This window comes from Ylistrum balloti, unplaced genomic scaffold, assembly GCF_031769215.1.
Source record: "Ylistrum balloti isolate Yb309-2 unplaced genomic scaffold, AGI_CSIRO_Ybal_v1 Utg369818, whole genome shotgun sequence".
Lineage (NCBI taxonomy): Eukaryota > Metazoa > Mollusca > Bivalvia > Pectinida > Pectinidae > Ylistrum > Ylistrum balloti.
In genome coordinates, this window is record NW_026781987.1 from 30118 (window position 1) to 152954 (window position 122837).

The following is a 122837-nucleotide window of genomic DNA, read 5'->3' on the forward strand; positions in this document are numbered from 1 at the left end:
AAACTGTAACAAGTTAAGATCATACAGTATTATATAACAAGTACCGGTATATATGTTACATTCCAAGAACAATTACAGACAGAAATCACACACCATTGCACATGTATACATTAAGTTAATGACATATAAATACAGTATCTCTAACACGGGACAACACTTTGATGATAACAATATTGGAGGAAGCACATTGTCTTTTTATTATGAATTCAAAGAATAAATATATTTTGCTCCTGATGCAAAGAATATGAGACTGATGGAAAGAAAATTTACAAAATCTCAATAAACCCTGATTGTCTTCACACATAACTTGATTGCTGTGACACAATTTTTGTAAACGGATGTCATGACACTGAGGAATCTATAACACTTGGTCAGACAATATCATATATCATGGAGTATATTTTAAGACCACTAATATAACATTATGTAAAATAAGTGTTTGACCCATTTTATTTTGAAACTGGACATGTTACAGCTTATTGATACACCTTGCCTGTCTCATCTGTATAGGTAAACATCTGTAGGGGCAGTATGTAAAGGTAGATTTAACTTTTAAGCAGAAAACAAGGGGAAAAAAACAGATTTAGTATTTTGAAAAACATTAAATTACTCTTATTATGCTATACATGTAAATATGCTTTGTCCTATTTCAACAGTAAATACCAGTATATTCGTGCAGCCATGCAAAGAGAGTAACTCTCCTACAAAAGGCCATGGTCAAAATAACAGTGATCATTATCTATTTTGATGCCTCCATTAGATGTTGAACCTGGTAAAGTATAATAAAGTGAAGCCAGTGGTAAAGTGAACTCGGCGGTTCACTTCAGCATTTAGTGAACTGGGCAGTTCACTTGACCGTATAGAAAACTGGGCAGTTCACTTTGACGTTTAGTGAACTGAGCAGTTCACCTTACCGTTTAGTGAAGTGGGTAGTTCACTTTACCATTTAGTGAAGTGGGCAGTTCACTTTACCATTTAGTGAAGTGGGTGGTTCACTTTACCATTTAGTGAAGTGGGCAGTTCACTTTACCATTTAGGTGAAATGAACCCCTGCCATTCTAAAGTGAAGTCACTTTATATTTTGGTGGGACAAAGGCTTTCACTTAACCGTTAGAGTAAATGGAAAAGGTTTCACTTAACCATTAGAGTAAAGAGAAAAGGCTTTAACTTAACCATTATAGTAAAGGAAAAGGTTTCACTTAATTATTACAGTAAAGGGAAAAGGTTTTTACTTCACCATTATAGTAAAGGGAAAAGGTTTCACCATTACAGTAAAGGGAAAAGGTTTTTACTTCACCATTACAGTAAAGGGAAAAGGTTTCACCATTATAGTAAATGGAAAAGGTTTTTACTACCATTACAGTAAAGGGAAATGGTTTCACCATTATAGTAAATGGAAAAGGTTTTTACTACCATTACAGTAAAGGGAAAAGGTTTCACTTAATCATTACAGTAAAGGGAAACGGTTTCACTTCACCATTATAGTAAAGGGAAAAGGTTTCACTTCACCATTATAGTAAAGGAAAGCATTTCAGTATTTTTTACTAATTATTTTCAACTTTTTTTTTTTTTTCATATTACCATGATTCGTTATTTTATATACAAAAAATGTATGTCTGGGTTGAGGAAGCTTAAGAGAAGATCTCTCTAGCTTAGTGTTATATTACAAATTGTTTTTACCAGGGTGACATACTCTCCCTCAAGGAACATGTGCTTGAATTCCCAGAGATTACAGCAATATTTATGATAATAACACCAAGTATTATTCCCAACCCTCTACATGAGTGCCAATGCCATAAGGATTATAACCTATTTTAATGTCTCCACTAGGATTTGAACTCTGGAGTTCTGATTAAAGTCTAATACTGTCAACAAGACAAGTTAAAGAGAAGATCGCTCTAGTGTAGCAGGATATTGCATCTACTACTAAATGAGGTTACATACAAATTAAATGCTGTAATAGAGAAATATTTACTAACAATATTGTGTTATCTAAATATCAAAGGCACTTGGCTTACACAACTTTTACTCATAACCGACTATGGCATAGCTAATACGATTCATCTGCAACATTTCTAGAACAAAGATTTTTACAATACTGTGGAATCAAATTTTTTGGCATAATGAGACCAAGGAGGATGTCTGGTTCTTGATTATAACAACACTGATCCAATCTCCTAAATCATCTCTGTCATGTTTGGGTTATCTATTCTATACCTGTGCTTTGTTTCTTATTTCAGCTGTACTACCACTACCAACTACTGTATACTACATCACATTTTATACCTGATCAAAATGTTATCGGAGATTTACTATGGTATTGTTACAGCAGACATACACATCTAAAGTCTGGGTGTAATACCAAGGGGAGTAGTATTGTTCAACCAGACATACAATCACTGTTGATGAATGTTTGCTTATCAATGGAGGGGGAGATAATTCTCATTGATTTATTGTAGTTTTGTTCTAGCAGACATATAATCACTATTGATGAATACTTGCTTATCAATGGAGGGGGAGATAATTCTCATTGATTTATTGTAGTTTTGTTCTAGCAGACATACAATCACTGTTGATAAATACTTGCTTTTCAATCAAGGGGAGATCATCCTCATGACCTATTATATCATCTATTTACAAAAGACTTCCATATTTATCGTTAATAAATAAAAGGGGAAATGACTTATTCTAGCATTTAGGTATGACAGCAATTCACAATCATTGTTCACAAATGGCTCCAAAGGGGAGATAATTCCAATGATTTAACATGGCATTGATCCAGCACACATACATAATCAGTGTTAATAAGCACTGGGCATACAACAAAGGGGAAATAATTCTAATGACTTAACATGGTATTGATTCAGCACATATACACGATCACTGTTAATAAGTACTGTGCATACAACAAAGGGGAGATAATTCTAATGACTTAGCATGGTATTGATTCAGCACATATACACGATCACTGTTAATAAGTACTGGGCATACCACAAAGGGGAGATAATTCTAATGACTTAACATGGTATTGATTCAGCACATATACACGATCACTGTTAATAAGTACTGGGCATACAACAAAGGGGAGATAATTTTAATGACTTAATATGGTATTGATTCAGCACATATACACGATCATTGTTAATATATACTTGGTAAACAACAAAGAGGAGATCATTTTAATTATTCAACATGGTATTGATACAGTCCATATAAATGATCACAGTCAATAAATACTGGGTATACAACAAAGGGGAGATAATTCTACTGATTTACCATGGTAGTGATACAGCAGTTATACACAATCATGGTAAACTGACAACTGGATATAGTTCTTAGTATTCAGCAGAGGGGAAATAATTTTGATAATTCATCATCATAATCATACACAATCATTGTTGGCAAATACAGGGTATACAACCAAAGGGAGATAACTCTAACGATTTAATACGGTATGGTCCTGCAGACATGCAACCAATGTTGATGAATACTTGCCATTAAACCAAAGGGGAGGTAATTATTTTGACTTACTACAGCATTTTTATATAGGACATTTATACATATTCATGGATGATAAGTACTTTGTATTATACTTCAGGGGAAATAAATATATGTTTTAATATAGCAATTATATACAACAGACACAATTTTGGTTTATTATTGCTTGTAAAATTATGTAATTATAACTTATCGAATTATTTCAAACATGTCTGACAGAGAATATTACACTTTACAAATTTTGCAATCACTGACTTTTTGGCAGTATTTTACAGCTCGGAATATCTCTAAACGAAAATTGGGGGAAATTTTACTTAATGAAGCATCAATGGGTCCACTGCATTAGTACATCATTACTTGAAATACCACTCTGAGACATTCATACTCATATTTCCCAGTGTTTTACTCCTAAGAGCCTGGAGAGTGATATCCTTCCTTGTGTAACGTTGATAGTACCTAGAATGATCATTCACTTATTTGTTGGTATATGTATAACATGGAGTTCCTTTCACCTTCAGTTATAACTCCACAATCTACTTGATTCAATCACACTGATATCCATATTTTGGCAACGTAGAATTACAGATAAAAAGAGAACCCTGTGTCATAACATGAGCTTTACAGTCCAGGACATAAAAACTAAAAATTTAGTCACAATACATCTGAAACAATAAGTAAAACTTGTAAATAAAACATTACACTAGAAAACAAGTTGGGCAACAAGATATATAACAAAAGAACAAAAATGTTTAAAACAATTTTTTTAACCTTGCGTACATTTGATTTCCAAAAGTAAGTATTTGCATTCCAAAAGATTTTTTGTTCTGCCATTTCTTCTCATACATGTTACTTTTTCTTTGTATTACACATGTACCCTGTTCATTGTATTACACATGTACCCTGTTCTTTGTATTACACATGTACCCCGTTCTTTGTATGACTCATACATGTACCCTGTTATTTGTATGGCTCATACATGTACCCCATTCTTTGTATGACTCATACATGTACCATGTTATTTGTATGACTCATACATGTACCCTGTTGTTTGTATTACTTACACATTTACCCTGTTATAAAATCATTTAAACAGGTCTGTAAGTATGATATCAGATATCACTTTATCACATGACCTGCCTGTTTTCATGTAAATTTGTCCATGCAATATTTTTACATATATGTCACAAGTATAAGTAAAATTTCATCACTTTTTGTTGAATAAGTGCGATGATGAATGATTGTTCTGTAGACAACATTAAGCACAATCATATTTTAGCATGATATCTTCAGCACAAAAAGTGCTAAAAAAGATGATCACCAAAACAGGAATTTTAACGATAAAAAAGCTACACACAACTACATAATTTTCCAGGAGCAAACAGTGTTAATATAAAAAAATATATCATAACTATAAAAATATATATGCCTTAATAACAAATCTAACAGTTATATAAAACAATAAACTCTATCAAAAGTCATAAAGCATAAATAGAAAAAGTTATGAGTTAATCATACAGAGCACCACTATTGACTTTTTTGGAATCTTTTGAGAAATCTGTTGCTAAAACTACACCACATTTAATTTTGTTATTGGTAAAGTAAACATACTTGGCTAGTTTTTGGTACCACTACGATCAAACACCTAGTGGTTTATAAGGACACTTTGTCTTAACCTGTAAAATACACATTCAATTAATTATTTCACAACACACCTCTATTTAATAGATATAAATACACGTTAATATACTGTAATAGATATGGAACTTTTGAGCAGGATATATTGCACCTTTAGGTGTCTTCACACAAAAAACAATTAAAAAACCTATCCCACTAGGTCCCTGAGGTGGCAGGAAACAGTTAATTTGCATTTTTCCAGAAATTATTAGTATGTTTGAGATATACAGGTACAGCAGTTTGGTTATGAAAAACACATCCTTACATGTATATATATTTATAAACTACATAACAATTACATAAATAGTAAATAAATATAAATTTCCTCTGATTTCTGATGAGTGATTGCCATGGTTACCAACTCGAAAAATGCTAAAAATGCAAAAATATTACTAATATCAACCTAACACTACAGCTCTATAGAAGAAATTTAATTCTGAAAACCTGTCTTACAATTAATAACACAGTCATGGTAGCAAACTACATACATTTCAACAAATTCCAACTCGGATTGCCTTCACAAAATGACCATTGTAAACAGGAAGCCCACATTGCCCACTTCAACATGACATGACCAATTTAAGCAAAGATTTCTTTTTTTTAAAACCTTGATAACCGGGTAATCTAATGAACAAAAAAAAGCACCTATGGCTGCATCAAGAAACTGTGTACTGTTATCTGAACAATATCAGGTAGGATTACAAATGAACACTGTGACCTAATTAGACATTTATCCCTGGTTAGGACAGCACTGGGTCATATATTTTATCTTAACCTGTTGTCTTAATAGATGTAAAACATGCTTTATATAGTGAAACAAGTAGTGCTGAAAATGACATATTGCTATATCAAATGAGGAAAAAAAATGATTAGAGCTTTTTGGCTACAAACTTCATTTGTAGTGCCTGAACAAAGACAGCAAGCAGCTTGAGTGCAGTCTCAATGTTGGATTGTGTCCGCAGCATTCTTTGTATATCATCTTTATCTAAGCGTCGCTGGTTAAACATCTACAAAAAAACACAAACAAAAACTAACAAACAAAAAATCTCGCAATAACTTCAACAATGGCACCATTGATTTCAGACTTATAAAAGATATGTCGTGGTAAATAGGTATTAAGTTTCAGGAAAGTATAGCTGTCAAATATCATTAAAATATTATTATGTAAATAAATATACCAGTAAGAGTTCTATCACATGATGTGAGGATAGAATTCTATTTTCAGTTACCATGACTACCTATATACTGACCGTACTGGCTAGGGTTACAATAACAACCTAACTACAGACTACAGTGGCTGGAGATACCAAGACTACCTAAATATGGGCCACAGTAGCTGAAGTTACCATGACTACCTATATACTTGCCACAGTGTCTGAGGTTACCATGACAACCTAAATACGGGCAATAGTGGCTGGAGATACTAAGACTACCTAAATACTGGCCACAGTGACTGAAGTTACCATGACTACCTATATACTGGCCACAGTGGCTGAAGTTACCATGACTACCTATATACTGACCACAGTGGCTGAAGTTATAATGACTACCTATATACTGACCACAGTGGCTGAAGTTACCATGACTACCTATATACTGACCACAGTGGCTGAAGTTACCATGACTACCTAGTATATTCTGGCCACAGTGGCTGGCATTAACATGGCCACCAATACATTATATTGGTAAAATGTGATAGATCTGTATACCTTTGTCAAGGTATTGATACTGAAGTAGAGTCTCTGCAGCAAGGTCATGACCTTGGGAGGTAGCATCTCTTGAGTCGTTTCTGACAAAAGCAGACAAATGACCTCCATCACAAAATGGACATCTCTGAGAAAACCTAGACAAGAATTCAACTTTTCCAGGCTAGTTGTTGCCAACATTTTATCGTCATTAAGAGATGCCTTTTTCTTCTGCCTCCTGGTGCCAAACCACTCTCTCTGAAAATCAAACAGATTGCAGGACAATCAAAATTCCAATTCATTTGCAATGTAATCTACAGCATTTGAAAATAAAAATAATTTGTAGCAGTATGACCTCAATATATCTTCCATAGTATCTTATTATCCAAGATTCAAAACTGTATTTGATTGGTCAGTGAAGGTAATTTTTGGCAGTGTGACTGTGATGTACCATACATAAGTATCTATTTAAATAGGCCAATGATATTTCCTTTGATCATAAGCGAAGTAATTCTAACCCACATTTTTTTAAATAGTCCACAAACTACTGTACTAAATTATTATATTTTGCATGTTTAAATCTCTTAGAAATTCTAAACAGGACATCTCTGTTATCTACTTACTAATGTACCAATGTTACTCGTAAATTCCTATAAAGACTAGCAGATCACAGTGATCATGGTGGCTATTGCCAGGTGAAACCAAAATTAAAATAACATCAGATAGGAGTGTTCACAACATTAACTTGCTTCATATCATAAGGAGGAAGTATACTTTGTTATCTATTTCCATTGTTATTTATAGAGTTATTGTATTGTTATTGTAACTACTGAGTGACTCCCTTCATCTTATGTGATCTCTATTTTCCAGTGATTTACTACCTAAGGACCCTTCTTACATATTGTACCGTCATTGGCTCTTTCCCCCCCTCCCCCATTTATAAAATCTCAATAGATTACATCAAATCTACAGACAAAGTGACAAAACTTTAAATATTATAATGTGACTTCGAAGTTTCAGCTGACCTGTTACTAGTAGTAACCTTCAGGACCAAGATATCAAGAGTTCGACTGAAAATGTCTACCTTTCGGACGAGTTTGTGCCAGAGTATAGACCTGAGTAGGTACAACTGGTTCCTCCACTGATATCTGTGCTCTATACTCATCATGTAGTAATCCGCAGATGAGTGACTTGGGGTGTAATGGTACTTCTCTATTGTCTGAAACAATGTTACAGCATTATTACCAGTGTTACATTTAAATACTCTTCCTCCTGTTCAAACTTACTTGTCTTTCTAGTATTATAAGAATTATAACCTAAAAGACAACTTTGAATGCATATTTCTAAAACAGCGTTAAAACTAGGAAATGACTGTCAGACATGAATGCCCCTGCTCCCATACATATTTGTATCATTCTTTGATGAATTTGCAGACTTTGTCAAATATCACCTTGACCTATGACCATCTTAATATGATAAGTTGTATAGTAACTTTTTTCTATGGTTTTCAAGATACGACATCAATATTTGATTTATAATGGAATATGACAGAAGGGAACAGAATGATATGAGTAATACTATATTCCCCCCCCTACAAAAAAATAAAATGAAGGGGGCATAAAAATTTACCTTTGTCTATGAAATAATGACATACCGGAGCCCTTAATCCAGAGTAACCAGTGGAGTCCTCCAGCCCTCTCCTATAGACAGAGTACTGGTTACAGGTGGCAGGCCAGTGTACTCCTAAATCACAGGAGAAACACCAAACCTTGTCACATTTACACATGACAGGTATGTTACCACCAGGGAACCTCGTACCTGTAGTAAGACAAATATTTTACAGTTACTATTAGATAATAAACCTTATGACAACTGCACAGGACAGGTATCACACAGGAATCATCAGTAGTAGCACAAACTCTCACAAAAAACACCTAGAGACAGCACACCCTCCTATATAACACTGAATCCCATTCACCTGGAGACAGCACACCCTCCTATATAACACTGAATCCCCTTCACCTGGAGACACACATTCCTATATAACACTGAATCCTCTTCACCTAGAGACAACATACCCTCCTATATAACACTGAATCCCCTTCACCTGGAGACACACCCTCCTATATAACACTGAATCCTCTTCACCTAGAGACAACATACCCTCCTATATAACACTGAATCCCCTTCACCTGGAGACACACATTCCTATATAACACTGAATACCCTACACCTAGAGACAACACACCCTCCTATATAACACTGAATCCCCTTCACCTGGAGACACACATTCCTATATAACACTGAATCCCCTTCACCTAGAGACAACACACCCTCCTATATAACACTGAATCCCCTTCACCTGGAGACACACATTCCTATATAACACTGAATCCCCTTCACCTAGAGACTGCACACCCTCCTATATAACACTGAATACCCTACACCTAGAGACAGCACACCCTCCTATATAACACTGAATCCCCTTCACCTGGAGACACACATTCCTATATAACACTGAATCCCCTTCACCTAGAGACAACATACCCTCCTATATAACACTGAATCCCCTTCACCTGGAGACACACCCTCCTATATAACACTGAATCCCCTTCACCTAGAGACAACACACCCTCCTATATAACACTGAATCCCCTTCACCTGGAGACACACATTCCTATATAACACTGAATCCCCTTCACCTAGAGACAACACACCCTCCTATATAACACTGAATCCCCTTCACCTAGAGACAACACACCCTCCTATATAACACTGAATCCCCTACATAACACTGAATCCCCTTCACCTAGAGACAACACCTGAATCCCCTTCACCTGGAGACACACCCTCCTATATAACACTGAATCCCCTTCACCTAGAGACAACATACCCTCCTATATAACACTGAATCCCATTCACCTGGAGACACACATTCCTATATAACACTGAATCCCCTTCACCTAGAGACAACATACCCTCCTATATAACACTGAATCCCCTTTCACCTAGAGACAGCATACCCTCCTATATAACACTGAATCCCCTTCACCTAGAGACAACACACCCTCCTATATAACACTGAATCCCCTTCACCTAGAGACAGCACACCCTCCTATATAACACTGAATCCCCTTCACCTAGAGACAACACACCCTCCTATATAACACTGAATCCCCTTCACCTAGAGACAGCATACCCTCCTATATAACACTGAATCCCCTTCACCTAGAGACAACATACCCTCCTATATAACACTGAATACTCTTCACCTAGAGACAACACACCCTCCTATATAACACTGAATCCTCTACATCAGGAGACAACACACCCTCCTATATAACACTGAATCCCCTTCACCTAGAGACAGCACACCCTCCTATATAACACTGAATCCCCTTCACCTGGAGACAGCACACCCTCCTATATAACACTGAATCCCCTTCACCTAGAGACAGCATACCCTCCTATATACTACTGAATCCCCTACACCTAGAGACAGCACACACTGTTAAATAACACAGAATCCTCTACACCTTGAGACAGTGCACCCTGCTATATAACACTGAATACCCTTCACCTAGAGACAGCATACCCTCCTACATAACACTGAATCCCCTTCACCTAGAGACAGCATACCCTCCTATATAACACTGAATACTCTTCACCTAGAGACAACACACCCTCCTATATAACACTGAATCCTCTACATCAGGAGACAACACACCCTCCTATATAACACTGAATACCCTACACCTAGAGACAGCACACACTGTTAAATAACACAGAATCCTCTACACCTAGAGACAGTGCACCCTGCTATATAACACTGAATCCTCTACATCAGGAGACAACACACCCTCCTATATAACACTGAATCCTCTACATCAGGAGACACACCCTCCTATATAACACTGAATCCTCTACATCAGGAGACACACCCTCCTATATAACACTGAATCCTCTACATCAGGAGACACACCCTCCTATATAACACTGAATCCTCTACATCAGGAGACAACACACCCTCCTATATAACACTGAATCCTCTACATCAGGAGACACACCCTCCTATATAACACTGAATCCTCTACATCAGGAGACAACACACCCTCCTATATAACACTGAATCCTCTACATCAGGAGACACACCCTCCGATATATCACTGAATCCTCTACATCAGGAGACAACACACCCTCCTATATAACACTGAATCCTCTACATCAGGAGACACACCCTCCTATATAACACTGAATCCTCTACATCAGGAGACACACCCTCCTATATAACACTGAATCCTCTACATCAGGAGACAGCACACCCTCCTATATAACACTGAATCCTCTACATCAGGAGACAACACACCCTCCTATATAACACTGAATCCTCTACATCAGGAGACACATCCTCCTATATAACACTGAATCCTCTACATCAGGAGACACATCCTCCTATATAACACTGAATCCTCTACATCAGGAGACAACACACCCTCCTATATAACACTGAATCCTCTACATCAGGAGACAACACACCCTCCTATATAACACTGAATCCTCTACATCAGGAGACACACCCTCCTATATAACACTGAATTCTCTACATCAGGAGACACACCCTCCTATATAACACTGAATCCTCTACATCAGGAGACAACACACCCTCCTATATAACACTGAATCCTCTACATCAGGAGACAGCACACCTTCTTAAATATCAATGAATCCTTTTCACCTGGATCACTACATGTCAAAAATCTCTTTACAAAAGGTAAAACTCAAGTTTACAAGTATCACTTACTGGGTTTGGTCACCTTAACGACCTTGTCACATGATGACACAGGACACTGACGCCATTGACCAGACTTAGCCACGCTCTCATCTGCACAATTAACCAGCCATTGATTGAATAATTCACATGGCATCAGAACTTGAATCATCACTTCATCCACCACTTCATCACATGTGTTATCCTATAAAATGAAATTACACAAATATTTTAATCATCCTCACATGTATTTTCCTATAAAATTAAGTTACACCAATATTTACCTGACAAGATATAGAGATGTTCTCCTAGGTATGTACCATATATACCTGACAGGATATAGAAATGTACCCCTAGATATGTACCATATTAACCTGACAGAAAATAGATATGTAGCCCTCGGTATGAACCATATTTACCTGACAGGATATAGAGATGTACTCCTCGGTATGTACCATATTCAACTGACTGGATATAGAAATGTACCCCTAGGTATGTACCATATTTACCTGACAGGATATAGAAATGTACCTCTAGGTATGTACCATATATACCTGACAGGATATAGAGATGTACTCCTAGGTATGAACCATATTTACCTGACAGGATATAGAGATGTACTCCTAGGTATGAACCATATTTACCTGACAGGATATAGAAATGTTCTCCTAGGTATGTACCATATTTACCTGACAGGATATAGAGATGTACTCCTAGGTATGAACCATATTTACCTGACAGGATATAGATATGTACCCTTCGGTATGAACCATATTTACCTGACAGGATATAGAGATGTACTCCTAGGTATGTACTATATTTACCTCACAGGATATAGAGATGAACCCCTAGGTATGAACCATATTTACCTGACAGGATATAGAGATGTTCTCCTAGGTATGTACCATATTTACCTGACAGGATATAGAAATGTACCCTTAGGTATGTACCATATTTACCTGACAGGATATAGTGGTAGTGCACTTTTTCATTTCCTCCCAGATGTACTTCCTCCAGCATTCAACACAATAGTAGTGTAGGCATGGTAACAGAACACAGCCATTCAGCAGTGGTGGTTCAAATCTGCGCAGACATGCCTTACAAAATCCGAAATCAACTGTTTGGGTTAGAGACGTTGGTAACAGCTCGTAGGATTCCAATAAAGCACCCTACAAAAACAGACAGCGAGAGCTGTTGACTTTGTTACAAATAGTACATTTTTAAATAGAAAAAAAATATCACATCGCTAGAAATTTGGGAACAAACACGTGTGAAAATTGTATTGCATTTTATGTAGTCTGCACTAACTGTAATGATTTCAGATACCAGCTAGCAAATGAGACCTTCAGTCTATGGTAAAGCATGGTGCCTAAACATTCAGAGTGTTTAAATATTGACAGTAAGAAACGTGGTGATCATATATACAAGGTGTTGTTTCAACAGCAGTCATTACATACTTATTTCTGTTAATAATTCAAGCTAAAAGTCCATTTTTTTATCAAATATTAATAATTTAACACCACATTTGCAAGACAGACAGTATCAAAATACTGTAAACTGTATTTACATATGGGATATTTGTGGTAGAGTTACATTATTTATCTAGTAACAATTACATCAGAAACATATCAAAGGAAAATTATATCAAAAACACAACCTGATAACCGTTAAATCAACATTTTGAGTAAGCAGTTTGTAGCAGTAATTTTATTGTTTTTGTAATCAGTCAATCCTGATAAATGAGTAAACTGTCTGTAGGACCTCAGTAAAAATGTGTTCTTTGCTGTGTAAGGAAAACAAAATCATTTAACGATGTTTTTACTTACATCAAAAGTCAGAGCCATTTCCCAGATTTTCTTCTTCTTGGCCACCGAGCTCTGCGTGTCTGTCGGGGTTAGTGTTGTGTAGGCCTCTTGTAATGTTTTCACAGTAACTTTAGCTCTACTTATCCGTGCCATCAGTTGACCAAGCTCAAAGTTTCCATCAGATTTCTCAGTGTGGCTTTAATTAAGTTAATTTTAAACCATATCAAAATTCATACTGTTGGGTATGTCTCCTTCATTTCCAAACAAGACTTAAGACTTTTATATACATGTACACTTTAAATTCAAAATTCAAGCTTATAAAGCAAATTAGCTATGAATCTTTCTTTAAACAAAAAAAGAAAATAATGTCTGAATACTATTACACTGTTAAATAATGGCTTGATGAAATAGACAGCCTAGGAAAGAATAGGGAGACCTTCCCGATTCTAGTTTATAAAAGCACCATCAGAATATACTGCAAACAATCCTATTTCAGTTGTAATTTTATTTTAGCAGTAAGGTTACTCAAAAGTATAGTTACACTTAAGAGTAATAATGCATTAAATTTGAAGGTACCAAAAATGTTTGTTCACAGTATTAAGAACAGACCCATTTGGGTGCTGTCTCACATGAGAATTTTATCCTTGTCATATGACCGTGCTCTCAACTGATTTGAACTGTATGTATGAAGGTATAGAATCACAGACGTTAATGTTTTTCCTCTGTAGAATACTCACCCCTGTTTTGCAGTGACAAGGTTGACAGCACGACGTGCAGCATCCACAAGTTCCTGAACTTTGTACACTTTGTCTGACTCTCCAATATTTAGCTCTTCTCTGAGACAGATTGGCAGAAGTAACTGACCAGTGGTGTTGGGCTTCAGCAGGACCTTTATCCTGAAAATGGACACTGATATCCTTCAAGAGATCTCAATGAGTTTCAGATTTGCTACTAATCAAAACTTTTTGCTGTGTTCATGAAAAAATTTTAAATATATTTTTTATTGGATTTCATTTCATAATATACCAGGTGATCTTCACAAGCCAAGCGTTTTGAAAACAATGCTCTTCTTTTCAGAGATCAAACATCATATGTGATAGTAAACCCGGGAACTTCAATGAAACAGCTAACAGAACAAAAACAAATGAATAAGCTTCAATAACATTTTTCTCAGAAATATTTTCAAATATAAATATAATATAAATATAATATAAATATAATATAAATATAAATATAAATATAAATATAAATAAAAAAATCATCTAAGCAGTGATTTGATGAATTTTACAGATCACTTTAAATAAAAAAATCATAGAAAAGAGTTAATTATGTATCATGATAAACATACCAATATTCTGCTACAAATGACCATTTTGACCATTCTGATTTCTGCCAAAGAAGGAGAAGAGCTTCAGTTGTCTCCCCTATCACATTCAGACTCAGCTGCTGAGGGACACAGTTTCCGACAAAAATTTTCAATCCATTTGGCGACTCCCTAACTTCTTCTATACTGTCTTTGGCCACCATACAGCTGCAGAATGACTTATCTGCATTTAAGGAATCAAAGTCCAATTTATCTTTGACTCTCTTTGTCTTCCATTTGACCTCAGCTACTTGAGTTGTACATGTATTTGAAATATTTTCTTTTTGATAATTGTATGGAATACGTTTTGAAGATGCAGTCTTCGGTCTAGGTATTGTTGTATATGACAATTTCTCAATATTTTTTTTATTGTGTAACTTTTCTTTCTTTCTTTTTTTGTTTTTTACATTTTTAGAATCATTGCACTTGCCACTATTTCTGCAAAAATCATTAATTGTAAAATTTCTAGTTTTCATTTCTTGGTGGTGAAGACTTTCTGTAACGTCTACACCATCAAAATGTTCTTCAAATGGCTGATGAGTTGTGAGATCGTTGCTGTCATCACGGTATCCATCATAGTACATTTGCCGTTCTTTATGATCCAAACCCTGGTAGAACCATAGCATTCCTGACTTATTACGGTTCCCTTTTTTCTTCCATCCAAAGTTTTTAACTTTAGTCTCCCACCTTTGTCTGAAATCTGAAACCATTAAAAATAAAGACTGAAGATGTAAAAAAGAAGTAAAAAACACAGCCAGGAAATGAAATATAGCTCTAACAGTGCTTACTTCATTACTTACACCTTGAATTTCACATTGTAACACGTATATGTACAGTAAAACAAATTCAAAACAACTCTCAGGTGATCACAGAAATCAATTTGTTAAACTGTTGTAGTATGACAAAGTGAAGCCCATGTTAAAATGAACTGCCAATTTATTTCACCATTATGGTGAAATGAGATCCCCCCTGGTAAAGTGAAGTCACTTTATATTTTGTTTTCAATTTTGAATAGACAAATCAATTATATCAATTTAAATGAATTTTTTACAGAACAATAAACAAGAGAAAAATCTTTGCAGATGATAATGCTACCTTTCAATACATTCCACACTAAGTACATCTAAGTTACATGTTTACATATAGTGTTGATTTTTCTAATGTAACCTTGACATTTGTCATGATAAGCAGGGTCTTACAAGCATTTGTTAAACATTTGGATCAGGAAGGTAAACATTTACCTGGATCTGTAGGACATTTACATCTCCCAATGTGTCTGTCTGTATAGGTTACCTCATATCTGATCTCGGGAACTGCCACAAGATGTACATCACCTCGCATTACACTACCAAAACAAGTTTGACACTTAATAAGACTGATAGAATTAAGCATTTTTTATCACAAACGTTCAGCTATCATTAAAAGTTTTGTGAGATTTTTTTTTATGAAACTCCAGTATTAATAATCATATCCATAAATCTATTTATATTTGGTGGCACATTTTTTCCCAAAAATTCAATGTATTAACTTTGACATCTGATATATTCACCCCAATATTAGAAAGATTTCTACTGCTGCTGTTCTGTGGCCTAAACATAATTTTCCAGTGCTAGAAACTAAGACATGAACACCTCTGCTCCCAGGTACCTTTGTTTGATGATATACAGAAGTTGTGACCCATTAAACTTGGCAAATGACCATCTTATGATAAAGTGTTGAACATAATGTAATTTACTATGGGGTAAATATGAACCAAATCAATTGAGAGGTTTTTAAGATGTGACATTGATCTAGAATAGGATTGGACAGAATGTGACATGGACAGCCATGGGTAATACAATATGTCTGCTACCAATAAAATGGCAAAGTCATAATAAGTTAATGACTTTGACCTCTGGACTCATTAGATGGTATGGATGTTCCTCAATCTCACTGGGCCTTTCCACTCTGTAGAGATGTGATCTGAGAGAATATCCACTAAATAGGTCACTGCGACCTTTTCATTCAGTCTTGATGATCTTGCACTCAAGAGAAAATATCCAATAAATAGGTCACTGTGACCTTTTCATTCAGTCAGTTTTACACAATAATTTGGAGTATCTATGCAATATTGACTTGCCCTCCCTTTCTTACTACTAACACCAAATTATGATGATAATATGCCTTGTCACTCCACAGAATTCATTTCATATTTTGGAGTTTCTACTTAAGTCAAAAAATTTTAAAAGAAGGAGTTTCTACTTGTAACTTCTAGAAGCTAATTTAGACTCACTGAAAGAAAAAAATATGAATGTTAGTATTCATCCCCACCTGTCTCTTACCTTCTTGAGGCCTGGATGGAAAAGACTATACCACTCTGGTCATGAATCTTATTTCACAAATGTTTTTTTTTTTTTCGTGTATTTCAGAGCAAATTCAAAACTGGTTGAGAATGTACCTGGGGTAAATGCTTTTACATAATAAGTATACACAATACTATAAAAAGTAACTTGTAGCTCTAACATGAGGGGAAACAAAGGGCAGACAACTCTAGAATGTAGTGCCATTGTTCAGTCTGACAAACAAAACTTTTCCTTTTTCTGCCATCAAAGCAATAGATTGTTTTCTGGTGTTGTGGAGATATTTGCACTTTTTTCACCATCTTGATTAACCTTAAACTATTGCATGTTAATATTTTAAGATATATGCAGGTGTATACATTTTATACTAATTTTAGATATAAAATACGTAGAATCAATAAGTTCAAGTGTCACCAGTTAAGTTTTATACTGGTCTTTATTGTTGACTAGTTCCACCTCCTTTCTCAGTTTTCTCACCCATTAAGAGAATTTTTCAGGGATCATATCTTTCATCCTGGCAAATTCAGTGGTAAAAATTGACTACAAATCAAAACAATTCTTTAATTATATAGGAACTTTTTCTTCATAAGAAGAAAATTACAAATATTGACAAAAATATTAGGTATATAGTAACATAAAACAAGTTACAACGCAATCATAATATGGGCTTATCTGCCCTCAGTTTTTTTTTCCAGTTGTAGGGTACGTCACAATACAAACTGAACCCTGAAAAATGTACTTTATGGGTGAGAAAACTGTTCAAAATTGTCCTCAGGAAGCCTCAACTGAGGAGGTGAAACTAGATCTGTATAAAACTTAACAGATGACATTTAACCTAGTTGCAATTGACTCATTTGATAATTTGTATTTTTTGTCAATTGCTCTACATACCTTGGGTATCTATACTCTAGTGTAGCACAACACGGAACAACCCTCTTTACCTTGAACTGGTGCTGGCTCTACTTTTTCTGTTATACTTATTTATGTCAGTGTTGAACACTGAAATATTCTCAACTAAAAAAGAGTTCTGCACCCTTTTTTTTTACTTTTTCACTTTTAAAAAATTTAATGCCCAAAGGCCAGGTATATAACTGCTAAGTAAACACATTACAGAATGCTCAAAATAAGGTTTGGTCTCTTTCACCACTGTAACAGGAGAGAGGAAATGCAAGTATCTAAGATCTTCTTGGTCAGTAGAGGCAATACTATAATTAAATGGTTTCATTGTCATGTACATGGTCTGGAAAAGACATTTCAGGATGGTAGCATGTAAATAACTGAGCAGCTAGTACTGGATTTCAATGCCATTATCTGGTGTTTTTGAGACATTTTGTATTGAATCATACACATGCTTTTAGCATGAGCTTTGATCCACATCAGCACTTTAAGTACAGGCAAGTCTTCAAGCTAAAAAAAAGAATAATTATTAATTTGAAACTGAATTTCGACAGAAATTTGAAACTGAAGCAGTGATTTTCCTGAAAATTCAAATGTGTGTTATAAATATGACATTTAATTCAACATATGATAAAGTACTAAGCCATGTGCATGCTAACAGATTAGTATTCTCTTAAACCCTTTATGCTAATATTTATATGACTATTTGTGCTGCTACCAAACCATGTGCTTATGGAGGAGATATAAACAGACAACATTTTGAATTCCATTTGAAAATGTTCCCTCCGTTGAAAAGCACTTTAAGTTTTCTGACCAATATTTCAATATTTGCTGTTTAGATAAGATAAAAATGCACTCAAATGTTAATACTGTTAACATGCAAGTGTCAATAAATGTATTACATTGGAGCAAAATTTGAAAATTCTTTGCCTCCTACCTGCTTTAAATTCTCAGTTACCATCAACATCAACTCTTGATTAATATCAAATAAATTTTCCAAGCTCATTTGTACCTTTTGTATAGATGATAATGTTCTCTACTGAGATCTGCCCTGCAGAAGCTGCAGTAACTCATAGGATTTATCAATATATAAACTGGAGAGAATGTTGGTACTACCATACAATGTACTTTATTTCCATCATCTTGAAATGTCCCTTCCAGACTATGTATATGTGTAACAGTGGATTAGGTCACAATTTTTATATACTGTCTCACCTCTAAATCATAATATATATAATTGAAACAATGTATTTGCACAAAACCATATATATGTGTGTGTGTGTGTCAAATGTGTATGATGTATATAAATTGAACGGTAGGAATTGTCTTACTCTTTACAGTGAAACTTGCGAGATTTTGGTGTCGTTTCAACAGTAGCCCGACTGTACAGATCACACATCAAAGTCAGGTCCGTTAGACTTGAGTAATGCCCATTTGGAACACAATGATGAAATCCACATTTACTGCCATGGTATCCAATCGAGTCAGTTTTCAGCTGACCACCTGATCGTTCGTGCAGAACGAGTCTGAATTCATCGTTCTGAATTTCTCTTCTGTCCACTAGATCTACAACGTGAGTGGCAATCATCCATCTTTTACGTTTATTGAGGGAATATAACAAGCAGTTATCTTGAAGATTATCGTATCCATGAACCATATCCCCATCTTCCAAATATTCTTCAAGTAAATCAAGTGCGTCATTCTTGTCTTCCAATGTGCATCTCCGGTCTAGTAAAAACTTACATACGAAACCCTGAGCTCTTGCACTTTTGAAATGACATCGACGGCAAAATTTTCCTTTAAAAGCAGCCTTTTTTCTCTGCTGTTCATCCTTGTTTAAGACATGTCGACGGCTTGCTAAACGAAGACTCGGCGGAATGCTCTGACTAGGTCTTCCGTACATGTTTGTCCTTTCGAAGATAAAAAAAAGTGACAATGCACTGCTCCATGGAAAAAGTTATACTGCTGGTTTTTGTTTATATGTTGCGGTGCGCGATCTAAATCTATGAAACGCTTTAAATAAGTGTTTCAAAGCGTTTAAGTGATTGAGGGGATTCCATGCTTGGCGGAAACGTAAACGTTTAGGATCACCCCCCCCCCCCCCCCCCCCCCCCCACCCATTCCACCCCTTCCCCCCCTTTCTATCTTTACACATCCCCTAAAAATACCTATATTACTTAATGAGAAAGCAAAACCAAATAACGTCAATCTTTTTTCTATATATATACATATATGTAAAGAAAATTTGACTTCTGCTATTTACTAGAATATTTAGAATAATTTTTCAGTCTACCAGAGGTAAAGAAAAATCAAGTAATTTACGCTGTAAACGCTTACGCTTCTGTTCATATAATGCTTTACAGTACATTTTCTATTTTGAAAATAAATTAACATTGAAGTGTTTTATTTGTTCTTCAAATTTAATGCAGATTATTTATTGGAAAGACTGCTAACTTTCTGTGTTCATTTAAATATAATTCAATTTTAATTGCAAAAGGCAGCTTTCTGATCCATCGATTATTTTTTTCCATTTCTCAATAATGCTCCGCTCACTTGATAATGATCGGAGGAGTCAAAGGCAACACATTATTTTTCATTCGAATGGAACATCTCTATTTTCACCTGGTGTATGTATTGCTGTCATTCAATGATGTAAACCAAAAAAGGGACCACAACATCATTAAATTTTCAAATATCTTACAATGAACAGAAACAATAAACAATGAATAAATTACAGAGTTATCAGGGAAAATATGTTATTTTATACTTTAACACACTTATGAATGAATTTTGAAAGACAGAAAATGGTGCAAATTAGCTGTCAATGAAATCACATCATGTCATGCGGTTATACATAGTGATTTGTTATAAAATAATCCATCATTAATTTATCAAATTTATACATTTATGTGTTATTTTTCAAACTTATCTAAGAAATTAATTCACACATTTATTCAGTCTGCAAAAAGGTTTTTCTTTCATACTAGCATCAAACTAAACAATATTCCTATCAAAGCTTAAATAGAATCTCCCAACTTAAAGATGAGTTCGGTACCTTTACCATAAAAATCGAAATTATGGGAAAATATAAGAGCATCCACAAGCATATGATATATTTTACACCTAATTCCAAAGGAGCAAACTCATTTTGTAGCAAAGGATTTAATGAAATAAAAGTAAAACATATTCTTTAAACATTGATGTTTATTTCATCATCTTATAATAACAAGTAATCCATTTTAGGGAATCACTTTGTCTCATCATTTTTTTTGCCTGCACAACACATTCCAATTTACTTTGACTTTTTGCTTTACATGCATTTCAGAGTAACATATAACACAGCAATCAAACAAAGGAATTGTACCACAGATCCACTCAATAAACATTCAGCAATACAAAAAAAAAAAAAAAAAAAACAAATCTCCCTTTTTCATCTTTTCATTTTCAGTGACCCTTAAAATGCAAGTGTGATCATGCATTGGAAGAAAATACCATTTTTTATTTCTATTGAACATATTCTATAAACAATAGATGAGATCCTTAGTTCTTTAGTTTGTTTTGTTATGGACTTATGAAAGCCATGTTTGACCAGAAGTAAGACATTACTCAGTATAAAATGAATTCTGATGTAACATGATAGACTCCTGTATATCTATATAATTTGTTATCTATACTTGTATTCTGAGTTGAACTTTGGTGCTCTATGTGATGGTGTTTTTTTTAGAAATTTTGCTTGTGAACTACATTATTTAATCGCATAGTTAACATCATGATTTGGTTAACATTTTAATGTTTTTCTTCATTGGGAAGATAATTCTTCTCTGAGTATAACCCTGGAAGTCTTGGGTGGATTTCAAAAACACTTTCATGAATTCACCAAGTTGGTGGATCACTTTCACTGATTTTTGAGGAAAAAAAACCTGATTTTCTAATCAAATATCATCAAAACAAAGTAAAGTTTTAGGAATTCTGGCCCACATACATTCATATATCCTTAACTTAAAGAAACTAATCCATAGCCTGGACATCAAACTCCTTCAGACTGGTGGGTGTGGTTTACAATGTACATCCTTTATAACGCACGTAAACCCCAGTCACTATTAAGGAAAACTGTCTACCTTTCCTATCTTCTAAAATTTACAAGCTAATTCTAACAGATGTTTTGGTGAAACCATAATACCTCAACATAAATACTATGCTATTGTGGAGAAAAACTCCAAATTCACATCAAATGGTGAAGAAACAAAATAATGTGGAACAACACCTCTGAATCCTGTATAAAAACAGTATCAATTACATTTTTTGTATTTAAAGGATATGATCACAGGCAGTATTCATTGATGTTACTGCTCATCATTTCTACACTAACTTGCTTTACCGTTCTCGATTAAGATGATGAACACCATCAGATAGCTAGACTGTCAACATGAAAATATCTCATTTACAATTAAGACTATTGAACATCTAAGTTTACTCTAACCATGGAACTAATTCATTTACAATTAAGACTATTGAATATCATCAGATAGCTAGGCTTGCTGTAACCATGGAACTAATTCATTTACAATTAAGACTATTGAATATCATCAGATAGCTAGGCTTGCTGTAACCATGGAACTAATTCATTTACAATTAAGACTATTGAATATCATCAGATAGCTAGGCTTGCTGTAACCATGGAACTAACTCGTTTACAATTAAGACTATTGAATATCATCAGATAGCTAGGCTTGCTGTAACCATGGAACTAATTCATTTACAATTAAGACTATTGAATATCATCAGATAGCTAGGCTTGCTGTAACCATGGAACTAATTCATTTACAATTAAGACTATTGAATATCATCAGATAGCTAGGCTTGCTGTAATCATGGAACTAATTCATTTACAATTAAGACTATTGAATATCATCAGATAGCTAGGCTTGCTGTAACCACGGAACTATCTATTACAATGATTCTTCATACCCAACTGTAGACACAGAATTGACTGAAATATTATGTTATGGACTAGTATTAGTGTAACCTCCTACCGTATCTAATGTTACAAAAAGTCTTCTATCAATGTAATATATCTAATATATCTAACTTACATACATTTTACAAAAGATAAACCTTGAAAGGTATTACATTTCAAATAAAAACTGAATACTAGTTTGTGTACAACACATCCACACAAAAATTCTGGAAAAGCAGGTGACAAGTAGAATTCTTTTAATTCTGATACTCCTCTATAATTTAGCACTTAATGACATTGTTTTGCCCTATTTAAATGTCTATAAAAATGTGTACTACATCATCCTTTCTAATGCCCATAGACCATCCCTCCAAAAAATTTCAACGGCATATTGACATCACTGTAGAGACAACACCTAATAAAAGCAGCAGTCATGTAGATTACACTAGCTAGGGTTATGATCCGTCTACTCCCGAGGTAGATTGAAACCCTTTGGTAGCGAAGATGTTATGTATACCTGTGACCAACCAAACAACCTGAACAGTCAAATCATATTTAAAATGTATATCAAACGAAAGAAAAAAATATTAAAGAAATCATCTTGCAGTCATTGCATCACCTTACAGAAATATATCCAGAACATTTTGATTAACATCACAACAGACACACTACAAGGTCACTTTGTCTTTATCTGCAGCTCATCTGTACAACAAGACTCTCCTTCACATTTGTCTCAAGATGGTTTACGTTACAGGAGGCAAAACCATCACATTCCACTCAAAACTGGAGCAAGAATACTCTGTCACAATTAAATTCACTTCAAGTAGATGCCGATTGCATCTTCAAAGTCACTCACATGATCAGTCATATTAATCTCCAGCTGGTGGACACAACAAGGTCAAGGTCTCTCATTCTGTCATACTCATCTTGGGCTGTGGATACAGCTAGGACACTGTCACCTGTCAAATTTATCTATAGCTGGTGAGCACATCAAGGTCACTGACTCGCATGTACCTCCAGCTGGTGTACACTAAACAATCAAGACCATTCTGTCCTATATTTTTTCCAACTGATTGATAATGCAAGGTTAAGGTTACCATTACATTTACCTCTGGCTGATTCTAGCTATCTCAATCTTTATTAGCCATGTCATATAAAGTTAAAGGTTTTTCCAAACTATATCATACATGCATTATATAGCATACAATATATAATGTGCCTTTCCTTTGTTATTTACAAAACTTTATACAACAGTCCATGTTATGAGTGCTGGACATATACACACATCACACGCTAGGCAAATTACACTGTTCAATATACTATGGTACATCTTTTAAAGCAGAACTAAAGATAAATTATAGTATAGTGATTGAATACATATATGAATAAAACAGAATAGCAAAGCAAAACCCTTAGAAATTATGTGACAAGAACATTTGTGTGATTAATTCAAACACAGTCAATTATCAAAACATCTCATAAAACTGAAACATCTCTGGCTTATACTTCAAACAGAGTTTGGTAAAATCACAGTGGTGTAGAATCGCAGGGATTTATCATCAGGCGTTGTTATAGCACATGTAGCTGTACAGATAGGCACAGCAGTGACACAAAGCTTTGATTGTCAAAAGAATATCAGCACAAATAAAATGGAAGGCAACCTCCAATGACTTAATGGGACTATTTGGAGAAGTTTTAGGATTTCACCCCCACCCCACTCTCCTATAACACAATCGTTGAGATACTGGTAACAACATTGACAGTTATATATTCATTCTTAAAATATATACAAGATGTAACTGAATTCATACAAAAAAATTGGCTTGAAAACAATTTATCAAAAAAACATTAAGATAAATGCAAAATGAGAGTCTATCATTACTTATAGACTGGTCATCGTTATTGGGTTATTTACTTTATATCATTTTAACTAGTCAATTAACTTCACCGTAGAAGATACAGACGTTAGATAATTCACAAAACTTTGTGAAAAAATGAGTGAAGATTGCGTATAATGTAAAATTAAGTACAAAGCAAATTATCACACATTTAGTCATCACAAACAGCTGGTCAGTATTACAAGCACAATCTCAGTACAGTAGATATAATGTACACATTCTGAAGAGGCTAGAGGAATCATGTTACTATTTTTTTTTTTTTTTGGAAAAAAAGCATTTTACTGAGGAGTTGCTTTCAAATATTTTCATTGCATTTCATCATTTTTAACAGGAATACATAATGAAATGAATAAAGAAAATTGACTTGAAACAGAGTAAGTGTAATAAGCTATGACACAACTTCAACTGCACATGTATAGTACAATGCATTCACAACAGCTCTACCACTTATCTATGTGCGTTGCACAAACAAAGCAGGCAAGAAAACATTCACTATTAAATCTAAACAATATTTCACGGTCTTCAGACCGAGTCATATATTGTATCGTATTATATACTGGAAGCCTATCTGCTAATAAACTTGGGAAGTCTGTTCTATCCAACATTACAGACTAAAGAAACCATTCAGGACATTACATATCCTATATACCAAAACTGCTGGTTTTATTTAATGTCATTTTTGAAGTGTAAAACCTAATGAAGTAAATCGCATACTGGCACTTTCTGTATTATGTTTTGGCTATGACAAACCAATGAAAATTGATATAAAGCCTTATAGCCTTTATACCTTGTACAATAACTGAGAGTGAATACAATGATAAGGAAGCAGTCAACTTGGGAAGAAAAAGTGAATACCTGTAATTGTAATTCAATATGCAGATATATATATAATCTCCACACATGTTATACAATGTATTAAAAATTTTGAGTTTCTTTCTGGGAGAAATGAATGAAATGATATTTTGATTACAGGAATTCTAATAAAGCAAAGATACACTCACAAAATACAACTATGTGATTATTATAATTTCTATAACAAAAGCTGTTGTTTGATAGTTAATAAATCTGAACTATCAAAATATGATAAAACCATTAGACAATGTTAATGATAAACTTGACACCTGACAATAATGTATGCATTTTAAGATTAAGTTCCCTGAAAATTAAAAACATGAATTTTGGCATCAGAAATGTCACGGATTTGAACATGATCCCACACATGCTACCAGAAAAATAATATGACTTCAAAGTTGTTTTTATAAATCACTTAAATTATATAAAGTATAGGGGCTGGAAAAAAATCATATCTTAACTGAAAAAGAAAACCCAAGCAAAACAGATTAAAATCAGAATTATACAAAGTATACAATATAAAGACACATTTAATACTTAAAATATATTTTGTAATCATAAGTGATGGATTAATCCCATAACTTCATCAAACAGCATAATGTAATCAAGCTCTCTACATTCAATCAGAGAATATAACCTCAAGGGCCATTTATGTTTTATGTCCATCTCAGGGGCCAGCTTTTTTTAATGTCCATCTCGGGGGCCTGTGTTTTCATTAGGTGTATAAGAAATTTTCTTTATTTAAGCTTTACTTTTACCTTATCAATATAAAGAAAGATGAAACGATATCAATAAATAATACTTGGTAAAGTAACCTAAATTAAACAAAGATTCTTTTTCACTTTTATCTCCTATAAAGTATACACAAAAAAAGTTATATGAATATAAAAGGGTTATAAGAATATGTCTTTAAATCTGTATTTTGCTGGGAGTAATGACATGAAAATATATTTTTGTGGAGTGTCCATAATTATGTTGATAAACTGTAAAAGATGAGATGTACAGTTTATAATACATAAAAAATATTGTGAATATACTTTTAACATTTATTGCATTTAGTTATTAGATTAAAGCTGTCCTGGTGCCCTATAGTATGTAATATAATTAATGGCATTGTTACAGTCATATATTGGACATATTCACATGGAATTGATGAACTTTGCAATGAAATATAACACATATAGATGAAGTATACAGTGAAAGACCATCAATCAAAATATAGTATCATATCTATCAAATATTTATATTCATTTATGTAATATCTTCGGTCTTTTGCTTTATACACAACCATATCCACATAATTTTGATGTATAGAAACTAAACTAGAACTTAGTTATAGAGAGATTACAAGATAAACATTATGGGTACATATTTATATCAAGCAATTCTGATCTATCAGAGTTACTTCCCTTCACTTCACTCCTCAGATCTTGTAGTGATTAGCTTGATAGCCTAGGGGGGAGAGAATGTCCACAGATAATACATAGAATTTTGACAATGTCTACCTTGATGTTTGATATATCTAACATGTATATACATGTTAATATATTAGGGTGATTTTACATATTTCATGTCTACCAGACAACTGTTAACAGTCTTAAAACAACTTATTTATGAACAAATTTTGTCAATACAAGAATTCTATGAAGTTTTTGATGCTGGAAACAGTCTGTCGATACTTTATTTAAGATACATAAATTAATTCTAGATATTTTTGGTGTTTTAATTCTATTTGCCATTAATTAATTGCGGCAATAAAAAATGGACCTAGATTAAAGATTGAAGAGAATGTAAAGAAAGTTGAAATTCAAATGAAAATAAATTGTAATTACATAATTATATGGCGAGTTTTTATTGAAAAATTTTGAAATTGGTGACAATGATTTCTTAATTTTCCCAAGAGACTTGGATGTAGATGATATTAGCATGAAAGTATAAATTACATTATATAATAGCTGCTTGAAAAAATCATTTCTTTTCCAGTGAATTTATAAAAAGAAGTCTAAAACAATACCTGATTTAAATAAGAAATCATTGTTAGAACAGTTGTGAAGATAATACAGTGGTCATGCCAACAATGATTCTATTACATGTGAATATTTTATAAATGCGAAATGTAGTATAAATGATGAAACCATTTATATTGACAATTTTCAATACAATTTGTGAAGTGGAGAGACATAAATTTTTTGATAATTTTCCTTGACCTTAGAAAGAACTACAAAAGATGTTCACAATAATCCCAAGATGCAATTGTACCTGTAAAATACACTAGTGTGAATCTGAGAACTATCATATATTTGCAAGAATGAAATCCTTTTGATTTGGTCCCAATCCTGTATATCAATGAACCATATACATTTCATTCCAAAACTTATCTATCTCATGAAAAACTAAACCTTAAAATTTTCAAGAGTAACATAGGGAATATTTGAAATCTACCATATATACCTACTCCCCCACCCCATAAAAAATAACTCTTTCATGAATTACATCCTTTTAGTTTGTTCCACTATAAAACAGTCTATGTATAATGTCTATAGATTGTATAAACATTTCTAGCTTAGTCCATATGGAAGTCTGATGTTTTTCAATGCAGATATGTTACATTCATCTTCTGGGCTCTCTTTTAATTGTTACAGTATATGCTATAGTTAGAGACAAATGAACTATGAATGCATTAATTTTTTTCTTATTGTAATCATCCTGGAAACAACATCCAAGCAGCAAAGCATGATTCTTCATCCCACAGCAAAGAATTCAATATGCTATCAATAGGAGAGAAATATCAATAATTTCCTAATTGAACTTTTCCCTTCCCTTCCTCAGCTCCCTTCGAGATCAGTGTGATGTGTGAAATAAATGTTTTTCTATAAAATATGACTGATATCTGTTACAATAATGACTGACATGGTAATTAGGCATAAACTCACCTTCAAAAAAGGTGAGTTAAGATTTGACAGCAATTCAGGGTATTCTAGAAAGTCAATAATTGTAATTTGGTATTTGAAAATATTGTTATATCCGTATTGTTGCTTTATCTAATGTACTACTTCATACTTAACACAATGAATGAGTGTGTAATCTGTTTACCTTGTACAATACAAAGGCTGTATGAAATAATTTAGAATTCATAATCTGCATAATGTAGGACAAGAAGCTATTCATCCACATGATAATGCCAACATAATGTTTTTAATTTCTATAGAAATATTAAAAACAAGAAACTATCTACACTGGGTAATTAGTTTTTGTTGGTAACATAACAATTCAGACCTGTTATGTAATGTAAACTTGGGTATTTAAACTTATTTTGCCTTTCAGAGTTCAACAATCCTTGTTCTTAATTATTCAGGGGCGTGAATACAGAAGGCAAACTAGTCAGTGAAGACATGCTGTATCACATTACAAAAAGCTGTGATTATTGATATGAGACTGCTCTATGTGGTAATGAGACGTTCTGTTCCGTCCACCCTTTGCCTGGCATCTCCTTCCTCGTCTGTTGACACAAGCAGATCTGATTCTATAAAGTCCTCAGCTTTTTCAATCCTATTGTAACAGCGGACCTGTTCTGTTGTTTTGTAGAACTTGACAGAAGGATCATTGTCACTCAAATAAATTTTTTTTGTCCCTTTCATTTCTCTCTTCAGGAAGTTGTCAACAACCCAGAATATAAATGCCTACAATGAAAGTACTCAAATATTTCAGTCATGTGACAATAGAATATACACTTAAATCTCACAAATTGTTAATTAAAATGGTCAGTATTGAATCTCATAATCTTATAAAATATAAAAAAGTGCCCACCAGTTTTGAAATATATGTACATGTATGAATACCTTTGATGTCCAAGATTTTTCCTCTCCCTTCATTCAGTGATATTTGCCAATTTCTAAATATTCTTAAATCAATTCTTTTTTGTATTTGCTTCTTCATGACCATATATAGAGATTACATTTGTGTGCATTGATAAATAGCCTCACAATCAAACCATTTACACTAATACAGAATATATTGTCACAAAATGATTTGTTTTTCTAAGTAAAATACTTACATTAACAATCAATGGTATGATAAACATGACAATTATGAGTTCTACATGTGGGTCCTTCACAGGAGACATGAGAAATGACCGCACCTACACAACAAAACACATTGATTACTAAATAATAATTGCATAAAACAGACTGTTTAATTATTTGATCACATATTTCAGACATTTGTCTCAAATCACTTATTGTCATTTTGTCACATCAATCTTCTAGTTAGAAATCTCCCTTATAGACGAATTTCCATAAAACATGTCGTTATACAAAATAGAATTTACTTCAGCACATTACAATTCTTTATCATATAAAAACCAATTATCATTGATTGATCAATATAAATGGATCTTGAGATAATCCTTAGATCAAGTTCTTTTTAGGCACTTCATAATATAACCATATTAGGACTTATTTCTAGCTAGACAAAGTTTTCTATTTTCTCTCATCTGCTGAAAGGCTAAAAAGGTCATAATAGTGGACATAAAACCTGTTTAATGAATTTTTAATTTTCTGAAAAATTTGGCAGATGAATTTTTAATTTTCTGAAAAATTTGGCAGATGAACCTTTTCCTAAATATTAAATGAGTAGCACTATGTGCACTTAAGCACCTATTTTTTACTATATCAGCATGACATGTGTTTCTATACTTACATCTTTCCAGAAGTTAAACTGCACCAAAAGTGTCATGAGGAACTTTTCAAGGATCATAACCAAGATGTAAAGTCCACACTGTCCCACCCATGCATTACACTCTGGAGGATTGCCTTATAAATTGACAATGTCACATGTATATTCATCTAACACATAATATCATGTTCAGTATAACCCTATCAAATATGTTGCCATCTTTTCACAACAAAATAATGAACCATGTCCATTTGTTTATATCCACAGAAAATAGGACCTTGGTAAGAGTTTCTTGTGTCCTATTCTTAGGACAATATGTTATACACCTCTGGGTTTACATGTGAAATTTTATAACTATCTGGGAACCAGTCAGATATCGTGAAGTTAATGCAATATGTTTAACTTAATCATATTTTATATCATACTAATAATTTAGTATGAGTTTTCTCAGAATTATTGTAAGGTAGTCAGTAAGTATATCTAAATTGAAAGTAACATCAAATCCAGACAAAACAGGAAATGATGATGCTCCTATGCTAAATCTATGGATCTGATCAAGAAAATTTCTTTATAAAATGGCTGTTCTGTTTAATCATATTTTATTATCAAACATGAACACTAATACATGAAGATGCAGGCAATACTGTAACTTTACTGATCTTTCCACTTATAAAGTCACAGTTATATTTTAACTCTTAACTATCTAGTGTAGTGATCACATCATTAAGCAGCTTAGAAAAGATTTCAATCTGTCATTATTTGAATGACACTGTCAAATATCTTACCTAAATTAGCTTTATTGCATATCATAAACTGGTCAAATTACCAATAATTAACTAAATACAGTTCAGTAACTCACAATTACAATACCAGAGCAGTGTAATTCATTTTAGAGAAAACCATACATCATTATCAAATTACAATTATCAGGATTTTTACAGGGAAAGTCAACAAATTTAAAAAGTAATGTGTAGAAACAGAACTTACCATATTCTCCAAACTTGAGTGACTGGTAATTGTATTTTTTAACAACAATTTGTGTCATTTTTAAACCTAAGTATACCACAAATAATCCTATGGTGGAGTCCAGCATAAAACTGATAAAGTACCTGGAACGACAAAACATCACTTGATTTGAATTGCATCAGTAACAGATTTCATGTATAATGATGAAAATAATTAATTCATAGTGCTTCAAAATATCATGCAATACAAGAATTCTATTATGATATTTTAGTGATCTTTCATCATATTGTGAATTTCTGAAAAACTGTACAACCAATTCATAAATATATACAATGCCTCACCATGTACAGGGATCTCCTTGAAATATGTCAGCCAGGTAGACATTGGCAAAATGGATGACCATTGCTCCGAAAGCTTGTTTCGATGTGTCAAAAGTCCTGGAAAAAAATCATAATTAAGGTTAACATTGTGTTGTGGAAAAGGATCTCTGGATGCACACGGCGCATTGTGTTGACGTTATCTTGGACGAACTGGCCATAGCGACATGCTCGATCATATGTCAACTCGTCCCGAAAGTGATGTGAGACGGTGCGTTGCAATATCGAGTGTAGTTTTGACCCGGTCATACCTAAGAATAGACGTGTTTTCCACGCTCTCTGTGTGAAGCTATATCATACAGACCTGTTCTGTACTATATATTTACGCATCTTTCTCCTTATATTTATATACATTTACAACAACTGTAAGCATGAATGCCTTGAAGAAAATTTCCATTATTGTAATACTCTGCTTGGTAGAAGTTAGTAGTCAGTAGTTTGTTATACTTCAATCATAACAACAGGGAAGTGTCAGCACTAATATAAATCATATACAGATTATTTTCAAATCAAAAGCATCCAGCAGTGGTGCAAACATCAAGAGTATTGTTGTGATGCACTAATATCACTATTTAATAATGAAATTATATAACTCAGGCATATATATATATATAATGATACTCTGATTCAGCATAGATAAGATGAATTCATTAAATAAAATCAAACTTTACCATAATTTAATACAGTGATTCATTGTGTTTGGCAGAGAGTCCACTACATTATCTAAACGTTCAGATATTATCAGATTAAATTCAGCATTGTGATAAAATTCATTGAAGTAATTGCAGTGCTACAAGTAACAATGGCAGTTCTGAAACAATTACAGTTCATGTTAACAATGTATATAGGTCAAACTCAGCTTCCACAGCATGCACTCAGTACAAGGATAAATGTCTAATCCACACTTGTATTTATCGAGATAAGGATAAAACAATACTTCCCATTTATAATCTGCTAGAAAATGTTTAAACAAAGCCACTGATTGTAAAATGTAGGTCAAGCTTGGCATCCAAACATGCATCTGATAGATAAATACTACCATCAACTTTGTTAAAAAGGACAATCATTTTTTTCCCTTTAAAATAATGCTGACTTTAAAAACCCTAAAATATGAAGAGAAACTATATTTCCAAATTCCCATGAGAATCAACATTGTAGCTATAGTGGACATACAAGCTATAAAAAGAGCCAAAAATTATTGAACATGTATAGATTGTACAAGTATATACGCATGTTTATTTACAACTTGTCAGTCATCCATCTGTACAAATTATTAAAGGTCACTGGCAAAGAAAATAGATAAAATTTTACCCATCTAAGGAAACCTATACAAAAAATTTTCAAAAAAGTTTATAAATCATAGGTACCAAGATTGTGTTCCTTTTAGACATCTGTGAGATTTTTTTTTTCGTGTTAGAAACAATTTAGTATACATTTAATATTCATTTTGACATTAAAACCTATCTTGTGACCTCTCAGACAACTTTTTTTTTCCTGTGTTATTTCTCTATGTTGTTTATTCAGTTTCAAAGGGGAAGTTCACAACATGGGAATATGACATGAGCACACACTAGCAGCCAAACATCTGTATATGATGACATCACTAGCGCTGGGATTTTAAACTAAAGGATCCCGTTTTAGGCAAAATTATACATAAATCATTAGTAAACTCATATATTGTCATGACAGTTCTTGAATATACGGAATGTGACTATTGTATTACAGGAGTTGACATAAGAATATAATTTTACCATGAGAATGATCACAAACAACATAACAGTTCTGTAATAAATTTATCTACAGAAAAGGATAATGCAGTAATAGGTTTTGTAATGTCAAAGTGGTATCGTGAATCTCTACTAACTGTCACAGATAATTGTTCATCAGTACTGAAGAACATAGGGCTACATACAGTTTCACTTCATATATTACATATAATTCTATGTTTGTGTTTGTTTAGGCATCAAGTCACAATTATTGTAAGCTGTGCTAATAAAGTTGAATCTAACTGAAATATATGTCCAATTGAGTACAAAAACAGCATCTATCATATACATGTAGAAACACATTATTAGATTATCATCACTATCATCATCATCATCATCATCATGAGAATGTGCATACATGTATTCAATCTCCAACATGTATACATATACATATAAACATAACAGTTACACCATCATCAACCTGTCAAACAATAAACATACAAATATGTATATATCGCAGAGGGGTCTAATTATCTCTTTATAAACATGATTGAAATTATCAATGTTATTCTAGTACAAGAATATGTACATCTATAGTACTGTGTAGTCCAAGTTTTTATGTCTTAATCTGCTTAGCAGACAGCAAAGTAGGGCATTTCTTCTGGGTTTTTTTCAACTACATATCAAATAATGCAAAATAGGGCATTTCTTCAGGATTTTTTCACTACATTTCAAATGATGTATTTTTTGAAGTGTGCATAAAATAATGCAAACAACTAGTAAACATTTTAAAATACAATTTTACAGTTTGCCATTGCTGTGAAATTTTGAATGCATAGAGAGGAAGAATAAAAACAAGAGATCCCTGAGGGATTTGATGATCTGATTTGATGCTGGTGGGCTAATTGATAAAAAAAAAATTTCAACATATCCACATGCTTATAATCCTAACTCAAATTCAATAAAACTAGGGCAAAAGATAAACAAAGAAACGTTTACACAGAGACTCTTGAAAAAGTATAAGAAGAATTAAACCAGGTGTTCCAGAAAAGTAATGTCTTCTGCTTCAACGATGATCCCTGCCATGTAAACCTTGGTCAATCCAAATAAGTAATGTCATGATCTCAAATGAGAAAAGGTATAAAACAACAGAAACAACAGGCCAACTAACAAGAATTAACACCTCCAGTTTAATATTGCACAAAAAAAACCAGAATATTTTTCAATGAGATCACTGCGACGACCGTAAAATTTCCCCACAATTTTTCATCAACCTGCATTTTTTGAAAAGATAAGCTGATCTCAAGTTGAATTACTAGTGACAGGACTTGAGTCTTTATTCAATACTTTGAGAATGATCTCCATGGCTTTGCATTAGCGAAAAAGTGATACAAAATATAAAATTGGCAAAAATAACAAAACAGAAAAGATATTTGAATTTAATCATAACTTTTCCAATAGGTTTATTTCTCTTCAATGTAGCTAATATATTTTGTGAAAATAAAAACACAACCATCTGAACCTAGGGCTGACTTTAAATAAACTGTAAATATGATGGTACCATCAAGATTCTTAAACTACCATGATTTTGGATTTTAACTCTGGGATAGGGGTAAAAATGGCTTTGCCATTGCGAATGGGGCCAGAATTTGGCTCAAAAAAGTTCTGATATGTGAAAGGTTTATTATATAAAGTTAAGTGATCAATCTTAACAGGCGACCCTGAATGCATCATAAATACATTCCCTCCTCTTCCATTCCAAAATTGGTCAGAGGGAAATCTGGTAACTTCTTTTTAATAGCTCAAATTGGGACTCTTTCGATTCTCAACATTGTTAGCTTCAAAGATAATATGAAAAATAAACTTACCAGATTTTCCAAGGTCTTCGTTCATATTCTGGCTCACAGTATCTTTTTACTGAAAGTATATGTGCAACAAAAGAATTACATTTTGTACAAAATAACTATTTCTCGTGTTGGTAAATGTAAATATAGGGAAAGAACAGATACAGAATCATACAGTATAATACACTTATAGTAAAACAAAAGATATGTTCATTGTCATCAATGTTTAGACAGTTTAGCCTTAATGCTTATTAGTTGAATTACGAGAAACAAGTACCGATACCTAAGTTTTCCCATCAGTCATGTGCACAACATTTAAATTAAATCTTACATAAATCTAATATATTCAAAAACTAAAGCTATTTTTTTCTCTTTAACAAATTTCAGTACAGTATATATACCAATTTTATGTTAAAACCCGAAATTGACTAGACTAGGCCCCTAACTATTTTGTGATTTCATTTTAGAAATCTTAAATACAATGAAATTGCTTAATGTCAGTTTCAGACATTCATAAAAAATATCTATTGATATAAACTTAATCCAGTCATGCCACTCCCCTTTCTGAAAAAAAATTGTGCAGCTTATATATCACCGACTAATGCAACTTTGAAAATCAATCAAACACAGCTTGACTTTTTACAATATACAAAAAAAGTTTGAAAAATCCTACTTACACATGTGTGACTTATCTTACAGTTATTTATAATATGTCAACATAGCCGACTGCGAGTGTTATTAGCTGTACTGTACCTATCAATGAAGTGAAGGCCAAGAAGGCTAAGACAGCTTGTACCAACAGTCCGAGCGGTCCCATCAGATCTCCTGTGTTACAGTGATCGTCCATATTAAGGCGATTCTCGTTCACGAGATCACTGTGGTTAAGATTAGAATTCGTTGCTACGACTGACATCTTGAGTCCATACACTCCGACTCAAACACACGAGCTGTCAAACAAAATGTGTCATCGAACTGAAAGCAGACGAGTTTGTAAGTACGCCGAGGTGCTAGTCTAATCATCAACATCTCATATCGTCAATCATCATGGTAACGCGCCATCTTACTTACTATAACTATGACCATAAATGTGGTAATTTGTTTATCGATTGATCAGTTATCATCTCTTCAAACACGACACTACCTCATCTTTCACAAAACAGGAAGCGGTAACATGCGCCAGAACCTCGCATGCGCAAATCATTCAGAGATTTTTTTTGAGCCATCCTTGATACTATGAAAAGGTCCGAGTTCATCCAAATGTAAAAATTATAACCTTTTTATCTCCACTCAAATTTTATACAAAATGTGACATCATTGAACAAAACTTTACAATTGATAAAGAACTCGTGTTCTTTTGCTGAAAATCAGTTTTGTGTCTGTGAATTTCCACTTTATGTTGTTGGTTATATTTATATTTTCCGAATTAGGATGGAAATTGTATATATTACGCTGCGCATGCGTAGAGTACCTGCTAGTTGCCATCTTGAATGTGGAAGTTGGAAAGGAAAACTGATCTTTTTCTGTCTCAAATATGATGATAAAACGAATGTGAGTATTTTTTCTTTTAATTCTGATCTTTTGTAGTGTTTAATGCAAATGATCCTGTATTTTTTCCTTTGATTTATTGTGCTTTCGTCGCATAATAAGCATGTCATGTTTCATCCTGCTGCCTCTTTCGGGTTATACATATTCATGACCCTTTTCTGTGGTAAAACAGGGATGCTTATCGACATGTTTCATTGCAATTTTCTTTAAGAAAAACATTTTACATTGATGCATGCAACTGGACAAAGCTTTGAGCAATTATAATGCATACTTTGTAATCATTTGTCGTATTTTTAATGGTCGAAAATAGTTTTTACATTGGAAAATGCATTGCTTAGTTTGCGGTGTTCTAAGTTCTATTTTTAGCACCGTTTTTAGCAGAGCGGACATTATAATTTGTTTACAGGGAGAAGAAGAAACGGTAATTATCTTATTTAGGATAGTTCTGGTTTGCAGTTATTTCATTAGATCACTATAGTTTTTGACGATGTTTTTGTTTATGTTTTCTTGAAGTTTTTAGCTTTAAAATTCTGAAATTCATTATTTTTTCAATAGGTAATGAACACGTTCAATGACCTTGCAAAATGTATTATTATGACATAATTTTTGATTGCCTAAGCATGTAAAGGTTTTAATTTAGTAGTACACGACCTGATATAAATTATATATAAATGTATGAAAGCCCTAGGGTATTAAGTTACTTTTTAACCATATTGATTATTACTCAAAGCTGCAATATAAAATATAATCTAGTCAACGAAAAACATACTATAAATTAAAACAAATTAAATGTACCAATTTTTTTTAAAAAATCAAGTCAATGATGATATATATTTTCAGTTTAAAAAATTAACCAGTAACAGTTGTTTCAAAAAGGAATACTATTGCATTAATATTTAGTGCTCTAAAAACATTTTGCATTCAATTTAAATCAATATTACTTTTAACATCTACTTTAGTGTCTGTAGAAACATTATCAAAAGTTAAAAATTTTTGAAAGATGTTTCAAAATATGCAAAATAAGGTAATCTTTCTAAGCTTAAAGATATATTTCATTTTTTCAAAATTAAAACCAAGTTTAAAATTTACCCTCCAACTTTTCTAGCAACAAGGTTTGTTATTTTTTTTTTAATTTTTGTTAACAAGCAGTTATATGAAATTTCAAGATTTTGTCTGTACTTTGAATTTCAACTTTCACCATATGCTGCCTAGAACATTTTTTAACATTGACTAACATTTGTGTTGATTGCATCTGAACAGTTGGTTTTTTGTTGTTTTTTTTCACAGAAATTATGATATATACATAATTTCTGTTTTCAGTGTTTACTACAAATAAAACAAAACTCCTATATTCCATCAGCAATAGTTTACAGCTATACTAAGTTGAAATATGAACATACATTACCTTATCAATATACGATGTCAATCATTCACTGAAACAATTGATTGTTAATGGATTAAATTATATCAGTTGTATGTATAGTATTAGTTGTATTCTGATCTTCTGTGAGCTAACACTGTCATTTGTTGTGGACAATAAAGAACTAAAATAATTCAGTTACTTAAATGATCATTTCTAACTGTTGTTTTCTTGATGTGAAGATAGGCCATTGGTTGTCAATCAATAGAGATTTCTCTCAGATTTTAAGTGAAAACAGATTTTTTTTTTTTTTTTCGTAAATGACATTTTCTTTTCAGTTACATGAATAAGTAATTGGATTATGTTTTTTTTAAAGTGTTTTTAAAAAATATCTTCAAAAAAAATTAACTCAAGGGTTTATTTTATATCGGTAGAAGTACATTGTGAAAAACTTTCGAACAAAATGGATCATGATTTCTTCACAAATATTTTTTTTTTTTTAATTTTTTGCTTTTGCTAGTTCATTTGTATGTGCAATTAAAAAATGACTTTTTAGTAAAAGAAACTTTTAAGTACAGTTTTATCTAGAATTTAAAAGTATTTGTCATTTTCATGTCATAAAAAGGAAATAAACCTTTGAATTATGACTAAAAATTTTGTATTGATTTCCACATAAGTTGTAAAGCCTTTCAAGATGTTTTATAAAGAAACCAACGGAACTGCCATTGTTGTAAATATTCCCATTTTAGTTCCATTAACAAACAGATATCTATCAAATCTTATTTCATTAGTTACTATATCAGTAAATCAGTGAAGATGGAATATTCTCTCATGCCCTTACATGAATTCTTCTACCTCTGAGGAACAAAACAACGATACTTCTACCTAGTACTCTGTAGCTAGAGCTGATTGGTGATTTTACACATGTATAATTCCACTTGCTGATTTGTAGTTAAGCTTTTTTTTAAAGGTAACTTGAATAATCGAAAGATTATCAGGTGTCAAGGAAATTGACACTTTCAATTTCCAATTTTCAAGAATAAAATGACAAGTGACAAAAAGAATGAACAATAGATGTCAGTGAAATGTTTTTCCTGAAATTTAAAATCTATTTGGTATTTTTCATGTGGTGTTATATATTGAATAGAAAAAAAACCTCATATTGAATTTTATAAGTATCTTGCAATATAATTTTCTTTAGCTGGTCCTATAACTTTACCTAGTTGCATATTCAATAATTCATGGTGAATTTTTACCTGACATCAAAACTAGGTATTGATTATATATATCTAAGATCATTGTTTAAAGTAAAACATTTTATTCCAATTTGAGCAGTTTTTTTTTAAATATTATATTTGAATGGTGAAAAAAGATTGGTGCCTACACATTGTAATGTGTAAACAGTCAAAAGGTTAAAACGTCACAAACCCATGTGTTTTCAGGTATTCACATGAAATCAATATTGTGTAGATTAAAAGTAAATAACATAAGTGATGTACAATATTTTGCAAAGATATATCTCAGTCAGGTGTCAGAAAATGTTATGAACTTAGCTTCCATTAGTAAAATACTTCCATTTTCAATTAATTATGGAAGGGAAATTTAATCATTATTTTGGCTCTGGTATAAAATACATAAAAACTTAATTTATATATGTTTCAACTGAAAGATACACCTAAAGCTTTATGCCTATGGATTCAATATAGATACATTTAATTATATATCACTTGTTTAGTGTATACAAAACAAGTTTAGACAGGATTTGTCAATTTGTTGTGCATTGGTATTATCATTGGTGAAGGGTAAATTATGTACAAATTATGCCATTGAAGTTTTTATTTCGTGGAGTTAAACTATATGACTTGTATATAATTCATTCAATGCCCAGGTAATTGAAAAGAATACAGTGCTAGAACAAACATGTAGTAGGCAGTGCTGAAATGAGCTACTTTTTAAATTGGACATTGTAGGATAGTACTGATATAAAGTATGCAAAGACAAAAGACAAGGACAACTGGAAATTTTTACATGTATTATCAAGAATTACAAATAACAACTGTCTTTAATTTGCAAATATACAAAATGACTGCTACAGTCAATTATGTGTAATGTACATTCCTAATAAAACTTCAAACACCATTGCATACAGTCTGGCTAATACATAATGTATAATGATTTTGTGACTATTACATACAATATACAAGAGTCGACCTTATTTCTATTTCATTCACATGTTTTATTTACGTGGATGTTTTCCAAATTATAGGAGTCAGATTGTAGGTTGTATATTATTCATATTCAGTGACACATTTTCAAGGTTACATGGGTCACATGCATTCCCGTTCTTTAAACATAAAGCATCAGAACTAGGATGATGATTGAATGTCAGAATATTCAAATACACAGCTGGTGTTGATTGAGCTGAAATAATTATTTGGCAACAACCTCTGATCAATACCTAAGTGTTTATGGATCATTATAATTACCAACAGGTAGCATTCTTGGAAATGGTAAATTTGTTCTAACAAATATTCAAACATGACCCACTTACAATGTCACAAGACATGTAAATTTTTCTGTTAAAATCTTTTAGCAGGAGACTCAGGATAATGATATTTGGACAGTATATAATGCACTGGGATAAATTAATGAAGCTTGGTAATGTCAATGCAAGTATTTTACACTACATTTCTAAATGAACAAGGGGCCAAGGTATGACCTATAGGGATAATAATAGATAATGGTTATATATTAAGAGTAAAGGCATGGTCTTAATATAAACTGATGGTGTTAATTATGCTGTCTTTCTTGGCATGAATTTGAAAGATGTATCAAAGTTTGAAATTTAAACTTTCTTTTTGTATTACAGGACAAAAAACAAATGTAGCTGTTGATGTAAGCTACACCTGCTCAGGGTTTGTAGCTGACCCTGTCTGGCTTGAACAACTCCATTTGAGGTGATGTTTTTGTAACCAAGGAGGTTGGAGCTACACATCTTTTAATTGTGGAGACATACAGAGGTTATCATGCAGAACCACTCTGGACAAAATGCAATGCCTACCCATCCAGGTCAACATGCCAATCGTCCAGTGTCTAGTCCATTGCAACTGCCTAACTCTCCACTTTTGTCACCAAATCCTGGAGTGGCAAATTTCTATCCTCAGTTGTCACCAGGAGGGACCATGAGGGGCCCAATGACTGTCCAATCACCAATTCCTGGGGGGCAGATTCCTCATTTGGTTCCAAGTGGAGCCTTCCGTCAGCCAATGGGACAACCAATGCAGCAGATTCTTAGTCCCACAACTCCCATCTCCATGGGAATGCCACTTAGCTCCAACATCTTCCATGTATCAACTATGGCTGGCCCAACACCAGTATTTGCTGCATCTCAGCAGGGCATGACACAGTTTCAGCCAATCTTTCTCAGTGGTCAGCAAGCCGCCATCATTAATTCAGTGCCCGGTAGTCCTGGTGGTATAGGTATCTTGGGAACAACACAGAATAATGGCATTCCAACAGGACTGTTTACAGCAGGCCCTCCCCCCGGGAGCCACAATGCTGTACAAACCTTGCAGCATCAACCCATTCAATATCTAAATCCACCCATATCGCCTGCAAGTCATGGTCCCCCGTCCAGGCCAGGGTCCTTTCCAGGACCTGATACTGAAATGCCAACTGACTTGAGTAAAAAGACTCCATCAACATCTAAATGTAATACTCCTGATATGCCACCTGTGTTGGTCCCAGTGACTAACTCTAGTTCAAACCCAAATACTCCTGTTCCGGATAAACCTACTGTAGAAACTACTAAGAAGGAGCCAAACTCTAAAGAAAAACTGGTGGAAAACAACACCAAAACACCTGATATTACTAGCAAGACAGAAGAAAAAAAGGGAGATAAATCTAGTCCAGAAAGTAGTACCAAGTATGATAAAATTGACACAGCTGATTATACAGCAGGTGAGATTGACGTCCTTCAGACTGTCTTGCTGTCTAATATAAATAATAAATATTTATTGATAGCTTTACCAAAATGATTATTCTACTAATTTCTTCCAAATATCTACTTTATTATTTGCTAATTACTGTATGTTTCGATGAGTTATTTGCACAATAATGAAATATAACCATGGAATTTACATGTTTTCCACTCATATATTTAAGTGGATGCATAATGATGGATTGAACATTTATTTATTTTGCTGATAAAATGAACTTTATACAGATGGGGTTCCAGTAGAATATGCTGAACCTGAGTTTGTATGGGAGGAGTACCTACAGGAGACTGGGGCTGCTGCTGTGCCCCCAACAGCCTTTAAACATGTATGATGATTCAAACATTTTCTTAGAGTTCCAAATTACTTTCTTGTTTATATCGAGTAACAAGTTTTGCTGTATCCTATAGTAAACAGTACTGATGTAAAAAGACCAGTTTTCAAGTTTTTAAAGACTTTTTCAATAACTTTTTTTATATCATATACCATTGTTTTATTGAAGATCATAATAAATATACACTGCTACGTGAGACACAATCTGATTAAATCAGTATGATAATATTAGTAATTTGTAATAATTAGTTACTGTATTTACAGGTGGAATGTAGTGTTGAAAGTGGTTTTGTGAAAGGCATGAAGCTGGAGGTTCCCAACAAATGTCATACAGACACATACTGGGTAGCCTCGGTCATCATGACGTGTGGCCCATTGTTACGGCTTCGGTATGATGGCTATGAGGAAGATACTACAGCAGACTTTTGGTGTGATCTTATGACCTCTGAAATCCATCCCATTGGTTGGTGTGCACAGAACAACCAAATACTGCAACCTCCAGAAGGTAGGTAGACATTTGTTGAAACCACTTGATCCAAAGTAAGCTGTGTGCTGTAAAAGTACTTATTTGAGCAGTAATCATCATTTTGTATTTTTCACATAAGCATATAATTCATGGGCAGCATGAACATTTGTGCAATGCTAAAATTTCAAATTTAACATAGGTTGACCTATCTATGACATCACTCTTTTCAAAGCCCAGTCACCTGTTTCTTCTTATGTAAAACACAGTCTGTATCTGGTTTACACTTAACATTGCTTCTTGGCATTCTGGAATGTGTTTGCTAATCACAAGATGAAACCTAGGGATAAGGGTGTGAAATTTTGAAAACAAAGTAAATCTAATAAGATCATTATATTAAATAAGGGTAGAAAAGCATGATGGTGACTCAGCAAAGGTATAAGCACAAATATTGATGTTGTTGATCTCGTGCCACTTCTATTACAATTATGATTATCAGCAATTATGCAGAGCACAAACACTCATAATTGAGAAAAATGGAGAGTTGTGCTCTTTTTGTTTTATTTTTAATAATATATTTATTCTATATAGAACTTGTGAAACAGATTGAAGTACTTGTAATTAAACATTGAAACAAACCAGCCTGAGATGAGTCCATGTTTGTACTTTTTGAAGCAAAAATAATGTGTACTATTGTAAAATTGGGTAGTGTAAATGAGTGATTCCTCATTATATTACAATACTGTAAGACAGATGCATCAAAGGGGAATAACATCTCACAATAACCAAGAGCTGAACATAGGTAATGGAAAAGTTCGAGGCCTTCCCGGTGTAGCTAGCCGGAATCCTCAGAACTGTACTTTAAATACAATGTCATTTCACAACACTACCTTCAGTATAATCGATCATAATTTCAAAACAAGTTTGGTGAGGCATGCTTTTTGTTTGTTTATTTTAATGTATAATGTCAAAGTCTTGAGAGAAAGTGAAAAAATGGATGATTGTCCCATGAAATCTGAAAAATCAAGGAAAAAACATAGGTTTTGAGAACAGTTTTGTCAGTAAAAAAACCAGATTTGATAGCAACATGAATAATCATTTTTCAATTACCAAAAAGGTTTGCATTATACAGTAAAACATGGATAATTCAAAGTTTAAAAGACCAAATGAAATACTTTAATTATCTGATGGTTCAACTTTGTTTCTATGAATGGAGATATTATGCATGGAAGATTGACCCTATCTTCATCTGTTGTTTACCCGATACATGTTTCATAGCATGGCTTGACAGAAATGAATAAGTAATGAATTAAAAATTTATTATTTAAGTAGTTATAAGTATGAATATAAAACAAAATATATATTGTGAAACGCATGGATAAGCACCCACTCTCATACACATAACTCAGTGAAATCGATACCTAAGATAATACAAACTTGGTACTCAGATATACATCCTTAAGAGTAGCAAGTTTCATCAGCAATACTTTAAAATAAAATTCAACAAATCAAAGACAAATTTGATGATTTCTCATGTTATGTTCTTTTCAGCCATTAAGGACAAATTTGATGATTGGAGGGAGTTCTTAGTCAAGTCCCTAACAGGGGCCAGAACAGCCCCTTCTTATCTTCTTGATAAGGTATGTAAATGTACCATGGTATGGTAACATGGATCTCAGCAGATACTCGTCTTCATTACATTTGTACTCCTAGCTATGTCATTCTAACTGTCAATCAGTATGTTCACTACAGAGGTCTTTTTTCTTCTTCTTTTTTTTTAAATCAAAATACTGGGGAAGAAGTGATTACTTGTGGCAAGAATATTTCTATATATAAACTTTATCAGATTGTTGTTTTCCTGAAATTTGTTTAAATTACCACATATAACTAAATGAAAATGTGTTTAATCAATATGAAAAAAAGAATGAAGAAGTAGAATGTTATTTTACAGATTATAGATTATAGATTTACTGGACATGACAGCCTCCAGTATCGATAGCCGGAAATTCATATTGATGAATCTGATGATATTATCTTTATTCCTCGGTTCATTAATGTTTAAGTGAGTTTCTGACAAGCTGCATTTATTATATCATAAATGAACTGGTGAGCCAGGTATACATTGTAATGTAATCACCAGATACACATTGTGCTTGGGATAGAATGTCGTCACTAAATACACATTGTACTTGGTATCACCAGAAACACATTGTACTTGGTATCACCAGATACACATTGTACTTGGTATCACCAGATACACATTGTACTTGGTATCACCAGATACACATTGTACTTGGTATCACCAGATACACATTGTACTTTGTATCACCAGATACACATTGTACTTGGTATCACCATATACACATTGTACTTGGTATCACCAGATACACATTGTACTTGGTATCACCAGATACACATTGTACTTGGTATCACCAGATACACATTGTACTTGGTATCACTAGATACACATTGTACTTGGTATCACCAGATACACATTGTACTTGGTATCACCAGATACACATTGTACTTGGTATCACCAGATACACATTGTACTTGGTATCACCAGATACACATTGTACTTGGTATCACCAGATACACATTGTACTTTGTATCACCAGATACACATTGTACTTGGTATCACCATATACACATTGTACTTGGTATCACCAGATACACATTGTACTTGGTATCACCAGATACACATTGTACTTGGTATCACCAGATACACATTGTACTTGGTATCACTAGATACACATTGTACTTGGTATCACCAGATACACATTGTACTTGGTATAGAATGTCATCACTAGATACACATTGTACTTGGTATAGAACGTAATGGTATTTGATAAATTTTTGTCCATTTTATGTTTCAGACCACAGGCATCACCCCCATTGACCAACTAAAACAGGGCATGAGGCTAGAACTGCAGCATCCTATCAACCCCATGGAGATATGGCTTGTCAAAATTATAGAAAATGTTGGTGGTCGACTGTATCTTAGGTTTGAAGGAGCTGATACTGCAGCTAATGACTTCTGGTTGTTTTATCTAAACCACAGACTACACCCCATTGGCTGGGCCAAGTCAAATGCATATAGATACAATCCACCTAAAGGTAGACAACTCAATGTCAAGAAGGTTCTAAACATTCATTCTGAACATGGTTGGATTTTTATTTTTGTTTAGTTTATAATTTTATTTTGTTATGTTCATGAAATGTAGAGCTTCTGATTGTATAATTGAACCAAATTATACCATTTGCAGTATTGTGTATTTACAGTAATTTCAAAGAACTGAGAGATCTTGGATACATTATAGTTACCACTGTGACTTCACAAGTTTGAATGAAAAACATGATTAAAAAGAAATTCAAAATGGTTCTTGTTCTTCACCTTCCCTGTAACTCAAGGGGATGGGCTATTTCCACTGCACTGTTCACCAGTGATATATTCATGTTTCCTGTCCTTTTATCAGAACTCTTTAGTGAGCACTCCGAGCAAGAATGGATGCAGATTCTAGAAAAAGCCTTACAGGAATCAGAGAATATGATACTACCATTGGCCATATTTAAGGTAAACAATTACAACAACTACACTTGCAGATATGCATTATAAAATTACTTTGAATTCAGGTTCTTGCTGGTGACTTTTAAAGGTAAGGTTTATGATATGCGCAATCAGTATTAGAATGTGTTCCAGTTGAAATTTGTTATACTAGGAAAAGAATGAAATTGGCTCTCAATATCCACTTATTATAATTGATTATTGACATATTCAACTCGGTCATTATAATAATTATAACCTGTGACTGTTTTTGAAGTTATGGATTTCTATTAATCAGTGTCTTCTCAGTGAAAGTTTATTGTATCTAGAATAAAAGCGCCCAAAATTTACTTACATGTTGTTCTATTAACTGCACCTTACCACAATTTTTTTCTGATTTCAGGATCAGGTGGAAATCATCCATCATACTTTCCAGAAGGGTTGGAAGCTTGAAGCACTAAACCCCATTACACGTAACCAGATTTGTCCGGCTACAGTGGTAGACATCTTGGACAAGAAGTACTTTCTGGTGGAACTAGATGACCTACAGTCTGCTGATCCACATTTCCGTATCCGATTCTCTTGCTACTCTGATTCTAAGTGCATCTTCCCCGTTAAATGGTGTCACTACAAGGGACTCAAGCTAACTGCTCCTAAAGGTATAGGTCCTCTCACTGATCAGATAGAACAGAATCATTTTATATATGTTTAAATTTGTGCCAATTTCCTTTTTGTGGTTTATCAGTTTTAAATATCATGATTTTTGGATTTGTGTTCATTAGATATACAATGGACTGGTATTTCAATTCATTTACTTTTTTTTTTTTTTTTTTAATTTTTATTTTCTTTTTCGTATGGTCATATCATCTTTGTTTAAAATCTGGGTTCAAAATCTTGATTATTTTTGATCCTGTGAAAAGTAGTAATGTTGATTGTGTCTTAAATTTTTTAACTAGTTAATATATTAGAATAAATCAGCTTACATTCTTATTGCAGGCTGGCCTAAGGTGGATTTTAACTGGACAGAGTATCTTGAATACACTCGTGGAAAGGCAGCACCAGAATCCTGTTTTAATCTAGTAAATCTTTTCTGAATTTCCGTTCTTCATTTTCTTCAAGTTAGAGTAGAATAGAAATACTTCACACAATATCAGAAACAATTTATTTCTGTTCATTTTCTTCCCAATAAATTTGATGATAATTATATGCAAATAGGATAGAATCTTTCAGAATCTCATTGCCTGTCATATTGTAAAAACAGGAAAGAAAAGCAGATAAACTTACGACAAAAAATTTATCATGATGTTTGATTTTCATTTGAGAAAGTTCTGATAACACTTACTATACTTCTCAGGACAAACCAGATCATCAGTTTGAGCGTGGGATGAAGTTGGAAGCTGTCAATCCTGAAAATCCAAATTTAATATGTGCTGCAACAATCACAAAGATAGTGGAGCCACTGGTTTGGATTCATCTGGACAATAGTGCACGTGTTGTGGCAAGTCATATCGAGCATGTAGATTCACACAACCTGTTTCCAGTCGGCTGGTGTGAGAGCAATGGCTACCAACTGAAGCCGCCTAGGAAAACAGGACTGAAAGGACGTCCACAGAAGCGTGTGGCTGTGGTTCCCCCAGGGTATATAAGCTTTTGCATTATTTTACTATAGTCAAGGTGTTTGTACACCATGCTAATATCTAAAGATAAATATCTTATTCATTTCAAATTCTGATCTCCTTGATCAGATTGTGTTGAAGATGTATGACTCTTTAATTTGAAGTTGGCCATTTTGTGTTGTAGATGTACGTCTCTTTAATTTGAAGTTGGTCATTTTTTATTGTAGATGTACATATTTGTTCAGTATGAGAATTAGCTATTATCTTAAAGAAAATTGACTTTATTTATTCACTCATTTTGATTTTACAGACTTCCAGATAATCTAACTGATGAAGCTTACACACAGTTAAGAAATGGTGATAGTGCAGGTAAGAACACAAGACTAGTTTTAAAGTTTGGAGGGATTAGTGCAGGTAACATCATAACACTAGTTATAAAGTTTGCAGAGATTCCATACCTTATGCATGGTGTCCTTTTATTTGTATCTAAATAGATCAAAACAACTCTAAAAAATATCTTAAGTGATATAATCAATTACTGTTCCTGAAATGACATCATAAAGTTGGCTGTTTTTTGACAGGGAATGCTTGGTGTCCAAAGATCTACTACAACCATCAGTGTTTCTCTGGCCCCTACCTTAGCAAAGGTCGCATAGCCCTGCTCCCCAAGTGTGTTGGCCCAGGCCCCATCTCCCTGGTGATGAAGGAGGTGCTCTCCATGCTGATCAATGTTGCTTACAAATCTTGTCGTGTCCTGAGGGAGCTCCAGGTTGAGGGTAAAATCAATCCCAACATGATGCAGCAATCACTCAAAGCCAAGTGAGTAGCAAAAATCCAATATCAATCCATATTCAAATATAACCTCATATATATTCCTTCTACTTTTAACCCCAGTCTGACTTTTTATAAAAAACTGCACAGAGAAATGACAAGTGATAGCTTGTAAACAATTTTCTGCCTAACTTGGTCATGAGAATGGATATATATATATACCAAATGTTTTTGTAGAAACATTTGTTAGTCTGAATTCTACTTTCAAATTAAAGAGTTATTACACTAAATGGTGTGAAAAAACAGATAACCTACAACTACATTTATATACCTATATTCTGCTAGGTATAAAGGAAAGAGTTACCGTGCTATGGTGGAGATCTGTAGGACCACAGATCAACTAGAAGAATTCTGTCGGTCTGTCTGTATCAAGCTGGAATGTTGTCCAAACCTCATCAGTCCAAATTTTGTCAATGGCAGCTGTCCTGAATCATGTGCACAACTCACAAAGACCAAATACAGTAAGTGATCAACAGATTGTGTCAGATGATCATCAGGTTGTATCAGATGATCATCAGGTTGTATCAGATGATCAACAGGTTGTGATCAACAGGTTGTATCAGATGATCAACAGGTTGTATCAGATGATCATCAGGTTGTATCAGATGATCATCAGGTTGTATCAGTTGATCAACAGGTTGTATCAGATGATCAACAGGTTGTATCAGATGATCATCAGGTTGTATCAGATGATCATCAGGTTGTATCAGTTGATCAACAGGTTGTATCAGATGATCAACAAGTTGTATCAGATGATCAACAGGTTGTATCAGATGATCAACAAGTTGTATCAGATGATCAACAGGTTGTATCAGATGATCAACAAGTTGTATCAGATGATCAACAGGTTGTATCAGATGATCATCAGGTTGTATCAGTTGATCAACAAGTTGATTCAGATGATCATCAGGTTGTATCAGATGATCATCAGGTTGTATCAGTTGATCAACAGGTTGATTCAGATGATCAGGTTGTATCAGTTGATCATCAGATTGTATCAGATGATCATCAGGTTGTATCAAATGATCAAACTGTTTAGTTGGATGCTGCTTCACATAGAATATATTCAAGGGTTTATAATTCGTTTTTTAAGGACTTTCTTGATACTGGATTGTGATGATGAGACCAAAAATATTAAGCAGTAAACACTATCAGTGTTATCAATCCTTGCATTATCTTGATGGACATAAAAAATGGCTTAAGACACTTCAATAGCCTTTCTCCGTGGGCTGAACAGCAAATGCATTAAGATGGACACTGGCTGCGAAAAAGAATTAACTTGAAATTAATTCTAGAATTACTGACATCAGCATACAACCAAAGCAGGATTTCAATACTGTATTGACAGTAAAAAGTCACCTTTGGTAAGGCATAGCTGAGAGCTTTGGAAAGTTATAGTAGATATTATTAGAGGTCCTAGATTGCTCTACAAGTGTATATACAAACTAAGCTTACAAGTATGTGATAAAATTGATTTTTTTTGTAGCCTACTATTATGGAAAGAAGAAGAAAAAGTTAGGCCGACCACCGGGTGGTCACACAAACTTGGAGCATGGTCCCAAAAAGCCCGGAAAACGTGGCAGACGAAGAAAGATAAGGTTGTTGCATTTGAATGAGGCTCCATTAGGTATACTGCCAGATTTAGAGAAAGAGGAAGAGAATGGTGATGAGGACAAAGAGAGTGTAGCTAGTGATACACATACTGTAGACAGCAGTGGTACAAATGACTCTACTGAGAAAATAATCAAACGCAAATCAGGAAAGTACAATAACAAAAGGAAATATACTCATCATCTTCCCCCGCCATCAGAGATTAAAACCAGAGGTGCTAAAATGCCAAAATACAGTTTTGAGCGAAGGACTCATAAGAAGATTCTCATCACTCCTGGGTCATCACCAGTGAAATCCCTTAATCATGGAAAGGGCCAAGGCTCAAAGGTAAATCATCCTTTTTATGACATGATTACTACAATCAAAAATTGCATTTAGAGATCATTCTAGTCTGAAAGAGATACATAAAATGTTGCTGTGAACGAAAAACTTAAAACTGCTCTTGTTGGTATTAATTCCACAAATTTCTTTTAGACATGGTCATTGTTAAAACTTGTTCTTTTTCCTCAATCAGTTGATACATTCCCACAGCAAAGTGGTTAAGGAGGAAAAGAAGGAGCCTAAGGAAGTCCTACATTTAGAGTCTAACCCACTGAATTGGTCTGTGTCAGAAGTGGTTCGATTCATCAAAACCACCGACTGTGCTCATCTATGTCGACTTTTCAAAGATCAGGTATATTTGTTTTAGATTCCGGGTATGAATTCATGTAATTCTGTCATCATGTATCGAGATGCGGGTGCCCTATAGTAATCAGCTTGTCCGTCTGTCAGTTTTTTGGTTCCTGTACAGTATCTGAAATACCAATGGCACTCATACTTAATGCAAATCCTCCTTGAAGAAAGTGCTTGCATGGGGTATGTAGCTTTTCATCTTCCAAGGTTAAAGGTCAAGGTCACTGTTGCTATTCAGGGAAATAGAAAACTTTATCCAGTGTTACTTCAAAAGAAATGCTGGCTTGATTTAGCTTAACATGTCCAGAGGTCAGAGGTAAAGGTCACTTGCTATAAATAGAAAATCATTTAATTTCATGTTGTTTTTTTTTTTCAATTTCCTTGCAATTAATTGGGTTTCGTTCGGCCGATCCAGCTCAAACTTTATACTGTGCTTCCTTATTGAAAGTGCTTGCTTGGGATTGCTTTTTAGCTTCAAAGGTCAAAGTCACTTTTAGTATATAGAAAATCAGATTTCTGTGTGAAAAATAGAAGTTTGCTTTTGCTAATCTAACCCAAATTTCATACAATACTTTCTTACTCTTATTGCTTTACAGTTCTGAAGTCCACTGTTACTATAAATAGAAAAATCAGTTTCCCTATGAAAACTCAAAATTGCTTTGGCCAATCATAGTCAAACATCATACGGTGCTTCCGGATTGCTTTTCAGCTTTGAAGGTCAAAAGTCTTGGTCACTTACACCATAAATAGGAAAATCAGTTTCACGGCGATAAATCAAGTTTTCTTTTGCCAAAAAATCCAAAAATCATACTTTTCCATCTGGGATGTGTGCATCTAAGGGTGGTTGGTGGAGGGGGGATTTCCTGCCACGTAGCAGAGCCGTTGCTGGTTTGACACTGTCCAAGTTGTGTGCAATGTTTTACCTGTCACCTTGTAATTGTGATGTTTTACCTGTCACCTTGTTATTATATGTGATGTTTTACCTGTCACCTTGTAATTGTGTGTGATGTTTCACCTGTCACCTTGTTATTATATGTGATGTTTAACCTGTCACCTTGTAATTGTGTGTGATGTTTTACCTGTCACCTTGTTATTGTGTGTGATGTTTTACCTGTCACCTTGTAATTGTGTGTGATGTTTTACCTGTCACCTTGTAATTGTGTGTGATATTTTACCTGTCATCTTGTTATTGTGTTTGATACTTTACCTGTCACCTTGTTATTGTGTGTGATACTTTACCTGTCACCTTGTAATTGTGTGTGATGTTTTACCTGTCACCTTGTAATTGTGTGTGATGTTTTACCTGTCACCTTGTAATTGTGTGTGATGTTTTACCTGTCACCTTGTAATTGTGTGTGATGTTTTACCTGTCACCTTGTAATTGTGAGTGATGTTTTACCTGTCACCTTGTAATTGTGTGTGATGTTTTACCTGTCACCTTGTAATTGTGTGTGATGTTTTACCTGTCATCTGTTAATGTATAATTTTGTTATTAACTGACAATTTTCACATATACAGGAGATTGATGGCCAAGCACTGCTGCTACTGACTCTTCCAACAGTACAGGAACATTTGGAGCTCAAACTAGGACCTGCCATTAAACTTTGCCATCAGATTGAAAAAGTCAAGATTGCTTTCTATGACCAGTATGCTAAGTGATCTCTCGTTGGATATTCGGCTGATTTTCATTGACATGACTGGCTCAAGGCATGCTAATTAACATTTTGATTATTTTATGTGATGTGTACTTAGATGGTCACTCACAACGAAATATGATTACTGTTTCAAAGGGACTATGAAATATATTTTATATTTTTTACCAGTATGCCAAAATCAAGTGTAAAGTAGCTTGCAACTTTGATTTCCTGAGGTCACTAACATGCAGGGATGACTTAAGAGTGTTCAATCAAGTTTGAGATTATTTTGTGTCATATGATGTCCAGATTCTGCTCATGTTCATTTATCTCTTCTCATAGGAATGCTGGATCATAAGTGTACTCCTAGTCTTTGATCTACACGAATAGCTTTTTATAGTAAGGAATTGTGAATCACAGACTGTTGAGGCATCATTGCATACTCTAAATGAGACAGCTCTACAGTGTAGCCTGTGTCATTAATCATATACTCTAAATGAGACATCTCCTGTGACTCAAGTGATTGGTGATATATGCTGTATATTAAAAGAATATTTAGCAGGAGCTAGAAATCCTAATTTTCAGTCCCACTAGAATGAGATTTTGTTTAGTTATAAGTAGCAGTGTGTATATATATCAGGGAAATGAAACAAGATTATTATCAATTGCTCAATAGAGGTTTGAGTAATTGTCAGTAGTACACCAAGCCTAGCGGAGAGTGGTGGTAGTATATATGTGGCAGATTTTACAAACATTTTTATGAACCACCCATAATCACTTCAGTATGGTATCATAGAGTTGGTTTGTTTGTGAGTTGGGTGATACACTTACAGTCATTTTGAGGCAGGGTCTCTTTGTAGTTTCACTGGACAACATAGGAGAGACCCATTGCATGCCATCTAGAGCAAGTAGGGTGATGTGGTGTTGGATAGGCAAGTCCATTTCTCAGCTTTCTGAGGAACAAACAACCATAGGTAAGGAGTGACAAACCATGCACCTGGGATTTACACCTGAGGTTATGTAAGCACAATGCTCTACTGATGGAGTTATTGAAGCCAACTCAATTTATTCATCTCTTTAAGCAATTGAATATATAATTTACAAACAAAATGTTTTAAATATTGATTTATGTAAAGACAAAACTTATGTACTGTTTGAATGTTTCAATATGTAAATTGCAATTATAACATGGGGTTAAAGTTATGAACGTAAGTTCTATATAAAACATTAGACAATTTGAATTGCTATGGTAACCAAGCAATTTGTGAGGATGTTCCATTTCATGAATCAGATCTTTGGATTTTATTTTTGTGAATACTATAATCAGGAATTCTTGTTACAGAACAAATTTCTATCTATTGATGTATGAACATGTGTAACATAAATACTGGTGAATTAAGAAATAGTACTAGTGGGGATTTTTAGAAGCAAACTGTTATGTTCCGATCACCAATATATATATACCTACCAGATATAAGGTTTCATCCTGTCTCAGTACTCATTTTTCCATCAACATCTTGTCTGCAGCATTCCAGGTGAAATATACACCAATGATTGGTGGTTGCTCTCTGTAAAGTTCTTCAGCTGAATTAGATTTCAAGGCTTGAAATATATCCCACTGTCACGGTCTTCAAAGTCTTAACATAAAAATCTCACCTGTAATCAACAAGAAAACTCTGAGTAGATTTAAATGAAACTGTATCCAGTCTTTCATTCCTTCTAGTTTTTAAATGGAACATGGTCACTATGATAGCTTATTTTTAGAAATTTTACATTTAATATCTTGCCTGAAGCTAAGGTAAAGAACATCAATGTTTACTAATGATTCTTGCTAAATATAAAGGTCATGTGCTGCAAAAGTAGGTCATTATTACTGATTAAAGAAACATCATGAAAGCAGCCTGAACTGGCTGAATTGATGTCTTCTCAGATTTTCATGAAACTTTGCATAACTGTGTCTGGCATCTACATGATCTGTCTTGCTTTTCTTCATTGAGAAAATTTTGTTAGCAGAATGTAACAAGTACATTAGGTACAATTTCCAGTACTTTTGTTTACCTTGTGTGGTGAATAGATATTGGTCTGTAGGTCATGCATACCATGTGCTTGCCATAGTATGTGCAATATAATACTGTTAATTGGATGTTGCAAGTTTTCAGCATTAAGGACAATTGATAAAATGAAATCATCGAATATATGTTCTTATTTTGTCTAGGATTTTCATCCTTTTCTATCAAATTTTGTTTCTTTTGTCTGAAGTGTGTTTTATATGATAGATTTATTTCAGTGATTCTGTAAATATTCAGGTATGTGTTGTGCAAAACAATTGTGGATGCATGTTACGGAGCAGCAAAACAAATACTTTTTAAGTCAAGTTCTGACTTAAGTTTCATGAACGTTCATTATCTGTGTTCATGATTTGTTCTTACTCAGTTTTACTTTTTTCCTACAAGAAATTTCCTTTGTGAATTAAATCTTCGTTATCTTGTATCACTATTTAGCTTGTTTACCAATGAATTTTTCTTTTTTGTGTTTAAAATCGTTGAACAGAATACATTATACAAACATTTTGTTTGACAGCATTTCAGAAGATCTCATCTTAATGTTTTTTATCATATATCATAATGAGCTGTCATGTATTAAGAATAAACCTGTTTGAAAAACATGATTTACTCAAAAATGCATGAAATATCCGGTGTATGTCGATTGCCTGAATTTTGTGTCCTAGTTATATAGGTTGAGAATTAGAATGTGTTAGGAATAAAAGTGAATCTATTTGTAAGTCAAAGATTTAAAGTAAATTTAAATTACTCCAAGAGGATTTTGTGAGTGCTATCAAACTCTTTGCAGTGGACTGAGATTTGCCAAGTCTTACCTACATGTGTAATTGTAGTTGAACCATTACTCAGTTAAATGAAATGAAAGTGAAATGAAGTATGGTCCAATGTTGCAATTAGGATTTTGTAGCACTGACTTTGATTTTTATATTTAATGCGAAACAAAGATACCATGTATATAAATTATTCAGATTTCAGTAAATGATTTCCCAACCATTTTCAAATTTTAAGAAAATGTAAATTCTGAAAGCTTGTAATTGCATAATTTTTCAGTCAATATCAAGTTTAGGATGTATCAAAATATTAAGATACTAGATGCTAAGGTTTTGTGATGTAAATAGGTTTTAAATCATGTGAATCATTTATATTCTAATTGAATGTGATTTTGATGTAAGATTGAGTTGTAATACATATTTGATCAATTCTGTGAACTGGTGTGCTGGATACGCTTTATATAATGCTGATACCCAGAGCTGATATAGGTATTGTTGTGAGTTGAAAATGTTATAAATGAGTAGATCTGTTCAAAGCGTGCCAAGATTTTTTTCATTGTTTTGTTTTGTTAATTTATAGGCTGTTTTATATAGATATATATATATATGAGAATGGTGAAAATACATGTACATGTTCGTGCATGTGAACTGAATATTTATTCAGTAAAAATGTTAACACCTTCCATATATGAGGGAAATTGTTATAGAGGTGTGAAATTTGGAATGGTAGAGCTGTATTTCAATTCTGGGAAATTGTAGTTATGATTTGTATATACAGAATAGTTAAGAGTTTGGAAAAGGAGGACACTAGTGTAGATTGATAGATATGTTAGAGGTAAAACTGAATATGTGAATTGTTCATTCATTATTTAGACTATAAACAGGAACTTTGTTAAGTGCTATCAGTTTCATCCCTTCAAGTCCATGGTGTATTTTTATATTTCACAGAGTGGAATCATCATGCATGACTTGTTAATTTAATTTGTTTAATTTTCATTCATGGGAGAAATAAATTATAAAATTGGTGATAATTGATTTCTACTTGTTTAATTGAATGTAGTCTTTATTACAGTTAGCATAATCTCAAGTTTAAATGAATGATAAGATTGTGGATCTTGAAGAGTATTGTAAGCAGTACAACTGCTTTTGGACTAATCACTTTGGTGCAACATGTGTATGGCATCGTTATCAGTATATCAACCAAGTGGATGAATTGGTGAATACATTAATTGTATTGAAAGAGGGCTGAAGAATATCAAAAGTGCTATAATCAAATATGTATATTTAATAGTAGTACATTGTCTGTGTGTATAGTGCAATGGATATTCTTGATTTTTTATTTTATTTCTACACTTAAGGAAAAGTCTGTGAAAATGCAGCTCCTGTGTTGAAGTTAGAATTGGATGGAAACATGACCTCATTAGAGGTAAATAGTTTTAGGAGAGTGCCTCCTCATGCGGGTTAGCCATAAACTGATACTTTCATTAAGAATCATGTCAAATTTTAAACAAAATTTCAGTTAAGACTCAAAAATATTTACTACAGAATATGTCTTTGCACTATATTTCTAGTGTTAAATGAAAGTTTCTTTTTCTTTTTTCTTTTTTTTTTTTTTTGTTATTTCCCCCAGCAGTTTATTGGCAAACATGTTTATTAGGATTAATGTGATGTACAGCTGTAACTTGAATTCTTTGTAAATACTTTGCCATCAAAACACCAAAAGTTATTGGCCTTTCTTGCTATATGTGTGATATGTTAAGTACATAACTATGTTTCAGCACTTTTGACTTTATACATGTAATTTTTGCAGGTTTATATGCATTCCTATAGAATGATGAAATTGTGATTACTTTGTTCTATGAGAAACCAAGGACAGGTTTTAAAAGTGAAAGATCCTTAGAATTTTAAGAGCTTGATCCACTTAAGGATATTTTACAAGAATCGGTATCCAATGCTATGTATTGGTTCATCGATTCCTAATTGGAACAAAGGATTATTGATTTGAAGGTTCAGTATCCAATGTTACGATCGGGTCACTTTCAGTTCCTCAGTGGAACAAAGGTTCAGTATACAATGTTACGATCGGGTCACTATCAGTTCCTCAGTGGAACGAAGGTTCAGTATCCAATGTTACGATCGGGTCACTATCAGTTCCTCAGTGGAACATAGGTTCAGTATCCAATGTTACGATCGGGTCACTATCAGTTCCTCAGTGGAACATAGGTTCAGTATCCAATGTTACGATCGGGTCACTTTCAGTTCCTCAGTGGAACGAAGGTTCAGTATCCAATGTTACGATCGGGTCACTATCAGTTCCTCAGTGGAACAAAGGTTCAGTATACAATGTTACGATCGGGTCACTATCAGTTCCTCAGTGGAACAAAGGTTCAGTATCCAATGTTACGATCGGGTCACTATTAGTTCCTCAGTGGAACAAAGGTTCAGTATCCAGTGTTACGATCAGGTCACTATTAGTTCCTCAATGGAACGAAGGTTCAGTATCCAATGTTACGATTGGGTCACTATCAGTTCCTCAGTGGAACAAAGGTTCAGTATCCAATGTTACGATCGGGTCACTATCGGTTCCTCAGTGGAACATAGGTTCAGTATCCAATGTTACGATCAGGTCACTATCAGTTCCTCAGTGGAACGAAGGTTCAGTATCCAATGTTACGATCGGGTCACTATCAGTTCCTCAGTGGAACGAAGGTTCAGTATCCAGTGTTACGATCGGGTCACTATCAGTTCCTCAGTGGAACGAAGGTACGATCGGGTCACTATCATGTTACGATTCGGGTCACTATCAGTTCCTCAGTGGAACGAAGGTTCAGTATCCAATGTTACGATCGGGTCACTATCAGTTCCTCAGTGGAACAAAGGTTCAGTATCCAATGTTACGATCGGGTCACTATCAGTTCCTCAGTGGAACGAAGGTTCAGTATCCAATGTTACGATCGGGTCACTATCAGTTCCTCAGTGGAACGAAGGTTCAGTATCCAATGTTACGATCGGGTCACTATCAGTTCCTCAGTGGAACATAGGTTCAGTATCCAATGTTACGATCGGGTCACTATCAGTTCCTCAGTGGAACGAAGGTTCAGTATCCAATGTTACGATCGGGTCACTATCGGTTCCTCAGTGGAACATAGGTTCAGTATCCAATGTTACGATCGGGTCACTATCAGTTCCTCAGTGGAATAAGGTATTGTTGATTTGTAAGCTTTCTCATCCTGATGTTGAAGTTCATTGATTAACCTTTAACTTTTAATTTGCTTAAAACAATGTAAATTAATAGAATTTTTATAAAGATCTTTTTTAAAAACATCTTTTTTTTTTTCAATATATATGAATATTTCATGTGATTTTTGCTTTGTTGTTATAGAATACCCACTAATTTAATGAGTTAAATGTGTTTCTTAGTAAGACCTGTTGTAGTCAATTAACCGTACTGTCATTTGGTAGGATGTATAATGATATGGTGACTTTCCACCTGTATATGTGTATTGTGGTGAAAATAAGATGTTAAAGATCTCTTTAGGATAAATTACAGATTTCATGTTGTCAGGGCTATACAGCCTGTATACATATTATAATCAGGTCAAAATCAAACAAGTAGTTTTACCCAAGATAAAGGTCATAGAGGTCATAATTTATGTCTTCACCATCTAATCATGTATGACATTTTAAAGCAAAATGTTTCAAAATGTTATATACCATACTGAAGGTCAAATGACATCATATTTCAATTTCATATTCATTCACCATTTTGCTTAAATTTGTGAAAACATTTCTGTTTTAATCACGATTGAAAATTATCTTGTTACAAAATGAAAAATCTGGAAGCAGGCACTTTGCATTATACTGTTATATGAATGGCTGTTACAGTACTGTCTGTCATCAAACTATCAAGGATTTCATAGGACAAATTGTCATGATCTTCTCTCCTTACCAGTAATCAAATTACAATAATTATTTTTCATGTATATCCTTTATAAATGAATGTAAAATTTGTTGATTTTTTGTGTGTACATTGTTTATAATATATACATATATGTGAGTAGATGTAAGTCTATGAAATGTCGCTAAAAGTAGGTCATAATATTGTGTTTGTTCTATATCATTTCTCACACATAATATGAAACACTTGTATGAGTTTGAATAGTCCATATATGTGAAGCAGGTGCTACCATGTTGAGAATCCCAACCCCACCCCCCCACCCCTCCTGCGTTAACAGTCTCTCCCATACCAGGGTTACATGCACCACAGTACATTCACTACACAAACAAACACAATACACTGTGGCAGACATCACTCTTGTTTAGTTGTAGGAAAGGAATCTTTCACCCAATACATAATTTCTGTCTTAATCTGGATGTGTCTGATAAAGGTTGTAGTTGGTAATAAGTTAACAGAAAATAGGATTTTTTTTTTTTTTTTTTTTTGGAAATTCAATATTGTGCTTCAAGTAATGTTTATTGCGATCTCCTTTTGTCCAGTGTTGTACGTCATAAACTTTTGAACTTTTGGAAAACTCCAGAACCGATTTCAATGAAACTTGAAGGAAACCTTCCATGGCAAAAGGTGCACCAAAATTATAAATTATATGGTCCGCAATACCGAGGGGCCAAAGGGAAGGGGCCAAAAAAGGTCAAAATGATTGAACTTCAAAAATCTTCTCAGATTGCAGATAGGGTAGAATCAAATACTCTTCATGGTTGGAAAATTCCAAGTCTTGAGTGTAATTTCTTTTTAACTTTTAGAAGCCCTAGCATGGGACAGCAGTTAATGTATACACAATTTTCATATTGTGTACCATATAAAGTTATATTACTCCTTGTAACAAAATCATTTCTATGACATGTTACAAGAAGCATTGTGACTCAGGTGACTGTTAAGGCTCTTGGGCTTCTTGTTTTGAGTAGTATCTAAGTTGAACATGTTCCTTTGTTTCAAATCTCTGTAAAGCCAATGAGAAATTCATCACATATGGATGTAATTCAATGTAGTTTTCATCAATCGGTTGATACTGTATGGATTGAAATGTATATCAGAAACTTTAAAATAACACAAATTATTTTCCTTGATCAGCATCGTTTGCCCTGAAAATCTAGAATTTTATGTGAAATGGAAGAGATTTCAAGTTAAATTCTTTGTATCTTTGTTTTTTTAATCAAACAAGGAAACATCTTAATTACAAAAATTGAAAATTCTGTCTGTATCCTTAATTTATTTCGAAGTTTATTTACCTTTAAACTAATCCGTAATTAAATTGTTCACTAGGCAACATGGACTGAAGTCTAAAAATAGTCCACATTGTACTGTGTTAACAGTGGTAGAGAGCAAAGACTTAATACTTCCATGTTATATTAGGAATATTATCTTGTTTAGAAAGGATTTAAAGTATATCATTTTCAATCTAATAAGTGCACTGTGTGATTACCAAATTTCCTACAGGGCGCCCTTCATAAACTACAGGGGAAAGTTTCAGTGAGAATGTGTTGAGAGACTGTTTGAATTAGAAGTAAAAATGGAACATTTCGGCCATGTTTCTTAAAGGAGTGGGCATATGGGAGCAGGGATACTGAAATGAAGTACACAAGTCTTTTGCAGAAAAAGATGGTAGTGCATTTAATAGGGCAGATAGTACATTTAATAGGACAAATGCACTTACTAGGTTGGATATGGTGTGTAGATGTGTTCATTATTATTGGAGATGTTGCCTACAGGTAAGGAATCCTGAATGTTAGTGTGTGTTGGCATCTCAGACCAAATGAATCCATGTATTGAGGCAGCAGAAAAATATCCACGATTCTGTGTGATTGTCATTACACCACAGTTGTAACATAGAGAGATAACATATATATGTAGTCATAAATTATGGTGCAAGTGCCAATTTTGTTTTGTTTCGTCCCTGTGTCATTCCATCTTGGAATAAAACATTTCAGAATGTATTTTTTGAGTTTGTTTTAATGTTTCTATGATTGGAAATATTTTCTACTCTTTTCATCCTCCATAGTTATGTTGTCATTTTGACACCAAATGGAAATGCCATATAGATCTTATTGCCCACCATCTGAGGTCACTTTAACAAACAGCAAAAGAAGCACTTGTCTTAATCTGTGATCTATCTTTCAGACGTAGAATTGGCTAAAATCAAAATGTTTTACTGAAATGAATGTAGAATTTACATCCAGGCCACTGGTATCAAACAAACATCAGTGGAAAGCTGAGGTCATATGCTACTCTAAAAAGACATTATTTTGTTGAAAAGATGTTAAATGTGAACTTAATGACCTTGAACTTTGAAAATTGATCATACTCTTAATCTAATTTCCATCCGTCAGGAGAAAGTGGTGACAAATCCTTTGAAAAACTCTTCAAAAATCTTTCAACATCAAACAAGAAAATAGTCACCAGTGGCCTTATTCAAACACTGATCAGATTCAAGTAGTATTTGGTACATAAATAACTCAAGAGTTTCATGACGATTAGTTCTGGAGAAAAAGTAGTATTTAAAAACTTAATCGGGCTGATGGGGAGGCCATCTTGAATTGTAGATAAATTTCAAAAATGTGATGTGCTAGACTAGCACCTACATATCTTATTAGCAGGAAATTTCTAGGTCTGTTCAGCAATCCAGATAGAAAAAGCTTCTAATGTCAAAATCAAAAATTGTATTTGGCAATTACCTTGAATATCTTGTACACTAAAGAATAGAAATTAGCATGTCTCGATAAATACCTGTATCTTAAATGTCAAAACTCAAGTTGCCTAAGGAAGCCAAAAATGATCCAGCTGAATATCTTTGATGTATCAAGGACTCCATCATCTTAGTATTGTGAAAAACATGGCCAATAGATCTAGGATTTTGACAGATTGTTATCACTCTGTCTAAATAAATAGTTGAAGGATCATTCTCCAGTTTCATCAGTAGATTCTCCATTTGGGATTGATTAGAAAAACAAAACCGAGCCATCTTGAATTTTTAATAGCTTTTCTCAAAAAGTACTGGATGGGTTCTCTCTCAAATTTCATTTGTAGGTTCCCTTGGGTCCTAAGTTGTGCCAGTTTTGATTGTGAGACTGATTAAAAAAAAAGAAAGAAAAAAAAGCCAGGTGGCCATCTTGGATTTGACAATGAAAGTGCTGGAGAGATCTTTCTCAAATTTCATATGTAGATTTCTCTTGGTCCTTATTTGTGCTCCACCTTTTTATCTCAAATTTCAGCAATGATTAGAAAAACAAAACTGGCTGACACGCGACCACCTTGGTCGGCAGATTAGTTCATGTATTACTATTTTTTAAATTTCATATGATCAAAAGCAAATATAGAGGAATTAAAAGAAGAGAAAAGATCAAACTTTTATAGAACAAATATAGATCAAATGATGAACGACCCAACAACTTACAAATATCTTTGCCGAAAGGATTAAAATGTGTTTGGAAATTAGTTGATGAAGTAGCTGATGTTGTAATTCTTCCAAAAAGTAAATAGATAAAAAAAAAACCGCAAAAATGTTACAAGATCTCATGTTTTAAATGACAAGTTGGAACTATTTTCTATACACCACACACATCAAAGCCAAAGCCTTGAAGACATCAGTTACAGTCACAAAATATGACAAGGGGCCCACGCAACTTAACAGTTATTGAGACAAGACATTTGAATAGAAAGTTTACTCACAGCGGAGACAACAGACTAAACAGGATGGCAAGACTAAATCTGTGATACAACATCCCAAATACAGATCGTATGATGCCTAGCATCCACTTTTATGTGGGTGATAGCCATCATATGCCTATGTTTTTATGTTTTACTTTTTGTTCCTTACAACATTATACCTGAAAAGACAGATTATCACACCACCTTTAAAGTGTATATACAACAGAAACAACAATAAACACAGGAGTCTTTCCAATACTTTTATTTTGGAAAACTCTCAGCACTTTGGCATAGAAAATATCCAAACATGATTGACATAACATGTGATAGCTGTTGCATAAATCACAATTACTTTTTTATAATGCATCATCCTACCATGCAATTTTGATGAGTTTTACAATGTATGTGTAAATTCAGCACAAATATTTACCGTTACTGAATCATTTTTGGTTTAGCAAACAAAATTACTTCAGAAATGAGTTTAAATACAGTGACTTTCAGTTACAAATTCTAGCTCGGACATTTTTGAGAAGACTGGGTGGGATGGGTTAATGTTACACATACAACCAATGATTGTGACTCACAACATACCATGTGAAATTTGTCTAAAATGGCACCAGGACCAATAATTCTAGTTGACAACTGTTGTTCTATTAACCGGAGACCTTATATGGTAAAGTCTGGTAATATTGAAGGATCACCCAACATAGACAGTGAAAATGTTAACGAAACTAAGTATGATAAAACAATGTCTATTAATGTTCTGTTAATATGAATAAGAAATGAAAATTAAAATCATGATAATTTTATTTTATAAATTCCTTGTATTCTGCTGTCACTTGTATACACAGTTGTTATGGTACTACATCTCTGACAGATCTCATTTGGTACTGTTAACAAACAGGAACCTGAAAAGTTGCTGTCGTAAAGTATAACTTAACCATGGCATTTGTGAAAAGATGATAAGTTAGTCTATCTCCTCACCTTAAGCCTACAACTGTAAACCTTTCTCTCACAGAGAGAATTAATCCATTCTTTTGATGTGTCCATCCATCCATCGAAACATATGCATAGTACACAACACATGAAACAATGACTTGACATCAGCTGTAGAAATTTGATACAAATGTTTTCAGAAGGCCATGATATGATATGACAAGGTACTATGATACTCTATGGCACCGACACCTGCTCTTCTCAGCTAACAGGGAATGGTGGATCAAAAGAAACTAGATCAAGTCAAGATCATTTCTTCTTAGCAGCAGCTTCTGTAGCAGCTTTCTTGGCTCTGATCAGTTCAACAAGTTCCTGCAATATAAATTCTAATCAATCAATTCTCTGTTAGGTAATAATGTTACAATTTCAAGCTTTTTTAAATACATATTTTTAGTTCAAGGAAAACTGATTCTTGGTTCTATGAGAACCACATCCATTATCTGACCAAACCACATACCATGCTACAAATGACCAGTCCTAGCCAGACGATGACTTAACTACATACCAAAAACACCCAGTCCTAGCCAGACGATGACTAAACTACATACCAAAAACACCCAGTCCTAGCCAGACGATGACTAAACTACACACAAACCGACCAGTCCTAGCCAGACGATGACTAAACTACACACAAACCGACCAGTCCTAGTCAGACGATGACTAAACTACACACAAACCGACCAGTCCTAGCCAGACGATGACTAAACTACACACAAAATGACCAGTCCTAGCCAGACGATGACTAAACTACACACAAACCGACCAGTCCTAGCCAGACGATGACTAAACTACACACAAACCGACCAGTCCTAGCCAGACGATGACTAAACTAAAGATGACTAAACTACACACAAACCGACCAGTCCTAGCCAGACGATGACTAAACTACACACAAACCGACCAGTCCTAGTCAGACGATGACTAAACTACATACCAAAAACACCCAGTCCTAGTTAGACAATGACTAAACTACACACAAACCGACCAGTCCTAGCCAGACGATGACTAAACTACATACCAAAAACGACCAGTCCTAGTCAGACAATGACTAAACTACACACAAAATGACCAGTCCTAGCCAGACAATGACTAAACTACACACAAACCGACCAGTCCTAGTCAGACAATGACTAAACTACACACAAAACGACCAGTCCTAGCCAGACAATGACCAGTCCTAGCCAGACAATGACTAAACTACACACAAACCGAACAGTCCTAGCCAGACGATGACTAAACTACATACAAACCAACCAGTCCTAGCCAGACAATGACTAAACTACACACAAACCGAACAGTCCTAGTTAGACAATGACTAAACTACACACAACCGACCAGTCCCAGCCAGACGATGACTAAACTACATACCAAAAACGACCAGTCCTAGTCAGACAATGACTAAACTACACACAAAATGACCAGTCCTAGTCAGACAATGACTAAACTACACACAAACCGACCAGTCCTAGTCAGACAATGACTAAACTACACACAAACAGACCAGTCCTAGCCAGACGATGACTAAACTACATACCAAAAACGACCAGTCATAGCCAGACAATGACTAAACTACACACAAACCGACCAGTCCTAGCCAGACGATGACTAAACTACACACAAACCGACCAGTCCTAGCCAGACGATGACTAAACTACACACAAACCGACCAGTCCTAGCCAGACGATGACTAAACTACACACAAAACACCCAGTCCTAGCCAGACGATGACTAAACTACATACCAAACACACCCTGTCCTAGCCAGACGATGACTAAACTACACACAAAATGACCAGTCCTAGCCAGACAATGACTAAACTACATACCAAAAACACCCAGGCCTAGTCAGACGATGACTAAACTACACACAAACCGACCAGTCCTAGTCAGACGATGACTAAACTACACACAAACCGACCAGTCCTAGCCAGACGATGACTAAACTACACACAAACCGACCAGTCCTAGCCAGACGATGACTAAACTACACACAAAATGACCAGTACCAGCCAGACGATGACTAAACTAGCCAGACGACGATGACTAAACTACATACAAAACGACCAGTCCTAGTCAGACAATGACTATACTACACACAAAACGACCAGTCCTAGCCAGACAATGACTAAACTGCACACAAAACGACCAGTCCTAGTCAGACAATGACTAAACTACACACAAAACGACCAGTCCAAGTCAGACAATGACTAAACTACACACAAACCAACCAGTCCTAGTCAGACAATGCCAGTCCTAGCCAGACGATGACTAAACTACACACAAACCGACCAGTCCTAGCCAGACGATGACTAAACTACATACCAAAAACACCCAGTCCTAGCCAGACGATGACTAAACTACACACAAAATGACCAGTCCTAGCCAGACAATGGTTAAACTATATATAACATGCCTGGTCCAAGCCAACCAATAAATAAACAACATACAATCTGACCAGTCCTGACTAAATTACGATATATATGTTTACATGTCAATAGATGAAAATTTATTGTTCTATTTTTAATGCACTGCCAAACCTTTTTTTCATTAAATCACTGAGATATCTTCAACAACACTGAATATTAAGATACTGAAATGAGAATGATAATACTAAAATGAGAATGATGATACTGAAATGAGAATGATGATACTAAAATGAGAATGATGATACTAAAATGAGAATGAAGATTACTAAAATGAGAATGAAGATTCTAAAATGAGAATGATGATACTAAAATGAGAATGATGATACTGAAATGAGAATGAAGATACTAAAATGAGAATGATGATACTAAAATGAGAATGATGATACTGAAATGAGAATGATGATACTGAAATGAGAATGATGATACTAAAATGAGAATGATAATACTAAAATGAGAATGAAGATTCTAAAATGAGAATGAAGATTCTAAAATGAGAATGAAGATACTAAAATGAGAATGAAGATACTAAAATGTGAATGATGATACTAAAATGAGAATGAAGATACTAAAATGAGAATGAAGATTCTAAAATGAGAATGATGATACTAAAATGAGAATGAATGATACTAAAATGAGAATGATAATACTAAAATGAGAATGATGATACTAAAATGAGAATGATGATTCTAAAATGAGAATGAAGATACTAAAATGAGAATGAAGATACTAAAATGAGAATGATGATACTAAAATGAGAATGAAGATACTAAAATGAGAATGAAGATACTAAAATGAGAATGATGATACTAAAATGAGAATGAAGATACTTAAATGAGAATGGAGAATAAAGATACTAAAATGAGAATGAAGATACTAAAATGAGAATGAAGATACTAAAATGAAAATGAAGATTCTAAAATGAGAATGAAGATTCTAAAATGAGAAAGATACTAAAATGAGAATGAAGATTCTAAAATGTCTGATTCATTTGTTTAGTCTTACCTTGTATCTCTTCATACAATCTTTCTTGCTGCGTGCAGGGAGCACTGCGGCTATCTTTTCCCACCTCTCAGGCGTGTTGGCAGGGAACGTTTTAAGAGACTGCTCCAGGAGTTTCTGCTCCTCAGCAGTCCAGGGAGCAGGGTTAGTGCCAGTCTCACGAATCTGTTGTTCTCCTACAGCTGACAATCAGTAGAACTCATTAGTAATTGTGTTAACATTGTGCTGCAATGTTGATCATTATATAGTTCCATTTATCTGATTTCAAACAGCTCACAAGGATGTTGAATATACACAGGCAACACACCTACTTTGCTGCAGTTATCCCTTTTTTATGAATAGATTTTCAGAAGCTCATTAATGACAATTTGAAAAAAAAAAAAAACAGAAATATTCTAGAGAGGACCACCACGTAACCCCATACTCAAAGTTGGGAGGTGGGCTTGTTACAAGGAAATGATACAGAAATCTCAATGGTATAAATAAAACTCCTTATGGATTGGGAAAGAACCATTGTCTTTGATTGTAAGTTGGATCTTGCAGGAATAGAAGATGGATATCCTACTATATCCAACAGAGCTCCATCAAATACAAATGACATGGAAGCTGGAACACCTGGATTCCAGAAGTCAAATGACATGGAAGCTGGAACACCTGGATTCCAGAAGTCAAATGTTGATGCTCCATCTTCTACAATGTTACAAATCTCATTGAATATAGAATGATTTATCCGGATACCTTATCAACCATTATAAGTACATCTCCCCAAAAACACTTTAGGATCCCAGTTCCTCACACTGATTTTACAAATAAATGAAAACGTCAGTCATCTTATATTGTCATACATTCTATATGCATTGTAGCATTAAATAGACTGACATTCAAAATTTTAGTTGGAGTATATCATTACAGTTGAAAACTCATCTCCAAATCGTTTAAGTTTAATTCCATTTGAGTCAAAATAATTTCCAAGTCCCAATTCTTTTACCTTCTCTATCTTTGTAATTTTAGTTGAGATGTCTCGCATTTCATTGAGTTGAAATTTTGTTTGAGTCAAAGTGATTTTTCAGTCCCTTTAATGTCACTTAAGCAAGGGAAAAGTAAAAAAATTAATTGTTGTCAAAACATTGACACATCTTCTAACAAAATTTGTCAATACATACAACAGGTGGTCTCTGGCAATTAATAACCAGTTTAATTATCAAATTAAAAGTTGGCATCCCAATATGTAGCAGTGACATACCTGTACATTAAATATGCAGTGTGTTTACCTGATATGAAAACATTTAGCCTTGTTGCGTGTATCTTCAGGAGTGATAAAAACAAAACTGTCAAACCAGCAAAAAATTTTTTTATGAAATCTGATCCCCACAATTCCGAGAAAAACTAATCTTAACATACATATATTAATATACTATCTATATGTGCTTGGTCAGTTAAGGGTAGTGTACATGTGTGTGGGACGGAATGACATGAATTCAAATGTATTTCTTTGATGCTGTTATTACATGTTTTGTTGTTTGGATGAATAAGCTATAAAAGGAGAAAGTAGAGATTTATTTGTTTCTGTTTATTTACTGACATTACATTTAACAGATTAAATCACGCTGTTTGTACCTTAGTGCATTGTGCTATCATACCCCTTCTTTGTAATCAACATCAGAAAACTGATATTGTCAACCTTATTTGGACACTTTGTTGGAGTCGAAATTCAAATAACTCAAAATATTTTCCAGTCCCTTGAATTTCAAGATAATGAGTTTTAACTCTATTCAAAAGTTAAACTTAATAACAAGAAAAAGATCATACATATTTCTCATAGAATCGGAATTTCTAATATTTGCGTTAGCATGTGTTTATTGTAAGTTTTTATTTTGTACAAATATTGTTATCATTTACAATATTGACCCTTTAACAAAAAAGGATTTTGTTAACCACCATGACACTTACATTCAAATCTTTCACTTGTAACACCCTCCTTTGGCTTGGCTGTATGAGCTGTAGGTTTAGCTGTCTGCGCCTCAAACTTTTCAAAGGCTTTCCTGTCAGCATCTTGTTTGAGAAAGGTGTCTGGAAGGCAACTTATCGTAATGTCACAACAACCCGTATTGTCTCAAAACGTAATTATTATATCAAGTTAGGATTTCTTTTTAAGCTGAAACTTTTAAGTAAAAACTTTCCACTCCAATCACTTTACTGCAAATCTTCAATATCTCTTACATTTTCTGTTTACAGTATAAAAAACATCTTCAGTCATGATGTAGGGAATGAAACATAAAATAGAATGAATCACTCTGTCAACACCAACAGTATGAACGATAATAGTACTGATAATTAACGATGACCTTACCATTTTTCTGTAGATCTTTAGCTTTTCCCAACACATCTCTTGCATTTTTATTACTTGCTGTCACATGTTGTTTAATAAAACTTGCAATGACTTCCCACCTGCAAAAGAAATATAGATGTATTCACCAAAGATTAGAAATTAAGTCTGATTTAACAGATATCCTTGAATATTCTTTTCCAGTGATTACCCATGAATATTTAATTTGAACAGAAAAACTAAGAGTAATTCAAGTCAATCAAATTTTGTTCTCAATTATCCAACTGTCCAAACATAATCTTTGTTCATTTCATAACAAAAAAATCTTAAATAATGCATTTTAAACAAGGCAAAGTACAGCAAGTAATCCATGGAACCTCGATCATTCAGTACTACAAATAAAAAAGGGCAATAACACTATATCTGAAAACCATGTAAACTGTGCTTTTGGTCATAATTCTAAGAATGTGGGCAACATCATTATAACCAAAATATTTTCTATATGTTCCAAATGGATAGACATAATAACCGACAGAATCATCAGTCCAAGGACATGAATCTCGTCAACTGTACAAACCACTGTGTTTAGGTTATAGTTTTTTATGGAAGAAGACTGACGTATCTAATATCGTCAATTCAGCTTTACTTTCATGTCTGAAAATAATTATAAACACAATAATGTTATTTTATTTTCAAGCCACAACCATCAATGTCTGAGTTTTTATTTCTCAGGTGATTCTGCTGACTGATCCACCTGTCTTTGGTTCCTGCTGGGAATAGATTGACTGCTTTGATGAGGAACTGGACTTCCTCTTCCTTCCATTCCTTTACTCGGCTATGGGAGTTTTCACCAGATGCCTGGCGATGAACAGCCTCCAACTGTGCTCTCTTCTCCTCCTCCAACTTCTTGTTAAGTTCATCTACCTGTATCAGGAACCATTTACTGTTTATAATCGTAAAACACATCAGAATCATTCGTTCAATGACTTATTTATCATTGATGATAATTCAACGGACAAATGAACGACAATTTTTTAAAGAATTTTCATATTCACAAACTTCACACTATTATGAATTGATAACTTTGTTATATATGGTTTTAAGATACCAATCACATGACATGGTTTTAAGATATAAGTAACTTGGTATGGTTGTAAAATATTAGTCGGTTGGAACAGTTGTAAGATATCTGTAACTTGAAACAGTATAGATACTGACCTACTTGTAGATAAACTGACCCACTGGCAAATATACACTGGCAGATATAGTGACCTACTGGCTAATCTACTGACCTACTGGCAGATATACTGGCCTACTGGCTAATCTACTGACCTACTGGTAGATATACTGGCCTACTGGCAGATATACTGACCTAATGGTAGATATACTGGCCTACTGGTAGATATACTGGCCTACTGGCAGATATAGTGGCCTACTGGCTAATCTACTGACCTACTGGCAGATATACTGGCCTACTGGCTAATCTACTGACCTACTGGCAGATTTACTGGCCTACTGGCTAATCTACTGGCCTACTGGTAGATATACTGACCTACTGACAGATATACTGACCAATATACTGACCTACTGGCCGATATACTGACCTAATGGTACATATACTGGCCTACTGGCAGATATACTGACCTAATGGTAGATATACTGACCTACTGGTAGATATACTGACCTAATGGTAGATATACTGACCTACTGGTAGATATACTGACCTAATGGTAGATATACTGGCCTGCTGGCTAATCTACTGACCTAATGGTAGATATACTGGCCTGCTGGCTAATCTACTGACCTACTAGCAGATATACTGGCCTACTGGCTAATCTACTGACCTAATGGTAGATATACTGACCTACTGGCAGATTATACTGACCTAATGGTATATATACTGCCTACTGGTAGATATACTGGCCTACTGGTAGATATACTGGCCTACTGGTAGATATACTGGCCTACTGGCAGATATACTGACCTACTGGCCGATATACTGACCTAATGGTAAATATACTGACCTACTGGTAGATATAGTGACCTACTGGTAGATATACTGACCTAATGGTAGATATACTGGCCTACTGGTAGATATACTGACCTAATGGTAGATATAGTGACCTACTGGTAGATATACTGACCTACTGGCAGATATACTGACCTAATGGTATATATACTGCCTACTGGTAGATATACTGGCCTACTGGCAGATATACTGGCCTACTGGTAGATATACTGGCCTACTGGCAGATATACTGACCTACTGGCCGATATACTGACCTAATGGTAAATATACTGACCTACTGGTAGATATAGTGACCTACTGGTAGATATACTGACCTAATGGTAGATATACTGGCCTACTGGTAGATATACTGACCTAATGGTAGATATAGTGACCTACTGGTAGATATACTGGCCTACTGGCAGATATACTGACCTAATGGTAGATATAGTGACCTACTGGTAGATATACTGACCTACTGGCAGATATACTGACCTAATGGTAGATATACTGGCCTGCTGGCTAATCTACTGACCTACTGGTACATATACTGGCCTACTGGCAGATATACTGACCTACTGGCCGATATACTGACCTAATGGTAGATATACTGACCTACTGGTAGATATACTGACCTAATGGTGTATATGACCTACTGGTAGATATACACCTAATGGTAGATATAGTGTATATACACACAGGTTATTTACCACCTGACTGTAGGAATTAAGGTGTATATAAACATGCTGTCTTGGCCTTGTCCTTGTCCCCAGAACTCAAATCTTCATTAAGACCTTGTAACCTGTTGATATGTATAATGTGATGTATATAAACACAGGTTACTCCACAGCCTGACTGTAGGAATTAAGGTGTATATAAACACAGGTTACTCCACAGCCTGACTGTAGGAATTAAGGTGTATATAAACACAGGTTACTCCACAGCCTGACTGTAGGAATTAAGGTGTATATAAACACAGGTTACTCCACAGCCTGACTGTAGGAATTAAGGTGTATATAAACACAGGTTACTCCACAGCCTGACTGTAGGAATTAAGGTGTATATAAACACAGGTTACTCCACAGCCTGACTGTAGGAATTAAGGTGTATATAAACACAGGTTACTCCACAGTCTGACTAGGAATTAAGGTGTATATAAACACAGGTTACTCCACAGTCTGACTGTAGGAATCAAGGTGTATATAAACACAGGTTTCTCCACAGCCTGACTGTAGGAATTAAGGTGTATATAAACACAGGTTTCTCCACAGCCTGACTGTAGGAATTACGAAAAACTTATTGAACTTAATTATAGACTACATCATAGTAAAATTTGCATTCATTTGGAAAATGAATAATCAAATACAGGATAATTTCAGTAAGACATGAATACTTATGCTCCCATGCAAACCCAAATCTGATCAGGTGTAGATATGTTACTCAGGGTGAATATAAATGGGATGTAAGGATGGGACGGACAGACACAGGTAAAACTATGCCTCAGCCTCCTACCGTATGATATAGAGGGATATGAACAACTTAACATTTCCAGAAATTCAGGGTACGGAAGGGGACATTTTGAGAGTAAAAGATCATAATCAATTGACTTTATGATGCTATAGTTTGGATGTTGACAAATAACAGCATAAAAGCCTTACTTTTACAAAACATCTGGTCCATTGTGCCTGTGTTGTTCATCCATGATTCAAATGCATTTCATAACTGTGACCTAAATTTCAGATCTTGATCAAACTTTACACTAAATTAGCATGCTAACACTCCAGACTAAATCCATTATATCATTTCTGTTTTTAGAATAATATTCAAATTTCTTAGAAAGTGACAAATAAAAATTTTAAACATGGTGACTGCTCCTACTTTTGTTTTGATTTTTGTTCATATTTTTTCAATTCAAGCTAGATGTATAGTGTAGAACCTTTGATAATATCAGACTAAGCGAAAGACTTTCATCCCGTTGCGGTAGATTTTCCGTACATAAGACATCATTATAGATTGTAAATTCATACTTGGTCAAAGACAAGAGATCTGCTAGTCGATCAACATCGGCCATGTTGGATACTCTTTCCTGTTCTGATGTAGCAAAATAGTCCATGTCCTGAAAAACCAACAAAAAAGTTTAAGTAAATAGAACATCCATGTCCTGAAAAACCAACAGAAAAGTTTAAGTAAACAGTACATCCATGTCCTGAAAGACCAACAGAAAAGTTTAAGTAAACAGTACATCCATGTCCTGAAACACCAACAGAAAAGTTTAAGTAAACAGTACATCCATGTCCTGAAAGACTAACAGAAAAGTTTAAGTAAACAGTACATCCATGTCCTGAAAGACCAACAGAAAAGTTTAAGTAAACAAAAGTTTAAGTAAACAGTACATCCATGTCCTGAAAGACCAACAGAAAAGTTTAAGTCAACAGTACATCCATGTCCTAAAAGACCAACAGAAAAGTTTAAGTAAACAGTACATCCATGTCCTGAAAGACCAACAGAAAAGTTTAAGTAAACAGTACAAAAATAAAACTTTAATTTCAATAAAAACAAAAATAAACGTCAGTCATTTTTACATAAAGTGCACTATATAGGTATTTCTTCCATTAAAGTACCAAAGTACCGGACTAAATATAACTCCAGATATAATGGTTTCCATGGTAATGATAGCCATTTTTAATCCTAAAACTTTAAAGTTGATATACAGAATTGAAGTATCAGTTTTCAGGGTATATTCATTTTTGTTGATTTCTTGGGTACTTTTGTATCCACGAAATTCCTAAATCAAGGAATTAATTAACTGTCAAGATTAGAAGATTCTTCTCACACATCAATGGCTTGAAAACCATGAATAACTTATCAAAAATCATATCAGAGACAGAGAAATTATACAAGTTTGATACAGAGAGACTTTTCAGGCATCAAACTCATACAATACTTACTTTTACAGAGGTACGCAAGGCTTTCCTTTCCTTTTTCAAGATTTTTTTCTGTGCCTCCTTTTCTTTTTTCGCTGCTGCAGCCTAAGAACAAAATTGTCATATTAGTCTACCTAGGTCTATGTGACAATAAGACTTGTTTACACTCTGTGTCCAACATGACTTGGTTATCACAATCTACACAGGTCTCTGTGACAATAAGACTTGTTTACACTCTGTGTCCAACATGACTTGGTTATCTCACTGTACCTAGGTCTATGTGACAATAAGACTTGTTTACACTCTGTGTCCAACATGACTTGGTTATCTCACTGTACCTAGGTCTATGTGACAATAAGACTTGTTTACACTCTGTGTCCAACATGACTTGGTTATCTCACTGTACCTAGGTCTATGTGACAATAAGACTTGTTTACACTCTGTGTCCAACATGACTTGGTTATCTCACTGTACCTAGGTCTATGTGACAATAAGACTTGTTTACACTCTGTGTCCAACATGACTTGGTTATCTCACTGTACCTAGGTCTATGTGACAATAAGACTTGTTTACATTCTGTGTCCAACGTGACTTGGTTATCTCACTGTACCTAGGTCTATGTGACAATAAGACTTGTTTACACTCTGTGTCCAACATGACTTGGTTATCTCACTGTACCTAGGTCTATGTGACAATAAGACTTGTTTACACTCTGTGTCCAACATGACTTGGTTATCACAATCTACACGGGTCTATGTGACAATAAGACTTGTTGTTTACACTCTGTGTCCAACATGACTTGGTTATCTCACTGTACCTAGGTCTATGTGATGATAAGACTTAATGTTAACACTCTGTGTCCAACATGACTTGGTTATCTCACTGTACCTAGGTCTATGTGACAATAAGACACAGTATTTACACTCAGTGTCCAACATGACTTGGTTATCTCACTGTACCTAGGTCTATGTGACAATAAGACTTGTTTACATTCTGTGTCCAACGTGACTTGGTTATCTCACTGTACCTAGGTCTATGTGACAATAAGACTTGTTTACATTCTGTGTCCAACATGACTTGGTTATCTCACTGTACCTAGGTCTATGTGATGATAAGACTTGGTGTTAACACTCTGTGTCCAACATGACTTGGTTATCACAATCTACACAGGTCTCTGTGACAATAAGACTTGGTGTTAACACTCTGTGTCCAACATGACTTGGTTATCTCACTGTACCTAGGTCTATGTGATGATAAGACTTGTTAACACTCTGTGTCCAACATGACTTAGTTATCACACTGTACCTAGGTCTATGTGACAATAAGACTTGGTATTTACACTCTGTGTCCAACATGACTTAGTTATCTCACTGTACCTAGGTCTATGTGACAATAAGACTTGGTGTTAACACTGTGTCCAACATGACTTAGTTATCTCACTGTACCTAGGTCTATGTGACAATAAGACTTGGTGTTAACACTCTGTGTCCAACATGACTTAGTTACCTCACTGTACCTAGGTCTATGTGACAATAAGACTTGGTGTTAACACTCTGTGTCCAACATGACTTAGTTATCTCACTGTACCTAGGTCTATGTGAGAATAAGACTTGGTGTTAACACTCTGTGTCCAACATGACTTAGTTATCTCACTGTACCTAGGTCTATGTGACAATAACACTTGGTATTTACACTCTGTGTCCAACATGACTTAGTTATCTCACTGTACCTAGGTCTATGTGATGATAAGACTTGGTGTTAACACTCTGTGTCCAACATGACTTGGTTATCACAATCTACACAGGTCTCTGTGACAATAAGACTTGGTGTTAACACTCTGTGTCCAACATGACTTAGTTATCACACTGTACCTAGGTCTATGTGACAATAACACTTGGTATTTACACTCTGTGTCCAACATGACTTAGTTATCACACTGTACCTAGGTCTATGTGACAATAACACTTGGTATTTACACTCTGTGTCCAACATGACTTAGTTATCTCACTGTACCTAGGTCTATGTGACAATAACACTTGGTATTTACACTCTGTGTCCAACATGACTTAGTTATCACACTGTACCTAGGTCTATGTGACAATAAGACTTGGTGTTTACACTCTGTGTCCAACATGACTTAGTTATCTCACTGTACCTAGGTCTATGTGACAATAACACTTGGTGTTAACACTCTGTGTCCAACATGACCTGGTTATCTCACTGTACCTAGGTCTATGTGACAATAAGACTTGGTGTTTACACTCTGTGTCCAACATGACTTAGTTATCTCACTGTACCTAGGTTTATGTGACAATAACACTTGGTGTTAACACTCTGTGTCCAACATGACCTGGTTATCTCACTGTACCTAGGTCTATGTGACAATAAGACTTGGTGTTAACACTCTGTGTCCAACATGACTTAGTTATCTCACTGTACCTAGGTCTATGTGACAATAAGACTTGGTGTTAACACTCTGTGTCCAACATGACCTGGTTATCTCACTGTACCTAGGTCTATGTGACAATAAGACTTGGTGTTAACACTCTGTGTCCAACATGACTTAGTTATCTCACTGTACCTAGGTCTATGTGACAATAACACTTGGTGTTAACACTCTGTGTCCAACATGACTTAGTTATCTCACTGTACCTAGGTCTATGTGACAATAAGACTTGGTGTTAACACTCTGTGTCCAACATGACTTAGTTATCTCACTGTACCTAGGTCTATGTGACAATAAGACTTGGTGTTAACACTCTGTGTCCAACATGACTTAGTTATCTCACTGTACCTACAAAATGCTTTTGTTTTTACATCTTACCTGGGCTTTTGCCTCTTCCTCTTCTTTTTCCCTTTTTTTCCTTTCTTCCTCCAGTGCTTCCTGCTTTTTCTATTATAGAAATGATAGTCAGTACATGTTCTAATTCACAATAAATATCCAAAATGATACTGTTACTTTATCAAATATTTATCAAAAAGGGTGATTAGACATTACACATCAAAAATAATTTGAATCCAAACTGATACTTAAGACACAGACTGGTCGTTATACTTTATAAATCACATTAAATGTTTAAATTAGTTCTGGTGCTTGAGATTAATTATAACTACAAAAGAAATGTTCACCCTTTCTTCCTCTTCTGCTCTCTGTCGAGCAGCCTCCTGTTTAGCACGTTTCTGTGCTAATTTTTTCTCTTTTTCTTCATCTCTAAATTTTTGTATTCTTGGATCACAGGCATAGGCATTATCTGAAACCATAATTTGGTTTTATTTTCTAATGTTCATTATGCACTGTTGAAAATATCAAACGCTGATATCCAGTGAATAACAACAGTAAAATGTTAACTTTTTAATGTTAAATTAACGTCCCTATGAATACAGAGTGTGTGTTTCTAGGAAGCTCTAACAATGAAAGACATTAGGTAGATACTGTTTATCCATGCTCTCAGCCCCACTGTATCTTATTGTGAACAGTGAGATCGCATACATTAAATTCAAGATCAAACAAAATTACCTGCCCATAGCGGCCAAGTTCCTATAAAAATATGCGCAAATTATTAATTTTCTCAATCTTTAAACAAAGAAATAATTCAGTCAAAAGAACTTAGAGAAATTTATAGAAATATTTTATTAAGTCAGACTAAAATATGATCTAGTCAACAGACCTACTAAAAGGCGTATTCGTGCACTCTCTTCCTTTTTTTTCTTTAGTCTTGCTGCTTTATTTTGTTTTTCTATCCATCGTCTTTCTTCACGACTGTAAAGTAAAGTTTTACACACATCACAGACCAACATGTTTTCATATTCAAACTTCCAGCAAAAATAAATTTCTGAATCAGAATAATAAATTAAAAAATAAGTTTCAGGAAACATAAATAGTTTTTCAACATTGTCATAATACCACATTTGAAAACATCAGAAAACTTACTTCTCTCCCTTTTCTTTTTCCTCTTCATCTAGATATGAATATTCTCGCCAGGAATCAAAATCATACCTTCAATAATAAAATCACTTTTAATATTATGATTTAAAGGTAAATAGCTTATCTGTAAATCACATACAGATTCTGCACACAGTCTAGGTCTTCCTTCTATATGATACAGTGTTTCAATGGTAAATCATTTTCTACGGTAGAGAAATGAAATGTTTGGTCACAAAAGACCTTGACCCCTTGATATCCATTCCATATTTGATTACCTTACATGAGCAACAGATAAGGACATTTCAGACATTTCACACCAAAGCTGTTCACATTTATTTAATATTTCATAATCTATTCAAAAACAGACGAGATTTCATAAAAAAAACATTCATCATATAACTTGCTTTTCATTTCCTGTCATATGGTCATGACATAAATGTTGTAAGACACTCATATAAAATCCTGTATTTGTAGAGACAGGAGTGTTCTGTCTACAATTAGATTATATCAATCATACTACCTTATAAAAGCAGTCACATGTACCAAAGTTAACATATGTTCATATAGCAGACCATAGTACTTATAAAGTAATGAGCTGATGCCTGGTAATAATTTGGTTGTTGAGAGTGAAAAAAATTCCAGTAATCTGTTGTACCAGATAGACTTACCAAAAGGAATAGAAATGGTTGACAGTGTCTATTGAATCATTATCATCTCCTAACATTGGAACTTTCTTCTTTTTACTATTATTCCATCTGTAACAGCAATAAAATCAAGTCAATATATAAAAAGAGCTCCAACCTAAGTAGATACCGGTCACATTCCTAATTTTACTATATTTTCCTTTCCATTTGACTTTCTAAGTATCCAGGACTGCTACCAGAAAATGTATAATCTCTTGCTGTTTTATCACTAATCTGTCATCATACAATTACCTTCTGACTTTAAATCATCCTAACTCATACAGGATCAGTTTTAACTGTTTATCAATCACTGAACAGCAAGAATTTCACAGATTTTCAACCAAAAACCATCTCAGCAAATACAGAGAAATTCTTAAGGAAATTCTTATAATTTGTAATGATTCCTTATCTGAGGCAGGTAATGTACAGTCAAAGTTGGCTCTTTTTTCAAAGTAGCTCAGTACAGCTGGTATATCAAAAATATTAACCCTGCAGCGACATTTTTTTCTTTCATTTCCAAGAGCAATCTCAATTTCTTAAATGTTTAGGAAAAATAACAACTTGCCCTAGATCCATATATCTTCATACAATTTATTATAACATTGTGTCCTGAAATACAACATCAGCTGATCTTGACACTGGATATCAGTCTTGTATACTGGATATGTCTGGTTTTAATAGCAACCAGCTAACTTAGGTTGTGAACAAAACAGTCTAGAGTGTTGTACCTTTCATGAAGGTAGCCACTGTAACACTCATAATTACAAATTAAAATAAAACTGTTTTTTCAACCTATATACAAACCTTGCATTTCTTTCAAAAACTGGTCCAAATGAAGTAAAGAAGGAGTCTTTTGTCTGTTGATTATTGCTGGGTATACTATCATCAAATTCTGGATCTACACTGTCATAGGATCGTCTCTTCGTCCGAGAGCCTAATACTTCATAGGCTGATACAGATTTAAACAAATGGTTATTTCATATTTTTTATTTCTTATTTCAATCACCATTTGGGAACAAGGATATATATTGCTTATTACTTATTACTTTGTAAATCATGGAATTTTTCAGATCAACAATATAATCTTCTTGCTCTGACTGATTCCAAAGAAAAGATCAAATATCATTAATGAATGACAGAAAATGTTATTAACCACATGTATGTAAATATTTTCATTATTTCTCAGATTAATAAATACACTTCTCTTCTGGTTATCAGTCATTTTACTCATCCATCATGAATTCCTATTATCCACCCTAGTTTATAACAAGTTCATTAAGAAATGAACGTCAACTTAGTTATCATACATTTGTTTATCAACTTTTTATTGATATACAATTTATGACTTAATATACAGATTTATTTTACATTGTTTTTTTATAAGTTCCTAGATTACACAGTTCTAGATGGTGAACCTCATACCTCGTGTTATACATGTAAAGTAGTCGTCATCGCCTTCACCTTTCACCACTACTCCCCGTGCACGTCGTTTGTCTGGGTGATGTTTTAACACTTTGTTTTTATCTACAACACAACATGACCATATTTAGATACTTTTTTCAGCTACAATTTTATCTATTAATCAATAAGAGAGATTATCAAATATATTACCATCACTGCTGGTCATTTTGATAAAAAGGAACTTTTTCCTGAATACGATTGTAAGGAGCAAGTCAATTTTGGGAAAAACCATATTCCATGTAATAGTAACTGATATGAATATCCTGTACACCAAATTAAACTTCATTGACTAAATTATAAATCTAACTTTTCAATATTTAATTTACTTAATATGTATAAATCAAAAGGAAACCATAACAATTGTGACAAATATTAAATTACAATAACTGTAATGATTGATTAATCTGAAATGTTGAATGGGTTTTTTTTAAGCTAAAATACTTTTTTATAGAGAATTATATCAAATATTTTTACAAAATATCAAAAATGTGAATGATCTTCTAGTGATCACTAACTACCAATATACTTACATGCTTTTTTAATCTGGTTTTCTGTAGCTTTGTATCTTAACTTTTTCAAACCTAAAACTGCATAATGGTCTTGACTCTGAAAGATGAAAAGAACGATTAAAATCAAATATAATACATCTGATTGTTTTAATACATTATGATGAAATCATTTCTTTTCTGAAAAATGTCTTACACAATACAAAATAGCAAGGTCATAGTAAAGTATGCATTATGATAACAGAAGTCTAATATTAACATTTGTATGTGATAACAATCCAATGTTGTAATGAACTTTAGACTATGATCATGAGAGATAATTTTTCCTTGATAACTACACTTACATCGTAAATAAATTAAAACTATAAGTTGACCACATTTTAAGAAAATCAAAAAACAATTAGACAGTCAATTAACCTTCCACTCCCTTGGGTCTAAGCCCAACAGAAGAGCATCATCTCCATCATCATCCATGCCCTCATCATCATCACTCTCGTCGGAGCTTGAGCTCTCTAGGGAGTGATGAGACAGAGAGTGTTTGTGACGTCGCCTTGCACAGAGTGCCTCATACCATCGACCAACTGGTTCTATCTGGAAGACTGTTGGAGCTAGAAAACAAAATACATAAATAATGTAGAGATATTGCTCATGGTTACAGTCAATAGATAAACATGCCAATGATTCTGATCAAAGAAATTTTAGCTGAAAGTCAATTTACACTGATAATTTCATTGAAATATCTTTTTTGTTAAGGGACTCTACAAAGCTCATTAACCATGACACTAGGCCTTCAATTAGGGGATAACAGATAACCCTACTGAAATTTGAAATGTGCTGCAGGATTGTTCTGTGCTAATGTGCAATTTTGAGGTAGCCACCTGATAAGACTTTTCCCTTTAAAGCAGTACAAACAATGGTGTATAAAGAGATGCATCAGTTAACTGTTGTCTGCACCGCGACCAGTGATTATTTCAAACTGTATCATACATAATACTGTCACAAACTCCAATTATTGGTTCATATTAATTAGTATATCATTTTCTCAACACTTACAACCCAAATACTCACAACACTTCTAAAATACACAAATGCTCTCAAACTACATATGCCATACATTCTTAACACGTAAAATGAAATCTTACACAAACAGTTTAGTTACATTTTGAATACTAGGTATACGAATACAGAAATACTCTCAAAAAATCCATTACTGTGACACAAATATAATGCTACATCTCAAATGAAATAAGAATTGACATGTTAGTAGTCTGATATGGAGCAAATTAAATAAGTGATAACGCTGATATCCTCAAATTGATTGATATATTGACTGATTGATGAGGCTCAACATCCTGGGCAGTAACATCCTTGTTCCAGTTAAATCTGGGCCTGTGACACAAATCTTGATATGCGTTTATCAAAACTGTTTCTAAATAAATACATATTTCAGGACAATGGTTTGATAGTTCTCTTATGACTGGGTGATACTAGGAAGAAAAAACACTTCTGGGTTAATTCTAATTCGCACCATTTAAAATATTTTATCGTTTTAATTCATTTATATTTATCATTATTTTGAGAGATGTTATCGATTTCATTTAACTATTCGCGTTTGATCTTATTTCATAACATTCGATGTTTAAGCATCATTCAATTAACGTGTCTAATTTGTCAGAAACAAGACGTCCACGGTTATAATTGTTAGAATGTCGGAATATTGTAAAACAACGAGAGGGAAACTAGAAGCCGGTATCGAAGAGATATTTGTTTACCAGTTATCTTCCCCAGAAGTTCTGTCGTCTGGCCTTCAGTGGCCTCCGGCAGAATCATTTCAAAGTAGAATTTCTTCCTCAGGTATGTATGATAGTCACTGTTGTCACAAAAAATCTGTGAAACTTCTTACTACTTCGCACATGTGTTTCTGTTGAGACACTACAGATATTACTCTACACGCTCGTGAGCACTTGTTAAATAGCTCACGTACCGAACCGGCGAATATATCTGGACGTCACAAAAAATTGCGGGCTGAAGTTGATCCTTCAGTCGCCAGTTTGAACACTTTCATATACATATACTCAACAGGCAAGGAATCTGGCGATATTTATCATTTAATGGAAGGGAAGCAGCTTACAAAATGCTTACGACGAAATGTAATTTGAATACGTACTCTCCGAGGCAAAAATGGAAATCGGAATTTTTCGGAATACCATAGCTAGACCATTCACTTTTGATAAAGAAAACAATTTATCATCAAATGCCTTATGGCAGTTAATAACACTGTCGTGTTAATTGGTCTGGAGGGGGACATTTCGAGATGGCGGCGTGTAAACAACCGAATGGCTATACGTACTGGATCTCAATATATTTCATTCTGTGTTTTGGAGACATTTTTTGACAATTTTCATCAAATAATTACAGCACTGTCGTTAAGGTTTAATAAATCAACTAAGAAAAATACACAACAGAATCACGGTAAAGGAAGTACACCGCCGCGAACGACCGTCGTACCACGAATTCGGATATGTCCAAGTTCGTGGTTACACATTTGCATATAGATAAAGGCAAGTATTCAAACCGGAAAAGTGGTTTGTTTCCGACAACGAAGTGGCGCCTTTCCCGAAAACTGATATGTGTAATGACATATTCCATAGGAAAATATCTTGTAAAATTAGGCAAGATTGTGTACGTAATTATGTGATTATTCTGTTCATGTTGAGATAAATTACACGAAAACGAGCCAATTCCTTTAAAAACAACTTAAGTAATCCTGTGGTACATTTCAAGATATATATTAACAATCAAATTGTTTGTAACAATATGGTGGTATTAATTTATTGTCATCGCATATTTTGAGTCCGATGCAGATGAACACAAACCATTCGGTACCAGTAAAACTACACAGTTAACCCTGAACGAAATAGAAATTAATGAATTGTTATTCTATATGACTAAAAATCAAAAAGGTTGACACCTCCGTCAAATCAGGCAGCCGAAAACCCAGGTATTGATGTGTAAAGTATACGGTTTCTTCATTCTACTACTACTACTCTCTCTCTCTCTCTCTCTCTCTCTCTCTCTCTCTCTCTCTCTCTCTTAGATAAAATATTGATCGTCCACTATATACAATATACCAGGAGATCAAACAATGGTTACATACTCGTTTCGTTCCACCTACATTCGCTCCCAGACGTTTCATATTGGAGGTAATTTTATTTCTTACCGATTCTAAACTCACTCACTCACTTGCTTACTTAGTCTTCCTTGTAGATTCTGAATGCTGGCCATTAGACCTCTATACTCAGGTCCAACTCATGTCTTTTATCAGATGTATGTAGTCACTTCTGGATGATGTGATGCCTGCGTTGTCAAAAAGTACACTGAACATCATGTCTTCTGATTTCCAGAACTTGTTCAGTCGGGTCTTAATGGAATGTAACGTTGGAGATTGGACGATATCCAAAGTTCCGGTCGTTAACAAGTGTCTGTGTTAACGAGTATTTCCTGATGTCGAGGGTGGATCTTGACGTCTCCAATGAAAGTGTATTCCCTCTCGCTAGATCTTTTGGTCCATCCTTGTCGTACAGGCCACTTAGCACATTGAAAACCTCGATCATGTCTCCTCTATCTCTGCGGTATTTTAATGGTGGCTATTTCAGATGTCTCATACGCTCCTCATATGTCATATTCCATATAGTAATTTGTCGCTCTTCTCTGTACATTCTCAATTAACTTCACATCTTGTACCAGATTCAAAATGTATATCTTCTAATAGTTCAAAATATTCTTTACGCATATGTAGCTTGGCCTAGTTTGTATCCCTCCCAACTCCCATTACATGACATTTATCAGAGTGGAACCTGAGTAGCCATTCATCTGACCATTGTTGTAAGTTATCCGGATCCACCTGCAGATTCTTCCCAACCCGAATGTTAGTATACAATCTGGTATCATCAGCAGAGCGCCATGTAACAGATTCTACTGCATCCGGTGAGTCGTTAATACAGAAAGAGAGTAGGACCAAGGACACTACCCTGTGGTATACCGATAGTGACTTGCCGCCATCCCGATGTTTGACCGTTTACTGACACTTGCTGTTGCCTGTCTGTCAGGGACCCATTTATCTATTCCCTACCTTCAATGATATTCCATATGTATCCAATGTTCCTATAAGCCTCCGATAGGGAACAGTGTTAAACGCTTTGTGGAAGTCAATGTACATAACGTCCACACTACCACCTCTATCCAGTATTTCTGTCCACTGATCAATGACCTTGTAACAGTTGATCTTCCTTTGACAAAACCAAACTGTCTTTGCCTTAACGAGTTGTTGTTTGATAAATGCCCCATCACTCGAGTTACATATTACACTGGTCAAACTAACCGGTCTGTAGTGTCCAGCTTGCCTCTTGTCTCCGTTTTGTAAATAGCTGTGATCCTGGCTTCTTTCCAAACTTTTGTTATCCCCCCTCCTTCTAAAGACTGATTAAAGATGAAGTTTAGGGGCCTAATAATGAGATCTTTTACTTCCTTAAGTAGTATTGGGTGTGAATTATCCGGTCCTTGTGGTTTATTTGGATTAGGGTCCTTAATAATATTCTCCATTTCTCCTTCCGTTACTTCCTGGTCTTTAAAACTACCTTTAATTCCCATGTTTGGGAGTTTTGGAATTTCCCCCTCTCCTGGCTCCTTGGTGAATATATTTGTGATGAAATCTACCAGTGTTTGTTGTTTTACTTGATCACTCTTTGCAATGTACTTTCCCTAATTATTTCCCATAACATGCAGTTCCGCAATTCCAGAGTTAGTCTTAGTTTTCGAATTTGCATATTTCCATAATTTCTTTGGATTTGATTTTACATTTTGTGCAATACTTTTTCCATGTTCTTCTTTGCATTTCTTACAAGTTTTTTTTTTTACTTTGCTCCTGGCTTTGGTATGTTCTCTGTGCTTTTCTCCGTCTCTAGTTTCCATAAACCTTTGCTAACATCTGTGCTTCTTTCTTCTTATCTTTAAAGACTTGTTATCCCGTGGATGACGGTAGATTCTTTTCTTTGTTACAGATACGGGTATGTGGGTTCAACTGATTCTGTAAGTTTAATAATTCTCGGACTTAAATACGAGTCCCAGTCTATATTGAGTTCCTCACGAGTTTTATTACAGTCTCCCATACCGTAGTTCAGTTTCCGACCAATATTACGGTTACATTTTTCAGTCGTACACACGAACTTGACGCAGATACATGCATGGTCACCCTTCTCAAGCGCACTTTGTACCTCCGGGTCCCACCACGTTTTCCTTATTAGTAGAAATTAAATCCAGTAAGCCCGGCTCTTGATTTTCCTTTACTCTGCTTAGGGTACGTACATGGTGTAGCCTAAGGTGTCTCTAATAGTTTCCAAGAAGTGGTATTCAGACTTATGTTTATAAACTGTTGCACAAATATCCCAGTTTATATTTCGGTAGCTGAAATCGCGCCCCTGATGAGCTAAGGTGAGCAAGCTGATTCCCCTGTCTCACACAACAAAGTATTAAATTTCTCATTATTTCCCTCACAACTATTTGGGCTCTAGTATGTACATCAAATCAGACGTTTATCACCGGGTTTACTGAACTGGATACTCATCCATACTTGTTCCTTGCATTTTGTTTTCATGATTACCTCTGTGGCTTTCGATTCTGACTGTATGTACAACGTCGTTCCTCTCATTTCCTCATCAGTTGTTTGGTTGTATATGAATAAATCACAACCATTTATAACGAGTTCCGCAATAGATATTGTGTATCTGTTGTTCTTAGCTAACACTTCATTGCCATTATTATATCTAATTAAGTAACACAGTCAGGTCACTGCTACAGATGACAATGCGTACGATTAAAACGCAAATCTGTTATTTAAAATGTGTCAATGATTGACATTATTCTGGAATGTAGGTTCGAAACTCCAAAATGGGGACGAATCGTCGTTTGGTGGGGCGAAACAGCTGGGGGTTTCTTCTTTCTTCAATGACTTCCATGTGGGTAGAGAGTTAGATTGTTAAATTGAATACCACTTGACTTAAAGAGACTCATGAAATAAATAAACATATATAGACATTTGTCATAAAGCCTTCCAATCTCCAGGAAAATCGTTTAACGCGAATGATATATCTGTAAGTTGATTTTGGTTCGGTTGTAATAAGGAGATTACTTATGTTAAGTACCACTACGTGTGAAGATGGCGACGTTCTCAAACCCGCTCAGCGGGAAATTGAAACCAACATCCACACCGACAAAGAGATATCACCCTTACACTCGGGTAAATTGCTTGCTAAATCGTACAAGAGATAAGTGATATTGTCATTTATCACGAATGATGCTCAATGTTGAATGTTAGATACGTTATCATCGATTACTTCCCTAAGTGTCTCGGTGGAATTCAAAGAATGTTTTGTATATCTGCCAACAAACGGCATCTGTCAAAATTACCAATTTTGTCAAACTTTCTTCTACATCAGTTGATGTATTGATATATGAGTCATATGTATTTTTTGTATTGTAATCGATGTCGATATCGTATTCAATTCCCTTCTTAATGCATTCAAGTTAAAAAAAATAAAATTGCACAACACACCCAGATTTAAGCCAAATTGCTAGTGCAGCCAGAGGGCTTCATATATACTTCTAAACTGCTCTACTATACAGATTATTTAGATATAAAAATAAAAATAGCATAATCCCCTCCCCCACAAAAAAACCCCAACATTAATTAAGATGACTAACATTAACTGTTCCATTATTCGTCATGTAAGGTACATATTTGGGGGTCTTTGTCTGATATAAATGTAAAAATATAGGGCATGTACAATACCATACAATGATTGATGTCTAATTTTACATTTGAGAGTCTCTTAGAGGACTGATCAGAACATAGTTTCTATTCTATAACAAATATAGATCTTGTTTTCTTACCTGCTAGATGATCAGGAAGGAAGTTCATCGTGTTTATGACAGAATATATGCCACCGTCTATGGTCATTGTATTGGAGATGCCCTCGGTTTGCTGACAGAGACTTTGACAAGAGATGAGACAAAGAAGGTACATGTGTAAGACATGTCATCAATATATGTTACTGTTTGCTTATTGATGGTCATGTGAAGGCATTGACTTTTGCCTGTAAGGTTCTGCAGGTGGCTGTAGGTTATGCTAATAATGAAAAAATGTTTGACTTGTTTTTTGTACTAATCTTATAAAATTTGGAACCCTGATAAAACAGCAAAAGTATGTATGTATTATACTTACTGCCTCGATTCACTGTTCACTATTGTAATTTTAACTTGAGTTATATACCAATCACTTTTGCTGATCTGTAAATGTGATTCTAACATTTTTTTTGTTGAAACTTTATGAATGCAGTGAAATTGTAATTTGGGCATGAAGTGACTTCTCAGTTTTAATCCACTGTTAAGTGATATTTTTCTGTATAAGTATTCTCTCATTTAAAGAAATACAAGGAAGTGTACCATAAGTTTGAACTGGTTCACAAGAAAATATTGCCAGACAGTCACAGGAGAAAGTGGAAGATTGGAGACTGGACGGATGAGTCGGACATTATGATCCTAATTTTACAATCAATTCTCAAGAACAAAGGAGAGGTAACCTAAATCAGATAGACCTTTACTATAGCAACTGAACCGTTTTTAATTGAATACTCTAATCATATTGTATGAGAAGACTTGCAGAGTTTGAGGTAGCCATTCTTACCCATATAAGTATTATAACAGGAGAAAGTAGCTATACATTACTACAGTACTTGTCTGAAACACCCATGAAAACCAAAGCTAAGTGTCCAAACTTTTAAAGTGAGCAGAGATATTTGTAATGATTTACATTCCATAATATTCATATAATGACCCGACAAATGATTAGCAAGTAGTGCTGGACTATAGTATATGTAATACCTTGATATTGTGTCTATGTTGATTTTATAATGCATCTAGGATTTCTTTTTAAGAATATATCATTTATCTTGAAATATTTTGGAGTGGAGGATGTAAAGGAGCTCTGCAGTATGCCTACTAAAGTAGTTCTTATTCTGTTTAAAAATCATTTATATATACCCCGGTATGTATTTTTAAGGTAATACCAATTGACTTTGCGAAGCGGTTGATTGAGTGGTCAGAACATGGATTTCCAGAGCTTGGAGATGTGTGTGGTCTCGGACCATGTCCTCAGGTTAAAGCTGTAATCAATCACCCACAGTTCTCAGAAACTCCTGAAAAAGTGAGTTCATAACATATATCCATAATTCAGATTTTGGGATATTGTCTCGGATTCTGTATGCCTAACACTTCATGTTGTGTCAGATGATGAACTGTCCAATGTAGATTAGCATTATAGTTCCCAGGGATCTCCTTACTTCAGGTTCTGTTTAATTTTGAAAGAGTTACATCCACTTATTTTGGCTAATGATAAAAAGTACAGTAAATTTGTGCATATAGTGCACACTATTTTAGGCAAAAACTGTCGTGTCAAAAAGGGGGTGAATACTCTATGCAGGAACATGCCATTCTTGGGGTCCTTATTCTCAAGTTTTCTGTCTGCTCTATTGGATTACCTCCCTTCACATAGAGAGTCGTCAGTCATGTATTATAGTTTGAAGATAAAAACAACAAAGAATAAAATAAATTTTGAATGTTTTAATGGAAGTACTAAAGCAAAACAAGCATGATGATCCCTGGATCAAAGTCAAGGTAAATGTTTTTCAGAATTACAATGTAGACAAAGATGAATATTGCCATATATCAGGGGCATGCATTATAAGACACCCAATGAAGGCAACTAGATCTCATGATTCCAATGTCCTACCATTATTAGTAGCCACATAAGGGGAGACTTCCAGTGAAATGAAAACCTGAGACATAGCTTTAGAATAAGACTTTAGCCTCTAGACTATTTTACAACAATTTGATCAGTATCAGTCATATAGATATCAGATATGATTTGATAAAACATTGCAATAGCATCTGTAGTTTCAAAAAATAATTTCACAATATTTCTCTTGGAATATCTTAAAACTGCGCTAGAATTGGGTCCCTGTTAAAGTAATACTATTCTGATTTGCTGTTGTTTTCATCTATTTGAAGGCAGCAGAAATTGTGTGGCGAGATTCTCGTAAATTGCTGGCTACTAACAGTGCTATATCTCGGACAGCAGTGATAGGTGTTCACTGTTACCACACCATAGGGAAGGTCATCAAACACACACTGGACATCTGTAAAGTCACACACCCAGATGTAAGGTAAAGTCACACACTGTGGACATCTGTAAAGTCACACACCCAGATGTAAGGTAAAGTCACTAGGACTATGGTCACACACTTTGACATAAGGAAACTTACCCTTCCTTGTATAAGGTAAAGTCACACACTCACACATAAGATAAGGTCACACACCCACACATACAGTATAAGATAAGGTCACACACCCACACATACAGTATAAGACAAGGTCACACACCCACACATACACAATAAGATAAGGTCACACACCCACAAATATGACAAGTTACCCACCAACACATAAGTTAAAGTCACACACTTGCACATAAAGGAAGGTTACACTCAAAGGCATATGGTAAGTTCACACACCCAAACAATATCAATTTACTCTCCCAGACATAACATCAGTTCACACTCTCACACATATTAAAACGTCAGTCCACACTCCCAGACCTGATGTCAGTCCACACTCCCAGACCTGATGTCAGTCCACACTCCCAGACCTGTTGTCAGTCCACACTCCCAGACCTGTTGTCAGTCCACACTCCCAGACCTGATGTCAGTTCACACTCCCAGACCTGATGTCAGTCCACACTCCCAGACCCAGTCCACACTTTTGTCAGTCCACACTCCACACTCCCAGACCTGATGTCAGTCCACACTCCCAGACCTGATGTCAGTTCACACTCCCAGACCTGATGTCAGTCCACACTCCCAGACCTGATGTCAGTCCACACTCCCAGACCTGATGTCAGTCCACACTCCCAGACCTGATGTCAGTCCACACTCCCAGACCTGATGTCAGTCCACACTCCCAGACCTGATGTCAGTCCACACTCCCAGACCTGATGTCAGTCCACACTCCCAGACCTGATGTCAGTCCACACTCCCAGACCTGATGTCAGTCCACACTCCCAGACCTGTTGTCAGTCCACACTCCCAGACCTGATGTCAGTCCACACTCCCAGACACTCCCAGACCTGTTGTCAGTCCACACTCCCAGACCTGATGTCAGTCCACTCTCCCAGACCTGTTGTGAGTCCACACTCCCAGACCTGTTGTCAGTCCACACTCCCAGACCTGATGTCAGTCCACACTCCCAGACCTGTTGTCAGTCCACACTCCCAGACCTGATGTCAGTCCACACTCCCAGACCTGATGTCAGTCCACACTCCCAGACCTGTTGTCAGTCCACACTCCCAGACCTGTTGTCAGTCCACACTCCCAGACCTGATGTCAGTCCACACTCCCAGACCTGATGTCAGTCCACACTCCCAGACCTGTTGTCAGTCCACACTCCCAGACCTGATGTCAGTCCACACTCCCAGACCTGTTGTCAGTCCACACTCCCAGACCTGTTGTCAGTCCACACTCCCAGACCTGTTGTCAGTCCACACTCCCAGACCTGATGTCAGTCCACACTCCCAGACCTGTTGTCAGTCCACACTCCCAGACCTGATGTCAGTCCACACTCCCAGACCTGATGTCAGTTCCACACTGATGTTCCACAGACCTGATGTCAGTTCACACTCCACACTCCACACTCTCAGACCCAGACCTGATGTCAGTCCACACTCCCAGACATATTATCAGTTCACACCTTCAGACATAACATTGCTAATTTTAAAAATCTAACACAGCATGTCGAGAGGGTGTGTTATGCATGTATACTAATGGAAAGTTATTCTTTGATAAATGTTTCTTATTCCTAAACCTTACTCTTCATACTACTTGACTTATGCTGTGTTAATTGAATTCTTATGTTTTTATAATAAACCCAAAAAGAAAGTAAAGATTTCATTGACTTTCCTCTAGAAGGGAAATTTGTGAAAATATGTGGAAACCCATCTCTAGTATGTATTGTATTCATAGCATTTCTATAGTACAGATGTTGTACCTATCTGTAACTCAATCGCATTATTCAACATGTTTTACTTCTGACATTAGCAACGCCTTGTTATCTGTCATGTTCAGGTGTCAAGCATCCTGTGTGGCAGTCACTGTTGCTATAGCCCTAATGCTGCAGAAAAATGAACGACATATAAAGAAAAATGGCAACTACAATGTGGATGGTATCATTGATGAAACCTACAAGTACGCTGCCAGGATACTAAGCACAGCAGAGGAGGTAAAGTGTCAGAAAAATCTGGTTAAACTGGACTCTGTGGCTCCCAGAGAAAATTTCATTATGAACAAATGATCTTGATAACAAAATGCTGTCTATAGGGAAAGAATAATTTTTATTGTTTTGCCTTCACCTGAACCAGTTCATTAATTCCTTGTATTAAAGGCAATTGTAGATTAATATGAAACAATCAAACTGTAGCTTGCCTTTTATTTTTGCCATGTAAAAAGAGAAGTTTCCCTGTATTTTTTTGAGAAAAGTACACCTTTTGAATGAAGTATGAAACATGAGTTCATTTGAATAAGTGGGCCTTGAAAAAACTTCAAAGCACACCTCAGCTCTTTATAAATGCTTTTTTAAAACTAAATCTATCTGCCAGTGTTCATTTATTCAGGCCAAAGATTTTGAAGAAAGGGACTTGATGAATTCTTTAGTTAGTTTTTTCAAACTGTTGGTCAGTAAACTTTGAAAACATTATCCAGTACAATACTTAGTATCGACAATGCCAGGCTGCTATGTTAATCTACCATACAACACAATGTCTCCATGAATAGTGTTCATGTTGCCAGGTAAAGGAGTTGAAACGCTATATGTCCTATTGCTCCCTGAAGGACCTGAAGCTTGATGAGCCTGGACGTGCTAACTACACCTACAAGACCCTAGGGGTGGGGCTGTGGGCACTTCGTCAGAAGGATTTCAGACAAGCCATACAAGATATAGTGCTAGAGGTACTCTTAAACATGTTACTTTGAAATTGAACAAGTGATTGAAAATTATTTGCTATATAATAAATTAATGTGTACCCAAATTTCAATGTTATATCAGTTATAAGAAATGTCAGTGATAAAGGAACTGTTTATTGCAGGGAGGCGATGCTGATGCCAATGCTGCTGTGGCTGGAGCTCTACTGGGTTGTAAACTAGGGGTGGAGGCTATCCCCCCAACATGGATAGAATCTCTCAGTCATCGTATGTGGCTTGATGATATACTGGATGGGTAAGGTCTTAATGAATTGTACATTATCATGGACTAAGATTTAACATGAAACAAGAATAACAATCACTATTGGAACTAAGCTCTTGACCTTGTCGGGAGAAGTGACTCTAAGTCAGAATGTTTGATACATAAGTCAGAATGATGTCAAACAAACAAAAAACATCATTCTTCTTTATAATGATATATGTTGTAGTGGATTAAGGTTTCTTGTGTGACTGTAATCTGTAGAAACTGTTTTATCTTAAAACTCGAGAGTTTTCATTTATAAGAAACACAAGTGAGGTAGTCAACACATACGGTAGTCATGTGACATTTTCAATTCCTCTTCAATAGATAGCTTTTATTACTTCTTATTTCAACATTCCAGCAAACCAGAAAAGATTTCAACACAGGATTTTTAAATGCTAACATATTTGTCTGAATCTTTTTTTTTTTTTTTTTTGTCATTTAATTTTCCTCTGTATTAAAAACATGAGGTTTAAAGGAGGTTTTATATGAATGTTGATGGTATATAGCTGTAAATTGTTATTTTTCAGGTATTTTGATATTTTGGAAGGGAGGAAAACATCTAAAGAAACAACGTTGTGACCAGAAATTTATGGATTTATTTTAATGTGATAGCTAACATTGTACATCTTTGATTGGATTGTGATTCTATGCAGAAAAATGGTCGCAAAAAATTGCACAAGGAATTCTACAGGTCTTGATTAGAAGAGACCAGTCAGAGATAAGACTGCAGTATATTATACAAGGAATTCTACAGGCATTGCTTGGTAGCGAGTGATCATAGATTAGACTGCAGTATATTATACAAGGAATTCTACAGGTCTTGATTAGAAGAGACCAGTCAGAGATAAGACTGCAGTATATTATACAAGGAATTCTACAGACGTTGATTGGAAGAGAGCGATCATAGATTAGACTGCAGTATATTATACAAGGAATTCTACAGACCATGTAAAGAGTACAAGATGAAGTCAGAGATAAGACTGCAGTATATTATACAAGGAATTCTACAGACGTTGATTGGAAGAGACCAATCAGAGATTAGACTGCATTATATCATACAAGGAATTCTACAGACGTTGATAGGAAGAGAGCGATCATAGATTAGACTGCAGTATATTATACAAGGAATTCTACAGACGTTGATTGGAAGAGACCAATCAGAGATTAGACTGCATTATATCATACAAGGAATTCTACAGACGTTGATAGGAAGAGAGCGATCATAGATTAGACTGCAGTATATTATACAAGGAATTCTACAGAATTGTTTGGAAGAGAGCGATCATAGATTAGACTGCAGTATATTATACAAGGAATTCTACAGGTCTTGATTAGAAGAGACCAGTCAGAGATAAGACTGCAGTATATCATACAAGGAATTCTACAGACGTTGATAGGAAGAGAGCGATCATAGATTAGATTGCAGTATATTATACAAGGAATTCTACAGACCATGTAAAGAGTACAAGATGAATTGTGACACTGTGATACTTGGAGTTTGGACTGACCTTATTTTGTGGTAGAAGAGAGACTGGGTTGTTATCAAGATTTTTTATAGATGTCCTTGTGAGGAAATTGAGACATTTTTTCGAACTTTGAGTGAAGGGAGAAATACTTTTTTTAATGGAATTGTGAATCTGTACAGCTGTGAGGAGTGAGGAGAGGGAGGCTTTTTGTTTACAAACTTTGAGTGAAGTGAGAAAGTAATGGAATTGTGAATCTGTACAGCTGTGAGGAGTGAGGAGAGGGAGGCTTTTTGTTTACAAACTTTGAGTGAAGTGAGAAAGTAATGGAATTGTGAATCTGTACAGCTGTGAGGAGTGAGGACTTTGAGCCATTTTATAAACTTTGGTAAAAGGAAAAAGAAATGGAATTCTGATAGTTGTGAGGAGTGAGGAGATCAAGGCATTTTACAAACTTTAAGTAAAAAGAGAAAAAACATTTTTGTAAATGGAATTGTGGTACTGCATATGTGAGAAGCGAGGAGAGGTATTTCACAATCTTTTAATGACTATGGATAGTAAGAGAGATGGGGTTGTGATGCTCTACAACTACCACGGAAGGAATTTTACAGACTTTTATGTGAGGAGAGAATGTGATGATACAGAAGTAAATGAGCAGCCAGATTTAGACATGTGAAAGAGGATTATAAAATAAAATTGTGTTAGGAAATAGGAACTAAAATAGCATTATCCTTAAACCTGTGTAACATTGTTGGCTAAACTGGCTGTCTGATTCTTGGGTACAAAATTTATTTCACAGGGACAACTTTCACATATATATTACTTCAGAGGTTTAATATTGTCATCGACATACCGCGTAAGGATAAGAGGAAATTTAGATATATCAGCCTATATATAGTTAGCATTTACAAGTGTGTTACCCTGGAGTTTACTGTTTTATGTGTGTCTGACATTACTTTTGTGTTCGTGTCATGTGGCAGTTAATTCTGACATTCTATGATATCATGCCTCTGACATTACTTTTGTGTTCATGTCATGTGGCAGTTAATTCTGACATTCTATGATATCATTGTCTCTCTCCTTACTTTTGTGTTCATGTCATGTGGCAGTTAATTCTGACATTCTATGATATCATGCCTCTGACATTTCCTCTGACATTTCTTTTGTGTACATGTCATGTGGCAGTTAATTCTGACATTCTATGATATCATGCCTCTGACATTACTTTTGTGTTCGTGTCATGTGGCAGTTAATTCTGACATTCTATGATATCATGCCTCTGACATTACTTTTGTGTTCGTGTCATGTGGCAGTTAATTCTGACATTCTATGATATCATGCCTCTGACATTACTTTTGTGTTCGTGTCATGTGGCAGTTAATTCTGACATTCTATGATATCATGCCTCTGACATTTCTTTTGTGTACATGTCATGTGGCAGTTAATTCTGACATTCTATGATATCATGCCTCTGACATTTCTTTTGTGTACATGTCATGTGGCAGTTAATTCTGACATTCTATGATATCATGCCTCTGACATTACTTTTGTGTTCGTGTCATGTGGCAGTTAATTCTGACATTCTATGATATCATGCCTCTGACATTTCTTTTGTGTTCATGTCATGTGGCAGTTAATTCTGACATTCTATGATATCATGCCACTGACATTTCTTTTGTGTTCATGTCATGTGGCAGTTAATTCTGACATTCTATGATATCATGCCTCTGACATTTCTTTTGTGTACATGTCATGTGGCAGTTAATTCTGACATTCTATGATATCATTGTCTCTCTCCTTACTTTTGTGTACATGTCATGTGGCAGTTAATTCTGACATTCTATGATATCATGCCTCTGACATTTCTTTTGTGTACATGTCATGTGGCAGTTAATTCTGACATTCTATGATATCATGATATCTCTCTGACATTACTTTTGTGTACATGTCATGTGGCAGTTAATTCTGACATTTTATGATATCATGCCTCTGACATTTCTTTTGTGTACATGTCATGTGGCAGTTAATTCTGACATTCTATGATATCATGCCTCTGACATTTCTTTTGTGTACATGTCATGTGGCAGTTAATTCTGACATTCTATGATATCATGCCTCTGACATTACTTTTGGACTTATTATATTTTTATACACATATCTAGATCAATTATACACAGTGTCTTTCATTTTTAATTTGTTACATGTCATATCATTGCCAAACTGTTTGTTATTAGTGTGTAGCGCCAATATACACTGCTGATAATCACTTATGTGTATGCAAACAGACACCAGTAATTTTGTTGAAATAATAAGGTAAGAAAAATGTCTTTTTTTGAGAGAAAGATAATTATTATGTCTATGGAAAGATTTTCAATTCTTCCATTTCAAAGTCTTATGATGATATATTAGATGACTTTATTTAATTGGCAATCTGTATACTAATGAATACTTTTTGGAGATTATATACATAGATACTGGAACCAAACAAAGGGCTCAAAATTTATACAGATTTAATAAAATATAGCCGTTATATCACTCATTACAAATTTTAGTAGAATCATGCTCATCACACACCTTAATTTTAAGTTTGGGGAAAAACATATATAGCAAATAGAATTAATCATACCTCTATGTTAGTGAGTATCATGTCCTTATCATATAAGGAGTCGGAAACATTAGTAGTAATAATTTTATCAATATTTGTACATGGTAAAGTATAAAAAATTGAGGAATATAGAATTTATAACACAAAAAAAAATAATGAAATATTTTGAGGATCAAATTCATTGCCAAGATGAAATATACAATGAATATAGAATTACTACAAACTTGATGTATACAGTAAAATGTTTCTTTTTATTACAAATGTATGGGGCATTAAACACTGTATCTGGAATATGAAATTTATCATGGATATGAAATATTTATGGCAAATTATTCAAACCCTATGTATAGAGTTATATTATGTATATTTGGAAAATTTTCATTGGTATTGTTGCTGTCTGCCATTTATTTTTCATGGTGTATTGTGTTGTGTATCTTTTAGGTATAAAGCTAGGAGCCTGTAGTATTACAAGTACACATAAACAGATTGCCCTTTGTCTTGAGAAAAAAATGTACACATTCTACTAATTTATCTTCTGATAAAGGACTTAAACAGACAGTATATTTGGAGTGTTAACAAGTCTACTGTATAATACACGACATACTCATGATAAAATTTTGTCTTTATTATTCTTGTCTGTTCTTCCCCTCAACCAAAAGAACATTCAAATGGGGAGGTTGAAGCTTCCTCTATCACTTACAAAGGTATTTATAAATTTTTCATTGATAATACATATGAAAAGGGAGCCAACTTTTTGTAATGTACCATTTTTCAGTTTTTAAAGAAATATGCTTGGGTGTGGCACCTGAGAGATGCATATTTATAAATAATACATCTATGGAATCGATATCTGATCCATTTAGAGGCCTTGCCATTGGATGGGTCTCAATGATCTGGCTAACTGTAGGATGGTTAAGTCAACACTGGCCACATTAAGGTCACAAGTTGAGTCTAATTTAGCTACTGTTAGACCACCACATTTTACTGTCTTAAGATAGAAGGAATTGACAATGAGGCAAAGTATACACATGGTGCTTTAACATATTTTCATATTTACGGGACCAAAACCAGGTTGATTAGATTTGTTAAAGTTTCAGGCAAGTTTTTAAAGGTATAAAAGTCAAGGTATAACTGCAATGTTATTTTAAGTTTACTGGAGCATAAAAAGTTTTAATGTACATAGTTTCATCAATGAACAAGCTCTGCTCTTCTCTAGGTTTCATTAAATATCCACATCCTTATCTTTTGTAAAATAACAGCAGAATCTGTTGTTTACAAATGGACATTTGGATGTTGTTATGTTGCTGTTAGCCTTTGTTCACGATTCTTGGTGGTCTATTGGTGTACAGGTCTACTGATACACCTAAAGGTTGTTTGCTCGTAGTGATGAAAGAAAGTGCATAGAAGGACAGGAATATTCAATCTACAGTGTACTTCATCATATGGCTACTTTGAAAAAATATTAATATTAATATGTGTTGTCAGTGCCTATATCTGTAAGTGAGTTTTTTAAAAAGTTTCCGGTGGCTTATCCCCATACTATTCCAACCATAAGGCTTGAGGCATAAAGCAAATATTGTTTCTGGGACATACCTGGCCCTATCTTAGATATTTCAAGTAGAATCATGAAAATTTGTGTGTGGTTCACCCTTATAAGACATTTTTTTTTCCTACCACTAGGCCACTGAGTGTTAATTTGACATTAAGTGCTTATCATATGGTAAGGAGGTCAACGTGTTCCCACTCAGAAGTTACCAGTATACAGATATAGTTGAATTAATTGTAGAAATTACAGGAAGCCACGTAACACTTTGTGCAAATATTAAAAAGAAATTGATGGAAATGCGATATACTTGCATATACATCGTGACTTGTATTTATGAAAAATAAAAGTAAACATAATACATTATGGTTTTCAATTGTTTTTTATCTGTCACCTCATTTATAAAAGCTCTATGAGAATCTTTCCTTTTTACAAGAACTAAAGGGCTATGAGCTCTTTTTTGAAGAGTTTAGCATAAAACCAGAATTTATGGCATTATCATGAAGATTTTCTCTTCCCTTGTAACTATTTCACAGATTAACACCATATATCTTATGTTATCTATGCTATATCACTTTGTCTGTTGTCTGCTAACTTTTTACATTTTAATCTTTTTCAAAACCGCTAAGCTAATTTTTACTAGATTCAACATGGAGCATCAAAAGGATATATCGAAATTATAGGATTGTGCCCCAAAGGGGCCTAAGGGGGCGGTCCAAATAGGTTAAAAACAGGGTTATTGTTTCAAGTAGCAGAGAGTATTGGCTTATTTACATTTAATCATCAACTAGAACGAGCCCTGTTTTGAATTTATGAATATTATGGTCAGCGTGTTAAGTGATAGTATGGGTTCAGTACCATATATATATATCTGTTACAGAAATATGTATTTGCACGTCATCAGGGCATGCAGATCTTTATTGTGATATTTATGTGACTGTGCCTCAGTGGCCTTCAAATATGGGGTCATCTTTATTATATCTTTGAAACAGTTGAGATCCCCACCCCATTACAATATATAAAATTGGCCCTTTGGGTCTGGCCCCACCCCTAGGGACTTAGATTTTGGGTTACATCTCTGAAACAGTTAGCATACTCCTCTCATCACCATATATTTCACTGCTAGGCATCAAGAGATAACATGATGATGCAAAAATTGACTTTGGGGGGTCTTGAATTTATTAAATCTATAGGGCTGCACCACCAGGGGCCTGAAGGATAGGACTTGACAAGGAAAAAAATGGCATAGTCTTTAAATATCTTGAATACTCCTTAAAAAAGCAGGGAGTAATAGCGCATCTAATTAAAATCACCAGGATCTTTTATTCTTATATTTCTATGAAAATGTAAGTGTATATTTTCCTTAAACATGAACTATGAAAATGATAAAAACATATCACTATTTTGACCTTGCGTCTACTTCAACCAGATCAGCAAATCAGGCCCTCTGGGCCTCTTGCTTGACTGTCATTACTGGAATATCCAGGTGTGCTATTCAGACCATCTTTGCCCTTTATAAACATTAATCATCTGACCAGTAGTTTCTATCTAATAGCATCATGCTTTTTTACTGGTGGACCAAGGCAAGCTAACTTAATCAAGTTCCGTCCCTCAATCATTCATTGTCCGTCGTATTTATTCTTTCAGTACACCTATCCATATCGTTGTCCTCAACTTCCGGTAGCAACTTCCGGTGAATTCGCCGGCGAGAAGGTGACACCTGAAACGGAAAATGGGAGCTTCTGATAGCAAACGGACTATGGTAGTGGAAAGGGATGATGTTATGGTAAATGGTTTTGCAAACATGAAATTATCTACCTGTTGTATTGCCATGAGAATTTCAAAAGGAACTGCTACAAACCTCACTTTCCACACTGACGATTAGTACACTAATTAAGGTTGGCTATATGAGGAGATGCACAGAAACAAAACTTTTAAACCAGAGAGTATAAGTCCTCCCAATTTCAACAAATGTGTATACACTTAAACCATAAGCATACTAAATGGCAAATGTAAACTCATCGTCATTAATGACAATGTATTTCATTGGCAAGAAATAACCAGATTAGTATAATCTGAAATAGATTCGAATAAACTCACTTGTGTATACAGTAACTGGCCATCGTCTTACATAGTGAGGTTTACTCAATGGTTCAAATAAGACCTTTGTATTGAAATATATGATCTCATGTGTCTCAAATTTATAACATATATATGATGCTAATTTGTGAAGATGCCATTTCATGAATTCTAGTCCAAGTTGTTTTTGCACCCAATTGTTTAGGTACTTTCAAAAGTTGTTTTGGCAATTGCAAAATGGTTTTCACAGCTGCAGTGTCATTTTGCATTTTGAATGAACAGTTTTTCAGAAACGGAATGAGCAATATTTATTAATGACAAAACACCTTAAAAACAAAATGAATACATAAATCAAAACATTTTAAAAAGTGATGAAACAACTTATTTTGGAAGTACCAAAACAACCTGGTACAGAAACGACTTCTTCTCCCCCTCCCCCAAACCACCCCCACCCCCGTTTTATCTGTATACTTAAAAAAAGGATACTTCTGATTGATCAGTACATCATCAGTCTACGGGTTCAAACTGTTTATCAGTTATTTCATTTTTGTCTTGGGTACAACCAAAACAAGAAAAAATACAAAAAGATAGTCAGGACTCTTTGGACTAGTCATAATCAACAGGTTGGAAACTCAGACTTTCTTCATTAATAAAAGCAACTTTTGTTCAAGCAATTCTCATTTTTCCTAAGCTGTTTTACCCTATAAAACTATTGAAGACGCTTAAGCTTCTTGCAAAGTTGTTTCAAGTAACCAAAAGTAATGCAAAAATCAACAGAATATACTGAAATCTAAACATTTCATCTAGGTCTTAAAAATGCTCAAGGCAACAATTGAAAAAGGTTTTTTATTATCATCATATCATGTGTATCGCATTATGAACGACATTTGGTTTTCGCTGAAATATGCACATACAAAGGTCAAATAATAGTTATAAAAAGGAAATACTGATCTGTTGATCAACAGTCTAAATATGTAAATTTTACATCATTTATGATAATGCATGCACAAAAAACACTGTTGCCTGTAAATAAAAATGGCTTTCCATCTGAATCAGTCATGACAATGCTCACCATCATGTATTTGTGTTTTTACAAAAGGAACTGCCTTCTTTTCTAAAATAATGTGTAACGTTATCAGCACTAAATTTGAGAGAAGTATTTAGATAACTGTTTGTTTTGTGTTTAGGTCTGAGGTTTAGATTTGAGAGCATGGTCTATATATTGGGTTGAGAAATTAGAATTGAGAGGTGGTATATTATATTGAAGTTAGATGTTAGACTGGAGTGCTGGTTGTATGTATTGAGACCAGAGGTGGGAATTAAAAGCTGCTGTATTGTATTAAGGCCAGAGGTTAGATTTGATAGCAAGGTGTATTGTATTGGGATCGGAGGTTAGATTTTAGAACTACAAAGTTGAATGTGAGGAGGTCAAAAGTTAGAATATAGAGCTGGTGAATGTATTTAGGTCAGAGGTTAGATTTGGTAGTTGGTTTTATTGTACTGATGTCAGAAGTTAAATTTGAAAGCTGGTGCCATAGGTAAGATTTCAGAGCTTGTGTCAGCTTGGGTAAGAAGTTAGTTAGATTTGATTGTTGCATTGTATATATATAGGTCAAAAGTTAAATTTAGAGCTAGTGTATTATATTGAGATCAAATATTAGATTTAAATGCTGAATGTATGGTATTGAGAGCAGAGGTTGACTTGAGAGCTGATACCTGGATATAAATGATAAACTTTCTACTACCTTTCCTCAAATAAATGACCTTGACCTGCTTTTGAATAATTGTCTAGATTAGATCAGAAGATGCAATTGTACCTGTATAATTAATTTTAAAGATTTAAACTAACCGTAAATGTTTAAATCTATGAAAGGACATACTTTCTTTTGGTTCGGTAAATTCATCTATAATCAAACAGAATTTTATAATCAAACAGAATTTTTGTTAAGGAGACTTATTATCAATTAGACAAGGATCAACACGTAATTCCAGTCTTCTTTTTGGTATCTGCTTCAGTGTATTGTTGAAGGACGAGATCTCATTGTGGCAGAATTCAGACCGTTTTTCACCCTAAAATTTACATTAATTTAATGATAATAAGCATGTTTTGATATGCTTTACATTCAATTATTTTTTTTAATTTTAGGTCACACAAAATGTTATAAAGCGGTTATCTGGCAGAGAGAAAGGTAAGTCTTCAGCAAACTGTGGTGATGACCTTTATTGATACCATGCCTGTGGCCCTTATAATGGGACTATCTCTGAATCTATGTCTATATAATTTTTATATCATTAGAAGTACTTTTCTGTAAAGCAGCATTTTCTTTACTTTTCTCTAGTTTGCAGCATTTGATACATTCCTGAAAACATGATGATTTGTTTTGGAGGCTGTAAACACTGAACCGGTCAGATGATTTGAATTACAATTTCTTGATATTTATTAAAATGACTTTGTTAGCAAAAAATGAAAAGTAGCCTTTGATGTTGTTTCATAGGTGCAGTATGCTATATACATTTTTATTCGTAGCCAGTTTGGATAAATAATGACAGTACATATATTAAGTGAAACTGTAAGCTATCCATAGAGATTGATCAAGTGGTTGTTGAATTGAAAAAAAAATGCTTTATTTTTTTTCAGTGCCAGAACCTGAATCGAAATCTGAAGATGGAATGCACTTTGTAAGTGTCTGGAGAGCCACAGTGAATATTCTAAATCCCTAACATAAATATAGAGCAGGATGTGGTGTATCCATATTACCGTACTCAAGTAAAAATATCCCCCCCCCCCCCCCCACCCACCAACCTACAACATCCCATTTACTGTTAACTACTCCTGTACTATGCATATATATTTGTCATACTTTAGACTAGGACAGACATCAAATACACACATACAGGTATGGTTGAATAAAATGAGACTGGAAAATTATCTCTACCAATTGACAAAATACCCTGTTCAGCTGTTGTGAAATCTTATATTTTTATACGCAGGATTACGCAATTCCATCCAGTAAAATAAGACAAATTGAAGCAGAATTTCAAGAGAGATTGAAAGCTACAGAAGAGAGGGAAGCAGAATCAAAAGCAAGACTGAAAAAATATGAAGAACAGGTGATGTATTATTGTAACATGTCAAAAGATAGGCTAATCTTGATTTTATCATTAGTTACACATTTTAACACTCTCCTGTTGTTACTTCTTGTGTATATGTATATCTACTGTGAAATGTTTGATAACTTTGATTTTGTTTCTTTTATTTATAGAGTGAGCAACAACTACAGACACAGCAAGAACAGTTTTCTCAAGCAATGGATGAGTTAGAAAAGAAATTTTTGTAATTATGCCTTATTAGTTAATTCTATTCACTTGTCCTGTGTTCAGATAACCTTACATGTTGAGAGTTTGATTATATCTGTACTGATATGGTCACCTTTTATTCCACATGTTCCACATGATTAAGTCTACCAGTTTAGTGCTTTTTTGTGCCAACAATTGGCCCCATTTCTACTTATAATTATTTCATATTAAAGCCAAATTCCTAAATTTTGCAATTTACTAGTGAAAATTTTCTTCCCAATTCATCAATTTTCTTATAAACATGTAGAGAAAATGACCCATGCCAAATAATGAAAAGGCTTTGCCATTTCTATCAATCTTTATAATGTAGTTAGCAGATTTATCTTGGTATCTAAGCACTGTCCTTGCTCAGTGGAAAGAGTTTCCATGTCTCCACTGTTGCTAATTTCTATTATACACATGGCTAAAAGGAAAAGAAAAAAATACACACACACACACACACACACGTATATATATCACACCTTTCTGTCTTTCCTATCAAAGATCAAGGTCTCAGATTGATGATATCTGTGCTGAAACTTCATTAGTTAGACTTTATCTCATTTCTTCTCACTCCTGGAGAGTTGTAGGGCAGTATTTGGTAAGATAGTAATCTTTGCTTTTATGTCACACTTGTCCAATGGTAGTGATAATCAAGGTGGAGAAGAAATCAATGAGTCCAACTAAGCCCCGGCAAAAACTGTTTATTGGGTGGGTGGGGATTTATAGTTATCAGTTTCTGTACAGGATTTTGTCTGGCTGGACTTCTATTAGAGTTTTTGTTTTTGTCAAAACTTGGTTAAAATCCTTATATTTTTATTGCAGTTATGATAGATTTTTCTTCGATTGTAGACTGAATCTCATCTATACAATTCATGCAACAGTTCATATCCAAATATTCTTGAACATAACTTAGCACATGCACTTTTTTTGATTGATTTGCATATTTTTGTGGGAGTTACTTGGCCAAATGCATTTTGTTTTTTGAGAAAATTATGTTTGATATGATGACCTCCTTATTTCCAACAGACGAAATACTGGATCACCTATCTGTCAGGACATACAGCAAGATGTGTTTCATTGCTACCAAAGCAACCCCAAACAGACGCTAAATTGCTCTGCACAAGTTCGAGCATTCACTTCTTGTGTGGATGATGCTCGTAAGGTAACATCTGAGATTGAAAACTTACTCAAGTCCCCCCAGTTTCATGTGAATGTTACAGCTTTCAGTGAATGATATTTTTTAGGAACAAACAAAATATAACTAATTATTATACCATAAAATTGATCATACAAGTTTGCACAGTTTCAAAGTATTAAGGATAGTAAGAAATCTGTGACTTTTCAGTAATCACACTCAGATAAATGACTACTAAATGTCATGTACACTCTGGCCCAAACTGTACAGCATGGCAAATAGAAAGGATGTATTGGTCATACTATACACATCATTGATTATAAGTGTGTCACTTAAGTCACCATAGTTGAAATTTTCTTTATATACACTCTCATGATGTCATAGGAAATTCTGGTTCATTTCCTATATTTTAAGATTTGAAGATGAAAGTTTTCACAAATTTTTATCATCATTCTCTTGCAAAATGAAAGTGAAATTGAGTTATGAGTTATACAAGTTACTAGTAACTTGTTATCAGTGTTACTACAAGGCAATTTTCATTTCAGGATGCCTATGATATGTCCAAGAAAGCGTGACTGGATGTCTACAAGGATATGTTTGAAAATTCTTTTTTACCTGGCGACTTGTGACTATCTTCTTGATCATAACTTATCAAGTTATATATCAGTGTGTACACTAGGAATCACATACAGTGTCTTGACAAGTTTAGTATGTTGAATGGCCCAAGGATTCATTGACTTGGCTGCCTTTGCTGTGACAGAGACACAAGAAAACAGTATTGTGAAAACCATTGTGGGTTTGCTTCATTTTCTACTTGTTCTATTTCTGAATCCAGTCAGAATGAACAAGATATTAAGTGGTTACAGTACATATAAAGTATATTTACTCTCAAAAGATAACATCATTGTGAATGGGCTGTGTGGTTGGTTCCAGATACAGAGATGAATAAAAAGTTATTTACCGACAAAACAGATGTTTATCGTAATACATGACATAGAATGTAATTCTGTACAATGTCTCTTACTTGGCATGACTTGAAGAAATGAAAGAGGCATGTCCCTGTTATGGGTGCCAAGGCTGTAGTCCCACAAATAGTTGTTGTATGCCTTATGGCAGAAACTGGAGTGTAGTGCTGGTAACATTAGGTAAATAGATCTTCATGCAGCTGGCAAATTTTATAGGGGTTATCACTCTTCTTGGCTGTGGTAGTAGTTCAAGTCTTGAACCTTGAACATTTTACTGAACAACTGTTTCAGAAAAGGCCACAAATGCTTAGGATTTGGGAATATCAAGAGCAGTGTTACAATGATCTTCTCAAAATGTATTTCTTTAACCCAATGAGGAAAACTTTAATGTAGCATCTTGAAGTTTCAAAGATTGTCACCTAGATAATCTGAGAATTCATTCTATGTCAGACGTCATCTTTATTTTATTTCATTTTTCCACATTGACCTTGACACACCTTGAGATGATTCAATGATGTGTCAAGAAAGAACCATTTTAACAATGGGATCATAAATAGCCAAACTGGCCCAACATGTAAATATTGAATTCATTAAACTTAGATAGGGTAGATTTCACATTGAATTCTCTGTAGGAAAGCTTCCTACAGGGGAGGAACACTAATTTGATGGATGTTAAACTGCAAAATACTACAAAATGTTCTGGTTTGTAGCAGCTGCAATTTTTTGGTCCTAAGAAAGTTATAGCGTAAACAGAATATTCATGAATGTGATGGCAAAGCAGCCATCTTGAATCCAAAAATATGTCAAAATTAATAGTTTGATTAGAAAATAAACCTAAATGAATCATTGTATACATATGAACAGCAAAGGTCCAATAATAGTCCTAAATGAAAATTGAATGCCTTTTTGTATCTGGAGAAATTACAGTCATCTTGAAGTCTTGAAGTTTAGAAAATTCATAATGAATTTTTTGACCTACAGTTCATGTGTTACTCCCACAAAGTATGAGCATCATCAGCTATAGCCAACATTAATTTTACATGTCTTTTACATGTCTGGAAACTCCTTGATCTAAAATGTACCTGTGCTATATTATATTCTGTTTGTATGTAATGTGAACTGGTAAAAATATAGACTTTTTTTTTAGGTCACTTGGGAGGAAGTCTCAAGTGACCTATTACAATCGTTTTTTGTTTGGCATTGCGAGTCATAAATTGACATTTTCAACTTCTTCTCAATAACCAAAAGGCCCAAATTGCTGACTGCCTGAAGCATGCTGGGATGAAGAGTTACTGAATTTGTTAAAATGAATGGCCTTGTACCACTTTCAAGGTCACAAGGATAAAGTGTGTTGAAATCATTAAACAACTTCTCTTCAATAACCAAAAAGCCCTGAGTGCTGTTATTGTGTCTGTAGCATGCTTGGATGAAGAGCTAGCAAGTTTGTTAAATCAATAACTTTGACCCACTTTCAAGGTAACAGAGGTCAAATATACCAGATTGCTGATGTAGAGCCTGTAGCATGCTCTGATGAAATACTACCAAGTTTGTTAAAATGAATGACCTTGACCCACTTTCAAGGTCACAGGTCAAATATCTTTAATGACTTCTCAATAAAAATAAAGCACAGGATGCTGATATTGAGTCAGTTGCATGCTGGGATGAAGTGCTACCATATTTGTTCATATTATTGACCTTGACCCACTTTCAAGGTCACAAGTAAAATATTTTAAATGACTTCTCAATAAAAATAAAAGCACAGGATGCTGATATTGAGTCCGTAGCATGCTGGGATGAAGTGCTACCAAGTTTGTTCATATTTAGGCCTTGATTTCTTTTCAAGGCCACAGATGTCAAAACCTTTGAACAATTTTTTTCAATAACCAAAAGGCCCAGGGTACTGATATTGGGCCAGTAGCTTTCTGGGATAAAGGGCTTTTTATGTTTTTCAAATGAATGACCTCTAATGTCACCCAAGGTCACAGGGGTCAAATATACTAAACTACAACAACAGAGAGTGTTATCAGTTCCATTTAAATATTAACCCTTCAAACTTTGAAACGTTAAAAACTTTGTAAGTGTTCATTTATCAGTTCTGTCCTGCCTGTCCCAATGCTGGAACTAATAGACAGGTTCTAAAACTGTCCAAAGACCTGAAGACCACAGGTGTCCATTAAGGTCCATAAACCTCTCCTTTTACATGAACAGTTTGTGTATAATACTGGGTGTATAATACTGGGTAAGTACATCGATCAAGTTATTATATGGCCATATGGTGTATTAACATGATGTGAAAATGTTGGCACCAACACGCGAAATACCTGTGCTACCAAACCTGTCACGTATGGTAAATCTTGTGACCACTTGTTAATGCAGACCAGGACAGGCAGATAGGAAAAAAGAGATGACCACCACTTCTACCAGGAGATGTAGCAGAATATTGAGAGGAAAATAGAAGTGTTGATGATGTACACTGAATGTAAAGAGTAATTCATTGTGGAAATGTCCTGACAATGACTCAAAAAAGTTTTTTAAAATGCAAAAGATGTTGAGAAGATTTGAAGTCGCGAAGGAAGGTGAAAAAAAATCTTGTCATTGACAACTCCGTGATTGCCGTGGAAGAGATCTTAGCTAGAAATATATAATGTCTCCTGATAAAAATGGAGAAAATGATTTGCTTCAGAGTTTTAAAGCCAGTGATCAGACACGCTGGTAACGCAGGCTTCCATTGATATAGCACAGTCTCTGAGAAGATAGCAGGATTGATGTCCAACCTGGAAAGGGATGAAAGATCTGTTCAGAAGGCAAGATCACTCAAGTTTTATGAATATTTGTTTTAGAATTCCCCAGAGTCTTGTCTATATATCTGGACAGTGTTATTTGAAGTCCAGATATAGACTACAGTTGGAGATACTTTCACATGGACGATTTTAAACTGGGAAAGATATTGTAGTTATACTTGTGAAATGGATCAAGAATCAACACAAAAAGGGTAAAAACTTGACATGAATTTTCCTAAGCTGCAAACAAAACTGTAACGGTCTGGATATATGGAGTACAGATGGAAAGAACAGCACACTGTACCAGCTGTGTGTTGGAAAAGGCTGGAGTCTTTGTTGGATTTCTGAGGAGTACCAGGCATGTATTGATACACACAAAAATATGGTGGTTTGTCATTTTTTTTGAGAAACACACGGATTTCAGACTGTATATTGAAAGTGTTTCGATCAATACTGTACAAACCAAATGGAGTATCGTTACTTCCTGGTTAGCGTTCTATAGACAGATTGAACATCTTTGTATGATTACAGGGGACGGAATACGCAGGTGCGTGGTAATGATCGTAAGAAATACAAAGTATGGAAGCTAATGGCGGTATCACAAAGAATGAGAGCTTATTTTAGAGATGAAACTCGTATTTAGAGTAAACTAGAATATACCGAAATTATGGATTACTTTTGAAAACGTATTCGCTGGAAGACAATTTTAGGGTTTGGTTTAAAACGTTTTCAGTAGTTAGAAGTTGGATACCCAACTCACGAACCAGGATCATTGTCCTGGCGATGACAACGACAAGAATCTTATTCTCATAAACTTGGACATTGTAGATGATTATACAGGACATATACATGTACGAACATTTGAGGGGGTTGAGTATGAGTAGATTACTTAAATTCTTAATGAATTTTCCCCCAGAAAGAGTCAAGAGAATATGAAATATTTGAAGTGTTACCACCAACTGTTAAAATGTCACATTCGAACTGATAGGAAGGGGGACATTTGAGATGAAAAAAAAAACAACAGCTAAGACATAGCTTACAAAAGCATGGCGTATTGCGAACTACGTAGACATTTTAGTCGGTTGACAGATAGACGAAAACCCTTTTAAAGTGCGAAAATTGAACGGTTTTCTGCAAACTGCGGATTCACTGGAAAACGTCAAAAAATGCACATGAAATGAAGGAATGAGCTGTGGTAGGTGTATACAAATAATAGTTAAAATCTTACTGGTTCCAACAGATGTAACAAAAAGAATCAAAACAATTGATGTAATAGCGACCAGTTGCTGAAGGGGAGAAAGATATTGGTCAAACTATTCCATATCCGGTAAGAAACAGACAGAATTGTGTAATTCCGAACCACAGACTATTTCAAACTGATTCTTCCTTTCTTATTTCTACATTTCGACTATGGAATGCGCTTGATATCACATCTTGGTCTTCACCACCTTTACAAACGTTCATAACTTCTATCTACTACGGATTTGGTGCCAGGAAGTTATATATAATTTACACAAAGTTACGTCATCGATGCAATATGAGTAAATCTGGTTGATGACCCCGAGTGGTCATGTAGATTCCTTTGTGAAAATATTTTTCTTTTTTTCCTCGAATGAATGTCCTAATTACGAATAGCAGAAACGTTTGCTTTTCCTTAAACTTGAAAATTTAGTTTTGTTTATTGAATTTAGACTTACTTCTTTCTAGAAATGAAAATCTGCCTGTAGATACTTGTGAAATTAACTTTAGAAGTGTGCACAATTTCATTAAATCTAGCCAAAAGTTTTGAATTACATTAAGTCTAATAAATCTTTGTAAGTTCAGAGATCGATATAACTTTCCAGTATGTATATAATCTTAGATTCATGACCACTTGCTGTTAATGTTATTTTGTTGTGGGAAAGGGCTTAAATAATGTGGTTACGAACCAATCGCCAACGTTTAGTGATGATGGCAGAACTTAACCTATATGAACACTGCTTACATGCAACAACATATTCGTGTAATATTCTCTACTAAATAATTCCATGGGCAGCTTGATATACCCTACACATTTGACATTATCAAAAGCATGATATACCGCGTCGAGTAACGATTGGGGATTGTCTAGAACCAATACTTGTGTGACAATGCCTACAAAATACAAGAAAACACCAACATAATTATAATCCAAACTCAAATACAATACCCTATGGCAAACTATGAACAAAAGAAAGATGTACACGCAGATTATAGAAAAAGAAAAGGGAGAAGAAGACCAGGTGTTCTTGAAGTGTAAGCGTCTTCTACTTCGTCGACGACACCCACCATGTAAACCGTAGTCTAAGTAAAGTAATGTCATGTTCTCAACTGAGAACAAGGTATACAACAACGGAACCAATAGGCAAGCTAACGAGCATCAAACACGTCCAGCTTTATTCGCACTTTGTCGATCGTGGAACTTCCCCATGACCTGCATCTTTTGAAACCCTGTGTTACTAGTTTGTCCGTCAGTTGACATCGGTATACCACAAGATTGACGTTACGACTACAGAAGAAAATACCCACAGCTGCTCACTCCTTCCAACTTATATATCGAATGTTGGCGGGGAAAATGTGCGTTCATTAAAGGATGCCATTTCCTGTATAAACAAGAAAATGGAAATCAGGTCGCACCCTGGGGACAAAAGAATCTCAAAGGAGAGACTTGTGACGTGTACAAGGAAGAACTTACTCTAATTCAGCCGCGCCATAGATCAGTATTAGACGCATCCAAACAATTTTCAACTGATCTCTGCATTTCTACATCTCAGATATTAACTTGTTATGATTAAACATTGAATATTTCGTCGATTTTATGAGCTTTTTATTGCTTTCACCAAAATTTAATTGTCCTCTTAGAATTCCCGGGATATATCTAAATCCAACTGGCCATACCGTCGTGTTATCACGTGACTAATTTTACATAGCATCAAATAGATCTCGTGCAGAACTCTGGTACACTTTTCTGACATTTATAAGTTCCAGTGTTACGTTTCATAACCCTGAATATTATACTAGGTTATTCAGAGAAAATAGAAAACGGAATCGATTTGTTTTTTGAGACCTATTCTTAGAAATAATCTACAGAGCTCATTGGTGCCAATGAGGAACAAATATAAACAGAAAAAAAACTAAAAGTTTTTTGCATTGAATCCATCAGAGTCGGTTTGAGCAAATAACAATATACTAATAGTAATGCGTAAGTTTAGGTTCCAACCAAACTTCTGGTTTGTTAATTTAATGTTCTCACGAAGAACTGACGTCTCAACTCGTGTTGTTCTCGTATCTCGGGAAAAGTCAATACTGGGCCTAGTTTCCCTTTGTATTATAGGTCCCTGATCAGAAGTTACATATATATCATACAGAGCTTTCATTTCGTAGTGAAGTCCAGTCTTGTAAACTGTAATAATACATAACTAAATTCGACCAAACTTAGACCTATATGCAATTTCTTTGATTAAACCGACAGGACGAAACGGCACATATCAGTCACCCTAGGAAGGACAGTAGTCTTCTTCGCCGACTACTTTAGGAAAAAGTAAATTATAGGAGTTGCTTCCCTTGTATTTCACAATTACACGTAAAACGAATTTTAAACGTTAGAGAAGTTCTGGTGATCCACATAAAGGCATGCTACCCTGGTTACATTTGTCGAGGATCGGTGTTCATCTGAATAATAAATTTCTTGAGAAGATCTGAGTTTAGAACCCGACATTGCCCAAATCCTTCTGTTTTGTGTGCGCGCGTGTGTGTTTGTTTGTTTGTTTTAACGAGAACTTTGTGGTACATTAAAGACAATATAAATGTAATTAATGTGGAAGGAAGAAAAAAATCTGTTTGTTACATTTCTGGTACTGCCCTACGTTGATGTCATAGCCATGACTAATCTATTACTTTTTTCAAGACTTCCAATCTCTTATCATCGTCACAGTAGTCCGTGTGGGATAGTCCCGTGATCCGCGAGTCACAGTTACCACGATTCACACCTAAAACGTCTCGAGGAGAGATAGTTACGATTGGTCGACAAAAAAGTGATACTTTCTATGGTTTTCTGGACACTGGCGATGACTTGTACACCATTTTATATGTATTACATATATACATTGATTTGAATTTAAGAGTTTTCAGAAAAAATAGGAATTTCTCAGTTGGCGTATCCACGGTAAATAAAGTAGTAATAATGATAACAATAAAAAGCTCACACTGTTATATACATAAAAGACATCTACATCAAGTGATAATTTACTGTATGCGAATCAGAGACGCATGTGTGTTATATACGTTTCTGATTCAATATGGCACTGAAATTGATTTACTATCAACACTTTGTTAATTAGTCTCTGCTTTGATTTCCCGTTTTCTCTCTTTCTCTCCCCCCGCCCCTCTCTCTTAATTGGAATCATTGACTTATAGCTTGTGCACCAACGCAATAAGCTGTCCCATTTATATATTACGTTTTTTTGTCAATTGATTTTTTTTGGTTTTGTTTTGAATATTACACTTTACTGCAAACGTTAAGAAAACATACTTGAAACATACCGAAATATATATCAAAGTTAAATGCTGATGACATTATGAATTTCAGTAAGCTCCGCTGGGCTACAATACAAACATTCAACGACAAAACTTAATAAAATGTAATTTATAAATGAACTATTGGTAGAATTTGCGTAAGCTTACCAGAACTTCCAATAATCTTTAATCAAACGATTAAAAGATTATTGAGATTCCACAGACAAAATACTTGTACGTTTAAGGTACATAGTAACTATCTTTTTATCTTGCATTCATGAGACCACAGCCTCAGGCAACAAAGATCAAAGCTGTCTTCACTTTTTACAGGATGGCAATCTGTGTCACGTGATTTTTGTAAGACACCGGAAGTTGTTGAGTTATTATTGCCAAAATGGCGACCGTGATTAATTTCAGGTCTGGGAGTGAACATTTATCGTACGACTGAGCGGGAATTACATCGAAGGATGCCGGAGTATGCCTTAAATTCAAATTGTATTCGTTGGACATATTTTAGGTGTGAGCATAATGGTTATGTAGGTAACCCTGTGGTTAAAAGCTGCTGAATTCAAGTGCTGTGTTCCGGTTATCTAAAACACAAATTAGCTCCAAGACTAAGAAACAAGACAGATGAAACGGTGCTTGCATTTGTATTCTCTACAAGCTGTTACTGTAAGGAATGAAATCAACTGAAGACTATCCATCGAGCGATTTATGTATTGAAGATGGTTCATTATGTATTCATTATCTGAATTAACGTCGATAATTTCATTCTATATGGAAGAGTAATGCTTGTGTACTGGCAAAACTAAGGAGTTTGTGTATTGCAGCAGGACTTGACAGGTGCACTCTAAAATTTAAATGCATTTATACAATTTAGAGTATCTTGAACTAAAGATAGGAAGCCGGCATATTTCACGGTAGAGTAAGTATTTTGTAACCTACCTTGGACGACCGAGTCTTTTTTACCATTAACAATATATACAGTAAAGCTAGTACCACTAATAAAATCAAATTTCAGGAACAAATGAAATATCCACCAATTTATCTTTTTTTGGTGCCATTAATCATTTTCAAAACAAGATGTATTAAAAATGATGTATTTAGCTAAATGAAGTGTGTCACTCTGTGTTCAATATTATAATTTGTTCCTTTAAAATATTATTATAGTTTCATCTTTCAGAAATACGAATGGAGGTGTAAACAAAATCTGATATGGCGTCGCTTACTTCATATTCTATCTGTCTTTTGGTTTGGCATCTGGCATGTAAGTATAAAGATTATACATTTTGATTTACTGTTTTATTGCAAAGGTTCCATAAGATGAACTTGATTTCTCTACTGTATTTAGAAAGTACTCCATCCATCAGAATATCTTGTCAAGTCATCCCATTCCTTGACCCTGATGAGCAGTCATTGTTTTTATGGATTTATATTATTGATAGATTTATGAATATAAATTTAATAATCATTAATTCTTTTCACAAATTCTATGTTGAAATATATATGATGTATTAATTCTATCATATCATTCAAAATGAACACATTTTGATTGAGCATGTTGAAATTGTGCACTGCCAGTGAATCTCTTCAAATTGAACATGTCTGGCACTACATAAAGCGAACCTCTATAAATTTGAAAATATTATCATCCTTATAAGGTGTAAGAAAACCTGACTGACCACATATAGATCCACAGCTAAATGTGTATATGGACAACATATATAGCTAGTGAATCTGTCTAACCTACACACAATTATAGTGTGAACCTGTCTAATCTGGACACTACCATATACCATGTGTGTAAACTGGAAAGCCAGTAGCAAGTACTGAACCTGTCCATTTATTATTCAACATATATAAACCTGTCTTTTTTGGATGTAACCAAATACATTGAAACTGCCTTTACTGAATATTTCCATTTAGATTAAATCTATCCAATTTGATGCATTTACATGCAATAACCTATCAGAACGTTGTGTTAAATTTAATCATAATGTTTTACTATGTCATTGACTCATTATGTAATTGATTGTATATATCATTGTTCCCCCTTGACTTTTGAAATTGGGGTACAGTATATCCCTAACAATGTACTTGGATAGGAGAGTGCTTGAGAACCAGGAGTGCAAGTCATTCACGAGAATTTGGGGGTTTGTACCCTCATTTGGGGGGTAATGGGGAGCACTGATATGTTATAAGTAACAGAGTGACAACTTTACACCCTGTGTGTTGTTTAGATGTTAGTGTCATGTTAGACCTCTAATTAGTGTATCAGGGTGCAGATTTTGTTATTGCCAGCTTACAAAGAGCTTACATTTACATAGAGTACACAATGGTTTGGTAGTGGTTCATAGAGTGTATTGTTTATGTTAAAACACAATACTAAACTTGGCTGATCACTGTTGATTGTCATACCTTAATCAGATGGTGATAGGTATACATATACTATATCCTCCAAGCCTGTTTTTTAATAGCCCTTTAAATTTTGTTACTGTGCAGTGAAAAACATTACGCCTACACATTATACACTGTAGGACACTTAAATATAACCCTTAGCCAATTTTAATTTATCCTCATTTCAGAATATATTTATGGTGCATTTCCTAAAGTTATATTTATAGATTCAGTTATTTCTGAATAGGATGGGCCTTTTACACATTATTGCAATAGTATATGCTTGGAATTTCAGAATATTTCCTCCGAATTATATACATGTTTTGGTTCAAAGCATGCATATTATACATTTTGAAGAATTCTTGTTTATATATTGATTAGATCCAAAACTTTGTAAAGTATGTAACTGATAAGGACAAGATACCTTCATAACCGGTAATTTAAGATGTAAATATGAAATGTGTAAACACACCCATATACCACTATATATGTAGACATTCTTGTGTACACCTGTGACAATTTAACAATACCTGGATGTGACGTGATCTGGATACCGAATGTTATATGTGATCTTATCATAAAACATTTAGGTAATGGAATCTTTACTCTCCTGTTACACATCTTTAATATTACAGTTGGTGAAGCTCTGCTGTGAAGCTCTCTTGTCTCCCCTTTTAGTTAGTTGGAAAGCTGGACGGTTCACAATTAGAAAATTGATTTTACTCAACCCACTCTTGTAAAAGGTCACAGCTATATTTGTCTGCATTGATCTGCATGCTGCCATATTTTAAATGTTGAAAACAACGTCAGTAATTTGTGAATGCAATTCATTCATGCATATTGGTCACTGTGCCCCAGTCTGAGGACTGAATTCAATGTATGACTAGATGTTGGTAGTGTCTGTGATGGTGTTTCTACTGTCTAACACATTGGCTACATATGAGGAAGAAGAATTGATAAAACTATTGATTTTTCTGTTATCCTCTTAAATACCAGATATCTGTGATATTTCATTCGAGTTGCTACATGTATGGTGATGAAACTTGTCTCACCACAAACATTACCACAGAACAAAGAATTGTCCAATCAGTGTTCTTTCCAAATAATCAATGATATGTTTCCTTTTAAAAGTAAAAAGATCCAATTGGAATTACCGGTACATACATTTATAAATGGTGATAAACATAACAGTGACTAGTACTTTGAGTTTAGTTTTGAGGGACCCAGAGCTCATTAAAAGTGACTAGTGCTTTGAGTTCAATTTTGAGGGACCTAGTGTGCTCAGGGATGATCTTACCTGTTAATGATAATTTATATTATTACTATATGATAACTTGATATAAAAAGGATGTATTATGACTATAATTTCTCCATTTATCTGATGTCTTTGAATATACATGCCCTTAGTTGTAGTGTGACTTTACCACCTAACTCCATGAACACTGTTATCAGGCCTGACCTAAGTTGTAGTGTGACTAACTAAAAAAATTGGCCCTAAAAATATGGCTGCATAAAGTACTTGAAAACTGCAAGTTCCTAAAGGGTTGTTGAAGAAAAGACATAATGAACAGGATGTTTAATCAGTGCATGAAGATATAAATTTCCATCAGAAATGTATGCTTGTATCAGGCAAATGAACAGAATCTTGTACATTGTTTTAAACTGAGAGATCATTATCTGATCAGATCTTGTATCTGAGGTATATGATGTATATTCTATGTCTGAAAATTTCTTTTGAAGCTATAAATAAACATTCTTGCTCTAGTGAAGGGTCCTACATATATTTTGAGAGCTCTTCATTAAAAGGCTAAGTTGGCGTTTGTTTTCGGTAGATTTTGCTCTCGTCCAAATTTCAAGATAACTACTTCCTGGACTGTTAATATTTCACTGAGCTCCACATAGCTAGTGATTACCTTTCAAACCAATTTCCGCCTGATTCTCTAAAACAGAATGTTGTGCATTAGTGTTTGAAAAAAATAAGCTTGATAACTTGTTGGAAAAACAATCAACCTTATTTTTTTGCTTCTCTGGCATAATGTGTGATAAAGCTCTCAGAATGTGCTTGTACTCTTAATCAAGTCACTGAAGAATTCTGTACAGTCAGGAGGTTTCAATCAAAAACTTTATGCAGCTGGAGATTAGGAACAAGTTAGTTTATGTATTGGAAAAAGAACTGGGGATCTTTGTACAGACCAAAGCTACTGGGCTTCTAATAACATGGTTAGCTTTGTTAATCTGAGTGATTGGGCACAAGGCAGAAATACACTTTACTCTTTTATATAGTCCAGTAGTTGATGTAAAGACATTTTTATGTATAATTAATTCACTTCATTGCAGAAATATATAGTGATGACTTTCTTAATTACTTGATTATTAGTTTTGTATTTACTTTATTTACAAATCTAAAGCTTTAAAGATGAAGAATACAAACTATTATTAGGAGTAGGGCTACACAAAGGACTTGAAATCAGTTTTAGAAATACATGTGATACACATCATTTGATTTGTGAATTAAAAACAATTTTGATCAATATACTGTACATGTATTCTCAGTATGTGTGACTTGCATGTTTCATCTATACCTATATAAAAGCGAGAATAGGAATGCTGATCGCATCACTTATCAAACAAACCCTGCATGCATGAAATTGATTGATAACAACCTTGCATATCATTTCCTCACTCTGAAAGGACACTGTCTTCTTCGTGTGAGTGATATTTACATCACAAATCCATAGTATAGTAACCCTGGTTAAAAAATTCAGAAGTATATCATTGTTTTACTGACTTGATTGATTGGTATATCACCAGAATTCTCAAACCACTGTTATTATTTAGTGTAATTTTTAAAAAGAATACATAAGAAAGGAAAGAAGAAAACTCCAGCCTCCTCTTTTCCTTGTGAACTACATGACAGTAAATATGATGATGTAAGTTGGTTAAACATGGGGTCTAAATTTGCAGGAAAGAATTAAATTGACTCCAATAACATCCATATATCTTTACAATATGTAACCATTACCCATTATTTGTTGCAAGATAAAAAAACTGTGGAGTTTCATAAGACTTGTCTGAGGCAAAATCTTGCGTGTTTGTTTTATTGCTTTGTCAAAAGCCAGATGGTGTTTCATTGTAGTAGCTGGTGGTACTTCATTGAGAACTATCATCTTCCAGTGAGGACAGGGACATTCATCAAAATATTGTTGGTTGACTTGAATATACAGTGACATTCCATAAGTCTTTCATGTTCTTAAAATTTTATGCTATATTCTTTATATCTCTAACCTTTCTTCAGTGAATTTTCTTGACTTCGTTTAGGGACGGATTTTGACAAAATTTGGTCATTTTGTACAATGATATCCATATTTTCTTCTCGCAATATCCATTATTTCACAAGTTATACAAAATTATCTACACTGCTAATCTCCATGTGACACCATTTTCCTATGTAGGGTCACCAAAATCACATCAAAATGGCATACTGAAAATTGCATGTTGCAAATAAATTATTTTCCTGGCAATACACAAAGGAATACAATGGAAATGATATGAGATGAAACAGGAAACAATTCTCCACAAGTGTACATATGTTTTATTAAATATTATTTATAAACGAAGTCGGGAAAATTCATTGTGAAATGGTTAGAAATACAAAAAATAAATAGTAAAATAACAAATGTGAAAGACTTATGGCACGTCACTGTAATTCACATTTCTGTAATATGTGATAGGATTTTCTATACTGTTTGGTAAAGCTAACATTTATTGTGAGAAGATTAAGGTTGCCGGCCTTGCAGTCAGCCGGATATCCTTGGCTGAGAGAGTATAGCACCATCTGACCCTATCCTGACTCATTGAACCTATATACCCTGACTCCATTGATCGTGGATTATAGAGCTGTCAGGGTGTTCCTAATTCCACTGGCTATTTCCTCAATCACACCAATATTGACTCACAGTCACAGACTAAACCTAATTACCGCCTTTAGTCCAGGTTTTAGATAGTAACATTTTAATGCCTTAGGGCTCACGACACTCGTCCTTTAGCTGCTTAAAGTGCTTTGTGGTCTGTGTTACTCCAAGTAGCCTGATGTCTTCTGTTTCATTGTCTTGCTACAGGGCAGAATTGTAAGGACAATTTTGTACCTGATGAATCGCCCGTAGCACTCTGAGCGCAAAAATATACAGCATATTTCTTTACATTGTAGCTTGACTTTCATTCATGGCAGGAAAAGTAGGGTACTAATGTGATACCATGTTTGTTTTACTCAGTGTGTTGTTATTTTTGGTATACCAGATGACATATGAAGGTCAAATAATTGTTAATAATATAAATCTGTATACACAACTATTTTCTGGGGTAATACATTTGTACATGCATCATCTGGTTTCAGCCTCATTCCAGAATCTGTGCCAAAAGCAGGTGCTCATTTAGCAAGCCTGATTACCCAGGCCCTATGTAGCTGTGTTTATAGAGGAAGTGATGGTGTAAATAATGATGTGTGGCAAGGATGGGAGTGTATGTTTACAATAATATTAGGATAGATGTACATCACATACTGTCTAGGACAGATCCAGGGGTGGGAGTGCATGTTTACAATAATATTAGGATAGATGTACATCACATACTGTCTAGGACAGATCCAGGGGTGGGAGTCTGTGTTTACAATAATATTAGGATAGATATACATCACATATTGTCTAAGACAGATCCAGGGGTGGGAGTGTATGTTTACAATAATATTAGGATAGATGTACATCACATACTGTCTAGGACAGATCCAGGGGTGGGAGTCTGTGTTTACAATAATATTAGGATAGATGTACATCACATACTGTCTGGGACAGATCCAGGGGTGGGAGTCTGTGTTTACAATAATATTAGGATAGATGTACATCACATACTGTCTAGGACAGATCCAGGAGTGGGAGTGTATGTTTACAATAATATTAGGATAGATGTACATCACATATTGTCTAGGACAGATCCAGGGGTGGGAGTGTATGTTTACAATAATATTAGGATAGATGTACATCACATACTGTCTAGGACAGATCCAGGGGTGGGAGTCTGTGTTTACAATAATATTAGGATAGATGTACATCACATATTGTCTAGGACAGATCCAGGGGTGGGAGTCTGTGTTTACAATAATATTAGGAAAGATGAACATCACATACTGTCTAGGACAGATCCAGGAGTGGGAGTGTATGTTTACAATAATATTAGGATAGATGTACATCACATACTGTCTGGGACAGATCCAGGGGTGGGAGTCTGTGTTTACAATAATATTAGGATAGATGTACATCACATACTGTCTAGGACAGATCCAGGGGTGGGAGTGTATGTTTACAATAATATTAGGATAGATGTACATCACATACTGTCTAGGACAGATCCAGGGTGGGAGTGTATGTTTACAATAATGTTAGGATAGATGTACATCACATCTGTCTGGGACAGATCCAGTGGTGGGAGTGTATGTTTACAATAATATTAGGATAGATGTACATCACATACTGTCTAGGACAGATCCAGGGGTGGGAGTGTATGTTTACAATAATATTAGGATAGATGTACATCACATACTGTCTAGGATAATGAGTAGAATTCAAGTAAAGGATTGAGACACATTTTGGTAGGAATGATTTCTAGTCAAATTTTTTTTTCGTGTATGGACATCAATTTCCATAAACTTGTATGTAGTTCAGATTGCCTTTAGTTTGTCAGAGATCTAGTCAGTATCATTATGATAAGAGAGGTGTTGTAAGAGTGGGTTTACAATTTACTGGAAATTTGCAATGTCTGTACCAGGTGTATTTGCTATCACTACAGGTAACGTAGATTATCATGTGAAGTAAACCTGGATACTTAGGAGCATTTTATTGGTGTCTAATTAATCAGTCAGTTTGGTGTAGGTGGGGTTATTCTGTACAGGTGATGGAAGTCCGCTGT

The 122837-nt window shown here is 34.5% G+C and overlaps 6 protein-coding genes across 6 annotated transcripts; 4 read left to right on the forward strand and 2 right to left on the reverse strand.

Annotated features, from left to right (window-relative positions):
• Nucleotides 1-29102: 29102 nt before the first annotated feature.
• Nucleotides 29103-36323, reverse strand: LOC132544991 (store-operated calcium entry regulator STIMATE-like). Its single transcript, XM_060208656.1, has 7 exons — nucleotides 36057-36323; nucleotides 35328-35376; nucleotides 31718-31813; nucleotides 31398-31519; nucleotides 30435-30547; nucleotides 29791-29874; nucleotides 29103-29416 (listed from the first exon to the last, which is right to left on the reverse strand). The coding sequence occupies exons 1-7, from the start codon at nucleotides 36214-36216 to the stop codon at nucleotides 29177-29179; spliced, it is 864 nt and encodes a 287-aa protein (XP_060064639.1). The 5' UTR covers nucleotides 36217-36323; the 3' UTR covers nucleotides 29103-29176.
• Nucleotides 36324-41261: 4938 nt separating this feature from the next.
• Nucleotides 41262-52932, forward strand: LOC132544989 (scm-like with four MBT domains protein 1). Its single transcript, XM_060208654.1, has 15 exons — nucleotides 41262-42168; nucleotides 42434-42531; nucleotides 42801-43041; nucleotides 44551-44639; nucleotides 45876-46116; nucleotides 46476-46573; nucleotides 46947-47202; nucleotides 47540-47622; nucleotides 47898-48181; nucleotides 48470-48528; nucleotides 48741-48978; nucleotides 49276-49451; nucleotides 50477-50928; nucleotides 51116-51274; nucleotides 52792-52932. The coding sequence occupies exons 1-15, from the start codon at nucleotides 41262-41264 to the stop codon at nucleotides 52930-52932; spliced, it is 3522 nt and encodes a 1173-aa protein (XP_060064637.1).
• Nucleotides 52933-57148: 4216 nt separating this feature from the next.
• LOC132544995 (uncharacterized) lies at nucleotides 57149-60206 on the forward strand. The gene is made up of 3 exons (XM_060208659.1): nucleotides 57149-57197; nucleotides 57745-58500; nucleotides 58563-60206. Exons 1-3 carry the CDS (start codon nucleotides 57149-57151, stop codon nucleotides 58985-58987), a joined length of 1230 nt encoding a protein of 409 aa, XP_060064642.1. The 3' UTR covers nucleotides 58988-60206.
• A 3440-nt stretch (nucleotides 60207-63646) lies between these two features.
• Nucleotides 63647-83576, reverse strand: LOC132544980 (dnaJ homolog subfamily C member 2-like). The gene is made up of 19 exons (XM_060208645.1): nucleotides 83426-83576; nucleotides 82071-82261; nucleotides 81678-81753; nucleotides 81109-81210; nucleotides 80491-80635; nucleotides 79672-79758; nucleotides 79010-79075; nucleotides 78747-78838; nucleotides 78208-78329; nucleotides 77903-77971; nucleotides 75103-75183; nucleotides 74182-74270; nucleotides 72898-72956; nucleotides 71369-71379; nucleotides 70901-71070; nucleotides 70171-70268; nucleotides 69771-69890; nucleotides 67824-68002; nucleotides 63647-64708 (listed from the first exon to the last, which is right to left on the reverse strand). The coding sequence occupies exons 1-19, from the start codon at nucleotides 83481-83483 to the stop codon at nucleotides 64646-64648; spliced, it is 1878 nt and encodes a 625-aa protein (XP_060064628.1). The 5' UTR covers nucleotides 83484-83576; the 3' UTR covers nucleotides 63647-64645.
• Nucleotides 83577-87867: 4291 nt separating this feature from the next.
• LOC132544993 (ADP-ribosylarginine hydrolase Tri1-like) lies at nucleotides 87868-94619 on the forward strand. Its single transcript, XM_060208657.1, has 9 exons — nucleotides 87868-87948; nucleotides 88609-88728; nucleotides 89136-89285; nucleotides 89770-89913; nucleotides 90777-90931; nucleotides 92885-93038; nucleotides 93605-93763; nucleotides 93901-94031; nucleotides 94568-94619. The coding sequence occupies exons 1-9, from the start codon at nucleotides 87868-87870 to the stop codon at nucleotides 94617-94619; spliced, it is 1146 nt and encodes a 381-aa protein (XP_060064640.1).
• A 6721-nt stretch (nucleotides 94620-101340) lies between these two features.
• LOC132544983 (MICOS complex subunit MIC19-like) lies at nucleotides 101341-107173 on the forward strand. Its single transcript, XM_060208648.1, has 7 exons — nucleotides 101341-101437; nucleotides 103877-103919; nucleotides 104369-104409; nucleotides 104722-104841; nucleotides 104994-105064; nucleotides 106096-106231; nucleotides 106750-107173. The coding sequence occupies exons 1-7, from the start codon at nucleotides 101384-101386 to the stop codon at nucleotides 106777-106779; spliced, it is 495 nt and encodes a 164-aa protein (XP_060064631.1). The 5' UTR covers nucleotides 101341-101383; the 3' UTR covers nucleotides 106780-107173.
• Nucleotides 107174-122837: the final 15664 nt, after the last annotated feature.

Excerpts from the sequence above, each read along its gene's own strand:
- LOC132544991 (XM_060208656.1), bottom strand. The coding sequence starts at position 36,216 with ATGTCAGTCGTAGCAACGAATTCTAATCTTAACCACAGTGATCTCGTG. Across the intron at positions 30,548-31,397 it reads ACTCAAGTTTGGAGAATATG|GCAATCCTCCAGAGTGTAAT; the intron begins GTAAGTTCTGTT and ends TCAATTTATAAG. Across the intron at positions 29,875-30,434 it reads AGTTTAACTTCTGGAAAGAT|GTGCGGTCATTTCTCATGTC; the intron begins GTAAGTATAGAA and ends TTTGTTGTGTAG.
- LOC132544989 (XM_060208654.1), top strand. The coding sequence starts at position 41,262 with ATGCCTACCCATCCAGGTCAACATGCCAATCGTCCAGTGTCTAGTCCA. Across the intron at positions 43,042-44,550 it reads AATACTGCAACCTCCAGAAG|CCATTAAGGACAAATTTGAT; the intron begins GTAGGTAGACAT and ends TGTTCTTTTCAG. Across the intron at positions 51,275-52,791 it reads GTCGACTTTTCAAAGATCAG|GAGATTGATGGCCAAGCACT; the intron begins GTATATTTGTTT and ends TCACATATACAG.
- LOC132544995 (XM_060208659.1), top strand. The coding sequence starts at position 57,149 with ATGACCTCATTAGAGGTAAATAGTTTTAGGAGAGTGCCTCCTCATGCG. Across the intron at positions 57,198-57,744 it reads GAGAGTGCCTCCTCATGCGG|GTTCAGTATCCAATGTTACG; the intron begins GTTAGCCATAAA and ends ATTGATTTGAAG. Across the intron at positions 58,501-58,562 it reads AGTTCCTCAGTGGAACGAAG|GTTCAGTATCCAATGTTACG; the intron begins GTACGATCGGGT and ends AGTGGAACGAAG.
- LOC132544980 (XM_060208645.1), bottom strand. The coding sequence starts at position 83,483 with ATGATTCTGCCGGAGGCCACTGAAGGCCAGACGACAGAACTTCTGGGG. Across the intron at positions 81,754-82,070 it reads TAGACCCAAGGGAGTGGAAG|AGTCAAGACCATTATGCAGT; the intron begins GTTAATTGACTG and ends TTCATCTTTCAG. Across the intron at positions 75,184-77,902 it reads AGGAAGAGGCAAAAGCCCAG|GCTGCAGCAGCGAAAAAAGA; the intron begins GTAAGATGTAAA and ends TTTTGTTCTTAG.
- LOC132544993 (XM_060208657.1), top strand. The coding sequence starts at position 87,868 with ATGGCGACGTTCTCAAACCCGCTCAGCGGGAAATTGAAACCAACATCC. Across the intron at positions 89,914-90,776 it reads TCTCAGAAACTCCTGAAAAA|GCAGCAGAAATTGTGTGGCG; the intron begins GTGAGTTCATAA and ends ATCTATTTGAAG. Across the intron at positions 93,039-93,604 it reads TACTAAGCACAGCAGAGGAG|GTAAAGGAGTTGAAACGCTA; the intron begins GTAAAGTGTCAG and ends TCATGTTGCCAG.
- LOC132544983 (XM_060208648.1), top strand. The coding sequence starts at position 101,384 with ATGGGAGCTTCTGATAGCAAACGGACTATGGTAGTGGAAAGGGATGAT. Across the intron at positions 104,842-104,993 it reads TGAAAAAATATGAAGAACAG|AGTGAGCAACAACTACAGAC; the intron begins GTGATGTATTAT and ends TTTTATTTATAG. Across the intron at positions 106,232-106,749 it reads GTGTGGATGATGCTCGTAAG|GATGCCTATGATATGTCCAA; the intron begins GTAACATCTGAG and ends TTTTCATTTCAG.